A 144,179-nucleotide genomic window follows, 5' to 3' on the forward strand; every position below is an offset into this window, starting at 1 on the left:
GTGGGTAATCAGTTAGACAGTGTGTATAATTGTGCTGTGCATAACCTACTGGCGTTGGGTCCTTCCCGACAAGAATTTCTTTAATAGTACAAACACTCATGTATGAGTACACGAGTGTTTGTTGGCTGGTTTGTAGCACTCAGTTTTTAGTTTTTTATTATAACTGTCCTACAATCCCTGCAGTGTCTCTAAACCTTGATCTGACTTAATTAGATAAAAGGTGACAAATTTAAAGACAGCCGATCTTCTACATCTTCAGTATCCACAAGTAAAAGACATGAGGTCAAAGGTCACTTCATTTAGGTCAAGGTTTAAATGTCATACCCATTTCCTTCAGGGCATAACAACAAAGGGAGATTCACAAAGAAACAGTTTTATGAAGCCAACAGTTTATCAACCCCAACTCAAGATCAACCAAACAGACACATAGAAAGTACAAACCTAGAACTGCATGTGGCATAACGAAAGGAGAGAAAACACAAACCGAGTCGGGTGACGAAAGGCACCAGACTTCCAGGTTGGAGAGACATCTTGGGAGAAACATGCCTTATGTAGACTCCTCCACAGGTAAAACCAATCCTCAATCAGTGAGGAGGAGCCAAAGATGGGCCTGAGGGGATTGAATCAAACAACCATGATACATGGTACATGATACAGCTATGATACCTTTGAACCTGCAGATACTTTCATATGTTCAGGAACATTACAAAAATGTGCACATTTTGGTGCTGTGTTCTCTTTGAATGTTCGGTCTGATTCTCCAATGATGGAAATCCGAGATACTTGCAGCTGGCGAGCAACTAAACTTACACCACCATTACCCGATTTTTGTCTGTTTTTCCTCATTTTGAGTTTTAATGTGAACGCGAAATATCTGGGAGTGACTCTGCTGTCCTGCCTGTGGCCAGGAGGAAGTAGAGCCAGTTTCTCAAGTGGTTTGTGCTGTGGAAATGTACAGAGACCATCTAATGGATTGGTTTCTAACTCACCAATAACACACCACACAACTGCAGAGAAAGCAGTCTCTCCTGCCGGTATATCGGCCACAAAAATATTTTCTTACCGTAAAGCCACATGAAAAAATGACATTTCCCGAGCTTTTAAACTGACTGCTGAATCTGTTCACATGGAAAATATATTTTTGATCCCAATCAAAGCCTGAAATGTGTCTCCAACATCATGCAGCTACCTCTTTTTGTTCAGCTGTCAAATAGCCAAAGAGCAAGATGTGATCCGGGTTGACAGCTCTGAAACTGACAATGTTAGTTTAGATTTGTCTCTCAGTCGACCAAATGTTAAACACTTCTCCTGAACACTTTTACGAAAACAAAGTAGATGTAAATTAGCCTCCAAATTGCAGGAAGCGTGGGGGGGGGGGGAATGGGTATTGACTCTTCTTTGTGCGACACGGCTCATTAAACAATGAAAGCTGTGTACTAAAAGCTTTAGGAGACAAGGTGATTAGTGATTTATAAATTACGTTTATTTTCCTTATCACTGCCATTAAAGAGCTGTGGGAGTGCCTGGTGGTTTGTAAAAGGGAAAGATGGTTTTGTGTTCATTGTCCCACTGCCACCCAGCTGTGACGACAACGGCACAGAGCTGGCAGTGACATTTGTCTGTCTCTTTGTGGCAGAGAAATTTTGAATGGGTGAATTATATAAACCATCTCAGGCTTTTATGGTCGCACAAGATAAATCATCTCACACCTCAAAATACTGGGTGGTGACTTTTCCCTAGGCTCTACATTAGAGCAGCTCTCACAGGGAACATTTTCAGTTTCAGACGATTGATCTCACAGTCAGCTTGGGGTTGGAAAAACTTTCAGTTTGGGGAGGAAAGAGAGAGAAACACACGACACCAGAGGCCATAAGGAGGGCAGCGGCTGTAGCAGAAAGCAGCAGGAAAGACGGTGAGCCCCTGCAGGCTTTGTAGAGAGAGTTGTTCTTCAGACTCCTCTGTCAAAGAACCTCCATTTTAACACAGCTTCCTGGGGCCATGTGCATAAGACAGTAGGGTTAGGGAGCAAACAGGAAGTGGATGTGTTGCTGATAATTTGTGGAGATGGGCTGACAGGGGAAGCTGATAACGATTATTTTTACAGGAAAATAATACGCTTTTAACTGGTAGAGTCGTGTTTGAGCATTGATGTAGCTCATAAGCAATGTGTGACCAATCTAGATCCCAGGAAATAAGTTGCCTGTGCACATGCTGTCTCTCAAGGCAACACTTTGGCTCCTTCTTCTGGTAGAAAGGGTCATTACACTTAAAGGATGTCAGCAGCTGAATCAAACAATTAATTTCCCAGTAGAGATGAATTTAAAAGGCAGCCAGATTCATAAGGAGACAAATGCAAAAGAAGAACATACTGGAAAACAGAATGGCATTGCAAGAGAACATGTGTGCTAATCTATGTAGCTTCTGCCTGGTCACGACATTTCATAAGGCCCTGCTTCATTTGTGTTGTAATAACAAATTATAGAATGTCCAAACATTGAAAAGGGCAAATACAGCCATCCGGTACTTCCTTTTGCAAATTGGTTCAAATATAAACATTCATATTTTCATTTTAGTGACGTAATAAGAGACCTCAGGACGAGCACATTTTTGTAAAGAGCTTTGAGATGAGTTAAACATGGATTAATCTGAAAACAGCCGCAACAGCAATATAATATAATTCCAGTAACTGATTACTTGTCAGTTTTAAAATAGAAATATCTTTGCTCAGGAGTTTTACTTTATATGAACCTAATAAATCTCAGGAAAAGTATCCTTACAGTTCATTTAAGTTAATTCACTGCCTATACAGTAAATTACATTTCCCAAAGCGGTGAGTGCAGAATGTTAGAGGTTTGCTGATAACAGCATGCTCTCAAATAACAAGTCAAAACAAACAAACTGTGTATCTCCCAACGCTGAATGTTTGGAGGTGGTGTGAAGAAAGCCTCGGGGAGGTGTTGACAGCTCTGATCAAACGGCTCACAGCCACTCTCTTCATTATCAGTAAAGAAAATAACCAACAGAGGAGTCGTGCTGCTTGTTGATCTTTCCCCAGGTGATGGCAGGACGGTCTGTGGGATATGAGCTTTAACGGGCTGCTTCAGCTCCTCTGGTAAAGAGATGAATGGTTCTGTGAAAAAAAACTGTCATGGGGATGAATCAGCCCGGAGCGACGGCGTCTCTTTGTATTTGTGCAAAACCAAGGCCCAATGATTCATGGGCAAAAATCACGACAGTTCTTTTTAAAGAACAAGAAGTATGATAGACAGGACCTGGAAAAAGAAAGTTTTATTTTGCAGTAAGACATTGTTCAAGTTAAAGATACATAACTTTGACGTTACCTTTTTTTGTTGTTGCTAGAGTGCATGAGAGACACAAGTGAACATCAAAGAAGAATTTGATCAAGATTATGCAAATGGAGGCAACAAAAGCAATGACATGTGTTTTCTGGTGACATCCTAATACCTTTATTCCTCTTTGAAATGCACTTAGAGCAGCCATTACTTTGATTATGGTAATGCAGGGACAATGGCTGCCAGTGTAAATCTAACTCTGGCTCAATTTAATATAATAGCTGTGTCAGATTATATATGATGACCGGCACGTACGCAGACCCGAAACCTCAGGCCTCAGGTGGCCTCTGTATCGGACACACCGACAACAACTGCCCCATATTCATAATAATCTGCTTTTATCAAGTGTATGTTTGAATTCACAAACAAACAAACACACACACACACACACACACACACACACACACACACACAAATACCCAATTTCAGATCCGTACAACTAATGGCCCGCAGCTAATAGGTTTTACTTGTTTTCTTTTTCTTGATTTACGAGAACAAACAAACATTTTGAAAACAGTTGCTCACCATACATTAAAATGATTCAATCTTACAACACCATGTAGCGGGCTACAATTGAACATTACAAATGAACAGTCATTTCACGTGTGGCAAACGTCACCTGTCATAAACAAAGAGGGATCACTTATTATCAATCCGTGCCGCTGCGGATTGATGATAATTGTGAGCTGAAGTGGTGCATGTGACAACAAGGAAGAAAAACATGCAGCAGTACACAACGTTGATGTAAATACATCTGCATGAGGTGCACAACACTGAGGCAGGAAAACTGTAAATGGAATCCACTCAAAGAATATTTTCTTGACAATAGCTACGGCGTGACGTGGCAGACAGTCGTCATCGTGTCCTTGTGAACAGAATGCCTCCAAGAAGTAGTAAATCTGACTTTGCACTGAAGTGCTCTCAACCCTGTTATTTATTCCGCTCAAAGATAAAATGGAACAAACATCTCTCCGCTACACTTCTTCAGCATGTTTCCTCTTCAGCACCTGACCCTAGAACTTAACTGTAACGACACCTGAAAACTCTCCCCTGGTGGTGAAGTCAAACCCGTAAGTGCCTCCTCTCAGACCCCGGTCAGGCTTTCATTCAGGGTGGAGATCTGGTCGATCACACACAGCTGTCTCTGGTGACGGTGGACTTGTCTGGGCTGCTGGTGCAGCAGGAAGAGGCGCTTGGCTGCGGCCCTGTACTTCCGAGACATGAGGTTGTAGACGACCGGGTTGATGGAGGCGCTGAGGTAGCAGAGCACCATGGAGGCCATGTTGAAGTTCTGGCTCAGCATGGCCGTTTCATAGTCGTCCACCTGGGCAAAGAGGTTTCTGCCGATGTGGTAGGGCAGCCAGCAGATGATGAAGGCCAGCACCACCACCACTGAGAGGGGAAAATAAGTTAGGAGGCAACAATTACAACGTAGTTTCCTTTTCAGGAGGAGTTTGACAGTTTGGTAAATAAGAGATTAAAACAAGAGTTACAGGAGAGGACAAATCCTATTCTCATGTCTGGACAGTAGATGTAAACCTAAAGCCAGCAGCAGCTTACAGACTGAAACAGCTCACAAAGATGACACGATCCATGTACTAACGATTTTTGTCATCTATCTGTACAAAAACCGAAGTGTGAAGAAGGACACAGTCACTTCGTGTCTCGTCTTCATTGTGAGATTGCCAGGCAACTAACACAAACTCCACCTGGCCAAGAAATAGCTGCACTGATGTTTTTACATGTTGAGTTTGGAGCAGATTAAATGAACAAAATATGTATCCAATTAGTGAGCTGCAGAGGTGCTTGAAGGTGAATTTTTATTTTATTTTTGAACACAGCTATGAATTCCCCAGTTTTGTAAGCGAAGGAACCGTGGCTGCTGACACTCGCTTACATTTTCCATACAATTATAGGAGCGGTATCTGTCTTGCCTACTGCAACCCTCTGCAAGTTATCGAATGACCACACTTGCCATAATGTAAAACTATTCAAAACAAAACAAACATAAAATCCCAAACTATTTATATATTATCTATTGCAGTTTCTAGTTAGTTCCTGTGTTAATCATTTTAGATATTTCTGTGTTTTATTTGCTTCCACCCTGACACACCAGAAACAGACTGAAAATCGTGAAGTGCAAAAGATACGCCCTTGTATTGTGGGTCAACACACCTCATGAGAAATTGTGACTGAATAAGCAGCACTTGAATTCATATGGGTACACCGAAATACCTGACTTTTTTTTTATTTTTTAGGAGAACCTTGTGTGCTTCGAATACAAACACAAATATATAAAACAGCAAGAATTAGTCAACCTTTGAAAGATAATATGGTGTTCATGTTGGACTCATTTGGAAAAAAGGCTGAAAATTGGTTTTCAGGATGGTCCTGTGATTTATGGTCTCCAGTCACCCCTGACATTTATTGATTACCAGCAGCAAATACAACATCATGCTTCTTCTGAAGCCAACGTACAAGAACGCACACTTACACTCACGTGCACAACCTGTCTCGTTCCCTGAAGTGACTGTAAGCCTGTAATTGGCTTCAACAGTGAAGTCACATTTTCAAAATACAGGCTATTAACCAACCGATTATATGAGGCAGAAAGATGCAAAACAGGACACAAAAAAAGGTCAAAGCGAGAAACCTCCATGCTGGGTGAGATCATCTCTGATTCACTGGTATTGATCAAAAAGACCCCTGCAGATAACTTCATGATCAATTTGTAATGGAGGCAGTAATTTCTCTTGGGATAATAAATGTCAACTAAATAATTAAAAAAGAAGTATATGTGGCCCTCTCGCACCTGGTTATCTGTGAATTAACATGAAGAGTTTCCTAAATTAAAGACCTACACTGTGGAGGGAGTAGATGCAACAGTGCTGAGAATTGACCATGTCGTAAACAGCAGTCATTGATTCCTGAGATGTGTGTCACCAGCAGATTAAAAAGGCACGGAGGATTGTAGTAGCACAAACATTTCCATTAGGGCTGATTTATGAATAATGACAAACCAATTTGGTATTCAGCAACTGTGGACACAAACGGTAGCATGTTTCACAACGTGAAGTCTATGCAGCATGTACTCTGCTAATGAATGGAATTAACATCCTGATGGATGCATCATGATTAAACATTTGGCTAATATGGACAGGCCTGGTAATGGTGTTTCACTGTAAAACAGGGTTTCCTGCACGATATGCCAGAGCTGAATATTAAGTCAATCAGTATCTGCAGGGGCAGGACATGATTAGCCTCAGACAAAACAGAATAATTAACCAGCTCGTATCAACAACAATACACATGGCAGCAGCTTTCGCTTCATCAAAGCTGAGAGATCGAAGCAGAACAATGCCATGGGAAGCAGTGAAAGAGATTTTTAGGCTAAAAAGAGTCAGTGAAACTATTGGAGCAGAAATCAGTTCTCTCGAAATGTGTGAAAACCATTTAATAACGTTGACAGAAAGCCAGAAATCCCAGATTCGTACGTGTTTTTGATTCAGCAACAATGAAAAGCAAACTGACTGTAAACAGACAGATTTCTGGTTGAAGCTTTTTCCCTCCAAAGAGAGTTTTAGACGCTGTCACCGATGAATCCAAACTTTCTGATGTTTTAGGTTCAGCAAATGAAAGCAGAGAAAGCAGAATTGTGAATAATGTGACACTTCTCTGCAACATCAGTGATTATTATTGTTTATCTAAGTTTATTTGCAAAAACAAATATGCAACCTTTGCGTCACAGTGCGGTCTTTATAATTCTACAAACATTTCTGATCATTGTTAAGAACGTGACACTTTTAGAAAGTCCACTAAAAAGAGCAAAAATACTTCCGTCCCTCAGTATTATCAGTGTTGTTTCACCCTCTTTGACCATGATGTAACCTGATTGCTGCTGGATATCTGCATAAAAGAGACGTATAACAAAAGGCACGTACTCACCCAGGATCTTGACTGTTTGCCTGTGTGACCTTTCTCGGGCCAACATGCAGGGGCCTTGCAGGTCATTCTTGCTTTTCCACAACTTGCAGCCAATGGAGCCGTAGAGAAAGATGAGGCAGAGCATCGGGCAGAAAAAGTAGGTGGTGGACACCCAGAGCATGATGTGCAGCTGCCCAGAGCTGATGGCGTAGCTGGTGTGCTTGCACTGCCCCGTGTTGTAGTCCGGGTGTGTGTCGTTGTCATACTCCACCCCGACCAGGAAGAGTGTGGGAGCAGCAGAAACCAGGGCGAAACCCCACAGGGCGAGGATGATGTACTGGACCCTGCGTCTGGTCACCACCACCTTGCTCCTGAGGGGGAAGCTGATGGCCAGGTAGCGCTCGATGCTCAGAGCCATGATGTGAAGGATGGTGGCCGAGGTGCAGCCCTCGAAGATGTAGTGGTAGAAGCGGCACACCGCCTCCCCAAAAAGCCAGGGAACGTACTTCCACAGGCGGTAGAGGTCAAAGGGCAGGCAGAGGAAGATGATGAGGTCAGACACCGCCATGCTGGACAGGTAGAGGTTGGTGGTGGTCTTCATGTCCTTGAAGTGCTGGATGATGAGGATGGTCATGGTGTTCCCTGTTACCCCGACGATGAAGATGAGGATGCAGATGACAGTGACGGGGATGAGGGTGGAGGTGGGGAACAGGGAGCCCTCGAAGTGGTGGTCGTCTATGTTGTACTGGTCCATGGCCTCTGCTCCACCAGCAGGAACGTCCACCTGAGGTCTGGCCCAGGGCATTCCAGTCTCAGTAAGTGTCACAGCGACGAGTGAAATCTGACCTCGACGAGCAGCTGAGGAGACAAAAATAATACGTTAAAGGACCAGAACCGAAGTCTCATCTCCTTAACTCTGATTCTGTAGACTTTACATGAATGCAAATATGATGAGGAGATTTGGAGCAGTAGGTTTTTGTGATTGTAACACATTTAAATGATAAATGCACAATTCATTATTACATGACTCAAAGATCTGGTTTTTTTTTTCTTTTCTTTTTACATTAATGGAAGCCAGTGATGTGTTCAAAACGTGTTCAAAAATATGAAACACATGTTTTTTTTTTTTTTTTTGAAGTAGTCAGAGGGATAAACCATGCAAACTCACTGCTATAATCCTGTGAACTTCAACTCTAAAAGCAGAAAGCTGGAGCAAAAGAAGTCTTTGCTGGTGAATTTACCTTGAATATTGAGCTGGATCTCTCAACCTTTGAACTTTTCTCGGTCCCTGTCGTGTTAAGTATGCCAGTGGAGAGGAGAGGAGAGCAGCAGCAGCAGCACCAGCAGCACCAGCAGCAGCAGCAGGAGAAGGAGGAGGAGAAGGAGGAGGAGGAGGAGGAGGATCACTTGAAAGTGGCAGAGCCTGTCCTGATGCTTAACAACCAGTTGAGCCGGGGCAAGAGACGAACAAATGAACTCCTCCTCCTCCACAGCACCCTGAGGAGTCAGAGAGAAACGGGGAGCTCTGTGTGTGTGTGTGTGTGTGTGTGTGTGTGTGTGTGTGCGTGTGTGTGTGTGTGTGTGTGTGTGTGTGTGTGTGTGTGTGTGTGCGTGTGTGTGTGTGTGTGTAATCTTCATAATCGAATGATGACAGTGAAAGGCAAGAGATGGAAGATTTGAAGGGACTGACCATCAATACCAAAGAAAAGAGAACCATTTAAGGAAGCCGATACATTGATTATTGCATCAATTAGTGAAATCACATTGTGTTTGCCAAGCTGTCTTCCCGGAAACACGAGAACTGTGTTTGCTTAATTGTCCACCAGCACCTTTTCTCTCTGCACTCGGTTCCATCACTCCACAATCCCACCGTCCTCATATCTTTCTCCTCACCCTTGAGTTACCTGTCAGGCTTGTTATAACAAACCTGGCTTCAACAACACTACTTTAAAAAAAATAAATAAAAAAAAACCTTTTAAGAATTCACGTCAGGTTTTGTCGGTGCTCTGAGGCGTCTTAAATTGATAAAAGACCTTTAAAGTCTCGATGTTAGAGTCCCGCTGGATGTTTTTTTTGTTGTTGAATTCTTCCACCTAATTTTCAATATTAGAACAGAAGTGTGACTTCCAACTAGTTAGCGCACAGTGTTCTTCACTTCAGTTTTTTTTTTTTTTTTTATAGAACAGATTGCCCAACTAGTGGATCACAGGTAAAAGTTTATGTCATGAATGCAGGTGTGTTTTCACTTCCTGATCTGCAGGGTTTTTTGTTGTTGTATATTTTGTGTTCAAAGTAACGTGAATCATCGAAGCCTGATTGAGCCGGTGGTGTGCCGTGTTGGGTCAACGCCACCACATCCATTAGAGCTTTCTGAACCTTTGCAACCAGAGACACGCTGACATTAGGGTGTATCTGTGTGTTTACACTGAGCTGACCCATCGCCAGGTGAACCACTCGGACCTCAGAGGCTCAGCAAGGAACGTCCCTCCCTCTGCCATTGTTTGCTCCTGTCAAACCAAGACGACAAGGAAAGCTTGTTAGTCTGCTTTTTTTTTTTAAGGGTTTCCAATTAATCTCTCAACAGGGGCCAATGTTGTTAACAATGCAGTGACCGAGATGACTAAGCCCACTTCCCCCCCCTCATTAATCACGGCACCTTTGCTTACACCACTTAGTTGTGCTTGTGCAGTTGACAGGAACTCTGGCATCTTACTCCAGAAGTCTCTCACGCACGCTCAACACAATTACGTGCAGCAGCGTTGAACTCTGAACACCAAACAGAAGAAGCATCTCTGTAACGTTTTAAGATTTGAAATCTTGATATTATGTGATCATCCTCGTCTAAATGGACAAACAATTTATTGTCTTTAGCGATAAAAGGAGACAATTAGGGGGGAGGGGGGAGATAGAGAAGAAATGGACAGAATCTTTTTCCATTCAGATTTTGGTCAGATACAGAACATAATGGACAGACAGGTGTATACATCTTACTCAGATCTGCTGACTGGACAAAGAGCTGTCAAGACTGACTCACCATCACAGATTAAGATGCGGAGCTTCAGCTTTCTGGTATTTTCATCTAGGTTTGGTGGGATGTTGTTGCAACCATCCCGGCTTTTTTTTTTTTTTTTTTTATCGTCTGTGAAAATAAAATGAGGGTATTCCAGCAGTGCAGACTTTCTTAATGAAATGAAAGCAGCTGACAGGGTGAGCTGTTTTGTTTGCTCTCAGTCCAGTGGGTACTTAATGTAGAATTGATCAAATTAACGAAGGCAAAATATTTTATACTTAAAACGGATTTCTGGTTTTAAATTACAACTAAATTATGGAAAATATTTATTTTCGAGGCTTTCAATTGTTGGTGAGAGTTTATGTTTCTGAGGCTGGGCCATACAACTTGGTCATAGTCAATTAGGGTTCTTCGAAAACGTTTACTTCACACCATAAAATGTGACATCAGGCAATAAAAAGTCATGACTGGAGATTTTTCTGTGTTGTAATGCAAAGACGATTAGTTACTGAATTCCCCTCGCATTAAGACCGAACTATTATTTTTCTTAATCACTTTCCGATAATTTACACAGCTAAAAAAAGTTTTGAATCTTGGATATCTCGGCCACTTTGCACCAGAAAAGCTGCGTCTCCTTTTCAGTTTGTGTTCATATCATTTAGTGAGAGTTGGCAATGGAACTGAGGTGAGCACTGGTATGGCAGCCCGGTATCCCGCCGAAGCATGTCATACAGCCGTCTGTCCACCAGAGGATATCTTCTCAGTGTCACATTTGGCCTCGCTTCACGTGAAAAGTACACGCACAGCAGACCAGGGTTGAAGAAGATGGTCACGTGACAAAGTTGCAACGACAAAGCGAGGTGGATTTTTTTTTTTTTTTTGGAACATGGGCACATTTTTTTTTTTAATATCTTATTTAACTCACGTAACATATAATAACTAATGTGACATAAAATTGCTTTTTATGTTTATTTTCCTAGCCAAGTCATTTTTTCTCAACCTAACACATGGTTTTTGGTGGCTAAACCTAAGGCCACTTGTCACACCTAGGCAACACAAAACATTTCACAGACTGCCATCTGGTGGACTGATGGGTGTATTACATGCTTTGCCGAGATGGCGACACATATGTATATATATATATATATATTACACGTTGATATATAGAGGTGATTGAACTGCTGACTGTAACTACATTCGGGGTTTCCTTGTCCATAATTTCACAGAACACCCGCTGACCACTGAAACACGTGATATTGGGGCCATTTATAACCGCGGAGTAATTAATGACAAATATATGGCCAAACTTCAAACATGGTGAAGAATTATAAATCTTTTATTGTGCATGGACCCTTTGTAGATATCATGGCTATACAGATACACTTTAGATACAGATCTATGATTATACATTTTTTTTTCCATAATGAACATTGTAAAGTGATATGTCTGGTAGTATGTATAGTATAACAAATTTTCATATTGGAATGTACGGTGTATGAGGTAACTGCAAACATTAAAATTACATAAAATGGTCTTCATTTTGTGCATATTTTACTAATTTTTTAAGCATTTTGTTTATCTCCCCAGCCGAAGGTAGTAAGCCCAGGGTGAAGGGTGTTAAAATGGCACACATTGCGATCGCTATCAAAAATAGGAATTTGAATTCTTTAAATGACAAAGCGGAGACATTTGCAGAATGTCTGAAGGACCAAATCATGTAATTATCGAGGACGTTTTGCAAGGTACCTGTATTTAATCTTAACAGATGCAATAGCAGTTATCTGCCCAAAACCAAACAACACTAGACCCTAAAGCCAGATTACCACTGAAAACTCAGTGTTTGCAATCCGTTACATTTACTTAACACACGGAGAAAAGGCAAATTTCGATTCACAGGAAGTACATAACACATTTTGTATCCGCCATTTTGCTTTCCATGATTCATGACTACTCATGATTTATTATCTTCTGTGGAGAGTATTAACTTATATTACTTCAACATTATAAAAAAATATACTTCACACATGTATGACCTGACAAAAGAAAATAAATGTGAATACACAGAACTACTTTCCATTTCTTTCACGATTACGTAGGTTTACTAACATCAAATGAATGCTGCAAAAGTAAAAGGAAATAGAACACATTTTAGTGTTTTCTAACACTAAAAGAAAAACATCAAAACTCAAGAGAAATTAAGAAAAGATTCCCCCAAGATTTTTTTTCCTCTCCAATTAAGGTAAGGCCTCCGAAACAACTTGTACATACTGGTTTTTTTTGTTTTTTTTTCTTTTTTTGCTGATACATTAGCTGTTTCAGTGACACATCATGTGATACTACAACTTTTAAAACACCCAACACACAAGTAGGGCTTGCACAATCTCAAAGTGTGTTCTATAAAATGCAACACAAGACCAAGACGCAGTCAGTCAAGGTTTTCGTTCACTAAGGTGCAAAATCAATTACCGGGGAGGTGGGGGTGGGGGGTGTGAGGGAGGGGGAGGGGGGGCGGCGGGCAAAATAAAACAGAACATACGAGAAAGCATACATTTTTTTGTGCTGACCAACAATATTTCAGAGTAAAGCAGCTGCATGATTGTAAAAACAAGCTACAGTATAACTATATGATAGTAAAAATAATTATAATTCACTGTTAGTTTGGTTTTTGTTTGTTTACTGAGCATTTTTTTTTCTCAAACTTACAGATCATCGTGTCTTCACTGTACAAAAATATACTAACATTTCTCCAGTCATTTTTGCATCCTTAAACATTCTGAACATCAAAAAGGTTGAAAAGTGCTAAATGAACACTCTACAATGTGAACAAGATTTTTCGTTTCCGTTTCTTCTCTGACTAGACTCCTCGAACTTTCAGCGTGGGAGGGTTGAGTCCCTTCATCTGGCCCTGAAGCCCTCCCAGCCGTGTACCGCTGTGGCACAAACTACATACAGTATACACATCTGGACACACCTCTGTGCAAACACTGGCCCACCAGGTCCCAGGATCAAATAGCACATAGGCTAACGACACACCTACATACTATTTTTGGAACACGTCTATCAAAAAACAGTTTCGTACTGGACAAGTAAATGGAAATATAAATAATGAGTATTTCTATATATTTTAATATATGCGCCACCTCCCCCCCCCCAACCCTCTCCCCGAAATTTACCATAACCCTACGCTTTCTGAGTTCCTCTTTTTTTTTTCTTCTTAACACGAAGGTAATCATGATGGAGTAGAAATCTGAACTGAACAACAGATTCTACAAACTTGGAGCAGGGTGACAAAAGGCAGGAGATTCAGGAAGGTATCACAGGTACCAAATGAGATGTTACATTCTCACTATATAACCGCTAATTAGCTCTCACCAACCGCCCATCCTCCTGCTGCTCTCCAATTTGCCTAATGCAATTACTCTGTTGAAACCGGAGAACAGCAAGTAGTAGTAGAAGTAGAAAATAAAGAATACATAACAACACAGAGATGGGGAGGGGGCAATAAAGGGAGGGGGCAATAAAGCTATAACCCTGAAGCTGGCTGGCACAAACTGCTTATTTAATTACAAAGTACTGGATGACAAAAGCGATGAGGATAGCGATGACGGCAAAAACCATGAGGAGGAGGAAAGCGCACTGCTCGTCTGACAGGCTCTGTCTGGCTCGGATGGACTCTGTGCCGGTCCTCGACCCCGAGCCGCTGCCCAGCGCCACCTCGTTCCGCTGGGGGGAGAGGGTCACCGTGGGGCTGTAGGGACCGCTCAGCTCCGGGGCGTCCTGGCATTGCCGGATAGCACACACCCGGAAACGGTAGTCGCTGCTGGGCTGCAGGTTGTGGACGTGGAAGGAGGTGGCCGAGCCTTTGTAGGCCTGACAAACGAAAGGGAGGAGAAGTGAGATTAAAAACTGAATATGTGACAAGGAAGAGAGAGAAAAACAAGACTATGGTTTTTTTTTTTTTTTTTTTAAAGAACAACTGAATTGTTGGTTTTATCTTAACTTGCATTTCATTAACAAGTTTATCGTAACAAACTGAGGAAATACTGAAATTGAGCTGTTTTTAAAGAAACTGTACTGGACAATAAAGCTGAAAAAAAAACCCATCTTGCTGCTTGTGACCAACTGGACCGAGTCAGCGGGAACATTAGAATAAAAAAAATAAAAATAAAATAAAAGGCTCTTTTAGGTTTGATTTCTGAATTAACGATGTATTTTCTGATTGGTTTGTAAAAATGTTGTTGTCTCTCTGGAAGATGTGGAAAGCCATCAGCGTTTGCTGTTTGCCCAGCTGACCACCCACACGTTTGCAGTGAGCCTTGTGAGTCTGATCTGTTTGGATGCTGAAGTGACGCTTTTTTTTTTTTTTTAAACTACTGGAGACAAGGATAGCTGTAGGAGGGTACAAGCAGTTTTTTTTTTACCCTGGTTTAAAAAAAGGAAAATCATAGAACTGTCCATTATAGAACAGCCAAACTCAACCTCCTATTACCAGCAAAAGAATAATGCCCCTTTCTCAAACGTGGACTTTTGAGATTGACAATAGGGAGGGAAACAAACATTGACAACAGCCACATATTTCAACTTCCTGATTCAATTGCCACGTACGATGTGGGGATTTTAGCATTAGCCTGAAGTGGCCATTATTCTGCATTAACATGGCTGGAGGCCACTGAGAGAGATGAATGTGCTGGCAGGGGCAAGACACCTCGGATGCGTCATGGATTGATGACCTTTGCATAATGGGAAATTTAAAACCAGCGGTGACTAACACCGAACGGGAAAACGCCACGGCGAAAACATTAAGGCCCTGAAACCATCTGTATCCCGATCTGCATAGAAAGGCCACCGTGATGAATGGCAGGTCAGCAGAAGGTAACAGGGAAGGACATAAAACACAAGAAGGGAGCGCCAAACTTCCCCACAACAACGTCAGTACCTGTTTAAACTCGGAGTTTCCCAACATCCACTGCAAAGTGTAGATAACTGGGTCCCCCTTCATGGGCGGTAGGGCCTCCCATGTGACTTCGCAGGAGTTGTCGTCCAGACGCTCCACTTTAGGGGCTGAAGGGTGAAAGTGGAACGACAACGAGAGAGAGAGGTCATGTAATGAGCGTACAATGAAGGTAAGCGACATCTGGAATAACGTCTGCCACTGGGTGTCACGTTTAAAACAAGAGATCCGAGCAGTTTGACGAGGAAACGGTCAGTTTGTAATTCATTAATTGACGACCGATGTGCACGCAGACACATGCAGTTTAGAGGGTGAGGGAGTATCCCCGGTTATTGTCATAGTCGCTACAATTCACAGATGCACCCTAAACGCCTCACATGCAGTTTATTGTTAGACATTACTATTTACAGCTGTCCTTTAAAACACCTCATATGGGGGAAATCTGCTAATGCTACAATTTACAGATGTCCCCCAAAGACCCACAGGCGGACTATTGGAAAATGCTTAAATTTTACAATGTTCCCTGAATGCCTGATATGCAGACAACTGACAGATGCCCCCTAATGCCTCACAGGCGGACTATCGGGAAATGCAAAAATGTTGTTGAAAACGGAGTATTTGTTTATCTGAGCTTCTCTCTGAGTGGCGGTTGGTTTGATTTTAACTCAGTCCGACATAATTTGTAATCTACTAAAAATATTTTAAAACAAACCAGAACAAAAACATATTCGCAGAAGTCGATTGTATGTTTGATTGTTCCTAACTTCTCAAATTGTTTTATATGGGAAGTGAACTTCAAGTCTGAATCAGAGCTTCCGGAGACTTTTGACAGAGGGGCTGCTTCAGAAACCATTTGCTTTAATAAAAGAGTACTTTCTTTGAAACCATTTGCTTTAATAAAAGAGTACTTTCTTTGATTTAAATAGTGACTCAGCTGATGGATGAAGAGTGAATTCTTGTTATGTTAGAGAACCGTAACTCTGAGTCATGTTCTAGAAGTAGGTGGCATTTTAAGCAAAAACAATAAAAAAAAATAAAAAAAATATGTGGTTGTACAGAACTGTCAAAGTGCTCTGGTAATTGTTAAAAACTACCGTGGCATTGAGGATTTTAGTCCTTTGTGGCATTATGATGTTTTACTTTATACTAGAGGCTGAACTGGTTAGTCTGAATTCAAACTGTTTATATTTCAGAGTGCACTTCACAGTGTGAGGAGACAACGAGTGTTGAGTAACGCCGACAATCTGCCACATGACCGCTTGATTGAAAAGAGGCGCCGAGACAAAAGCTTACGTCCTCATCACTGACTAACTTCGACGCGTAGGATCAAAAGAGGCTCTGCAGAGGCTGGCTGAGTCCCGACCACAGCGCCGAGCAACCCGACTCATGATGACAGCCGACAAGTGAATTTGTGGCTACTGGGTCTTACTCATGCAAGTCAAGCTCGGGTCAACTGAGGTTGAAAGCTGAGCACACCGGCTGTCAGCGGTGAGTTTTAAATTTTTTTTTTTTTTTTTTTTTTTTAAAGATACTAAGGACTGTTACACACAAGGCAGACAGAGAAAGAACAAAAGAAAGAAAGTTGGCACTGTACCTTTCACTGGGACTGGAGGAGAGCGCGGGGTAGTGAATGTGTAAACATTGGAGAAGGGCCCTTCGCCCGCCTCATTAAAGGCCTGGATACGGAACGTGTAAGAGGTAGACTCATTAAGCCTCTGAACTTTGTGTGTGTGGCATGGTCCTTTGTGCAAGGATATAAATCTGCAATGACAGGGACATGAAAAAAGTGGGAGAGAGGATTTAATGAGATGAGGGTAAATATGCCCGAAAGCAAATGAGACGTGCGACTCCTCTGTCAGGAAATATACATAAAGCAGAAAGTCAGTGCGTCTTCTTTGACAGCGCGCTCTCCGGTGTATCATCCTGTATATAGTTATCAGGAGCTTTTGCTTAAACTCCAGTCTCCGCCGTTATTATATATATATGACCTTTATTTAACCAGGTAAAATCAATTGAGAACCAATTCTCATTTACAATGATGACCTGTCAGCACAGTCCACACAGTGACACAAACAGCACAGATACAAAAAAAAAATAAATATTGGTTTATCTCTCGTCAGATCACTTCAGCCACTGACCTGCCGCTCTTGTCCCCCATCTGCAGCTGATACTGCAGGGCGTCTGAGGTGGCGGCTTTGGCCGGGCCGTCGCCCCACTTGAGCCTGAGGGTCTGGTGGCTGAAGGCGGTGCACTCCAGGCGGGGGGGCTGAGGGGGCAGGGGCTTCGTCTTCAGCTTGAAGGTGTGACTAAAGGGCCCGGCTCCCAGGCTATTCAGGGCTTGGATTCGGATCCTGACGAAGAAAAGGTAGGAATAAGACGACATCAGAGAGCTGCAAAGACTGAGTTTACCTGAGCAGAAAGCACTGCAGTGACTCTCAAAGATCATCAACAGAAACAGAATTTCATCTCGTTGGCGGAGGGTCGTGTTCAGCGTCTGTCACATTTTCTGTTGAAATGGCTCTGGTTCTCAACACCGACACATTTGCTGAAAGCCAGCAAATTCGTTCAGCCCGTCTTTGCTTCATTACAAGTCCACAGTGTAGAGCTTTTCATCTGCTCTATCTAAGTGCAACAGTGCTATGGTGACCTAACATAAACAGCATGTGAATGACATTTAAGATAAATAACACAACTTTCTTAAAATACAAATGTGTTAAGGATACATCATTTCAGTGTGCATAATTTCAGTTTCCTGCAATGTCCAGTTCAGAGCAGATTCACAACGAGACAAAAAACAATTTGGATGGTAGCAGGTGAAAGTTGCAGAAGTGTGAACTCGTCTCATCTCGAGGCAGCTGATGATGATGCCCATGACTCAGCAGTTTCAGAACATAAGGCACAATAGTTTGTGGTTTTTTTCTGCATTATTAGAGAAGACAACAGAACAAAAGTCCGGATTAAAGAGTCTGTCTAATTGATTTCTGTCACAATTTATGAAGTGCAAACACAGAGATCTATCACCTTCAAAACTGTTGGAGCTCATCGACATCTGAAAAGCTCAATGTAGCGTAGTACAAACAACATTTTGTGAACCTTCGAGTTGACAGTGAAGCAGCACCAACCTGTAGCTGGTGTCGGGCTGCAGATGCTGGATGATGTGTTTGGTGACGGGACCGACGACGACGGGCTGCCGCTCTCCGAGGTCAATCAGGTAGGAAGTGATCTCGGAGCCGTGATCACACGGAGCGTCCCAGCAAATACCCAGGCAAGTGGACGGAGAGTAGACCGGTGGTGGCCGGGAATCACCGTCCTCCTCTTCCTCGTCTTCGTCTGCATCCGCTGGAGTCTCGTACCTTCGCAGCTCAGACTCTTTCAGGACGTAGATGTTGCTGACAGCGGCAGGCACCGAGCAGGGCGTCTGGCACAGCACTGCCTCGCTGAAGGGCCCCACACCGGCCACGTTCACAGCCTGCACAACAACAAGATTGGGTCAACTCTCACCTGCGACGCTACAGGACACTTGTGTAACGTCCATGAGTGTCCACAAGGTGGAGTTCCAGTGTAAACATCACTGGTAAGGATTTTAACAGGTGTTTGTTTTTCTAGCTAATCCATAAAATGGAACAAACAAATAAAATTACATTTAAAAAAACTAAAAAAACCAAGGAGAGGCGAGCGCACAAAGTTAAACATCTGGCAACCAATAGAGTAAACACTAAAAACAAACCATCATCTTCTATGCAACTGCTCAATGATTAAAACCAACTGCTCAGATCACCCTGAAACAACTAAAACCACAAAGAGGGAAACGTGTCTTTTATCGATTGTATTTTAAAAATTTTTTTTTTAATGCCTTCCAAAATAATCATACAAAATCATCAGCTGCAACCTGTTGGTGTGATGTCATTTATCTAAGTTGCAAAGAGTACTGAGGGGAGAAATATGGGTTTGAGTGATACGTTTCCTACTAAGGATGATGAAATCTGTGCACACCAGCTTATTTTAAGTTTAAATCAGTACTTTAAAAGATCAGACAACTGAGGCAGGACTGTTGGCCGAGTATCAGATTTATTGCTCACAATGCCATATGGGAGAGTTTTAGTTGTTTCAGTCATCTTTGCTGCTCTTAGAAGCAAACTCTGATTGAGATAACTAATAACAGTAAAGTTATCACAGAATTAACCAAACCAACTTAAATTTGTCAGATTTTATTGGTTGTAAGGTGAGATATGATTGTATTTTAAGCTGTATTATAAACACTGATACTGATGAAAAACAGATAACAGCTAATTTAGGCTTAATGGAAATAAATAATAAGCAATAAAGTGTCTGTTATCCTCACCTGTACCCGGCAGAAGTAGCTGGTTGCAGGCAGCAGCCCCTTCAATTCATGGCTGAGTCCTGATCCACTGTAACACACCTGCATGCTGCCCTCAGCTGCTCCCCACTCCAGACGAAACTCTGCCACTGGAGCTCCATTGCATGGAGGGGCCTACAGGGTAAACACCAATGGCATTTCCCATCAGCACAGATAACATAGGGTCATTGTGATGAATAAATAATGCAGTTTTATACATATTTTCCAATATATTCTCAGAATGACGCAGGTGATTATTAAATTCATGTACATTGTTTAGGGAATGAAAATGAAGCCGATCTTACCTCCCAGCTCACAACAACACAGCTGGGAGATTTGCATGTGGTGGAAGGGGTCTTGCACGGCTCCGGGGCCCCAGGGCCTGTTGTAATCTCACAGCGCTCCGATAGAGGCCCAAACTGTTCACACAAAACATCAAAATCAATTTTTACTTAAATTCATTCAGTAAGAGAGGATTGAAAGCATGCAGGACAAAACAACACAATTCCTTCTCCTGCTATTGATAGACCACTTTTAACAGTTTTCTCACCCCGGCCTTGTTTGCTGCCTTCAGCCGGAAGCTGTAGGTTTTGCCAGGCATTAAACCTCCCACAGAGCAGTCCGGCTCTGGACCCTGGTAAACCTCTCTGCTCTCCTCAGACTGCGGCCCACTCACTTCTACGCTGTAGCAGGACACTGGGCTGCCTCCATCGACCTGAGGAGGACCTAGACAATTTGTGCAGACCAATGTTTTTAAGGCATTTCAAAGAAAATACTAAAGCATATACACAAAGGTAAAATATAGAAACAGATAAATAATACAAACTGAACAATCAAAGTTCACTGCTTTGAGATAGTTTGCAAAACAAATAAATGCATCAGCAGAAGCTCCAAACGCATCCCACACAGATCTAAGTTGGAGAGGAATGACTCACCCCAGCGCAGTTGCACCTCCCTGGCTTTGGGCTTGCCCACCAGCCGAGGGGGCTGGCAGGGCCCTGGGGGCACTGCGGGAGTCTGGACCTGCAGGGTCTCTGACAGCTTGCAAGGGAAGACAACACACCAATTAAGAAACACAGAAAACAACAGATTGACTATCTCACTCCTCCCTCTCATAACACGTATCACTGGATACAAATTGTTGATTTTCACCAGGCTTATCAGACTAATTCAGGTTACAGCAGACGAGAGAGGAGACGAATGTGAATGCATCGTTCAAAAAGTACACGAGCATACAGAGAAATATGCTGGTTTTCACAGATAAAGTTAGACAGATTGTCTTGCAAGCAAAATACAGTCAACTTCAACGACAAACGGAAACATGTGAGTGTTATGTCACATTGTGCTGCATTGAAATGCAGGAACTCGCCACCATGACTCATGTTTCTTTACGAGCCCCGTCATGAATAAATGCATGCACAAATAGCTGATGAAGATATTAATGAAGAGCGCCTGTGAACTGAACTAATTAGGAAAAATATCCCCCGACACATGCAGCGAGGGTTAATCGATTAATGGGCTTTGTCTCGTACTCGCACACCAGGAAGCATCGTCTAATCTTCCCACATACGAGACTGACTGAATTAACATGTCCTACTAAAATTCACCACTCACAGAATGCATAGCGAGAATAATTTGTGTAAAAATTAATCAGATCAACATTGGCTGGCTGCCCTAACAATTACAGTTTGAGTAAAAGCCAAAGAACTGTATTAATAGTAAACAAGCCAATAGGAAAACAATCAGGTTTTAAATAGCTGCAAGGCAGTATATTAATAAAAAAAAATAAAAAAAACAAGTGCAATGCTTTCTCCCTGCAATCAAATTAAATTGTTACCGATCAATCTCTTTGAATTCCTGTGGTGAAACACCAGGCTTTGTGTCAACGGTGTGTGCACGTGTACCGACGCTGAATGACTCACCGGGCTCTGCCCCCCCTCGCTCATGCAGTAAACTCTCGTCTGGTAGGAGCAGCCGGGCTTCAAACCCTCACACACATGTTCAGTAGCTGGGCCTGAGTACACCAGCTCCCACGATGAGCCTAAGTGCAAACACATTTCAAATGATTTTTCAGTGTCCAAATGTTTGATAGACATAATTGCCGGTTTTTCCATTTTTTTTTTTAAAAGCTAGAAATAATTTGGTTACGTCTTAAAACATGAATGAGGATAGTTATAGCGAGTTACTTGCAACAATTGCATTTTTAGCACTTATGACATGGCGAAAACATAAAAAAATGAGAGGGTCGAGGGGACTTATGCAAATGTATGCCCTGAACTTGAGAAAGGAGATTTGACCTCCTTTTTCTGACACCATGTGTAACTTACCACTTAAGCCCTCTGACAGCTCCACAACATACTTTGTGACCTCTGCTCCACCGTTATCCTTAGGGGGCTCTAAGTTTGAAGACAGACAACCAAGAAGTCATTTTCAGTATATAAACATTATGCTTTGTCTGGGAACGTATTCATTTATTAAAATGTGTACTAAGGCAGATCAACAAACGATGAAATATGTAGACCGATTTCATGACAGCTAATCTCGCTGTCTTTCAAAACTCCCAACTCGTTAGTAAGTATTTTGAGTAGGAAATGCACATGTAAATAAAGCATGATTTGCTGTTGACGTGGGCTTTTTTTGCCCCTCAAATTTCTTCTGGAACTCATTCAGATTTTTTTCAGATCTGCAGACATATTTTTTCATTTTGAAATCTGGAAGCAGAGACCAAGCGTGGCAGTGAGTGATGTGTCTGTCCAGTGAAGTGTATGAAGAATTCATTCTGATGTCTGAATGGAGGAGAATGAAGGAGAGAATTGTCAGTCTGGTGTTGCACAGACTATTTGGGATGTCATCCGTCTCATCTATGTTCAAGCATGGCTCGAGGTGAAAATTGAAACAGTAAACTGGACATAACAGGATGTCAACTGCACGCAAGACTGAAGGATATTAATAAGAGAAAGGGCTGCTGGGAAGAAATCTCACCCCAGGCCATCTTAAAGCTGTTGGGCAGGACTCTTCCTCTGATGACAGGCCTGCAGGGACTGCTGGGTCTGTCTGGGTTTGTTATGAACTCCACCACCTGGCTGGGATTACTCTTCCCCTCTGAGTTGTATGCCGCCACCTGGAGGATGTGCACAAATACAAGCAAGGTAAGAATTATTGGCCATTGTTTGCATAGGCAGTCAGTGAAGTCAAACACCAAATTATCAAAAAGATTCTGCCCCTTAAATCTACAGAAAGATTTCAACAAAACTGTTTGAACACCACAAGCATTGCAATCATGAAATGAGCCAATAAGCAGCATTTGCATTTCAGTGTGCCACATCAGCCATTAAATAGAAATCCCTATGAGCCTGCAGAGTAGACCATGACAAAACCTCCACAGCACCCAGCCTCCCCTCATGCCGTGTAGCAGGGTAATTAGTAATGAGGCAGGATGGGTGGCTTGGGACAGATGAATGGATATTTCGATCATTCAAGTGTATGGTGTGTTTGGGTAATACAGTACTTTAGCGTCACGTTCAGGAATATTGTGCTGTGGATTCTTCTGGCAATGTGAGTAAAGCTTACAATGTCTATGAGAAACCTATGCATTACTAGGATTTCATGTTTCTGAAGCACCCAGACAGAAAATAAAGAGCACCTGTTACTGCCACTTGTTGCAGGAAAATAAGGTATTAAGACGGGAGCCACTTTGAGAAACTGTGATCCAGCTCTCAGCTTTAACTGTTAACCGAGTTGAACTGCAGATTACAAATACAGTTATTTAGCTAAAGTGAATATGATGAAGTTGTAAAACATATTCGTAAGACAGAACAACCCTGCATCCGAGTTAAAAGATTATCCTGTCATTTTATGGTTGATACCAACAGTGCATTTACTGTCACTTAAGGAACACAGCTCTCAGATCCAGCTGATTTTTGTCCATCTATCCAATAAATAGACGTGGGAAGATGGTGAGAGATTTTTCAAAGATGTCCTGTGTTTGTATATTCTAGATGTTGACACCTCACAGGCAGATACAACACAGGGTCTTCAATTTATTGACCGAAAAGTATCTGCGCCAGTGTTTCTCACTGGATTACCAGTAATGGTGATTTTAGCAGGAGCAGCGCGTGTCAGTGACATGCTGTCGGCCAATAACATGGCAACGATGGTCACCCGTGATCCCTCAGAGCTATCAGAAGAGGATGAGAGAGGGTGGAAATATGGGAGAGGGTAAGAGCGACAGAATGAAGAAAGAAAGAAAATGGTGACAACAGAACAGTCTGTCCCCAAACCCTGTAATATTACTGCCAAAAGGCCTTGCTCGACTCGCTCCTCACTGCGACCCCCTGTGTGATCAGCAGTGGAGTCATCCTGTTGATGCTGTCGGTTGCACACTGCTCGGCTGGCAGAATCCTTTAAACAGATGAGTCATAGGGCCAACGCGGGACTCAGCACTCCTCCCTCACTGAAATCTGCTCCCTCCACGCACACACACACACACACACACGCACTGCTTCAGCCTAAATTAACCCTGCAGATCACTAGTTTTGACTGAACACATCGGAAGGCTCTCTTACCCGAAACTTGTATTTGGTGCTCCTGTGGAGACCCCTCACGGTGCAGGAGAGTTCGTCACCGTCGTAGCTTGGCTGGAAGCCATATCCCTGTGACAAAGATAAATGACAAAAGGATAAAGAAAACAACCAGGTGAGCAATGACTTACAAGACAATCACTGTAGCACAGACAACAAAGTGATCTGCAGGAGGAGCAGCTGCACGGGAGCTTTTTTTGTGTTCCATGGCAGCGACTATATCTGCAGGTAGCAGCTTAAGGAAAGATGCATGCAGAGGCGGCAGTAGCAGCAAATGTCAATGTATCTTTTAGAGCAACAGCGTTAGGAAAAATAAACTAAATAAACAAAAAAAAAATGTTTTAGCTAGATTGAAATAAATAAGAGAATTCCTGAAGACAATTAATAACTACACAAGGATCCATATCAACCAGGAAACATATCCCAGTATATCCCATCTCCCAGAAATTGATTAGAAATTGTGAAAACTGTAGGTGTCCTTTGCTAATGGTGTACATATGTATCTTATACTGTCTGGAGATACACTAATGTCAAACAGATTGACACAGAAACAGTATGCACAGTGGTGCTTGAAAGTTTGTGAACCCTGAAGAATTTTCTAGATTTCTGCGTAAATATGATTTAAAATATCATCAGATTTTTTTACACCAGTCATAAAAGTGCATTTACGCTAAATGCAGATAACGCCAAGACATTTCTGTGTTTCAATCTCCAACGACTAATTGATTCGGCCATTTTAACCGAGTTAAGCAAGAGACATACCGTGCCTTCCTCTTCCATCTCCAAAATATAAAAGATGTCATCCTCCTTTGGAGAACTAGTGGGCCTCTGCCACTTCAGACACAGCCAGGTCACTCCCTCCATCTCCAGCTCTGGAGGGAAGGGTGGCAATGGCACACTGCATGAGGTGAACAGGTCCACCACTTCACTGAACTCGCTGGGGAGGGCAGAGAGAGACAGAGGATGGGAGAGAATGGGAGGGAGAGAGAGACAGGAGAGACAGAGTGAGAGACGCACATGCAAAAACAGATGGAGACAGTGAATGGAAGAAACGGTGACATAAAAAAAAAAAAAAAAGGACAACAGGGAGAGCGGCAGCCCGGAAATACTCTTAAGCGTGTTAACGTGCCTACCTTACACCCGTGTCATTTTTGGCTGCAAGGCGGAAGGAGTATCTCGAAGCTGGAGAAAGCTTGGTCACTCTGTACTGCTTGTGAGGTCCATGGTAGCACTGTTCATAAATACCAGTGCCCTTCCCCTGAGGAGAACAAAGTCGTTAGTTTAAAAACGAGCAGAATTACACATAAAACATCAGTCATGAGGAAAAAAAAAAACTATTTACCTCATCCCACTGAAGAATGTAGTTTTGAATTTTGGAGCCGTTGTCACAAGGAGCCTGTGGGTGAAATCACGCAGTTTTATAAAAATACACAAACGACTAATATATTATACAGCAATGCCCCGTTAATTTAATGGGTTTTCAGCTTTTGAATTTATGCACGCAGAGTGAAAACAAATGCATTTAACAGACAAGATAAAGCAGAACATAGTGAAGGAAATGTATGTTTGTTTTTAGATGGCCTAAGCACCACCATCTGTCACTGTATTTGGTGGCAGTTATAAGAGATGTTAAGCAATAGATCCTCAAAGTCTGCTGAGCATGCACAGTTATTCTTTAGGTGCTTTGCTAATCTGCGGGGTAATCTGTCCAACCTATATCTTTTACTCAAGGGAACAACTTTAACAAAGCCGCAGAAGGAAAACAAGTTACCACACTGAAGAGGATCCCAGCAACAATTGTGAAGGAAGGTTAGATTGCTGTTTGATTGACCTTTTCTCCCTTTTCCAGCCAGTTTGGGCATTTTAACTGGGTGACCTTTTAGTCATTAATCCAATTCTCCTACCTTAAAAGGGACAGTTTGGATTGTTTGAAGTGGGATTGCATGAACTTCTTAACTACAAGCAGTGCATTAGCCACAATTGATGGGGGTTGGAACGGGATGTTTGGTGAAGCAGACCGCTTGTGCTACTGTTCTGGGGGTTTGCAACAATATATATATTTTAACCACCATAATAATAAAAAAAATCCTCATCAGTTCAAGTGTACGCTAAATTTAGAATATTTTCACATCTTTTTTAGCCATCAGACAGACCTTTCCAAAAGGAAACTGCACCATTATATCCATCTAGTCTCGCATCAAAGCCACCAGACTCCTCTGACAAAAATGTTAAATTTACTTCACAGAACACGTGAGTTTCTGTTAACCACTGCCTTGATGGGTTAGATTGTGTGACTCTGGTGGTATTTTAACATATCAGTCCAAATCCAAACTAAGGTGTCAAAAGCGGGGATTTTTTAAATTTTTTTTATAAATGGCTAAAACACGTTTTGATGCTGAACTGTCCACAGCGCACATTGCTGAGCTTCTGTGCCAGTACAGCTGCCCGCCTCTCCAAACTGGGAACGAGCTGACATACTGGAGTTAATACACTAATTATTGAGAAGAGCCTCCGACAACCCCACTTCCCAACAAACCCTTTGAGAGGACAAATCTGTGTGGAAGGTATCACAAACACAACCACCACTTATAATTAATCATAAAACCTGTGAATTATTACTGCATATAAATGAAACCACGCTCTGAATGTTTGGTTATTACACTGTATGTTTGAATTCTGTTTTTCTATCACATACTGTAGATGCTGTCGCTACTTGTTGTCCACCTTTAAAACTGTGGCTCTAAATCCCAACTCCATCAATCACACAACTTCCAATTTTACCTTCCACTGGAGTACAAGTGTGTTCTTGGTCCCACTGGCCTTCCTGGGAGGATTGGGAGGATCTGGCTCGCAGCTTAAAGTGGTGAAACTCACAGCCTCCGATGGCCTTCCCTGTAAACAGTTAAACATCGCCTGGACCCTGAGGAAAAAAACGAAGTGTTTACACACTGTTCCTCTTTGTATTGACACTGTATTTAAAAGCAGGCGGGGGGTTCTGCCAACCTGACGTGATAGTCTGTTGCTGGTCGAAGGTCTTCTAAAGTTGCACTTAGTTCTTCCCCACTGCATCGAATGTAAAAAAAAATAAAAAAAAATAAAAAAAAGTCAATATTTTCAGATAAACGTCAATGTCAAATTTCTAACAACAGTTCCTGTTTGGCGTTATGTTATCTTGCTGCTTGTGCTCACCAGTACATGCTCTGGTACTTCTCATCTTTGCCACCAACTGAGATGGAAACCTCAAAGCTGAGGGGGTCCGGGGGGCTGCAGTCATCCTCCACGCTGCCATTCTCGCTCTCTGGCCTGGTGGGTGTACTCCAGTTCACTACTGCTCCTCTGGCCTGGATGTCTGACACCTATATGACAGTTTCAAGGCTCATGATTAGGTCTATGTAACACCACAAATCCCCAACATGGATACAAACTATTCCTTAACTGCAGTATATAGCCAATAAAAAAATAAAATAAAAAAAAAGCCCCATTATAATTGTTATCTTGTAAGAAATACTGTACCAAGTTTTCAAGTCTTACAAATGTATTATACATAAAATGTCTCATTCTTGCATCCATCACAACAATCACATTGCTTGGCAGAGGAAAAGAGATGGTGATCAAAACATGCAAACTGATGCCACACTGGGAAAAGGTTTTTTCAGCGTTTGACAGGGATATGCTGTGCCACCGTAAGATTTTTCTTTCTGTTTGGAGGAGGTTTAAAAATACCCTGAGCTACGCTGTAGGTGGGATTTATATGTGGAGCAACTAAATCAGGTCAAGTCTGAGCCTCCTCCCCTCTGCCCTGAGTGCTCACCTTAGTCCTTTACTTCACAATTCACAGTCCTTTAACAAACCAGTGTGTGTGTGTGTGTGTGTGTGTGTGTGTGTGTGTGTGTGTGGTGTATGTATATGTATATATATTTCTTTTTTTTTTTGGAAGAAGGTTGATTTTTCTGAGCTGCAAATAAAGTCAACAACCAATCACATGAATTTCAAGTATTGTGTCATTTCTACTGTGCTGTGGTGCATATTCATTCACAGGCTGCATTTAATGCACGTATGCAAAGGGTCTTGCAGACTCACCCACAACTTTCATGGAGTGGATGGATCATACAGGTTTTTGCATTGCTGCTGGTGCGAATAGTTTAGACGCAAAATATTTGCGTCGTTGATTTGTCACCCCCACCATGTGGAAAGACTTTTAATAATATATAATGCTGCTGTGAACCCAACACCATTTTTCAATGGATAAAATACTTTTTAATATGTATATATTTCTTCATATATGTAAACGCACAAAATGGATGACTTTTTTTTATGAACCACCAACAATATTACCAGGAAGGTGTGAGTGCTCTGGGTTTATTTAGTTAAAAAGCAGCACTCCTTTCAGAGCAAAACACCAAGCTTCTAGTAATTGCTGGCATAGATGTTTGGGGGCACATTTGGGAATAGAAATCCCCACATGGATGCTAGTCAGCAGGTCTGACTCCATTAGGAAGATGCCATGCAAGAATTCATCATGAATGTTAATAGAATGTTTAATGATGCAGCGCAGTAGCATCATTACAGGTTTTTGTGAACACAGTGTAAATAAAATCATATAAACTCTATTAATTAGAAAAAAAGAAAAGAAAAACTGTTGATAGACGCAAATACCAACCTCTGGTTTACTGATGGTACTCAATAGTGCTTGCAGGGCCTGAGCCTCTTTGTCCAGCTCTAAAGAGAGAAAAACAGGTCAATACAGATTTAAGGAAAAAACAAACACCACCATCATTTTGAAATTAAGAAAAAAAAGCATGTGACATTTAACTTTCTATTTCAATAGCTAATAAAAACTGTTTTGCTTGCAATTGTTTCTCCACTGTAATATATATCTAGCTATGTATGCCATGTCTGTAAGGTAGTAGTACAGTTTAATAATGGGGGACATTTTTTTAATTTTTAAACTAAGGTGAGGTTGTCACTTTTGACAGCAGCTTCAATTGACCTAAATCAAATACATTGTTGCCAAAAGAAACTAGTTAATAGCCGCCAAGTTTACAAAGCGGTTTTAAACTCTGTTAATAATTGTCCCAATTGTAACCCCAGACAAACCTCTTCCATTTTCCATCCTTACCTTCTGACTCTCGTTTTTTTCCCTTGCCTGTCTGCTTGTCAGGGCAGCCCACTGCGTGCCTCAGCTGCCCCTGCTCTGCCTCCAGCCCTTTCCCTCCGATGCCGTTATGAATGTCCACTGTTTGGGGGCTGTTGCAAGTCTTCTGTGGTGACGGGGGAGGGCTGTCCTTCACCTGCCCTCCTCCTCCGCCTCCCTGACGCTCCTTCAGTTTCTTCTGCAGACGCTCGTGCGTTTTGCTGGTTCGGTCGTCTCTGTGAACAAATGGTGGGCGTCCATGTTGGGAGTGAGAATCTGTAGAGACTGAAACAAGAAAAAAGGCAACACTTGTGGGTTTGTACAGACACATGCAAGAGGAGTACAAAAAAGATCTGTCAAGAGGCCAGAGAAGCAGGCCAAAAAGGCCAAGCTCTCAGGTTATTATGAGAAAGACATACAAATACACAGGGCGATAGTGAGGTGACCTCCTTAAAGAGTAAGAAGCTGACAGACTAAACAGTTTGACTCAGGCCTTGATGGTATAAACTGACTGTGCAAATAAAGGGCTGAGAACAAATAAATAAGATCTCAATATAACAATACAGTCCAGACACTGCCGGCTCCAACTCACCCTGCTCTGAGTAGATATGAGCTGGATGGTACTGGGGGATGTACTGAGCGCTCATGTCAGCCACACCCCCTGCCATGCCTGTGTACAGGTGAGGTGGAGGGGGCATCATGGCAGGGTGTGGGATAAAGGCAGACAGGTGGGCATGGGGTGGAGGATGGTGGAGAGGAGAGTGACCCCCTGGGTGGAACTCCGGTTGCTGAGGTAAAACCAGAACCCGCCGCACGCCGTTCTCTTCTATGATCTAAAAGGAAACAAGACAATGGAAAGCAGATTTCAAAGCTGCTCTGAGCTTGATAAGAAGTCAGTCAGAAACATTGCACTGGAAATAGTAGAGAATGATTACCTGTGAAATGTATCCAGGAGGCACATAGATTGGAGGCACTGAACCATTTGGAGACATCATGGGAACCTGAGCAGGACCTGTGAAGAAGGGAAAGAGCAAAATCAAACACTTTCCCTCAGGATAAACAGCTGTTTCATTTGTGTTAAATGTGCTGAGAGTGTTAAGAGTTGTACACGGGGTTGAACTTGCATTCAAACGTTAGCCTGATCTCAATAGCTATGAAGAAAATGGCAGCCAGAATCACAAACCAGAAATGTAGTCAATTTAAGACGCAATAAAGATGTCACTCAGTAGTTGATGAATGGATCCAAAATTGGTAACACATTTTTGTAAGCTTGATCCGATGTGTCTGTTGACTTCTGTCAGTACTTTCTCCAGTTACCTTCAACCCTACTACGCAGATAATAAATAGACTTCAATAATGATTGACAATCATAAAAACTCCCCACATTGAGCCACTAAAACAATGGCTTTAACCTCAAACATTACCTCTTGTCAATTTACTCTTCAAAATTAGCTTGATCTTCAATGACTACTTCATTTTTTAAATACCTGAGTAAGACCTGGCAGAGAAAAACACTTTTAAAAATACTAGCAAATGCAAGAATACCACTTTACAAAAGTGCTGAGAGACAACAAAGTTTGCTGCTCTTTTGTAAGGGCCAGTTCAACAGCTTAGCTCAGCTCACAGAAGTGACAGCTCAGCAGAAAGCCGAGGAGAGAGAAAGAGAGAGCCCCCTCTGAGCCAAGTTTGCACATTCACACATATCTCTTCTTACAAATGTAAAACAGAAGCACTCGGCCCCCAACGCCAGATGCTAAGCAGGAGAGACCGAAAGGATTCGCAACACACACTGACCTCCTCAGAAACTTCTTGAGGAAGAGCCTTCCTTCATTTTGGCCAAAAGTGGTGTGAGGAGAGAAAGCACTTCTAACTGAGCAGCCACAATGGGTCCAGGACTACAGAGGCTGGCCTGTGTGATGATACACTGAAACCTCCCACAACTTAGTGACACCAGAAACCACCCCTTTAAGTCCAGCCTTCAGCTCTCAGGGGAGAGCAAAAATACAGTTGATAGTTTGTTAGGTGGACTAACTAAAACTAAAGCAGTCTAATAAGACAGCCCTTTAACAAACCGTACCTCCATAAAGGTATTTGTCGAAACTGTTTTAAAGAAAGATTTTTTTTTTTTAAGCACCATAAAGTGCAACCTCCAAAATGACAAATCAAACATTCATGAAGGGAGGATTTAGTGTTGGGCTATTGCATTTGACTGCAGTAGTCTAATCACCAAACAGCTGAGCGTGCAGTACACCTCAACAACAGACCGACTCTGGTCCAGAGTTCACTGCTTTACTCAACAGCTCAATACAGAGGCAGACTATGCTTTCAAGTCAGTGTAGCAATGTTAGCGTTATAATTAAAGTAGTGATGCACAACGCCCATTCAGACCGTCACAGTCGGGTACATATGTGTTGGTCAACCCTCTCTTGGTTGGGGGTTGATAGCGACCCAGCTTTCATGGCCTGGCAATGCTTTTTGGAAATTTATATCAATACTGTGACATTGATGGTTCAATATAATTTATCCAACCAGCTAAAAAAAAAAAGTAAGGGAGACAGACTGATAGAGAGTAGAGAAACATAAAGCTTGCAAACATGGGTGAGCAAGAGAGGGAGCGTGCATATGAAGACAAGTTAAAAGTCAAACTTCTTTGGTTTAAATGTGATGTGTACGTATCTGTCAATAGTGAGAAGCAGGGTGACAACTGTCTAATGACTAGGACCAACCCCGGGACAACAATGAGTAGAATTGCATTATATGCACATCTATTGTCTGGCATCAAATGCTTTACTGCTGTCAAGCACAAAGCATTCTATACTTTATCCTACTGACTCAGTGTACCATGCTATAATCAGGCCACGAAGACATAACTGTGTACTCATTATACTGCAGGGCACCCGCTACCCGCTACCCGCTAAGAAACCTTTTCGGATACGATAGATAACAGGCAGACCTCTTTACACAAAAATCAAATGGGGAAATAAGAGGCGAGTCATTTCCCTACCTAAGAACAGAGTATGCGAGGACAAAGACCTCAATTCAGGAAACAGGGGAGAGCTCAACCTGAATGAGGGGAGTCACACTGGTTCAGCCATCACTGATTTCAGATTACAACAAGTTCAAAAGTGTGTACTTTTAACTCTACTCACTTAAGAAAAATAAATGATCTTGTGTTTAGGCCGCAGAGTGCTTAGCTGTGCATTAGGATTAGGGTTAGTCATTAGGTTAATGACTAGCTAAAATAATTCCTGCCAGTCCAGCTGAGGCTGACTGATTGAAAATCTGATGAATCACATTAGCATTCTATAGGTTGTCCATTTTAAATGAAAGGCTTTGTGTATACCCACTTGGTGAGCATGAGGACACAAAGACCAACAGAGAGAACAAGGTGAGAGAGCCACGACAAGGGACTTTTTAATCACTGTAAAAGAGTGGGGAAATGAGAGGTAGGGTGGAGAATGGGATGTGTGTGTGGGGGGGGGGGGGGGGGGGAGGAAGACGCCCACTCTGTTACATCAAAGTGACGCACAAGTGCTGAGAGATCAGATAAAAGAAAAAACTAAAAAAAAAAACAAAAGGGCCATTCTCTTCCCCCTCCCCCTCCCTGAGTCAACTGGAGCATTGGATGTGCTGACGTGGCCGTGGAGTGCCAGCCTTCCAGGGGAAGGAGACACGGAAAAAAACATCAGTCTCTTCCAGAAAAAAACCCAAAAAACAACAACAGGGAGAGAGGTATCGAAGTCCAGCTACATGTTCACATACATATACATTCCCCGATGTGTCAAGGTTTTAAGGCCACTTTGAGAACACACCTGTTTCCTCGTGTTTGAAAATGGATAGAGATCATAACGAACATAATCAAGTGGGACTTCAAACAGGTCTGCTAAGGCGTACTGCAAACACAGGAGACTCGGCAGACGTGGCGCTGAAATAATGGAAACAATCCCAGCAAACTGTCAGGTTTAATCCGATGTGCAAATGAACTGTCAATAAGATTTGGAGAATAAAGAGAAGCAGAGGATAAACTATATAGAGGCTGTGTGGGTTAAGAGAAGGGTGTAAAAATCAAGGAACGCACACAGGCAGAGGGGTCAATAACGAGCACAAGAGCCGTTTCATATCGGAGCTTCCAATGAGCTGTCAGTGGCAGCATGATGGACTGTAGGCCCATAAAAACAGAGTGGGCTTGATTATTAATTAGAGCTAATAAATTGTCTCCATCAACAAATAAAGAGGAGAAACAGGGAAGGAAAGGGAATGCAAGCAGGCTGACTGACATAGGATCAGTATTACAGGCAAGCAAGGGAAACAAGTACTGAGCTGTCAATGAAATAGAAATGTAATAATTACAACTTAAAACCATAACCTTGATTTTTAGTGATGGCATTACCGTAAAGGATCCTCTTAGCACATTTTTCTTGCGGGCAGGAAATAGCTTCCATCAATTAAGAGGGTAGTAATTTGCAATAAGCGTAACATTCTATTAGCAGATAAGGAAGCCACGCATGTGTGGACTCATCCTCGACCAGACTGCTTCTTAAGAACACACCCGTTAGCATCCAACCATCACCAATCCAGCCAGACAGGGGAGGAGAAAGAGGAAAATGGCTTCCTTTGTTGATCTGTGTGCAAACCAGAGCCTAAACGGGGGGTGGATGGAGGAGGGGGGGGGGGGGGGAGCTGCACGGTAAACAACAGAACAATTTTATAAAAGTAGCTATTTTTCCTACGTGTTGGTGAACATTGCCTGAATTCCAAATATGTCAAGGCATCCACACGGTTTTACAATCCCACCGGTATGAATGACGTTTACAGGAGGGGAGGGGATCAGTAACCTTCATGCTTGTGCTTATTACAGAACATCACGCTGCTGCTGCTGCTGCTGCTGCTCTAAACTACACCAAACCAGAGGCAGAGAAGGGCCATGACTACAGGGGCTGGATTATTATTATTTTTTTTTTTAAATATTGAACAATTTCACAAATAAATATTTCACTCTAAACCCATCGTTTCCACATGTAACAAAAAGCGAAGCCCACACACCCAGAGGTAATGATTTCACAAGTACAGAAAGTGGACATGAAATCACCCTGCTTCGGACATTCCACCCCCGACGAAAAGAAGAAAAAAATATTGTTCCCTCTCGTCGTCATCTACCGTCATCCTTTCCCCTTGCTCCGTCTCCCGTGGTACCAACGGAGCTTTAGAAAAATGACTCAAGCTCAGTCATTCCTGGAGCTTACTCACTGGCACAGCTGTGACTGAACTATTTGCACGCACATGTTTGTGTGTACGTCCTTGGAAGTAGGTGGGGGAGGTGATGCGTATGAAAGGAAAGTGCTAATGCGTCTGATGCGTCTGATGTTTGCAGTCAAATTATGTGAACCGTATGTGACGAGTTTGGTCTGGGTGAGGCTGTTGTGGTTAACGAAACACCCACTTACGCCACAATTGTGCTCATAGGTTTTAGATCCTTCATGATCACACGAGTCCATGCAACTTGCAGTGTATTCCCAGTTAAAATAATGGACGCATCAAAGGTGCAACCAGGTCCCCGGGGCAAGCCAATTGTTTCATGGTGGTCCTACCTGCCCACTCTCCAGCTACAATGTAAGCTCAGCGAATGTTTTGAGTGAATAGAGGGAGGAAAATGAAGAAAGGGAGGTGGAGTGATGCACGGTCAAAGGATAGAATTCGAGACAGGATAAATAATGCCACTATGTCATTTTTTGGAAACTGATACTTATATGGTAGAATATTTAGTCATTTCAAATAAACTGAAATGAGTTCATCCAATCCAATATCTAAGGTACTCGTGAAATTGTGCAACTTAAATGCATTTTTAATTGACAGGCTCTTTCTTACATTCGTCACAAAGTGGTGCCAAACGCAACGAAAGTCTCTTTACTGGTTTTAGACAAATGCAGTTGTCATTTTCCCATCCAGACACCATGATGGTTAAATAGCAAATTGTACTTGCGTCCATCTGAACGCAAGTACAATGTGCTCGTTCCACACACAGCAACACAGCAGCACAAATGTGCAAAGGATTGAAAATAAAATGATGACAAATATAAAAGATAATGTTTGTGTCAATCAATCTGCGGACAAGCAGATCCAGTTCCTCTGCAGCGTTCTTTCCGACTACTTGGCAAATCCGCTGTCATAGCAATCTGCCAAAGTGCAAAGGACATCCGGCTTTTAAAGGCAATGGTTGATAACACTGGTTCATTTTATGTGACGTCCAAAACACACCTAACAAGAAATAAGTACAACCCCTCTGAACCATGTAGTTACTTTGCACTCACAATATCTGTCATAAAACTTAAAGTAGATTTGGACACGACTTGCATCATGCACTTTAGACCATGCCACTAATTGCGATACACTATCATCTACATTTTTCCATTCACCTTTTCTTCTTTATTGATTTGCCTACTTTGACACACAATTTGAAGTCAGCTCAAGTTCAGGTTGAAATCACAAATACCCACGGACAACTGCTAACAAAACTGTGTGTAACTCACCTGCTCATTTTGATCACGCAAAATAACTTGAACTATTTACTTATAAAGGCTTTAGCTTCCCCCTGCTCCGTGCACAACATTGTGCTGCTCTCCGTTTCAACGCAACGAGAGCAGTCTCTAAACGTTTTGGATACCTCTCGTATGTGACCAAGTGCAACGCCATAAATGCCAACTCAGAGAAAACCTAAGAATGCGTATTATGCCCAAGGTGCATTTTTCAGAGGATAACAAGGCCCGACTATCCTCAAGCAGTTCAAGTTGATGGTGCTGCTTTGCCCGACTTCAACTCAAAATTGTCTTCGACAGACAAATGATGGAAAATGCCTGTTGTTAAACCTCCTAAAATTAAACTCTGGTAGAAATTCGCTCATCACAGACTATTCTAGTATTTACAGCATAGATTTCCCCTAACCTCAATCTGTCAGATATTCAACAGTGCACATCCTGCCTGCTGAGTTTTAGACACAGAGGACATGTTAGCCTCAAGTCCATCCGATAGAAAGAAAGACTTCACATACCTGCAGCTCAATAAGGAATAAGATGAGCCGTTTCAAAGTTATGGCTTCGGAGGGACAAATAGACAGTGGGACCAACTGAGTGTGGTGTGAACTCACAACATGGCTACAAACTGAGCCAGGTGGATGCATGCACATGGAATTGTGAAGATAGGTTCACACTCTCGTTTTAGTTTCCTGTAAGAATGCCAGAATGGCTGTCTTGACTTTTGTGGAGAAGGCACATCTCTATCAGGCTCAATAAGCCTCGTGGATCTAGACAGTGTATGCAATCAACCAGAGACGGAATCATCCAAAGTGATGGTGAATCACCAGCAGGCTTAGTCAGATCAGGAAGTGGATCTAATCAACCCAATGGGCCCAATGCTGACTTGCCTCATCATTCACCAAGCTTATCAGGTGGCTAAAGATGGCAGGGATACAGCCTTCAGACCTAGCATCTAGTGGAAGATGCCAAGAAAGACCAATCCAGGGAGAGCTGTGGGTCTAGGCTGAAGCTATGAGGGCATGTCCACGACCCCTTTAGAGCTCTCCTAATAGCAAGGAGGAGGATGCTAAATGGCTTCTCTAATTAGCTTCCCCCACTAAAGGTCCCTGCTCCAAGGCAGATATCAAAAACGGCAAATGCCTTCTATAAACTGCATTTTACCAGACTGTCTGTTCCTATTACGCAGGCTGTCATGCCCTAAAATGTCGCAATTACGCATATCCAGCTGCTAAAAATACATGATTGAATACACAAATTAATGGGAGACAGATCCTGAAAAATACACGCAAACCAGATCATTCTGGCTTTATAACTGTGTCATGTTGTCCTGCAGTACACACGAGAGTTTAAAATGGAAGTATACATATGCAGAACTAACACTTAAGTGAACACAGCTAGTCCGTCATGAAGACGCAACAAACCAACCACACACACACACACACACACACACACACACACACTTTTTCCTCCCTCCTTGTGTTGCAAGCGGTGAGTCATCCCTCTATTTAACTGACAGAGAGATGAGTGCACCCTGTGACAGGCCAGTTAGTAGCAGACACACTGATCTATGTGGCACCTCTTGGCTCCTTGTTTCTCCTGTGACTGAAAAACTATGTATGCTTTCTCCCTATTAGGAAGGTTTATTCAGTCCATAATGGGGGGCTGGCGTGGAAGCTCAGACCCAAGTGGGGAGCAGAGCCCGTGCTGTAAACAAACTGGCTTCCTGACTGGGCAGCATCACTTTCCATCTTTTCTTTTGTCATCTAAATGTGGATGTGAATTCACGCCACAAGGTATAGACAAATGCTAAAGACATACCAGTGTATTTTAATTGCGAGACCGTAAACACCGATCTAAGCATAGGTCATTACATTTAGGCTACAGTGCCGTGTGCCTGTGTCTGCTGGGGTCACAAAGGGTATCAAACATTATTCACGTGCAAACCTTAATTATGTTAACATCTTTAATTTGCCTTATTAAATTAAATTCACAATTTAAGAGAGAAAAAGGAGCGGCTATGCACTCACAGAAATGTCAATACAGAACAGGAAGTCCTCTGTAGAAAGCCCTATATCAAGCAAATCCTTTTCAGATCAATATTTTCCCAGGCAATTACAGTTTTGAATAATAGTTAACAATTATGGCACTGCAACTCTACCTCCTACAATTACTCTAGTAGTCTTCCCGTTCATGCTGTCAGCAACATGTTAGATCTAGACTTCATTGTTGCGGTCTCAAAGCCAGCCTTATCATCCAAAATTGTGCAAAAGGAAATGACTGCCATCAGGATAAAGAAGAATGAGTAACACTTTATACTCAAACACTGCCTTTCTGACTCATCTCATTGATTGAAAACTGTAATTATACCATACGTTTATTTAACATTACAATAGATTATCATTACACTATACCATTTATGAGCTGTCAAATTAAACAGCAAGAGCAGCCTGTCAAATGATACATATTGAAATATGGGAAGTGATGCAATAAAAAGATAAATATCGTGGATGTATGTATGTGTACACAATACCAGAGTTACTGTTTAAAAGAAAACAAAGAAAAACTGAACTAAAGATTAAGGTCCATTTTTGGGGGTCTGATACTACACATTTCTTTTTAACTCTTGTTTGGTTACCATCCTTAATAAAAAAAAAAGATAGGTTCACAAAAAAAGCAACCGTGTGACCATATGAACAATGAAGCGGTTCTGGTTGCGCTTATAAGTCTACAGTCCTCAATGTAAGGAGAGCTTACTTTTAAAGCACAGCAAAGGAAATATGAGAATTTAGCAGTCTTAGTTTAACAAATCAACTGGGTACTTTTTAAAGTTACAGCCATTTTAAAGTAGTGTTCATCTGCTCTTACACATGTCTTGCAAACCTGAACTTATCCCGACATTACCTGGAGAAGCTGTATGTGACAACGCAAAGGACCGAATCAGTTTGTGCAAACAAAAGGACTGATTACAGCAAGCAAAATATGTCTCAATGTACATATGGGCATGTGAATTTTTTTTTTTTCAAAACAGAATGTGAATCAGTCCTGTGAATCGATGAGATCAGGCTTAATCAACTAAGTGACTCTAAAAAAAAAAAAAAAAAAAAAAAAAAAAAAAAAAAATATATATAGATATATATATATATATATATATATATATATATATATATATATATCATCTAATTTTATTAAAACATATTGTTGCATAACCCATTCTTTCAAGCTGTAATATGCCCTGTATTGGCTTAAACCATAAGATGCAATCATGTCAAGGAGCAGGCTGAGAGCTGCGAGACGTGGCTGTCATCCCGCTATCAATTCTGTAAAGATACGTCATTGCATCTTGAATAACGTCTTACCTTTTAAAGGCACACAATGAAAAGATGTGAATAAATCCAAGTGAAGGTGACTGCTAAAAATAATTAGCTCTATCTCTGTTACTCAGATTACGTTCACATAAACTGACAAAATGCACCCTTTTCTTCCATATACTCACCAAGATAGTATACATAAAGTGGAATCATCACTTTTCTGACAATGTCAACAAAAAGTAAAAATCAATAAGCTTTGCAAAATGTATTGCAGAGTGGTTGTATTGGTTTGCTAGGAGGTCCCAATAAAGTGTTTGTTGAATGTAATCTTCTATAAATATAATATCTCTTCCCCTCCGTGTCTCTCTCTAAATTCCCAAAAAGGGAAAGTGTTTCAGTTTATTTACATTTTGTTATTCAGTCAAAACAAAAATGAATAGTAAAAATCTCCTCACTGGTTTTCAAGAGTGTTATTGTGCTCCTAAAAAATTGCTAACTTGTCAAACGTTTTCTTTAAACACAATCTGTTTGTACAGGTGTGTAACCAGACATATCAACAACATACAATACTTATCTTCAGTTAATGATTTCCCGGCTGAATTTAGAAAAGATAATAATAAAATGAGTTGTGTATAACAGCTAAACGTCAGTTTGAGTTTCCCACTGCCATCACAGAGGAAGCCCTTCAGTCCAGCACAAATCACACAGGTGCCATTTTTTCCATTCAATAACCGATGAAAGGTGAGAAGTTTGCTGCATGTATATATATATATATACACTTAGAGGGTAATGCTGAAACTTTAATTCAATTTTAATCAAATACTATTTCACATATTGTAGCTTTTCATATTGTCAGTATATTAACTCAAAATCTGTTTAGAGAAGGTTTAACTGTATAAAACTATGTAAAACGAATCAAAATTTGTTTTTAATTATGTAAAGTGTGTGCTCTACAAATACATCAATAGATGTCACTGTTTCAGTTCATTTAGTTTTTGAAAGGCTAGAAACATGTTTTTTTTTTCTCCCAGTATCAAGACATTAATGATTAACCATTTGTCAAATACACCGAAATGGATTACAACATGAACATTTTCGGCTCTTTTACAACTGGAATATGACAATATGCATTCAAATCAAGTATTACACAAAAAACAGCTGTGTACGTCGTAGAAGAAAAGCTTTCTTACCTGTGATACACTGAAACTGACCATCCTCTCGTCGAATAGTGAAGGCTTCACCTGGGTTTACCTGCACCAGGATTACCTGTGGGGAAACAGAGATGCATTCCAGTCATTGTACACACCATATTATAGACTAACTTTAATGACCTAATAACTAGAAAAAGATAACAAAAAGAAATGGCAGTTTGCAATGCTGTTTCTGAAAAAATGCACAACAACATAAAAGCTAATCATGTTTAATGATAATAATGAATTAATCTTAAAATTACTGTACATGACATCAAAAATGACCCGTAAATTTGATAAAAAGTCAGGAATCAAATGACGCCATTATTATTTCAACCCACTTTTAGCATAGAAAAATTACATAAAATAACAAAAATACCCAGTAGTCACTTTGTCTAAAAATCCAGAAATTCAATATTTTAAATTAAAAATGGTCAAAGGAACCATAATTTGTTATTGAATTGAAAAGAAAATCAGTTCATCATGAAAGATCAGGTACATACTGCTGCGTACAATGAGTCATGCTGCTTCTGTCAAGCAAACAGTGAACAAGCAAAAAAAAACCTTATGAAAAAGGTAAACTTTTCAAATGATTTCAGTTGCTGTAAATGGAATATTTTCTAACAGCCAAATAAAAGTACAATTACAGACCATCTTTTTTTTTTTGTATTATTCACCCAAGCAACAGGTCTGATGATATTAACAAAAATTACAATAATCTGAAACACCTCCTTCCAAATAATCTCAAATCATACATACATTTTTTGTTTTTTAACCTCTTCCTTATAAAGTCTAAAAACCCTCATAACTAGGTTTTTGTTGCCTGGCGCTGTGTGTGGGCACTAGTTACCTCACTCTTGTGGAAGTCGCTGTCATAGAATCTACCCTCCTTTCGCAAGCAGATTTGGCTATGGCTCCCTTCGAGCACTGAAATCATCAGCACCTCCATCTCTGATACAGCTCTCATTCATGCGCTTGGCAGGGAGAGGAAAGAGCCCTTTGACTGCACACACGGTCTCATATGTTCATACAAAGAATCACAAGCAGTGTCAGCAGTAAGTGTAGATGATGGTGGTGGTGGTGGGAGGGGCAAGTGAGGTCTAATTGAATCAAAGTCTGGCCACTTCACGGTCGGGTGCAGGAGTGTGTTTGTTATGCACTCCCTTTGGTGTGAAGCAAACACCCCTCCCAGGACTACTTCTCTCTTTTCCCATTTAATTTAAATTGAAAGTTACAGTTGAAATCGACAGTGACATTTACTGCCTATTAATAAAAAAAAGAATAACAAAAGAAGGACATTTTGCTCGCAAAAGATCCGACTGCTACTTACTGTTGCCCGCATTTCTTTTTCTCATTCAAGCGTCTCTATACGTGCAGTCAATGAGTAGAAAAGATGTTGAGGGTCTAGCAGACCCTCCACCACATCACCCAACCCTCGTGAAAAATCACATGACTTGCAATGCTATCACATCTGGCTGGGCTGGTCTTTTACACCCTTCACTTCCATCAACTCCTGCACAAAGTCCAGGAAGAATCAGACAAGCTGCATGGACTGCAGCCGTGCCGACTTGGTCTCTTGCACTTGATACAGCCGTCACAGAAAGTGTGCCGTGAATCTCATGTTTGCTTAGCCTGGTTAAGCCGCATCTGCTCCAATAGCGGCACACTCTGCAGCAGGCGGCTTGTTCACTCTTGCCTCTGGCTCCAGTGCAGCCTCCCTACCGTCAGTATCCACAGCAACTCCTTTAACAAATAAGCCACAGCGATGTCCGTGCCAAACCTTCACAGAGGGATTTAAACCGTATCAGCAGTTGCCACTCTCCGGAAAAGGAGGCGATGAACCCAGGAAAACAGGACCAAAAATGAGAAGGACTTTGGATGATGCCTCAGTTTGCTATTCAGTTTCCTTCTTGCCTCGGTCACGGCATGTGTGCAGCTCAGTTAACGCCTGCTACGCTCCTTAATATGGTTGATTTCAATAGTATTCCACCAGGGTGTGATCATAGCACAGCTAAGCCGGCAAAGGTACGTGGGGTCCATAGCATGGGGAGTCCTTTGTTCTGTCTTTTTCACAACAACAACAATGGCGTGAGGGAGCTGAGCGACCCACGCAGCTTCTGGATCTGACATATACGACTACGCTACAGTCGCTCTCCCTCCCGCCCTCCCGCCTTCCCTTATCTCCCTCCCCCTCATACTCTCTCTGGCTCTCTCTCTCTCTCTCTCTCATTCACAGAGCAACATGCCATACATCCACTATTAGTACTCCGATCAATGCGAGACGAGATGAGGGAAGGGAGTTCAATTGCAGGGCTTCAGCATTGGTGACAAATACAGCAACAAGTTCATTACAGTCTTCAAACATCAAAAAAGCAGCACGCTGACAGTCAAAACAGGCACATTTGGACAATAAATACAGCTTGCAAGCTTCTGTATTTCTCCTCATTCATTCTAAATGGACCATTCCTTAAAGCGACACTGCTGATCACTTGATCAGCACGTGTCAAGTTAACAGCTACTCTGCGTCACCGGTACTGCTGTGCTATAGGTAGATCAAAATCCTCAACAAAATGGAAATTCAACGGTTGGTTTTACTCAGCCTAAATATGTACGAAATCTAGATTTAAGGAATTATGCAAAAACAGCCGCTAGCAGTGATCACTAATGCCCAAGTATTAGAGGCTTAAGAAGTAAGGTGGCTTCAGGGAAATACAGAGAAAAAAAAAATTTGATTTTGAAAGACGAATAATACGAAACAGAAATGATACATGGCAGACATGGATCAGGGGTTACAATTTTGTATGAACTAATCTGTTCATCATGCTGAGAATCTGTTAAATTAGGAATTTTTTTTTTCTTCTTCTTTTACAATTGCAGGCTGTTATTAACTGAAGCATAAAGTGAACTCTGGTGACCCTCCTTCAGGTGGAATTTACTTGCTTTTAAGTCAAAATAAATACAAATTGTAGATGTTGACAATAAAATAATCATGAGAAACACTAATTAGATGGTGACCACATCATACAGCCTGAGGACAACTTTCAGCAGCCTTACAATCTAAAACAAAATGAAACAAACCTAGAATCATTACCTCTGCACTTCCAAAACAAGCAACAAGATGCAGTGTGTTTGTTGTTAAATGTTCTTCCTTTAAACGTTACAACAACATTAAACTGTGATGTGAAAAGCTTGAGTTGATAATTAAGGGTATTCAATATATTTTTCTCCTTTATCTCACTGCTAATATTCTCCTCCCTATTTAGCTTTGGATTTAAAAGAACATCCTCAGAATGGCCTCAGTCTTATGACAGACATTCAGAAGAGGCAAAAAAAACAACTCTACTTTCTCAGTTTGAGGCATTATCTATAATGCATCTAGTGTATAAATTGACTGTTTTGCAGAACAAACAAAAGGGATGCAATGAAAGATTAATAACATTTTAGATAAGTCAAGTTCCTCTTCTGATAACTCCACTAGGCAGATAAAAATGTACACAAACAATTCTACTGTAAAATACTTAATGTCTAGTTGCCATCATAGACCAACTGTATGGGGACTTTATTTGTAAATATAACAGACTCTGAAAAAAACTGCTAAGATACCGCTAAAGGTTACTTTTAATACAGATGACTAAGCACGATGTGCAATGGCTTCCTGGTCATATTCACAGTGGGGAAAATATTTTTAACAGAACATTGAGTGGACAAAATCTTTCATAAAGACAAAAGCACCAATATATCAATATATCTCGTTCCCATCATTGTAAAGATTTGCATCTAGGTATGCAAAGAAAATGAGGATCAGCTAGCACACACTGTCACACAGGTGGCCACTGCTATGTTTTATTACCCAGGAGATAGGCCTGCTCTGTGCGCTCAGGGCTATTAGCTCTGACGTTTTTCAGTCGGTGGTGACTCAGAGTTTGGGTTTCTCACTATTTGTTCCTCCTAATTGTTTACTGTGCATTGATGTGACAAAGCAGCTGGGTGCACAGGAAACGGGAGCCAAATGACACAGGGAAAATTCTGCCGGAGTCGGAACTAGCCAGGAACTAACGCAGTCTGCCTGCAGCTGATGGCATACACTTACGTGTGCAATGATGATTCAAAGCAATTTGATGATCGTACACCCTTCAAGATCCCCTGGAAACGTTGCATAATGGATAGTAGGGTGAAAAAAAGACAGGAAAACAAATCTTTCTAAGAGGCGTATATGCTGCTGCACCTTCTTGTGAATAATCATCTTTTTAGTAGACTTTAGATTTCCACTAGCTTTCTATTTACTATGTTAATTAGCTATGTCTCTGCATACTTTATTGACTCTATGAATAGTCACCAACCACTACTGACTCATGGTAACTTTGGCCTTTGCATTAAGTGATTATGCATGTAATTATATAAATATACTGTCGTAGCCAATAGTGCTATTTAATACATGGACACGGTTTACTGTGATTTCATGTTTCCGACAAATATTAGGTTTTAACAAAGTGAATAAAATTAAATATCACTAACAGTGCAAATGGAACAAACCGCCATTTTCATGTATGTTAAGTCGCAATCTGTCTTTTAAAGGGGTAGCACAATGGTGATTGAGCCTGAGGCCCAGTAATAAAAAAGCCCTTTAATTGGTAGTATTATGAACAGACCGAGTTGGCTGTCCGTTGCGAAATTCCCAGAAAAATCACAAGCAGTGCAACATGCTTGCTCTTCAACTCACTTGTGTATGAAGCAGCACACTGAGAAACAGCAGCGGCGGCGGATAAAGTTTTTTCCAGGTCTGTGCTAGCGTTGAAAGTAAATGGTTACTAAAGCCAAACAAAGAGAAGAGTCACTACAACTACGAAAGAAAAATAAGCAATATTACACAGGCACCACTGTTTGGATGTCTGGAAAGTGAAATCCCAAAAATACAGCTGCAATTACTACTTATCACATAGGTGTCTCCAAAGACAACAAAACAGAGACTTTCACGATTGTAACAAAGATCTTCTTTTTCATAAACACTTGAAATGTTTTCTCGTGGGTTTACCTAGGCACAAATTCAAGAATTCAACATTTTGAATTCTGGTTTGAAAAATACCAATTCAACACGCTATTGGGTATATCATTTAATAATGAATAATAATGAAGACGAACTTCAATTTTGGACAAAACTGCAAGATTATTTTTTTTCCAATAGCCTTTTTTTAGTGGTTGAATAACTAGTCAAACACTTAGAAGAAAGTGTGTATAAGCACCAACTGATTCAGAGCAGCTGGACTTCCTTTTTAATCGCCATTTCTTTCTTAATTTGATCAGACTTCTATTTTTTTTTGGTAACTGATTACAAATATCGATATGGGTGCATTGTTTAGATCACTGCCCTGCTTATTGCAAAATCAGATCTCAAATAAATAAGGATGTTATTGATAAGATTTTACTCAGGATTTTGCCAATACTTGGCTCTGGTCTTCTTTTTAACGAATCATACAAAAAATATCCAACAGCCTGATGCTGCCACTGTTCACCGTAGAGCTGGTATTAATATGTTGTGATAGTAATGATACAGAGATCTAAGCTCAACTCTTAATTTTGTTCAATCAGACTATATATATATTTTTTTTCACTTAGGCCATTTGAACATTTTTCATAGACGTCTGTAACTTCAGTGCTGCTTTCATGTGGGTTTTTTTTTTTTTCCCTCCTTAGGAGCACTTTCCATCTGGCTCCTCTACCACATATCCCACACTTGTGAAGTGCTGTACTGAGTCTAGTCCTTCCAAAGAAAGCTGTCATCAAACTGAAGGCACTTTGGACTCCTGTCTAAAATGTCCTTCAAGATCAGCTTCCAGGAGGCCAAGGTACCTTCTAGCTTGGTCACTCTGTTTGGTCCGTCAACCTGCTCCAACATAAGTCCAGGTAGTTTCACATTGTGTCCACTTTTAATGATGAAGCCCATGTGCTCCAACTGTATTCAACATATTAACATTAATGTTCTGCTGAGTTTGTCTGCATGCAGTTTTTTTTTTTTTCATCAAACACCTGTTAAACAATCAGAAGTAAATCTTGAAGAAGTGCTACGCCTGCAACCACTCTGCCTGCAGTCAACACCCTTGTAATCCACAGCTGTTATTTCTTACAGTCATATGCTGCTCATTATGCTAACAGCGAACTGTAGGAAAACAGGCTAAAAACAAACTCTAATTGCGTAGAACAGTAAGAGCTGATTTTCTCCACCTAAAAATGAGTTGAATCCTTGTTGACAGCTAGGTGAGACCGATCCGATCCGCCCCTCCTCACAACCAGAAGTAACTGTCAGGCAGTGAGTCTCTTCACAGCAGCACAGTGAGGATGACTGAGGGGATGAATGATGCTTGAGGTCTATTAGCAAGCTTATTGAGACAAGATTTGCAGCCTCACACAACGCGGTCAAACCATTGTTTAATCCAGAAGTATGTGACATCACAGTGCATATGTAGACTACACATGTCAAAAGAAAGGCCTTGTCTGGTCTTAATAATCATTATCAGCCACAATAAACAAATATGTATTGGTTACTGTTAGCAGCCAAGGAACTCCACATCACTGAACTACATGTATTTGTGTCGGTCTTGTTCCTATTGGTGCTGTAGTAATGGTATAGTTTGTCTTATTGGCTCAGGAGAAAGTGTTCTTAAACACTGCTGAGTCACGCACTATCCGCCTTCTCACAATAGTTGACAAATATTGGGCTCACCCCCATCTTCACAGATGATTCAGTGGCTGACCAAGAGACAAGCAGAGTGGGTTGCATTTTTGTCACAACATCTCCAGCCCTCAGGCAAGTTGTGTGGGGCACATGTTCAAGGCCCTGTCTCCTGTGTCTGGCTATAGCATACAATGCCAGCAGAAAAGACAGATGAATTGGGAGTGAGGTCTCACTATCCCACGGTAATATTAGCCCACGCATGACACGTAGTCACAAATAGACCGCATACTCAAGGCTGTGTGTTCCCTGTTCATTTTATGTAGCTACCATTTAATGCTGTGTGCTTTTACATGTTTTCCACAAAAGGAGGTTTTGGATTTTTAAATCTGAACTCCCGTTGAAAATTGTAAAAACTGACGGGGCTACGTTTGAATAAGATCATGCAGGAATATATGTGAAATTCCAAGCAACTAAACAGCAAAACACCTCCGTCTCCATTCACTGCTATTTCTGAGCCATCCCTCAAATGTGCTATGCTGTCTTAAAAGAACGAGTTATTACAAGCATTTCCCAAAAGGTTGGACCATTCCTTGGAAGGACTTCTAACAGAAACTGCATAGAAAGTAGTCTGTATGAAGGAGTCCTACTAATCCCTTACAGCCTCCTGGGTTAAAAACACAGCTTTAAAATCAATCCATTTTAGAAAAAAAAAAAAAAACAGAAACACAAAAAGCATAAAAACATAAGATGACGAGTCTCACAACAAAGAGTAATGAACAAAATGGGTGAAAACATGTATATCCATCAGCAAATCCAACAGCTAGGTACATAAGCCATTAGCTAGGCTTAAACATTGACAGAAACAGGCAGATTCATCTGTTACTCCAATTTAGTTACAAACACAACGGCAAGAGCAGGAAAAACTAAATGGGGAAGAGAGCTTAAATGGAAGGAAGCAGTGAATCATACTGTAGTCATCTCTTAAAAGGAATCATCTCAGGTAATGACTCCACGACAACAGCCTTCTCAATGACTAATTGGTCCAGAGTGGTAAAATCAAGCCATGACTGGGAGAAAAAAACACCAAGAACAAAGAATAAAGTGTCCTTAAAGCTTTTTTTAACTAAAAAAGGTCAGAAACAGAGGGGTCAGCCATCGCTGTGAATCCGCTTCACTGTCACCACAGTCCTGCCTCATTCTGTCAGGACCCAGACCCCTCCAGTGGTTCCTAGTCTTCACTCTGCAGCTGTCATGATAGTTACACAACACACATATACTGCACTTTAGTCACAGTGTTGCTCAAAAAACAATTCTTGAAAATCCCTTCACGGTGGATTTTTTTTTTTTTTTTTTTTTTTTAAATGGTTTGGCAAACCTTTTTTTTTTTTCCTCCCTAGGTCAATATCACAGGTGGTAACAGAGTGGTCAGACTGTTGCCACAAAATCAGTAACAGTCACCTTTGTCATGTGTGTATTCTACACATTGTAATGTAATGCAGATTTACATTAAGCAGGTGAACAGAGTTTGAATGTTAATACGTTGAAAAGGTTTACTGAATAAAAAAAAACACAGACACTGTGGGCGTGCAGGGAGAAATCCATTTGTTGGAAATTTAACTAAGAGTTAAGTGTGCTGGTGTGTGTACCGCCACTCTTCTGGCGTTAAGGAACACTAATCGAACACAAGAAAGCAGAGTGCCTTAAATATCGATTTGAAAGTCTCTTGCAGGAAAGGTCAACCTGAAGCAGAGCTGCTACTAGCATGTTAGAAAACGTCACCCAACTTCTTATTAAGATAAATAACAGGCCATTGTATTTTCAAGGATATGCAACCATTTAGCATTGTTCAAAATGACGGACACGGATGGAATACACCAACCTCAAAAACGCAGTGCCCAAAAACCAGTTCTGTCATTTCAGGAAAAAATACATAATGGATGGTGCCGAAAAGGTAATCCTAACTACTGCTCCCCATTGTTCACTGTTGTCGGTGTAGGGTGGCAGACCTGATTCATTTCACTCACAGGTGCATAATACTGGAGATAAAATCTTCTTTTCTATTGTTATTTTCTATTTTAAGAGTGTTATTGATCTGAAAACTTGCTGAATAATTTTGTCAACAAAAAGAAAACAAATATTCAAATTTCCCTCTATAATTTCCCACAAACCAATCTTGTTATTTTTAAACGATCCAAAACCAGAACATTCTAGAATGTGTACCAAAGAAAAGTAATTCTCCAGTCTTAGAAGTTAGAAATAGTAAACATGTGAAACTTTGCAAAAAAAAAAAAAAAAAAAAGGTCTAAAGCATAGTTAAATCGTTCAAAATATGAAATCATGTCAAATCTGAACTCAATTGCAATAAACTATTTTTGTATATAATTGTAATATATGTATCTCAGTGATCATGAACATGCAGTGGCTCAAATCGGTCTAAGCAGCAGGGTTGTTATGATGTAAGCCAGGATGGAAGAGCACCATTTTGTTCCTTTAGCCCTCATAAAACAGTGTAAACAGTGACACTGGACATGTTCAGGCAATCAGGTAACCTTTGTGGGAGGTAGTAAAGTAACTAAATTCCATGAGAACAACACCCTCACCACGAACATAACCGGCAGAATTCGATCTCTACGCGAACAAAGCCTGATTCAGGTGAGGGTTTTTCCACTGAGGAAGACGACACAGATAGGTGGAAAGGCATGTTCATAGGGCAGCGCTAATATTAGCAAGCCGTATCAGGACAAACTGCCTGAGACTGAGGAAATGGCTGAAAAGATTAGCACTGTGAGTTCCCTACTATCCCCCAGGAAGTCAGGGAAATTTAAACAAAGGGAATTAAAATGACAGGAAAATCACCCAATCTTGTCAGGGCAGCTCAATATCCCTCTGACAAGAGATGATGTGTGGATAGTGTCAACCCATATCCTGTGCACATAAGGCAAAACTGCCATCAAAACTGAGAGAGCTGTGTTTCATAAGTAACAAGCACCTGTTGCTTATGAACAATGTTACATGAGCTACTGAAGGGAGGACAGCAATCTATGTGGGCTGTTTCAATACTTAACCAAGAAAGAACTTTATCTGCATATATTGTTTTGCATCTGAAACAAGCATTCAAAACCCTCAGGTTTCACTAGAGGCAAATTTGAATGTACCAGAAGACACAGTTTTACAACTACAACACAAGATAAGCTTATAGCAACACAAGAGTGGAAGAATTCTTACAGCTGGGTTTACTATATTTTTTGATTATTCCATTTGTCACCTCTGGTGTTACTACTTCAGAATGTGCTCAAGTACTCAAAGTGCACCAGTGCAAATTTCTCAATTTCACAGGTGATTCATGTATGTAATGCATTTCATTACATTAATATTTAGTCCAGTGTTTTGCACACAATTCCAAAACAAATTCTGACAAGCACAAAAAACGACACATGCAATTATCCCCTCGTTTCCCACTTGGTGAGCTTAACTACACGGAGTCAAACAGTTCAACAACTGCACACTTAAGGCCAACAACAGACAAGACAATTAAGAAGCACCACTTCTGACAAATCCCCTCGACTACAATTGGGCGTAACATACTTAATGCAGCGCGCGTTACTAATGGCTGAGAGGGCAGAGAGGTATAAGAGTACCTGCTGGGGTCCTTCCCCATTGACCATAGCTGAGGGTGGTGGTGAGGCCAGGATTGGGAGTTCAGGGCTGAGAAGCTGGCCAGACTCCAGAGGTGGCGTGTGGTCTGCCATGTCTCCCTCATTCACACCACTGAAGAGGTACTGCTGCAACAAAGACACAAATAATCAATAGACATGTACAAAGTATACCACGAAGGTTTGTGGCATCATCCTCTTGATTCTTGACACTCATTTGACCTTTGCTGATGAATACATTTATCCAGAGTTTCCACAGGATGCAGCTTCTCTGCTAGGAAACACTAAGTGCATCATTACCTAAATTTATAGACAATTTGTACAGTTTTCCACAAGTAAAATGGTGATTCACAATGTTTTCTCTGATGACAATGGAAACTAATTTTCAAACGTTTTTTTTTTGCAGATACTGTACTTTGTAAATTCAAAATGCAAAATTCACACTGGGGAATCTCATTGCTTTTGGCAGTAAGATTAAAGAGACTTAGAAGGATGGGTGTATAAAGCATGGTTAAATAAAGTGATATATGGATAAACTGGGTGCAAATGCAGAATTCAAATATGTTGCGCAATAGTACACGTGTGAAAATTTGCTTTCGGTGGTGGGTGGCTTGGCATGTGACCAATGTGTGAGCAGAGGCTGAAAGTATACTCGGAGCCTGTCTTTGCCACACTGTCCCCTCTAAACTGCACCAATGTAAGATGGATGGAGATTGGGTCAATCTCTACAGAGCAGTTTAGCCAGGCAGGAATTCAGTTAAACGAAAGCATAGACCATCCGGTCAATCTGTTTTCAAAATAAAACATCCTGTACAGACTTTCAATCGTATTTCACATCTCAAAATTAACGACTGCCTGAGCACACAATTCGCTTCGCTTCCGAAACTCTCCCAAGAGTTGTCTGAAGCAGTGTTTTAGTTCTGGATCATGGTTATACATTTGGGAGGGAGCAGCATGAGAAATGAAAACAAATTGGAAATGATAGCTTATGGATAATTGTTAACCCCTTAATTGTAAGAAACCGTTTTTTTTTTTTTTTTTAACCATCTCCTCCTCTAGAAAATAGAGTCAAGTACTCAGAGCTGTCCAACGTCTTCTCACATCCTTCACATAAAAAAAAAAAATGGCAATGGAGAAGAGTTATGTCAGTTAATCCAGCAATCAACAAATGCAAATCCACCATGTTTCTTATAAATCACTGCAATGAAAGATTAAAATGCCAAAGTGCCCGATTGAGGACGGGCTGTTTGTGGAATAAAAATGAAAAAAAAAAAAAAAAAAAAAAAAAAAAATACATGGCAAATCAAAATTCTCTTTAAAACAAGAGAACACTAAGACAGAGAAATGTAACATGTCCTTGAACTTAATTACACTCCAGCGCATGCGTCCCTAAACCTCACAGTGATCTGGCTTATCTGTTAGCTTTAGCCCCTCCCCTGCTTAAGCTTTAACGACCAAGTCAGTTTACAGTGTGATGGTCAATGAACTAGATCTGAGGGAACTACTGGAACACTTGCAGGCTTTAGATAAATACCAGGCCGGTTCTGTGCCCCTCAGGTCTCCAAATCAGTTACTGCAATCAACTGGCATATTGCTCCAAATTTTTTGAAAGTAAATGCATTTTCAATTTCAAAATGATTGGCCAAGACCACATTCACAACTACCTGGAAATAAGTAACAGAGGGGAATCCCTAATGACAGGAACTATCTCCTTTATATCCCCCCCTGACCAGACCACCCACCTTTCATGCACTTGGTGAAGTCAAAAGGGGCATTTTTTTTTTCCCACAGGAAATGATGATATGAGAGTTCCTTATTAATTTTCCAAATTTGATGTCATTTTGATCTGGTGTGGAGGTAACCATGAAGTGCTTCGTATACTCCACTTACTGAATACTTGCATGAGCGACATGCGGGACAGAGTGCAGGTACTTTCCCCCTTCTCTAGGAAAAGATAAAGTCATAAAAGTTTCAGATACACAATCAGGAGTTACCACCACAGCACCAGCTGGCTCGATTATTACATTCCTGTCGGGTTGCAGGGCCCTAAAACCTGTATCACAGCACAATAAACACGACTTCTGTATCCAAACCGTGGTAACAGCTGTTGTTGCCCTGACTGTACATCATATTTGTTTGGAGCTGATGGAGCAGTCAAAAAAAGGACACAGCAGCTGTTTTTCGGTTACAGTTTTGCCCCCCCCCCCACCTCCCTCCCCCCCCCCCCAAAAAAGGGGAAACATCTTGATCGAATAACAGGGTGTTTTTCAGAGCCAACTCTTATTTGATTAATCATAATTGGACCATGGCGGAGAACAAAATCGTGATGACGGATAAGGCCTCGGGAGTATCACGAATTGGGGACATTTTGATCGTCCACGTCTCATAACTAACGTGAATTCAGCTTGTGTCCAAATGTGAGGTTTATCTGGGACACCTGGTGTAACAGCTGCTCAGCCAACAAATGCATGCATTTGACTTATCCGTATCTAAGCTCAGCCCATCTCTTGTTAGCGGGCCCAACAACCACAGACACGAAGTCGTCATATTTACCGTGCCACACAACTACTAATATCAAAATATAACATTTGAAAGATAGTGCCTCTTATTTATTTATTTTATTCGGTAACGGTCCGGTTGTTTACTCTGGCTACAGGTGTGTGTGCGCGCGCGCTCACCGTCGTGTCATAGCTGTCGGTTATCTAACCGGGAGATGACGTATTGACAAACAATAACCTTACAGATTATTCCCAAAGTTAATACACTCGTAGACTGACGTAACACAAGTGAATTATCCCCAATAAGCGCAGCTCCCTTTACTCACTCAGGTCTGTTGGCACAGCAGCAGCAGTCTCGACTTGACCCGCCGATGCAGAGAGGTGGTTTTCCTTTGCAGCTCTTTCCGAAATGTTTCAAGCTCCGACGACCAGCTGCTTTTTGTTGTTGTTGTTGTTGTTGTTGTTTGTTCACCCTGAGACTGATAAAACTTTCCAGCTACCGAGATAAACACGACAAGGCAAAATGTGGCATACTAGCGTGAGCTACCTAAATGCTACCAGAGCTAACAGTTAGCAATACGTGCTTCTCTCGTAAATGTGGACGGTGATGACTCCGTATAAATTACACCTTGAATAGATTTAAGTAAATAGCGAGCAACGGCGACGATTCAAAGCGTCGATAATGTCAGCCTAACTGCCGGTTTTATCGAGGTAACTTTCCATCCAACCCTGTTCCTCGCATAAAACGCAGGAATTTCGCCATCGCTTACGGAACTGAGTGCGCATGCGTTGTGGAGCAACTCATGACGAATCCCAAAGTCCGAGATAGCGTCGAGAAACATTTACAAGGTTTGTCACATGGGACGATTTCTTTATTTTTTTTTTATTTTTTTTTCCCCGATTCGTGGACGTGGTCAATATCCATTGTTGTTTTAATTAACTTAATTTTGTCTACCAACATGCTGACGACGTTTAGGAGGACTTTAAGGTTGACGTGTCTGTGGACGGTTCGCCGACTTCATTCATAAAGAATATCTTGAAGAGACCCACGTTTGCGTCGCATCGTGCTGACCCTGCCAGGCTCGGTCTTTGCACACCTGAACTCCAGATGAACCTCAGGCGGTGCTGATCCGTGACCAGCTTTTTTTTTTAAATGGGAATATTCGGTGTCTGTAAACAGCACTGTCACTGGTATTCATGCATTTTTATACAGTGTCCTGCTGTATGGAAAATATAGTAAACAAAGAAAACTGGATTTAGATGCAGGCTATTATTTTCTCTAGCTATATATCTGTAGAAGTTATAGTAGTGCTCAAATCTCACAAAACATCAAATTAATTCCTACTTGTACTACTAATGAATGTAATGCACATCTGTCTATCTATCTATCTATCTATCTATCTATCTATCTATCTATCTATCTATCTATCTATCTATCTATCTATCTAATGTCACTGTAGGGCAGAAAGCCTGGTTGCACATGCCAGTTGCATGTGCAATTTTTTTAAATCTGAGGAATTTGATACTGAGGTTTGGCAAGTTAATATTACAGATAATGCACGTCCCATGTGACACAATCTACTGTTGCATATAAGCTAAACCTAATTCACTGCAACATTTCTTTGTTTTGTGAAACCCTTTACACGTCATGACGCTTTGCAAAACTAACCTCTATTAAACCACAACCGGAACCACCATCTTTGGTCAAAAGTAGTTTATATGCACAGTTATGTGGATCGCAAAACAGGCAAAACAACAGGTCAAAGGACAATGTTAACATGACCAACCTGAAAAGTACATATTTTAGTTAGGCTGTGTACATTTGTTTTATACTCAAGGAACAATGTAAATATACACCAATTGTAATATATTGAGCTTTTTATCTATGAAAAGTTGCACAATAAAACAAAAATGTATTTGAACTATTACCTCAGAGGGTATTTTCTAAGTCAAAAAAATAAAGTTACAGACAAAATCTTTTAACTTCACATAAAATGTTTGAATGGCAAATAACATTTAAAGATTCGGAAAACATATGTGCAATATATCCTGCACTGACATGCACTAAACTATATTATCCATGGCTCCACCTGCTGGACTTTATAAAGGAGACTATATTGAAAGGAGTTCCCTTTGGGGGAAAAAAGTGAGCAAAGCTGCATTTCCAGATGTCTCTTTGAGACAGATGTCTGTCTCTACATGTGCCTTATGCATCCAAGGAAAGATAAACCAAACATTTGATTAAAGCATATTAAATTGAAGCATATTTATATCTCAAAAATACTTTCAAATTTGTGGTTGCTCCAATACAGTCTGTCCATTAATGAAATGTGACTTATATTAGAAATGTGTATCACAATCACTGGATTCATTTTTGTATTGTGTATTGTATTAACCCCTTTTCACCCATTTTAATATAAAAAAAACAAAAAAAAAACAATTATAAAAAGGGGGGATTGTTTGATAAAGTCTAAGAGGAGTTGTTTTAATAAATAAAACGAAAATAATATCTTAAATTAGTGTAGAACCTTCCATGCCGTGATCTGCTTCAAGATACACGATTTAAATGTAACACAGCCCATGACAATAATATAAAGGCAATCAGCCTCATTCAGTGTAAAAAGTCGGACACTCCGAGCTCCGACTTCCCGTAAACGCACCATCGGATTGCCGGAAGTGTGTTTTTTTTTTTTTTTCCTCAGGCGGTTGTTGTAGCGATCTAAGCTAGCCACAACAAAGGTAACACCACAGCAGCCGATGTGTGAAGTTTGTTTTTTTTTACACCCTCTACCAGGCTGCCGGGAATGATTTCATCAGCATGATTATTCGCCAGACATGTTGGTTGTCGGTTTCTCGGTGTCGCTGTTGATTAGGAAGAAAAAACAACGGACGCCGCGGAGGAAACGCTAGCTAGAACAACAAAGGTAACGTCAACAGTTGGGAACCAGCAGCGACATCCCATAATCACCTTAATAGTTGTTGTATAACTCTTTCAGTTTCCGTGTGCGGTAAATGAATATACTTCAGCGAGCTTGATAAAGTTGATTATTGACCTCTTAATAATAAGTGCAGATGCACATGTACAATCTATTGACGTGCTCCGGTTTATATCAATATATTGCGTTTGACCTCGATATTATTAAACAATAAAATAAAAAACACGTGGCACTGACATAACCTTCTCGTGTTTTTTTCCCCCCCCCCCTCCCTCTGCTCTTATTATCCCAGCCGTGTAGTATGCTGGACGTGGGGAAGTGGCCGGTGTTTGCGCTCCTTCCTCCCGAGGAACTGCGGCTCATCCGGCAGGCTTGTGTCTTCGGCAGCGCTGCAAACGAAGCCTTTTATGTCACAGTTAATGATGAGGTAATTTGAGCTCTAAGGAAAGAAAAAAAAAAAAGGTGTGTTAATGCTCTTGTTTATATTCAGGTGTGTTTCAAGACTTGATGGCCCTAATCTCCTTTGATTTTGTTGTTGTTTGTTGTTGTTGTTGTTGTTTAGAAGTGTTTTTGGCCTGTCACTCCGGTTGATACGAGGTCCAGTTCAAAGCTCTGGGATAAGCAGATAGAAGGAGGCTATCTTTAGCCATACAGGCCTAATACCTGAGCAAGCTCCGTTGTTTTTATCCTGCTGAAAGGTGCAGTGCATGCTCTGTCGCCCCCCCTCCTTCCCAGGTCATTTGTTTGCCCCCCTGTGGCCCAAACAGTTGATGTTTTGGAGCAAAAATCACTTAAAATAATGGGAGTTGGTTACATTTGGCCTGGCCTGTGTGCACATCTATTACTTTAATTGATTTTATTTCTTACGCTCAACATTTCTAAAAAAAAAATAATAAAAAAAAATAGTCTTACAAATAATTTCAGCTTGTTTGCACGTGTTTACTTTAGCTGGTGTTAAAACAACTAATCTATGAATTAATCAGTCGCATGACGTGAAATAAATTGTAAAAAATCTTGTGGGCGTTCACGATTTGTGATTGAACATTTTAATTTTTCTTACATTTCAGAGACCCCTGCTAAAAAAAACCATTTAAAAACATAGATTATTATTATTATTATTATTATTATTATTATTAATTCTAAGCAAATGGTGTAAATTCCCTGTCGATTGTAAAACGAATGAAATTTCACAGACGGCAAAATGTCTTTTCACATTTCCATTATTTTAAACCTTAAGAGAAATCCTTCTGATGAATGTTTATCACGTCCCTGTATGTCATCTTGCCATATATCTTGGCGCATATTTACGGGGGTATCAGTTTAAGTCAGCGAACACTGGAGCGCAGCACTCAGGTATCGCTTATTAGCATCAGGAATGCTTCAGCTGTGATGTTTGGTCTCCGCAGGTCTTCGCTTTAGGCACCAACTGCAGCGGCTGTTTAGGGCTCGGAGACCTTCAAAGCACCATTGAGCCACGCAGGATTGATGTCTTGTGTGGGAAGAAGATTGTGTCCCTGAGCTATGGAACAGGACCGCATGTGGTTATCGCCACTGCAGGTATTTTAGTTTGGAAAACGTTATTGTGGTCCCCACGGGGAAATTGCCAAAGGAGGCAGAGGAATGGGATATCATGCAAATAAGATCATGTGGGAAATCTGGCTTTATGATGATGTTTTGTCATTGCGGCCCAAATATTGTGTTAAAAAAAAAAATCCACTCACCTAGTGTATAATATGTTTTGTTCAAACATGAAATGTTCTGTGAATTAAATTCTGCCATTGAAAGGCTGTTGTGAGGCTTTTATCCACCTATTAGAGTGAAGTGTAATGTGCTTCAAAGGTTAGAGGTGTATTCACATTTACACCATAACTCCAATATGGATTTAAAAAAACAAATCTTTGTTTCCAATCGTCAGATTTTAAATATTCTCTTTTTTTTTTTTTTTTTTTACTGTGATCACTGACACACAGTATTTAACCTTTACTTATTAATGGTAATCATTAGTGTAAAAATCTGAGTTGATTTGCTTTTATTTTGTAGGCCTTCAATCCAAATGACTTTACACTGCTTTAATCAGTGTTTTGGTGATTTGTATGACTCCTCATCATATCTGATGATGACCAGTCATTCCTTCTTCCTTTAAATGTGGAGGAATTTGTTTTCAAATTACTGAAAATACAAACGATTATTGTTGCTGCTGTACTGCTGTGATCTGTGTTACCATGGTTACTCTTTGTCTACTCAGTTTGTTTCTGTGTACGTAAATGTATGTCGCTTTCTCTGTTTTTGTACATAACCATAATTAATTATTAGTTCCACATGCAGTTCAATTTCATTTTAATCTTTCTTAAACTCTGCTTCCCACTTGTTATTTGACTTTATTGAATTTCCATAGATGCCATTTAATCAATATCTGTGACATCTAATAAGAGTAGGGCTGTGAAGTTGACTGATTTTTATTCTTTTTAAAAGATATTAACCACTAGGACATCATGAATTAAAGTGTACCTGCTGCTGTGTAGATGGAGAGGTGTTTGCTTGGGGCCACAATGGCTACAGCCAGCTGGGGAATGGGACCACCAACCATGGACTGATCCCTGCCCTGGTGTCCACCAACCTCCTCAGCAAGAGAGTGACTGAAGTGGCCTGTGGCTCTCACCACACTATCGCCCTCACAACTGATGGAGAGGTAATTTATCCTCTCTTGTGTCCTCCTTTTTGTTTGTTTCTGCCTCATCTGTGTTTTTCTGTGGACTGTGAACATTCATCTCTGTGCTTAGGTTTACGCGTGGGGTTACAACAACTCTGGCCAAGTAGGATCAGGCTCCACTGCCAACCAGCCGACCCCACGGCGGGTCAGCAGCTGCCTGCAGAACAAAGTGGTGGTTAACATAGCCTGCGGTCAGCTCTGCTCTATGGCTGTACTGGACAACGGCGAGGTAATGGGTCACATCAGCTTGCAGATATATATCATGAGGCGGCTAAAAGTGGACTTTTACTAAAAAAAAAAAGAAATGGTTTGTACATTTTTGTTTATAACTGATCTGAACATAAAAAACTTGTCGTGTTGAAAAGCGGGTTGTCATAGAGAGAGGAGATAATACGACAGACATTTTCAGTCTCTTATGGGTGTTGCATTTGGTTTTACACATGAAAGTGACGAAAATAGTCGTCACAAACAAATAAAGCCACACATTCACACAGCTCGCCAATAATAGCTCAAAGTGGTGTAAATAGTTTCAGAAAGTCACAAAAATCGTTGGTTGCAGCCGGCTCTATTCAGATGTTAGAAAAGGGGGGGGGGGTTCTGAAGTTATACGATAAGCAGCTTATTCGGGCTCCTCAATGCAACTGTCAATCACACACGTGCACAAATGTGAATTTAGCAAATTACATAGAAACTGTTGCCCATTGATTTTAGTTTCAACCAATATTCAGATTAGTTTATACTAGTTTTCTGATTTCATTTCCCCATGCATCCAAGAAGACACTATTCATTGCACTTAACAGTTTCTTACAATATGGACATCTCAGAATATGAGTATATTCATTAAAAAAAACACTTAGAAGAAATATGTTCCCAAATTGAAATACAATATAATGTTAATATTACCAATATTAAAAGCTAAAAAGAGTAAAACATCAGCAAAAAAATACCAAAAGCCCCACCAGTTTCCTGATAATAGAGCGTGTGAGTTTGTCCTTTGCTTGTAGATCTACGGTTGGGGCTACAACTGCAATGGGCAGCTCGGTTTGGGCAACAATGGAAATCAGCAGACGCCATGCCGGATCGCTGCCCTCCAAGGAGTCAATGTCGTGCAGGTAAGAGCCTGAGGAGCGATTCATATCGTATAACTCTTATTTACTTCTGTTAACAATCTCCTTAAACACACGGTTTCTCTCAAATACAGGTTGCTTGTGGATATGCACATACATTGGCCCTTACGGATGAAGGCTTCGTTTACGCTTGGGGAGCCAACTCGTATGGACAGTTGGGAACGGGCAATAAGAGCAACCAAGCTCTCCCCACCCAAATAAACACAGACAAGGAGAGGTGAATACTTCGTTTTTACACCCTCTCAATCATTAGACATTGATTGTTGACTCTAAAGAAGTATAATTCAGTGTTCACGGTGGGGATATGCTTCTATTTGTCTGGTATAGAGTTCCTTTTTCTTTTTTTTTCAACTCACAGTCCTCATTAAAGAGCTATATTTTAGTGGGATTGATTTTTTTTCTCTGTAGGATGGTGGAGGTTGCTGCATGTCACACCAGCCACACATCAGCTGCCAAGACGCAGAGCGGGCAGGTTCTGATGTGGGGTCAGTGTCGAGGTCAGGCTGTGGCCAGTCCCCACCTCACCCATTTCAGCAGCACAGACGACGTGTTTGCCTGCTTCGCCACACCAGCAGTCACGTGGCACCTGCTCTCTGTAGGTAAGAGTGTTCGATGGAGGGTCCCAGAACTCAACCATCTCCAATAGTTAGGGATTGTCTTGAGAAGTATTTTACATTTTTTGACACTGTCGTGTTTACCCGGTGAGTGTTTGGAGATAATTATGCGGTGGGCACCTATCTGTGGGTCATGGGTACAAATTCCTGTAAGTAGTCGAAGAAATAAACAGGAAACTCCTGTTTCCTCTCCAACATCAAACAAAAGTTTATATGAACTCCGCTCAAACTGAGGATCATTAACATGTCATTTTGAGAGCTTCATTTAAAAAAAAAAAAATATATATATATATATATATATATATATATATAAAAAAATAATAATAATATTTACGCTCCATTTTGTGAAGCTAATGACATCCCTCATAAAAATCAGTTAAGCAAACGACCAAAATAACCAGTACTCTCCTGAGTGCAGTCTTTTTCTCTGTGAAACAAATAGAAATACAAAATAAATGTAGTATTTCTCTTAGAATTTTATTTTGTCTTCTGAAGGTTCTGAAAAGCATCATCTTTACATTAAATTTAAGTGTATTTTCTGTGAATTTCTGTGTGCTGCATCGTTAAAGTGAAATACAGCAGTCGTAACAGGAATTTAAACTAGACATAACACATCATGTTGCACTGATCCAGTTTCAAAGGCTGGATTTAACAGAAAACACTTTTTTTTAGTACCTTTTTAGGAAATAGAAAAAAAAACCCTGTTTTTCTTTGGTTTTGCCAGACGGTGATGACTACCTGACAGTCGCCCAGTCTTTGAAAAAGGAGTTTGACAGTCCAGAGATTTCAGATCTGAAGTTTCTGGTTGATGGGAAGTGCATCCATGTTCACAAAGCCCTGCTGAAGATCAGGTACAGAACACAATGACCCTCAAAGTCCTAAATGAAAATGTGAACTAGTGCCACTTGGTCAGTATGGTTATTATTTGTAAATAAGCAAAATCTTTAAATAATGAGCTGATTATATTCTTGCCTTCAGTTACTTTTTGCTTCTTGAAATATTTCTCATTGCAATATTTATACAATATTTCATTTTTTAGGAGACACTTTTTTTGGCCTATTGTGGACCACAATTAAATAAGGACCTTATTTAACAAAACACAATTAAGAATTAGTTTTGGTTGCACATAATGATCTCCGTGGAGCTGAAACAGTGTCTACAGGTTTTTCTCTCTAATGTTGGGCCACTGCATATTTTGCACTCTGTTTTTCAGAGGCAATTTTCCTTTGTTCCTCACAAAAGCAGCCTGCTTCTGGCTTTCATTTTGGTCACATGGGTGTATTCTCCATGTTTAAATGTTGTGCTTGATCATGTGTAATGTGTGAACACTGGGATTCTCAGAGGAAGAGAAATACACTTGTATTTGTGTGTTTGCTTATGATGGAAACATAAAATCAAAACAACTCAGTTTATTAATTGTGTTGTCATTATGACAGCAATTACACTGAGCCCTCTTTCTGAAATAATAAATAGAACCTGAGTTACTGCATGCAGTTTTTTTTCTATATTCAAACTTCATGTTCAGCAGCGTTTCCTCTTCTTTCCTGTTAAAGCTGTGGGGGAGCAAAGACGAACCTATTGTTTCCCGTGTTTCTTTTTATAACCACACTTGAGCACAAAGTATCTGCATTCCAGTCCTTTGCTCTTGTGCACTGTCAGTAGGAAGGAGCCAGACTGTCTGCAATGTCAACCTCAGTGCACATGCTCGCACGAATACGCAACAGTGCAAAACGTCTGCGCTGGCAAGCTCACATGCAAATGATACGTTTAAGATTGCATTCGAGAATGAAGATTCAGTCGTTTGTTCAACCATGTCCCCAGAAGAAATCATTGAGGCGGTGTTGTGAGCCAGCAAAGGTCTGCTGTGAGGGAAATTTGAAGAAACAAAGAAAAATAGTAATCAGTGATTTTAATGCAGAGGCCCATAAGAAACAATTATGGAAAAATAGAGAGCCTCTATTTTACCTCAGAGAGTGTAGTACTGCTTAAAAAGTGAATCTTGAGTTAGATTAGTGGAATAAATGGGGTTTTACAGTTATACTGTAACAATTACAGTATCTCATAAAATGACCCACATCTATTTCTGTTAATGTGTCCAGGGTTATTAACTGTTGTTTGTGTTCATTGTTGTTATTAGCTGTTGGGGATTTAGATACAAAATTGGACAAAAAATTGGACGAAAAATGAACACTAATCATAACTAATACAGTAAGTTACAACATACTGAATATAACACATAAATAGGAATTAGGAAATATTCCTCAGTCTGAAACAGTTCTTTTTGCAAGATTTAGCTTTTAGTTACCTTGAAATGTTATAATAATTATATATGACTACAAATTCATGCAAACCTTAGTTTTAGTTGTAGATATTGTTTTTGAATGACAACATCACAATTGACACTTTGATTTGTAACAAATAGGGAAGCACGAGTTAAAGGAACAACATATATACAATGAAAGAGTCCAAATGCTCAGTCCACAGTCAGGGTTTGGACAACGTCCATGTCCTATATCTGCCCTCAGCATGGTTCACTGTCCTTTCATGTAGAAGAAAACACTGAGAGGTCCTGGAGCGAATGAGCTCCAAGAACAAGGAAACCGTGTGGAGTGTACGTCAGTCAGAAAGGAGTCAGGCAATCAGAAGAGAAGGTCACTGATAACAATCTGCCTTAAAAGCACAGACACACAGTTGTTATTGGTAAAGAGCTTCGAAGGGAAGCTTAAGAGAGGAGATGGAAACTATATTGAAATGTTTTTTGGTCTTTAAACCGCCAAACTATCTTCTGTTTGGATGTCAAGGCTGCAAGTAAACTGCTATTTAAAATTTTAAATAATGGATTTTTGAAATGACATCACACATGATATCTTTGTCACATGAGTATTTTGCTCCCTTTCTTGTATTTCCAGATGTGAGCATTTCCGTGCATTGCTGAACGAAACAGAAGAGGATGCCATAGAAATTAACCAGTTCTCATACCTGGTGTACAGAGCGTTCCTGGAGTATCTCTACACAGACACTATTAACCTGCCACCAGAGGATGCTATTGGTAAGCCTCGAGCCGGACCACAGTTCTCTACACACCGAGAGCATCAGAAAACATTGAAACAAGTTAGTGCAGAAGTGCTACGAATACTCAGCTGCGTGTGATTCTTGTGTTGTTCAGGTTTGCTGGACTTGGCTACGTACTACCGAGAGACAAGGCTGAAGAGGTTGTGCCAGGAAACGATCAAGAGGGGCATTTCTGAAGAGAACGCCGTGACTCTACTCTCTGCTGCTGTCAAGTATGAGGCGCGGGTAAGCTCTTAGCCCCTGACACACAGTCAGACATCATGGTGGCGGGGACCCACACAGTAGCTTGTCAGTCATACTCCTCAGAACTGACCAGATAGCCCTCTTCATTTTTAGGACCTGGAGGACTTCTGCTTCAAGTTTTGTGTCAACCACCTAACAGCTGTCACGCAGACCCAGGCCTTTGCAGACATGGACCATGACCTGCTCAAGAACTTCATTAGTAAAGCCAGTCGCTACGGGGCCTTCAAAAACTGACTAGACTTCCCATGTAGTGATGGATCCAACACGATGAGGTTCAGGCTCACAGAGGACAGTTGACCCTAGACCACAGTAAGCACCCGGCTGATGAGCGCTTCAAAGACTCGTCACGGGGGGTGTAAATGCAGGACGTGGTTTAAGGTTTCAACTGCTAAGCGATGCTTCTGTGTTGTTGCTCAAAACTTAGCCCAAACACAAAAGCTGCTTTAGGCGCAGGTATTGGGCTACGCCACAGTTGCAGTCACAAGCAGAGGCTAAACAAAAAGGATGTGCCACATCTGTTAGTTCGCTCTTCTGTCTTGTCAGTTTTGTGTTACTGACAATATACTTGTCTGATTCTTTGTCTGATTTTGTTTGATCAAGGCGACCAGCATACACATGGGTGCAGGAATTTTCCACCCAGCAACAAGTTCCAACAGCATGCCTGAAGATGCTGTATGTTAAGGATACTCTAGTCCAATATGATGATTATTCTCCTCATGGATTTGTCTGTTTATTATTTTCTAAATTACTCGATTAGCTGTTTGGTCTTTAAAATGTCCGAAAATGGTGCAAGATGTTGACCAGTGTTTCCTAAAGCCCAACATGCAGCCTGAAATTCCCTGACCAACACTCCACAACCAAAAGATATTCAGCTATCATGGAGGACTAAAGGAAATATTCACATTGATGAACCTGAAATCAGAAAACTGCAGCATTTTAAATAAAAATAAAAAGACTTAAGACTATTAATCGATTATGAATGTCAATCAAATAATTGACAAATCATTGCAGCTCTATTTGTGAATTTCTTTTTTTTTTCTTTTTTTTTTATGACATTGCCATTTATGAGATAGTAAGCCGATTTAGCACTGCGTATATTTTTCTGTAGTACATTTTGTCTGATCAGCAACAAACAAGTCAGCCAGGAAACAGCTCTTCACATTGTGCTGCTTTTCTTTGAAGCCTTGACTCGCAAACGTTCTCGTTTTTAGTGAGGAGAAACATGCAAGCTGTTCTCTTCTTTTACAAAACTGCAACTTCTATTTGACATCTGTTTTTTTTTTAACAATAAATTTGTATCTGATCAAAGATGTGCGTTATCTTGCATAAGTCATTGTTTTGCCACTTTGTTTTATATTGTAGTTATTCACATGCCATCCTAATTTGTGGTTACTGTTTGATATGTGTATCGGCTAACATTTGCACTGGTTTGCAGCAGACAGTTGGTTTTGCCGCTGTACTAACAGAAAGAGGTGCAGTCGGTTACATATTGATGAGCGATTAGAACGTTTGTTTGTTGTATGTGTACTCGTGTTGTGCAGCTGGAAACAATGTGTGACTTCCACAAACATGCTGATTCCTGTGTTTCCTCAATCAGTGAAATTACAGTGTAGATGCAGCTGCTTTTACAGCTGTATTTCATTGTAATTGGGTATGTTTACAAAAGTTTGGTTGTTTGTTGTTTTTCTTTTTTTTATTATTGCTAAAATTTTGGCAGCAAACTTATGATTCTTTTTACAAGGGTTTATTTATATGTCTCCCCAGATAGCACCTTGTGGTAACAAAATAGTGCTGGCCTAGTGTAATTGCCAACTGAGTGGGTTGGACTACAAGGTCTTTAAATGTAGTTACCGGATAGTTCCATTATAAATTCCTAAATGAGTCTGAACAAAATGTAACAAAATGCTCTTACAAGCCAATTAGAATATTTTTTTGGAACATTTTGATAATTACTAAAAAAATGCCAGTTTGTTCTCATTTTGTAAGAAAATGCTGTGAGCTGCTGACAGTGGCACCAATGGTTACATTTGACGATGTATTATATATATTAAAATGAATAACTACAACATTTGATGGATGTGTTATTGCTGAACACGCTCCGTTAACTTTGTTTTCCCAACAGCAGCCATCAGGGGGCAGAATGTTTCACTTCAACGTCACTCATTCTCACACTTGTGCTGAAAGCCTGCTGTGCTTCTCACACCTGTTTCACATTTTATGATTGATTTTACTTGAATGTTAGTCAACACTTGGCTGCAGATAAACGCTTCTATCACCTTGGCGGTCTCAAGGCGCTTTATACTGTTTCCCATTCACACACACATACGGCAGAGCTGCCATGAAAGCTGCTCATCTGCCATCAGGAGCTACTTGGGGTTCAGTCCCAAGGACACCTGGACATGTGTACAGGCGAGGATTGAACCATCAACCTTATATGATTTGTGGGTACCTGCTCTCCACCTATGCACACATTTCTTTTTCAAATGTAACCCAAGAAACATTTGATAGAAATTGATGTTCCTTATTATCTAAGTGGGTGAAATTCATTCAAATGAAATTTGCAAATTTCCATATTTAAAAGATATTGATTGTATTGCTAGTGTTATGTCATTTACGCAGTAAGTTGTGGCCATGATTTTAAGATGTGTTTGAGATCTGTCTCACGTTTGCGAGAGCAAGCTTCTTCTGTTTCCCATCTATGCCTGTGTTTCCCGGGAGTGCACTTTTAGAGTCACATCATCCTCGCAGATTCTGTACAGATTTCCAATACCTGCCAGGAAGTTACAGGATGTGGTCAGAATAACATGCAGGGGAAATTTACAGTGAGGTAATCCAGTATGATTGTTGTCTATTAAGTTGAAATATTAGGTTTGCTGAGACTCTTTTATATAATTTGTCAACTTTATCTTTGAGTCTCAGGCTTTGCAGTGTGCTGAGCCCTAACAGACATCATATCTGGCCAGACTGTGATGAAAGCCAGATCACCACCTCAGACGATAATTCAGTTACTTGATTCCAAATGAGGGCGACTCCCGAAACAAATGAAGGTACATTTACATCTACATGGTTTCAAGGAACATTTTCACAGTGACAGACAGTACACAAGAATATAGTTAGGGAAACTGCAGTATCTCAATAATAAGTGAAAACATGTAATCATCGCTTTATTTCTGTTCATTTTGCGTTACAATTTTTCGGAGAGCACATTCACTTCATTTCACCTTTTTAGGTTTCTTTCAGGGCAAGGTGCCTTTAGACAGTGTAGTAAGCAGAATTTAACTGTCAAGTCAAGTTCTTTTGTTGTGATATAAATAAGAATATTACTTCACATTTGTACATTGTCACTCAAAATGTCTCAATCAATTTTACATGGTAAATGAGGAACTGCACGCAACTGCTAACAGTAATTGGCACTCTGCCTACTTCTCCTGCACTGTGACAAAATGACATTGACTTTATGGAACATTTGGCCTTAAAAAGGCACTTCGATCAGATAAATACAGTGTGGAGTGGATTAGAGAAAAAAAAACGGCCTGTATTTCCCTCACAGACGTGAGGGTATTTTAGAGGTATAAAGCATCATAATCGTAGATGGACCATAGAGTTGTAGCAAGTGGTAAATGTGGCAGCGATATTTTGCAGCGCTTGTTTTTTTTGTACTTCAAAATCAAGAATAACCCACAGTGGTTTCATTTGTGGTTCAGTTCTGCAGTTTAAACATAAGTTGTCGGCTTGATGGTAGAGAGGCATCATCTGTCTGGTTTACTGTTCACCGTCACTCTTTTCTTGGTAGCCTATTGCGGATCTAACGGCATTAGTTCCTCTATTCTCTACTTTCAAATGAGTCGCTTGATCACGCCATGTCCTGTTATTCCACCAGTTTCTGTCTGCATTAATTTGTTAGTTCACTCTTTTGAGTTTTGTGCCGCAGTATCTGAAATTTTCATCGAACTGCTCTTTCTCTCGGAAATACCTTTTAATACCGCTCTTCATAGCTATTTAGGTATGCAGTGTAGCCTGTTTTACCCTCGGGACGAAGTTAAAAATCTGTGGTTGAACAGTCGGCTCCCTCAGGGGGACATTATGCGCCGAGACATGTAAATGATGAACAAGAAACTATCTGCATGTCTGTTTCTTGTCAGTAATGAGAGTATTGCTCAATTCATATATCCAAAGCTGTACCAAAAACAAGGGAACAACAGCTGAGGTTTTTAAATTTGAAACATTGTGTGCGGGTGGTGCCGGGAAACTGGACAACCCTATTAATGATGGTGTTCACTCAAGAATCTTTGGTTTAAGGTCCATACACATTTACTTACATGCAACACTGGATGTTGAATGCAGACACGCTACGATAAACTGAACTGGATCTAAAGAATTAATCATAGTTCAGAGTTGTTTACAATTCAGACATGCATTAGTTGCATGCATACACACAAACCTGACATATTGTAAATTGTTAATTTGGCACTATAGATAATGTTAGGTTCAAAAAAATAAGTGTAAAGGCACACTGCCACAGTTGGTAAGATTTGGTAGGACCTGCCTTTTAAAATACTGTACATGCAGTCATGGTTTCAGTGGGAGAGGGTGAACTGGTGAAGGGTGAGGAGTATTTGTTTTAAAAAGACATCAAACGCTTCAGTTGATAAGGGATTGTGGGGGAGCATGCTGCCCCACAACAGACTCTTTATTTATTTATTTTTTCCAAACCTCAAGACTTCGTTTAGTGTTACATTTTAAATATAAGCTTTTAAGAGAAGATGCAGATACAGATAATAAAGTTATGGTTCTCACTAATCTTTGTATTTCTCATATCTCATTACAGGTATGTGAGGTTTCATGGGAAATGATGATGATAGGTACAGTCCTTCCTTTTTGTGCATCTATGCGCATTTCTTTAAAAAAAAAAATAAAAAAAAATTTATTACTCCTAACTGCTCAACTAAGGCATGTTTCAATTCTCCAGAAGCCCTTTCAGTTCCTTTGTTAAAACATTACATGCCCTATTTTCATTTTTTTATTATTCTGATGTGATAGATTTGTGTCAGGTATTGTGCTCTATTCTTCTGGTATGCCTCCTTGGCCTTGTGTGTTGTTTGTGTATGGACTGCAGTTCTGTTCTGGCTGTTCTGGTTTCACTTGTTGTTTGTTTGTGGACGCCAACACAACATTTGTGCAGCCTCTGTTTCCAAGGTGATCAAGAGAGAATGAGCTGAGAGCCCTTTGAGTTGCAGTTGGACTGTCCGTGGTCCAAGATGTCCTTTTGCCAAGTTAGACATTTGTTCAGCAGCATTTATTTGTGCTGTGCACTTTTCATCTTGCCATGATGAAACACAATCAGTTTTGTTGCTGAAGCAATGTGTTATTGCCGATACTTCCTCAAGCGGTGTTGACATTTTAAAATGTGATACACTCATTTACCCATTATTCAACATTATTTAGCAAATAGGAATGATGTGAATACAGTATGTTAGGTTGCTGACACTGCGTACAGAGGTTTTCAGAGCTTATAAGAAAATTCCACCAACTCCATTTAGTTCACCATTATAGTGAAACACTTTTTTTCTATTAAAACCTGCGGTGCCGAACCTTTGTCTGCCCCTTCGGCCACTGAGAGTAATTACAAAAACGCCATTGACACAGCAACATAGGCATATCATAAGCTTCACAGTAGCCTACTCTGTTGCTATTGTGTCAGCTGTAAAACTGTGGACAAAGGGGGGGATAAATATAATAAAAGGTATCACAACCCCTGCAAAATTAGATTAATTCGGTCCAATAACATCTGGTGTCTCACCAGACACCATATTTACAATCTCAGCCTACTGTGAAATACAGATTTATCTGGCGGTGATATGTTTAATCAGCTTTGTGTGAACTCGTTCAAAGACTTTAATGTAACATGTATTCATGCGCTGTATTTATAAAAGTCCCGCATTGTGTCTTTCAATTGATATTTGACACTGGAAAATACATCTAGTTAGCTTAGCATCTAGCCTAGCTCTGCACAAAGGCAGTAAAGTCCACCTGCCATCACCTCCAAAGCTCCCGAATAAACACTGTCTGCATACAATATAGCCTACAGCAGCAGCTTTAAGCTAACAGTACATTACAAGTAACATGAAGTAAGTTTACGCCTGTGCTGAGTCACAAACCTTCAGCATTTCAGATGAATTCATGTTGCAATTATGTATTGGATTTGACATGTTTTAAACAAGAGCATTATGTCACTAACCACTGCTTTTTTTTTTTTTTTTTTTTTTTTTTTTTTTTATTAAAACCCTTCAAGTTGTGGCCTTGGGGGTGCCAGACAGTTTCCTGACATTGTGAGAAATGTAACAGTCTAGGGATTTCAGACACATGTTTTTGTTTAGTGACCACATTCTTGCATGTGAAGAGCTTGTTTTTATGTGCTGGATGGAACTATTTTGCAAGTTAAAGACAATAGTACAGTGTTTTCTGTTTTCTTGAACACTTCACTTCAGCCTTGATGATGTTTATTTTGCGGTGGACTGACAAAGAGAGGCACACTGGCCATAAAACCCCCTCTGTCGCTTAAATTCTCTGCAAGATTTCCCTTCATTTGTTTAGCTATTGTTGGTAACTCAGTCAAAATGAACCATCTTTAGATTATTGTCATGTTCCTAGTACTGGAGTCAGGGAAATATTGTTGCAACCAATAACAAGCAGATAAAGTTATCTTATCTTTGCTTGGTTTTATTCCACTATAAAGAGCAGATTTGGGGTAAAACATTGTTTGATCTGTTGTGCAAGAATTTGTTTACTGACAGGAAACCCAACCAGGTAGTGGCTTCCTATTTGACACGGTAGCAAACACCCAACACCAAATAGAATCAGAGTTTATTCACCTACCACAGGACTGATCAAGAAGCTCTTTCAAGTTGTCTGAGACTAATTATTTCTAAACTTCACATTCCTCCCTGCTTAGCTACTTCATTCACAACAAATACCCTAAAGTTTTTACCAACTGCCAAGTAGGGAGTTACTGCAAAGGGACTTGAATGCTAGTTTTACAATGCGCTGAAGAAAAAAAACCCCGCTGTGCGCATGGACTTACAAAACCACAGAACAGAGAACACTTTCTGTTCTGTCTCATTTCTAATGTGCCTTAAAAAAAAATAAGAAACTGTTCTTCTTTAGCAAAGCTGCTGCATACACGACTGTCAAAAACAACAGACCGTTGAATTTACATCAGCCCCGTGGAGGCAGTCACCCTTAGTCTCTTTCAGGGTTTAAAAAAAACAACCTCTCAAGCACTTTTGACTTCCTGTCTTTATCAACAGCTTGACGGATAAAGAAAAAAAACATCATACCACATATTAACAAGATTATTTTCAGATTTACTTACCTTTGTCTTGCTGCAGAGTGGTGGAAGAAGTAGTCACAAATGAAAGCATTAATACCAGTGTAAAAATACTCAATAAGTCCTGCATAAAATGAGAAAGCACATAAGCAGCAGTAAAATGTACTTGAAATATAGCTTACATTAATCTTAAGCTTACATTACTTCAAAGTATTATATTATTGAGCTGTTATTAGTCAAGCATAAAGCAGTGTTGGACATATTCATCTATGGCATTGTGTTTTATAAGTTGACTCTAGTTAAATCGATAGCAGTAATTACAGCTGCTAAATAAATATAATCAAGAGAACAGCTACAATATTTTCCAGTGGAGGTGTAGTGGAATATAAGTATATATATATATATAGTAGTAGTATGTACAATGTACTTAGTAATATTCCATCATAAAATTGTTTCAATTCACAATGCAGCTAAAAGTACTTGTTACAGTTTAATATCTAAACGTGTATTTGTAGAGATTCCTGGCCTTTCAAATTCACATTTTAATGTTGAAAAAATTTCCCCTTGGGGATTAATAAAGTAACTACCTAACCTAACCTAACCTGAACTGCTTTTGAAATTAGTCAAATATATTTTTAATCTTAGCTTTTGCTCACTCATTGGTCAAGTTTTAAAAAAAAATAGCCCAAAACATTTATTTAAAATGCGTGTCCATCAATCGAGATGTGTGACACCATCATGAATACTTGTATATAGTTTTGATGAACTGCTCCTCAATGCACTGTTGTTTTGCCTGATGCTTTAACTGTAAAAGCAGACAAAGGAGTAGGAGGAGTTGGACGGGAGGCAGTGGGAGGAGTTACTACAGCTGCTCTGCCTTCCACTCAAAGTACAAAAACTGTCTGTAATACAGGCACAAAGGAGAAGTAGAGACCATGAAGGGTGATGAGTGCTGAGCAGAAGCCCCCGAGGCTGTTAGGAGAGACACAGAGACACTGAGTGACTCAATCAGTTGGTAACAGAAAGAAGGAGAGGGGACAGGAAACACAGGCTGTGAAACCCATTCAAATTGTCACACTGAGACTGGGAGCAGGGGATCAACTCAAGCTTGGGAAGAAACATGGTGGTTTGTGGTCTGGACTTTGTGAGGAGTGAGGAGCGTATGGCAACTTTGCTGCTTCGGAGTTGAAAAGGACAAAAACACAGGACTGAGTTTTGACAAAGAGAAGGAATCTTACCACAAGGACACCTTTCTGACAGCCCAGAATGTGGATATGTCATCATTCGCTGTGTGGACTGAGCAGCTCCCGGCGTTTGGGGACATTTGTGTGACTGAATTATCTGAGTAAGTAAAACAGCCTTGTGGGGTGCTGGCTGGCCAAGAGACAGAGGGCAGGGGGAGGGGAGGACACTCCAGCCGGGATCTCTGTCCTCTGGGAGGGGTCTCTTCACTGAGAAGTAACCCCTAAAATAACTACACCGAGAGAGGGGAGAGACTCACGTTGACCATGTGCAGAAGTCATCTCTAAAATGGACAGCTGTGTTGCAAAGAAATATTTGTGCTGATGGCCTGAGTGTCTTTCAATACATCCTGGTGTTGGACTGTTCTGTTCTTTGCTATTCATTCATGGTCAATGCACTGTGCAGGGCAGCCCTTTCAGCCCTTATATAGCTATTACATAACAGACACCCCTCATCCCTCCACTCTTTGTGTCTCATAATGTACAACACTACCCTCCTGGTGAACAATTTCAGCCCGCAGTCGTCAGGAAATCACTCCGAAAACAACTCCACCTGCAGCAAGAATGACGGCTTTAAGTACCCACTGTACAGCACAGTCTTTAGCATTGTGTTTGTGGTTGGACTTATCACCAACGTTGTGGCCATATACATATTCACCTGCTCTCTGAAACTGAGGAACGAGACCACAACCTACATGATGAACTTGGTCGTGTCTGACCTGCTGTTTGTCTGCACGCTGCCTCTGAGAGTCTTCTACTTCATCAACCAGAACTGGCCTTTTGGAGGCATGCTCTGCAAGGTGTCCGTCTCACTCTTCTACACCAACATGTATGGCAGCATCCTCTTCCTCACCTGCATTAGCGTGGATCGCTTTTTGGCCATCGTGCACCCTTTTCGCTCGAGAATGCTTCGGACAAAGCGCAATGCTAAAATAGTGTGTGTTGCTGTGTGGGTGCTGGTGCTGTCAGGGAGTCTCCCGACAGGGTTTTTGTTGCAGACCACCTCGAATGACAACAAGGGAAATGCCACTTTCTGCTTTGAGAACTTTTCGTCCAAACAGTGGAAATCTCACCTGTCCAAAATGGTGATCTTCATAGAGACGGTGGGCTTCTTCATCCCACTGCTACTCAACGTATGTTGCTCCATCATGGTGTTGCAGACACTCCGTCGCCCGAAAACCATCAGTCAAGGAGGGAAGGTGAACAAAAAAAAGATCCTGCGCATGATAATTGTGCACCTCTTTATTTTTTGTTTTTGTTTCATCCCCTATAATATAAACTTGGTATTCTATGCTCTGGTTCGCACTAAAACGTTAGACGGCTGCTTTGTGGAGTCGGTGGTCCGAACCATCTACCCAATAGCCCTCTGCATTGCTGTGTCCAACTGCTGCTTTGATCCCATTGTTTACTATTTCACCTCAGAGACCATCCAAAACTCCATCAAGCGGAAGTCTCAGATCAGCCACACTGACGTCAAGTTCTCTGAGGCCCTGCAGTCAGAAAGCAGCTCAAATCTGCAATGCAGCCTGAGGACTCTCAAAGCTAAAGTCTTCCACAGTGAGTCTACAGTGTGACGGTGGGAAAGTCTAGCCATCTATGGAAAGAGAAATGTCGATGAGACAGTTGGAATGGATTTTTTTGTGAGTGCTTTATCTCAGTCTTCATCTCAGGGCCAATGTTTGGAGCTGTCCTTCACAGCGTCTGCTTCGCAGTATTACGACATGACATCTGTGGATTTGTAATCACTATCTCCCCTTTCCTGTGGAATATACTGTAATTGTGTTAAGCACAATTACTCTGCCAGTGGCCTGGAAGGGAATGTGATCACTGAACAGCAGGACAGAATGATATTGACTACTTCATGTTCCAGTATATCTGTACATGTCCATGGTAAGTTGTGGTGCTAAATTTAGAATATTATCTATTAAATTAACATAAAGTTATATCAAGCTACAGATGTACAGGGCCTTTTATTTGAAAATTGTGAATAGGTTGCAGAAGTGCCTTTTTATGTTGTGGTGACATTTCATTGTAGACTTTATGTCTTTATTGACCATTAAATGCACTGACGAAGCTCTTCATACTGCACTCATGCCATAGTAATGAATAAAAGTCATGAACTGTCTAAAAAAAAAATGCTTGCACCTTAAATCTTTTGTCATTTAAATGAAGAACATACGTTTAACAGTGGAATATCAATTATTTCCAATGTTGACCTTAAACAAAACATAATGGACCAAAACTGAGAACTACTTGTTGGTGCAATTCCTGATTTTTTACAATAAGAAAACTCTTGAGACATCTCTTCAACCTCCAGTTTGCACAAGTCAGGTGAAGATTGTAGCACACTACAGAAAACAGGTATGACCTCAGTGTTTAGCTGTGAAATTTCTCTGTTCATCCTACATGCAATGAGGAGGTAGAGAAGTAGAAGTAGAAAGTCGGATGCGGTCTGTCTGACTCACAATGGCAAGTGTCAGCTTCCTGCGCGGCAGCCAGTGGTTCGAAGAGAGGAAGTTTTTATTGAGGATAACTGACAAAAACAGATTTAATATTTCTCGGCAAAGGATTCATAAAGGTATCTCTAAATGTGGTGTAAGAAACATTAAGTCAAGAACAGACAACAGCGAGTGGAAAAGAGTTAAAGCAGTGTTGTTGTTGTTGTTTTTTTTAACTAGATAAGAATTTCATTTTATCATCCTTTAACATTTTGTTTTCCTCCTCCACAAGGACATGATGTTTTTATAATGTTGTCTGCACCAGAATAGTACAGAGCTACACAATGATTCGGGAAATCTTTAATCAACAGAGGATTCAGTTTCTAATAGCCATGCAGCATAGTTAAAAAATTGCTCCCACTCATATGTAAAAAAAAAATTATATATATATATTTAATAGGAAATGAAAGTATTTGTAAATATTAAAATATATATATATATATATATATATATATATATATATATATATATATATATATATATATAATAGAAAATGAAAGTATTTGTAAATAAAACCAGTGTGCAATATTTTTCAAGCTAGATACATTTATCAGTGATATGGCATCAGTGAGGAGTCAACACAACGTGAGAGAGTATAACAGAAAGCACATGGTGCTCTAACTTTATTGACATAGCCTGAAGGTCAGTCAGTGGCCCTTTATACATACTCCACCTATATAACTCTGATGCTGAGGCCATGTGAGCGAGGCTACGACGGGGTTAAAGACCTGGGCCGTTGTGAAAACAAACAAGCATCTGCATGTAAGTCCAACTTGGTCTGAGGAGCTGCAACATGAATGCAAGCTCTCTCTGAGTATAAAAAAAAAACAAAAAAACTCTTAATGGTCAAGCAGATAACCACACAGCACTGATTCATCGCTGGTTATTCAGCACATACGTTGTGACCACCAGGTGTTCATTGCTGTTGACATCTCAGTCAAAGGTCAGGGCAGGAACAGGAAAAAAAGAAATCACAGTTTAAATGCAGTTAACATGACCAAACTGATTATCTAAGATGTTTAGTTGTGAATAAATAAGTGGAGTGAATACAGTTCTTTCTGAATATTTCCCAATGCTCTCTTGTATACACTGATGGATCTTAATAACTGTACCCATTTATTAGAGTGCATGTTGATCGGTGTCAACAACATGAAGTTGTGTATACAGTACAAGTACAGCTTGGGCCTTCACGTGAGCACAGCAGGGTCCTCTGCATGTACACAACATCTTTCTAATCAGCTTGACCTCTCCTTCCCAGCAGGCTGCAGTGTGAGAAAACACAGACGCAGCGCTGCTTGTTATCACTCATATTCTGTTCTGCAATGCTCCAGTAATTACAGATGGGAGTGTGTATCAAACCGTTCTTGTAGAGTGTGAGACGGGCTGATGATCTGTGAAATCTTTATCACATCCATTATACAAAGGAAATAAAAGAAATTCACAGCAGTAAACACGTTTACTTTGAAGACTAGTGCTTTCAAAGAAGTTTTAACATCCAAAAGTTTGATCATTTCAGGCAGTAGAGATATAATCATACAAACAATTACTTTTTTGACAGCTGGAATCATCCAAGGTCACACAAAACAAGAATAATGTTTGGGCTGAGAGGCTGTCTTCATCAGGGTGATTACAGTTAGTGCCATCCTGCAAATGTTAATGAATAAAGTCTGTATGTAGACATTTAGCTTCAGGTTAAATTTCCACCGTGATAAGTCCAGCATGTTATCACCAGTTCACCTCTAAACAGCTACTTTGGGGCTCTATTAGTCAGCAGTAAGTTCTGCTGGGAAACTGACAGAGGCTGGTAGTGAGAATGGGGCGAGGTCGTCATCCTCAGATTCAGCCCACAGCTCTCGATCACATGACGAGGCAACTGCCTCTCCCGCTAAGTTGGATCTGGGGGAAAGGGGGTCTCTGCAGAGGATAATCAGCCATTTTCCCTGCATGTCTTACATGATAAATTTAGGAGGAAATGGCTGTTATTACCCTGATATGGCCTGTGCTCATTTAGTGTCTGTCTCCCCCCCCCCCCCCCCATAGTTACATCATAATCACCTTTCGCCATCTCTGGTACTTCCAGTTCCAGCAGGGTTTTGTGGAAAATGGGCGTTATTATCGTTTTATAGAAAGTTTGTCAGCCTCTTGAGGGGGGGGGGGCAGACTATTTGTTTGCGAGACAACTTTCCTGACCGGGAAGAAGAAGGCAATGAAAACACACAAAACATTTAAGTAATCAGTTGACAGGATGTGGTAAATGACAAAAAAGAAGGATCTTGCTTCTGCTCGCATAACAGCCTTCCTCATTCCAAAATCAGACGCAGCACTGAACTAATAAACAGCCGTGGAATGGGCTCAGTGTCTGCAAGGAGGTAGGTCGGATAAATAACTCACCAATCAGTCACATGTAATCTTCCTCAACTCCCTGTCGCCCTCGGACCATAAACAGGTCTTATCAAACTCTGGAGGAGTCATTGGACCACATGGGGCTTTCTGCATAACATCTTTGGAATGAAACAGAAAGCATGAGCAGCATGTTGATAAAACACTCCCTTCATCGGGGTACCATGGTGTGCACACAAACAATGTATGCGCCATGCAGAGTGTTCCGCCTGTTAAGAGGAGGAAGACTAATTTAATGGTCTCCCCCATATTTTAGCAATGCAATCAGGAAATTCAACTGGGACATTAGAATCTAAAAGCTGAGGTACCAACGATTTTTCCTGCACTTTGGTCATTTCGTTGCTTTGGAACTGCAACCACAATTGACAGAAAGCGAGTGCACAATGCCTGTCATTGTTCTGATCTTAATTGATCAGATGAGTCTTTACCTTTAGGCAAGAATTCAGCTTGTTACAGCCTGTTTGTGTATTATCGGTAAAAGAGCCTAAGAACTTCCTGTATAAATCTAGCAGGAGGTGACTCATAGACAAAGACTGCTCGGTTGCTCAAACAGAAAAAAGTCGTGCCATGAGAGTTTTGATTTTAATCAATGACAAATTGGAAACTTTGTGATTAGGTAGGCAGGTAGTTACTTTATTAATCCCCAAGGGGACTTTTTTTTTTCCACTGCAGCAGCATTTATAGATACAGGAAAGCAGTAAAATCACAGTAAAAATATTAAATATAAAAATGCACAGTATATGCAATAAAGTAGAATAAAATAAAATAGAATAATTAAATTAAAATTAACTAAACAATAGTGCAATTTTTTTTTATTTTTTTTTATTTAAACAAACAAGAAAAACAAACAACAGTGTTATTGTTGTGTTATTGTATTATCTCTCTCCTCTTTGTATGTGTGTGAGTGGGGCATGATGGCGTTTTTGGAAATTATACAAAAATACAATGTTGACTAAGAATGCAACATAAAAAAGGTTAATATAAAGAAAGGTGAACAGTTCTGACTAAATCCACTCTTTGAAACCAACAGGGAAGTTTCATACACATTCCCTCATATGCCTACACACACACTGACACATACTGTCGTTGCATTAATATGTTTCATGTTTTCGTTTGGCAGATCGACTTTATGGAAACACCTGTCTGTTGAAGCACTGTACCCCTAAAGCTGGTCTTGACCCCGTATGCAAACACATGTGACGTTTACAGTTCCTCTAAGCTTCTGCCTTCGTTTCAGCCTGCTACTTAAGCTGATGGTATTCCAGACCGTTAGAGAAAGAAAAAAGACATTACAATTGGGTGTGTTCTGCTTGATGGGACAAGTTGGGGTTTCCTCAGCTGGAAGTCCTTCCTCTGGAGACTCCTAAACAATGTCTGAGCAGCCAGTGTGAAGACATTAATCCTCTCCTGTAGCTACAGCTCCTAACCACAGAGAAGAGCTCACTGGTGCAACTGACAGTTTCATGAGAAAAAGGAAAGGTCACGGAGTCAAACCCCACAAGGGCCACACGTCCCCATGTCCTGTCAAAGTGCCCATGTAGCAAATACAAATATACAACTGCAGTATGCTGCAGCATTAAGTGTAACATCACGTGATCCTAATTTAAAGTGTTAAAATCGATTCATTGTATTACATTAACATGTTTATTTAATTTTAGATTGATGTAGAGGAGCACAATATCCCATTTTAAAGAGTTACTATCATTCAATACTTGCTAGCTGTCAGAGCCTGTGAGCCCCCGCTGACTCCTAATCTGCTTTTCATGAGTGTAAAGGAAATAAAAAAAACATTGGTAAAATAAAGAAATCTAAACTTTAATTTGAACTGTGGCGTAACTGGAGAGTTGAGCAGCAAAATCTGAGCTGAACTGAAATCCAACCATCAACTTTTACACAGTAGTTCAACTAAGCACATGGCCGGATTAGTGATACCCGGGCGCCGCTATTATGGCACTCACTCATAAACAAATGCCCGTTGCACACTACACAGCACAACCACACATAGACGCTTACAGGTCAGGTTTGAGGTTGGCATGTTCCCCAACAGGAATTTCCACAGAGCCTCTCAGACCACACAATACTTTCTCTCTCCCCTTCAGCAGAATTAATTCCCCCGGAGCTGCAGAAAATCACTGTTTAATTCCCTCATTTGCTCAACTCACATTTGTCTGACAGCCACATTTCTTAGTAGGATTTAATCGTGTTTATTGTTTACTCTCCAACTTCCTGTTTTTGGTTAGTGATTTATCTCCCCCAAAAGAACATTACAAGTTCCTCGTCAAACTTAAGATGCTTGAAACGCAAATTGGACATCCTTTTGTAACAGGATCCTGGAGGCACAGCTAATCTATTGACACGCAGGCCGAGGCTGGGCTGGGAAGGACACGGCTCATTGATACCCCTGAGGTTATCGGCAATGCTTCAAACAAACCACACAATTAGCTCCAAGTAGCAGACAGATAAGACCAAGATGATTCCAGAGGACACAGAAGTACCATCACACAGCACAGTGACCCATAGGTGACATCCTATAATCATATATTGATTGTTTTATTTTACTTGTTTTAATACAACTACGAATGTTAGCTCCTTAACAAGAGATAATTACTTCATATGACTGTATGTCCTGAGAACCATTCTGCTTAAGACTGTGGAAACTGGAGAATTGTTTGCACTTGTTGGCAATAATAATATAAAGTATATGAGTTGAAACATCAATTGCAGAATATTTCGTGCCACACTAACACAGAACAGTTAAGTCTTCGGTCTACAATGTGGGAAAGATTTACTGAAGCAAACAGACAGAACGCTGACACTCGAAGTGTCATGACCAATAACGACATTAACCACTAACCGGTTGTTGTCAGTCTTTGTTGTTTGAACATGTGATACAAGTTGGACTATTTTAACTCAATGACATATAAACACTAGTTATGCCTTGTAGATACTGGATGCTGAACTGCATCTTTTTCATGTCTGAATGAATCTGTGTCCAACTAATTTTGAAACTTAATGAAGCTCAATTATTCTCCCAGCTTATGAAACTTTATGAAACACATCACTTAAGAAGCTTATTTAAAAGTAGATGAAAAATTCAGCCTTTACTCAGACTAGTCCACCCTTTTATGGACAGGTTTCAGCTATTTCAGTAAAACTCTATCCATTATCAAAAGAGGAAGTTCTTTCATTTTCAGGAAATTGTTCCCTATCATTTTTGGAAGTAAAGAGGAGAGATTTAGGCCTGCAGCCTCCTACACGGCTGTGTTCATTTCAGAAATGTCACTGCATTAGATATTTGCAGCCAGTGCAACAACTCAGGCCATTTCCATATTTTCACATGCTTTTTTTTCACAGAAAATAAGCAGCATAAAGAAGGAAAAGGTGTTGTGTTTCACACAAAAATTGGAGGGCCAGGTGTGATTGACAGTGTGCGTGTATCTGTGGGTGTGTGGGTGTTTACTGGGTGGTGGTGGTGTGTGTGTGTGTGTGGGGGGGGGGGGTAGTTACTGTGTGACATGAGGTGAAAAAGAAGCAACAGCTCAAATTCACTTTTTACTGATGCAAAAAGAGAAAAGATGAAAGCCGTACTTTGAGAGACAGGTTGAACATTTTCAGCAGCACATTCTTAGAGTTGTCACAGAATTCTACTCAGTGAGATATTTTTTTTTTTACTATTTTAGCGATCTGTGCTCCGGTAAGGACGGATGAGCTGGACTTCACGACAAAAAGACACAACCACACATCACTAAATCACTTTAATACACATTCTTACTTCATTGAAGAAGGACTTCAGTGACCTGCATTTAAGCTGTGAGAGGAAAGCTTTAAAAGACTCTGTGGAGAGTCTTGTCTGCTAACGATCTATTATTGGCTCAAAGGAATAATGGCAAAGAGACAGGCCAGCAGAGCCTGTGACCCCGCCCAAAGGTGGAGCGTCTCATTGGGAGTCAACAGGCCCGTGAGCTGCAAACACTAGTAGCATTTAAAACTGAAAATGGCCCTTCACAGAGGCAGCAGCATCCCACTTCACATAACCCAGTGTCCAAATTGAACTGTGCCTGACATTTTTTTTTTACTTTGAGCGTCTGATGAATTGTGAGGTTCCATGACAAACCCCTGCTTGGCCATGCCGGTGTCTATTGTCTGATACAGAGGAACAAAGCACTGGCAGCAGACAATGGAGGGTCACTGCAAAGGGCTTGAAATAATCATAACAATGACAGCTCCCATATTTATAGTTGAAAAGAGACTTCCAACTGAAGCCCGAAGTGCTTTGTTATTAACAGGAAGAGCTGCTCCCCATGAAGAGTAAACAGCACTTCTCTTTACCGGGTGAGTCATAGTGGCAGTTTTCACGTTCTACGGGATACAAGCGAGGTTATAATGTCTACCCAAAATCCAAATTTAGTGTAGAAAATAATGTAGTTAAAGAAAACAACAAACCAAAAAGCAGCAGAGCAGAAATGTGAACACTAATGTCCCCCCAGTTTGCCCTGAATGAGAAAACTGAAAGAGGACTTTGGTAGAAAATGCCTTTCTAAGCATCAGTAGCCAGACAGAGATCATTGGGTCATCTTGCATCTGCAGAGTTCTTCCTGAGTGAAACTGCAGGCGCTCAAAAAGCAGGACACAAAAATAGGGAGACAAAAGGAGAACAGAGATTGTCGCCGATAGCGAGTGGCAATATTTCACCACGGGTGATGACAGCGGGCAGGGGTCGAAGTGTGTGGACAATCTCCCGAACGCACAAAATGAAAGGTCTTTTGTGCATCATTTGATAAGAGGGGGATGTTACTTGATTGTTGGCTGTCAGGTCACCAGGATGAGCAGGAAGAAAATCAGTTAAAACACTTCAGATTAGACGCTCGAGTGGCAGTTAGACAGGCAGCCTTACGGTGACTGTGTTGTAATACAGGATGTAACATGTTTCAACACGGCTTAAACAGAAAGAGAAATAAAATGTTCTACCACCATGCCTGCTAGTGACAGGGAATTTCCTAGAAAAAAAAAAAGGTGTAATTCTCAGGTCACGTGCAAGAAACAACACCACCCTGTTGTGGTTTTGCATGCGCTTGAAAACAAACACACAGCAGCGATGTCACAGTTTTTTTGATTTTTTTTATCTCAAACCGTGATACGAAGTCACAGTTCACAGTGTCCCTCCAAGTCAGAGCTTTGAGTCATATCCACGTGGACCTCACAAACTCAGTGCTGAGTGTAGGACAGATCCAGTTCATTCACAGAGACATTTCTTTTGTGGCTCATTTGTAGCCATTGAGATACAACAGACATAACTTCACATCCTTCCTGCAAGAGGAAGCCTCTGTTCATCTGCTCATTTGGCTCGTTATTCCATGAAGTTCAACTTCATAACTGTTCGGTCAGGATTTATTTTCGTGCCAGCTCTTGAACTTTTATCCCAACAGTCGAAGGAGGTGGACAAAATAACAGGAACGCCAGTTTCATGCAAAATAATGCAGACTTTTTGCAGACTCTTTATGAGGTTTAATGTGTGATTTAGGTGCGAGAAAGCTGAATTATTGATAAGGAAATTAGAATATAGCAAACAGAAGATGCAATATATTCTACTTTAATACTATAAAATTATAATAATTTAATTGTAAATGATTTTAATATTTATTATATTTGCAATTTTTTTTTACCAGCCACTGTGCATCAGCTGTGCATGTTGAACAACGTCAACAGCAGAGTTATTCATTATGAGATAAATAATTAGTATGACAATTTTCTAAAGCCACTTATTCCAGACAAAAACCTGTAATAAAAAACTACTATCCACATCTTTAACACCAGCTGGGTTTTAAAGTTTTGATATCGGAGGTGATACTCAATTCTTAAATAAAATAGGACAAATCACTCAGTGTATCATCTATCACGACTTTTTTTCTGCACAGGTACATGGGAGAGCTGGAGCCTATCAGAGATGACGTTGGGTGAAGGCGGGGTTCACCCTGGACAGGTCACCAGTGCATCAGTGTTAAATAAAGAACTGTAACTGAAGAAAAAAAATTGTCTAAAGCGGGAAAAGTTTCCAAATTAAGGACCAAGAAACCTCTGGTCAAGGTAAACAAACCTAAGAGTATGACTAACCATTTGATTCTAACTTATTGTACTGCAGTGTAATTTACAGGACAGAGACCTTTGGATACTCAAGGCTACATGCATTCATACTTGAAGTACTGAAGTACCTAAAAATATGGTCCTTATTACACAAATTCAAGTAGCACAGACTCCTTAGTTTAGATTAGACAGAGCTATAAGGACCCTGTCTAGTCCATCACAGGCACTGTTGGGAGACCGTCCAATCTACAGGACACACTACATGATGACTTTATGCTACACCACTACATTTGTGTCTTTGCTGAACATGGACATCTTTGGAGGTACAAGGGGAAATAAACATCATTTCAAATAAGCAGGGGGCTGGATGAGGGAGCTCTGAATGGGTAGTCATTGTAACTTCAAGATAAGGGCTGAGCTGCAGTCCTGCACTTCCTCAATAACAAAAAAAAAAAAAAATGTGGGCAGATATCTGACTCTCATAGTCTGAAACTTTCCTGTCAGCCAATGGGAGATTTCAGTCACTGGGGGAAATTTGGCAGCAGGATAATCCATCCCTGGTGTGACTGTTGGTGAATCAGCCTCATTATGGTTTTGTTGACTCAACGGTCTACAGTAGCTATATCCTGTTGAACCCAAACTGCCATGGGCAAGGCTTGGATTTTATTTCCTTATTGCCAAACATGTGGTTGTGCTACTGTTTGTTTTTATTCAATATTGTCAAGCTTTTATTATGGCAAAACAAAGACAGTGGCAGGTTCTACTTGTTTACTGATATGAAATGCTCTTTAGGCTGCTGACAAATCAGAACATAGTTTCTTAAATTCATATATAAGCAGATCGAACACTCACTGATTTATCTGATTACATCTGATATTTAATATCAGAAGGATTTGTTTAATTACATCTGAACTAGTGTTGCGCCTTCCTCTTTCCCACTCAAAAGAGCTCACAGGAGTTATTTCAACTCCACCTAGTGGTACATAATCGACATCTACTGCTGGAAAGATCACAACCGTCATCTTTCTGTGTCTGCTCTACTGCCGCGGCAGAACATTTTAAATGACATAACAGCTAAAGGAGCCAGATGTACGACTTGTTAGTGTCTCGACTCGAGAATAAAAACCAAACAATACCAGTGACGGAACATGTTTAGTCTACTTTTGGTATTGAAAGGAAATGGACTTCAAAAGGTGCTGGCGGGCTCAAAATGGTGTGAACCCCCTCAGGAGTCCCAGCAACTCTGAGTCTAATATTTCCTGCTTCCCAGACAAGCCAAACACAAGCTCCCAGACGGTCTCAATCTACTGGGAATGTTGTCATTGGTGACCTGACCAGCACAGAGCAGATGATATAATCAAATCCGAAACAGAGCACACACACGCACACACACATCTCAAACATCTTTATGAAAAAAAGATTTTATGACAACAAGTTGAGCAAATTCAATTCAAATTTTAGAGTCTTGTTGGATCAACGGTGAGAACAAAACAACAATGCAGTGCTTGAAACACATAATATCAAATATGACTGTCTCACTGTTGATGTCTGAACTCGGAAACAACATGCAATAAAAACCTGCTCTTGTATGAGGATTTTGGCATGCGTACAACATTAGTGTTTTTGGGAAATGTAAACATGAATGAGGACAGAGTGTGCAGCTTCAGAGGGAACGAGGCTTTAGTGTTCCAAAAACATTTGCTCAACTTCGTCTATCCAGTCACACGGAGATTCTTCCTCAAAGTCTCTGTGGAAAGAGGACATACAGTGCAATATATCTTAATTCTGTTTTCCTATGACAGGTCACATAAGAAAAGTATACAAATCCAGCACATTCCATACATCCAAAAGCAATCCAGCAGATATTTATATCGCTCTCTCTGCACACATTAATGGTTAAAAATGAATTTCAATGGCAACATTGGAAAGATAAATAAATACATGTTTTTCCAGGTGCCGTCATATTATTTGATTATTTATTATTTGAAGGAGCTTTAAGAAGCAAAATAAGACCAGTCAGGTCATATAAAACATGTTCGCCATCAGTGCTATAATGTTAATTAAATACAGCAATGAGTCAGGGTCACTTACGTGTCCTCGTCATCAGAGCGCGGCTGCAGTCGGTACTCGTCTACAATCACCTCTGGCTCGGGACCATCAGTGTGGTCACCCTGGGGCTGGGAGAGGGGTCCCACGAGAGGGTTGTCATCTGAAAATGGAAATCACAACCACCACACAGCCTTTTAGAACATCTATGCCACTGTCAAATGTCCGTTACAACAGAAAGGACTCTTTTAGGATCTGTTGTGCTCTATAACTATATAATATACTATTAAGATAGCATGTATTCAGATATCAGCAGACCTGATCTGTTTATTACAAAGGTGCTGGAGGCTTTGCTCAGCTGGGCCTTCTCTAACAGACTCAGAAGCCTCTCAGGAGGATCCTTATCCCATCGCCTCCTCTGCCTGCCGACCTCTGGCTCCTCTGACACACCTGGAAAAAGACGGAGGCAGCAATCTGATAAAGTACTTCATTCTCCAAAGCCTACTTTTGTACATTTCAGGAAATGAACAGGCTGCTCCTGTCATACCTCCATGACTAGACCCGGTGAGGGACTGGCCGGTTGAGGACATGCTGTCAGATGAAACCAGGCTGGCATTAGCCAACACCTGCAGCACCGTGTCTGGTGGCCCAGCAGCCCACTGCTTTCGAGGGACGGGCTCTATGCTTTCACAGCAGCCTGCGGGTGACTCCACACCTGAGGTAAAGGATAATTCCGCACATTTTTGTTGTATTCCTTGGTGATAAAAACATTGAAAACATTTCTTATTTTCTCACAAACAAATGTAAGCTCATAAGCGGTAAAAACAAATTTGGTGACGACATTTTTAACCTTGACTACCTTCAAATGTTGATGTTTTCAGTAAACTCTTCTCTCCCAGAAGATTAGCCACCTTCTTCCCCTCTTCTCTGTTCCATCGACCTGTACGCCTCCCCTGTCCCTCTGCCTCTACGGCCTGTAAGACATTCAAAACAGTGCAGTGAATCAAACACATAACATGAGCGCCGCGGCCATCTGAACTAACAGCAGCTTGTCAAAGTTCAGAGGCCACATAGAGTTACCACAGCTGGGGAAAGTGTGTCAGAGTTTAAGTTCTCACTCTTGACATTGTGTCGTGGCAGTATGTATGATAGTTCTGATGAACTTCAGGTTCTGGGAACTTCAGGTTCAACTGATTGCGCAACTGTCCCCGTGCAGGACGCTCATGTTTGTACCTGGGAGGGAAGATATGTTCGCAGGAGTCTGGAGACCCGGTGAGAGGTCAGGATGGTGTGCAGGGACGGCCTGTCCTTTGGGTTTGTCTTAAACATCTGCTTGACCAAATACTGCAGTTCGTAGGGCAGGTGGTTGGGGAGGGCAGGGTACGCACCCCGACACACCTTAAGAATCAGGCTCTTCCAGCTAGACGCCTGGAACTAACAACAGGAGAGGGAGGCGTGAGGATCTCTACGACAACAAACCACACGGCAACATCTGAGCCACATAAAATACACAGCAGATAACCGAAGTCAGAAGATACTCGGCCTCCATCGTTGCACAACAATGCTTTGCAGTCTCACTGTGCTGGAGGGTGACAGCAGAGGTATTTTACAAACGGATTCATTGACAGTATTTGGACAGAGGCCCGCAGTGGTGCGTGGAGTGTGAAAGGACGGGAGGGGGGGGGGGGTTACCGGGTGTCGCAGGGTGCAGAGCTCGTAGAGAACGCAGCCCAGAGACCAAACATCACTGCAAGACACAAAGAGATAAAGGTGGTTATTCATTCACACCAGACATTTGTCATGCACTGGCACAGTCAAAGAGATACAGCTGGATATCCCACGTTTGACACTCCAACATGCGGAACTGAACAGTCGGCCACTGACAAGCTTGGTGTTGCTGTGTGCTGTCTCAAAGTCAAATCTGAGGAGACACTGAGAAAACTCTGAATTTAGGAAACATCGTGAACACTTGTGCAGTGTATCGGATTAAATTGTGTCTCATACATTGGAGTTTCCACACAAGCACTTAAAAGCACGAATGAGTGTTTGTTTCGTATTTTTGGGGGACGATGACGTCGCAACATGTCTGTATGTTTTCAACCCAAAGCGGCACATGGTCTGCAGGAGCTCTGTCTTTGAAATGAGAAGTTTATACAGATACACTGCAGATTGCATCTACTATGGCACTTCTGAAATATAAAACTACACTGCAGGTCTGCATACATTATTTTAATGTACATTAATTTAGGACAGTATAGAGAGGTCTAACTTTGACTTTTTTTTTATATTTTATTTTTGTATTGTTTGATATAAAATGGAAAAAGCTGCCAAATAGTCATGTTAACGTACCTTTTATTGTTGTATGGCTTATTGTCCCAGATTTCTGGTGCCACATAATACGGAGTCCCAACATATGTGTGAGCATAAGCCTTTGAGCTGCAATAAAAACACAGTGAAGAACTAAATGTAACCGCAGCAAATGAAGCCCCGAGCTCTGACTTTAAACAGGCACACTTTTTCTCTTCCTTTACCTGTTCAGAATACAAGCAGAACCAAAGTCCCCGAGCTTGACTGTCCCATCGTCCGTCAGGAAAATGTTCTGGGTGAGGAAATGAGAGAGGAGCGATGACTTAACATTGAAGCATGAAATAAGAGCAGCCAACCATGGCAAAATGATGATATTATGCATAAGTGGGAGATAATGTAGTGATCTTATCTCGATCAGCAGTTTCATCATTGTTCATTTTACACCGCAGCGCTCGCTCCCACTCATAAGATTCTATCAACATGCAACCAGCCAATGAACTCAATTATTGACATCTTGTTCGGATTCAGAGCATAAACACAAAGAAACCTGAATTAAACAGAACATACAATAATCAAAACACAGTCTGTTTGCACACATTTTTACAGGAAACCCATTAATAATTAAAAACTGTAATACCTGGACACTACTGTACCTTGGACTTCAGATCTCTGTGCAAAACACGCTTATCATGGATGTGCTTTGCACCTGCACACATCTGAGCGAACCACTTCAAGATCTGAAAAAAAAAAAAGATTTCGATGAAATCAACTTTTAAGAAATGGGGATCAAAACACGGACACGTAATTGGTACAGGTATTCATTCCTGCCTACCACTATAATGGTATATTTAATGTGCTATCATTTTTTGGAAATAGTATTTTTCTATCTATCTATGTAATTGTGAAAATAACCTACATTATCAACACAGAACTGGGTAGTTTTCTGTTGCTGAATCCTCTGGAGCAGATCTCCTCCGCTGCAGTACTCCATAACGATGCAGAGGAGGTCATCAGCTGAACACACACAATCACATTTCCTTTTTTTTTTTTGCAATCTAAACCACCTAAATATCTTGTAATACTTGTTAAAGGGATTACCTTCGAATGCCTCCCTGAAGGCTACAATATTAGGATGTTTCATTCTGGACAGCAGGATGGCTTCTCTCCTCGAATTCTCCAATTTGGACTGATTCTATAAAAATGCAGATAAAACCATGAATGCATTCACTACTATGCGAAACAAACAGCCTCCATGTGTCTATGTACGCAGCAAGCCGGTAGGTTATCAGCATGGCACAAATCACATTTCTATATCCGACCACCAGGCAATAACATCACAATCTGTATCCAAAAAATAAATAAATCAGTATACTGTTATTTGCTCTATATGTGGTAGTGAGCATCCAACATTCTTATTATTTTGTATTATTATTAGTCATAGTAGTAGAACTGAATGCTGCAGGAAGTCCTTCCCACCAGCTGCCTTCAGACTGTTTAACGCACACAAATAAACTATTGCGATGTCTATAAACCATAATAGTATGCATATATACATGTACATATATTTACAGCGTCCACTGAGGGATCCATGTGCATATATATTTGAAATATTTATACATGCAGATATTTGCAAATCACATTGCAGTTATCACACTGTATTTTTAATTATATTTTATATTTTTTTTATTGCTTTATCAATGCAATTGTTTTTTTGTTTTTGTTTTTTTTAAATTAAATTGACTTTATCTTAAAGGGCTGTAGGGATCAATAAACTATCTATCTATTAGTAGTTGTAGTATTTCCACATAAAGATGTGCTGCCTTCAGGGACTCTTCAGTTCCTCCTCCGTCACACAGGTGAGGACTAACAGACCGCGTATCAAAGGGAGGAGAAACAAATCACCGCTCTGCATCGCCAGCTGACGTACCTTTGGCAGCTGAATTTCCTTCAGCACATATTCTTGCTGGCTGCTGTTACAGCGGACGGACACAGCCCGGCCGAAAGAGCCTTCGCCGAGCACTTTGAGGAGGGAGTACTTCTCCATTCTTTGAGAACCACAAACAGAAACCACGGAGGACCCCCGGGACTACAGCGGATTGTTTGGCTGCTACTTCCGTATTATTGTATGACGTAAAACGCGCTGCAACTGTACTGCGCCGCCTCGCCACTAGATGGCGGTAAAGCACAATCTCTCAATCCTAAATTTGAGTTAGTTTGAGGTTTTCCTGATGACAGAAAATAATTAAAAATGATAGCGAATAATAATAATAATAATAATCAATTATGTTGGAATCATTTGCGTAAGGTGTATCATGACTTCTTGTTTGGCTATTATAATGCTATAATATTCTAGGCAATGTAACCGTTTCTTATTTTACAATTCACATGTAAATATGTTTAAAATATGTTTTCTGCTTTTCTATTTCCACAAACCTGTGCAGAACTTTACATTTTGACTGTAGAAATATACCATTTTCAGAAATGAAACAGCCGATATACACAGACCAGTTTTCTCTTCTGCTTCCTGCAGGAAAATTGAAAAGGACTGTTGCAAAGTGGCCTGTGTTAGTGTGGGCGGTCTGGTTAGGTACTGAACTTGAAGTGAGCTGAGATGCTTCTCTCTGACAGGACAACTAATCACACACATAACAAGCCAGAGTGGAAAAATGGTGTCCGCCTGCCTGGTCACAGCAGGATGTCAAAGGTCAAATGCTGGCCATGAGGGGAATGTAATGGAGGGTGGCTGAAATCTTTCCTTCAATGATTCTGCAGTTTAATATCACTCCATAAATGTGTTAAAATTGAGTGACCTGCAAAATTGCAATTGGTCATGCCCATTGGTTGTGCCTCGAAAATGGAGAAGCTGATTGGCTCAAAGTAATGGCGAAAGGCCAGGGTGATTGGTTGTTCATTTTGTTAATTCAGGCGTGTGGGCTTTACAGGTTTTTTAGGAGTTAAGTAGTTGAGTTCAAGCAGATGTTCTTCATTATGGAATAATTTGAAGAGTAATTGACAAGTACACGGTGTCACACTGTGCAGGTAAATGAAACTGGTGAGTCTTGCAGCAGCAAAAGCATTTCACAGGTTAGACAATGTTACGCAAGTTATACACCATTAAACCCTCTGCATGTATGTGACTTTATTCATATGGTATATCTGGTGGAGAAATTCTCCATCTGTGGTTCTTTTTATTTCATTTTAAAATGATTTACACCCAAATATCCCCACAGAAAAGAGGATATAATTTGGTTGTTCTCCATCTCTATTTCAGTGTGATCTACTTCATGCATTCCCCGGCTTTCATTCATATCCATAAGCTTTAAAAATCCAATTATAACATAAGAATATGCTGAATTTGAAAACCAATCTGCATAAAAGCTGCATCATCGCAAACATTATGTAATACTGACATACTAATATGGAGACTTGTCATTTACTATCATGGATCACACAGTTTAAGCAACTTTCAGGAGTGTTCTGATTGATTTTCACATCACACAGCAATGAATAAAATTGAACAATCAATGTGCAAATGGTCTGCACAAATCAAAATGTATGTGATGCGTTTGTTAGGACCTGAAACTATGGTCTTTTAATGTTCAGCAGAATTCCCCAAACATCCTGTGCACCATAAACCAAATGTTTCCGAGCCAAGCGACTGCACAGCGGTTTCAAATTTATAATATTTACCTCATTACCGTCTGTTTTTGCTCTGTGCTCTGATTGCACCTAGCAGCAAATAGTCTTCCTCAAGAGGAAAATGAAGGCAATAAATATTGGGCATGGTGCAACAGCTTGTTTATAGCCCCTGGATTAAGCTGTTGTTTGGGGGAATATGATAGACATTTCTTGCAGTCCTTGAAGCGTAAAAAATATGTTTAGTTTGGGAAGAAGTCCTGTACAAATCTCAGTCAACCTTTTACTAATTATGGGCAGAGGCTCTATAAAGTTTGGGTGAATTATTTCCGAAGATAAGGCATCAACAAGTTCTTACACATTTATGCTAGAAAGTTTGTGACTCCTTCATAATTTTCGATATTCCCGCATAAATATGACCTAAAACATCATCGGATTTTCACATCAGTCCACATCTCCACTGTTTATGGCATGATACATTTCCACAAACATGTTGTGAAAATCAGATTTTGATTTTATCTCTGTATTTTGAATTAAACATGGTGCCCTATCACACCTGATTATCATCACATTGACTGAAAACACCTGCTTTCAATTTCACCTTCAAATATGTAATATTGGATTATCTTTTTAATGGGGTTCTCGTTATCTACTTTTAGGGCTTCTGTGGAAATCTGATTATGTTTTAGGTCATATTTAAGCAGAAATATAGAACATTATCCACTGTACAGAGACAAATAGCTGTAAAAGTAACAATTTGCTTTGACAGAACAAGTTTATCTGGGCACCAGAGGACCAAGCTGCATGTGCAATTGTGTGTGTTTGTCTGTGAAAGACAGATTTGACCACAGATCTAGTAGGAATTTGTGAGGTGATAGAGGTAAGTTGAAGATCATGTTTCTACTAGAATGGGCATTGCTGTATGTGTTTGTGTTGCTGAGAGAGCATTTAAATGCAGAATCACAACATATGGTATCAGTCAGACGTTGTGACTCTTCTCTTCCAGTCTGTGCGGCTTCGTAAATGACAATTGACTGACATGAAGGCAGCTGTGGGGCTTTTTTTAAATCCTGCGTGGGGTCGAGCCCACACAAGCCTGCATGATATGGAGTAATGAGAGATATGTAATATTTGTTTGACTTAAGCCCGATATCATCACGATACCGCACAAAACACTGTTCATTCTCTTGAAAGAGAATACAAATGTATGCCGTCCTCACATGTCCCTTTGATAACTCTCAAACTCCTGGGGGTCATGATAATTCAGGAACCAAAAAGAAATTCGTTTGAAGAGAAAATTCCCTATGTCATAAAATATGTCCTTTATAAGCTTCACTTAAAGTTTCATGTTTGACATTATAAGTGAAATATATCTCTTTTAACAAAAAAAAAAATTATTGATGTCTTGCCAACCTAATTTCTAAGAGCAGCATACATTATATTGAAAGCCATCAAATGATCGGTCAAAGGGGCGATTGGCAATTCACTGTCTGAGAAGGTGAATACGAAAGTCCTTCAGAGACCAATTAAAGGCCAGAGAAAGATATATTGGATAAATAGATGTAGAAATGAATATGTAGGTCTATGAAATACATTTGCAATATACTGGAACAATGCTGTTTTCCCCAGATGATGCATTTAAAAGACAAATTAAGGAAGAATAATAAATCTTAAAATTTGTGTTCTGTGAGAAATTAGAGAATGAAAAGAGCAACATTTTTTGACGTTCATTGATATAAGCCAATTCATGGAGGAAACATTAAAGATGTCGCCTCGCTCCAAACCGCTGTTCAAACAGAATGAAAGAAGGAACTAAAATAAAATGGATGGTTTCCAATCTGTTAACAGGCATCAGAGGAACTTAACTATGATCCAACGTTGTATCAGTGAAGCTGCTTTGTAGGCCGTGAAGGTGACTTTCAAAGTTTACCTGAATTTTAAGGTCCATTAGAGCGTCATAAACAAAAATGTTATCATCGTCCTTACCCTCAGACCACAATGCTGATCCTCAGATAATTATCTTGGCTATTGTCACCTTGTCCTTCTTATTCGGTTCATTGTCCTCAGCGTTGTTTATCGGTTTATCCTTCACAGGTTTTCACTTTGTATACAATAGTACAGCCCAAACTCTGGATACTTATAGCCACCTCAATGTAAAAAGATTCCAGTAAAAGTAAAACCTGAGCAAAGTCCTTAAAAAAATAAAAATGCAGATGTTTTATCAGCAAAATATATATTTTTATTTAGGCTATATCATAAAAATATAAAAAGTAAAAAAATGCTGCTTTTGCTTAAAAATGGCCGAGTCACTGATAAATCTTATGGCAATTGACAATATATATTTTTAAGACTGATGAATATATCAATAACATTTAGCACGTTTTCACTGTTTGGTTATTAAGTGTGATGGTTTTTCAAGCCAGGAGCTGCTCCGCTCCAAAGGGTCACAACATAAATCTGAGCAGGTCCTGGAATGATTAATGTGCTAAGAAAGAAGGACAAAAAAAATAATAATTCTGCCACACAAATTTGTTTTCATTATTTAGATTTTTTCTTTTGTCAAACTGCATAACCGTTTTGATGGGAAATGTCCCCTTGGTGAACCTGCTACAACTCGGAGACACCCGAAAACCATTACCTAGAGATATACGGAAAGATATGCTGGAGTAACGTGTAAATTATATGCTACTGAAGTTGTTTTTGTCATTTTTTTGTTTAACATTTCCCGGGTGTTTTAATGTGCCAGTCATTTGTGTTTGTAGATGATATTTGGACCAAGTTTCATGTTGATTTTGCACTGTAAACAAGACTGAACTGATTTAATAGAAAAATAGGTACAGGGTTGGGTAAAATGGAAATACTCGGGAAAGTAACAGCACCTTAAAATTGTTCTTAAGGTGGGTAAATGTAATTCCTTCTTTCCACATGCGGCAAACAGTTACTGTTTACTGACCCGAAGAAAACCGAGATGTATTGTGTACCTTTAAATAGTGGATGAGAGCTTCTGCAGCACTTTTTAGGAACCTCAACAGCACACATCAGACCCACAGGAAGTGAAAAGAGACCTAATAATATGATTATCAGTTACCTAATTTAGTCAAACAGCTTGAGGCCTGGAATGCACCAAAGTCTAGAATTGTGTGTTTTCCTTACAAAGTAAAGCCTCTGATTATTTCAGGGACTGCAGTTTTTGACAGTGTGTATAAAGTTACAGCCGTCTTAACAAGATGATATAAAACCATGACTCCAGGTTAGCTGAAACGGTAAAAAAAAAAACAGGTTTTTATACAGCAGCATTATTCAAATTTGGCATCTAAGACGGAAGGATTAAATACCTTTATGAACTAAACGCCGAAAAAACAAAATTGATAAAATACCATGTGTTTGTGGTACTGTTGCCCCATGTACAATCATGTGACATTTTCCAGAAAAAGTGTTCCAGTACTCAGAGACTTGTGCAGTATTTTGGAACATTTACCACAGCATTGTGCCACAGTGGTCTCTGAATACCACAAAAATACCAGAGGAGAAATACTTGAGGAAGTTAGCTCATAAACAAGGGTGAGCAGTGCCACTTAGCATGTGGCATTTTACCACTTGAAATTTGTCTGCTTTTGTCTTCACTTATTTTTGAGAAAATTATTAAACTTTTTTTCCCCCTCCTGGTAGTCACTAACTTTGTGGTCTGACATTTACTACTGTAGCGAGCAGTGGGTTTATCAGAGCTTGTTGGCAGAGTTTGGGATGACTCTCTGTGAGCTTGTCACTGAGCAATCCTTTTAAAACTGCACATTTGATTCAGTGTTATCATGAAACAGACAGCAGATATGAATCCTTAAATTGTAAAAGAGGAGTGATCTTCATTTCCAGTTAAAGGCTGGCTTTGTGACGGGCTGTCATAGTTTGTAGAGTCAGCTTATGGGCCTCTTAAATATCTATTTTCGATGTCACTTGGCACAAATGAACCACACAAAAACAATACTTTAAGTTACACCTATAGTTAGAGATGATTAAAGGATCAAGGCTGGAATCTTTAAAGTGGAGCTGAACTACTGTTTGCTTCAAACTGAATACGTACCTGTGGTCTCAGAGCTGTATGACTGATAAGGGATTCATTAAATTAAAGCCCACCTGTGAAAGCTTATCTGAGAAAACATTTTGGACTGCAGGTAAAACACATGACTGAAATGCTTAAAATAAAAAAGTAACATAGGAAACGGGTTGTAAAGCAATTTAAAACTGCATCAAAGCTGCAGCACATTTTGAATTGCTCACAAGCTTTTGGTGAAGGATAAAAGAATCAGCATGTTTCTCCCGAGAGACTTCTGTACTGCCGAGTGTTGATAGCAGAGATGATTACACCGAACAGAACCTCAGTGTTGTGACAATTATTAGATAGAAGCTCAGAGAACGCTGCTCTTGCATCTCCTCTGCATATATCTTGCCTTACAGTATGTAGGTCTTCCATAGGGTCCTGAAATATTTGCATTCAGTTGGTTGTCTGTTATGTTCAGTATCTTTAGGGGGTTATGTTCTCTGAGTAAGACGAAGGCTGTGAAGCTGTTTTTTTTTTTTTATTATTTTAATTTCAAATAGTACAAAATAACTCAATTTAGTGTTTAATGAAAACTTTCTTCAAGCTTTGAGGAGCTCACAATGTTCTTTCTTCTTTGAAACCCTGCCAAGAGATATAATTTCAGATCTCTGGAAATTTGTGAGTGAGTTCATTTGGTCTTCAGAAACTATAAAGCTTATGCTGTTCTGTTTCATGCAGGTTTGGATATACCGCTACTGCCTGAGTTTGAGCTCCAACTGAAGTACCTTGAAAGGCGATGCCAGGCTGCATTCTAAAGTTTTTCATTGATGCAAACTGGAAGACATCTATCAGAGGATACGAAAGCTATTTCAGTCTCACTTCTTTCTTCCCGTCCTCCAGTGCCAATCTTCTTTTACCAGAATTTAAATTAGAGGCGATGATGAGGTGAAGTAGTGAAGAGCAGGAGTGAGGTTCTACAGGGCCATCTGAGGTTTGGGTGTTTATCTCATCATGAGAAATCAATGTGTTATTTATGAAGTGATGTCTGGAACCATAGGTTTATTTTATTGCTAATGTCAGAGAAAGCAAATAGAAAGCAGCAACCAAGACCTCTAATTGGGTGGGACCAGAGAGACAACATGCTTTGGCTATTTAGCCTTCACAGCATCTTCATCTTCATCTGGTCTTCTCTAAGTCAAGTGGAAAGCAAACATCCAAAATACACATTTCTATGTATATTTTACAACACTTTGTAATTACGTGACTAAAATGACTAAATGTTAGCTTAACATCCAATAAAAAATGAACTTCCTCCGGCCTCTGCTGTTTCTGTAAACGTTCGCAAACACGTCACAACTCGTGAACTCGGTGCTTCTAGAAAATGTAGAGCTCTGACGTCGTGAATACCGCATGAGGGGGCCGTTCACATGGACTCTTCTCATGTCCAAGGTAAATATGACCCCATTTGAACACGGCACATGTTTGATAACCACGTTCATTTTAAGGTATGTACACGCATGTAAACCGTAACAGGTGATTTTAATGTCTGTGTGTGTGTGTGTGTGTGTGTGTGTGTGTGTGTGTCTGTGTCTGTGTGGTCTCTAAAAGGCAAGCGGTAGCACTATTAATATTGTGCAGACATTTCTCCTCGCTCCCAGTATGAAGCTTTACCTTTTTCTGAGTTCAAACAAGCAACTAATTTAGAAACGCTACTCGCCACAGCCTGCCTACATCCCTGAGGGTGAACCAATGAACCTTGAGCTGTAATCCATCTATCGCTGTCTGTGAGCTTTGAGTAACAGCCTCGGATCCTCTTTGTCAGGTGTATGTTACCATTAATTCCCCTTACTTCTATGTCCATATTAACATGGTAATTGTCAGATCTCTAAAAGCAGATACACACACACACACACACACACACACACACACACACACACACAGAGCTAGTTAGCAGTTATTTTAAGTAGAGTGCAGGGACTTGTGAAGCACAGTATAGGACAAATAACTTAATTTGGTTTGATTTAATTTTAAATCAATAAAATGGAACAACTCAAAAGGTTTTGACTTAGAACAGTTTCTGGGTTCATTTAGATTTAATGTGATTCACCTTTGTAGCTGTTTGTTATTTTGCTGCACATACTCTAGTTTTAAAGTTCTTATTATTCATAAGGTTTCCATTTGTGCTACTGCCCACACATTCAAATAAAATACAACAGAATAGCTGTTGCTGATGGGTGATGAGGGTGACAGACCACTATCTTGCTTTACAGGCTCTCTGTGGTTGCAGTCATGGCTCACTTATCTTGCTTTCCCGCAGCAATATCCATTATGCAGTTTCTTTATGGAAATTGGTGTTATAGTAGCACAAAACCTTTTTTAAGCAGAGTTGCTCTTGAGGGCGGTAATTATCTCGCTGGGTACTATCAGGGGAAAAAAATAATTAGAAGGAATTAATTGATGTGGATGTATCTATCTGGCTGCCAAAGTTGATCTCTTTAAAGGTGATCCGCTGTTTCTCCCTAACATAATTACAGTGGACCTGGGCGCACAACACGAGGCAACTTAAGAGACCACGAGGAAACAGACATAACACAGGCAAACTAAGAAAACACCATCACTAATTCAATAATTTGAAAATGTAATAATTTCTTAAATTGTGTTTAAATTCTTTAAAGTGTTGAGCTTTCAGGGTCAATTCAATTCCTTTTTCAAAACGCAGTTTATTTTCAGAAGTATTCGTTTATTTGGGTTATTAGGTTTTGCTAAAATGTGCTTTGCGAAGCAGTTTGGCCTTCATGCTTGTATATGAAAAGTGTCACTTAAATAAATTGTAGTGTTCACGCAGCGGTTTGATTGTCTTTGTTTATTTCTCCTGATGTTTTCCCTCTCTCATGGCATTTGCCTTAAAGGTTAAAGAAAATTAATTACGAAATAAAGAATAAAACAGCCGAAGGGCTTTTGCTAATTTGCTTGAGTTGATGTGACTCTATCTGACCTTCCAAAATAAAATTATAACATATTATTAGATTATTTCACGCTTTTAATCTTTTGTTTCTTGACTGCATCAGGGTTTAAAGTAATCACCTGAAATAGATCATTTTCAAATATCAATCTCGAGATGCTCTTTATTCCCCCAAATTACAATGAATGCAAAATGAAATGTCTTTGTTCTCTATTAGAGAAGCCTGCCATTACTCAAGTGTGAAGGAGGTGAGAATAAATCGGTGTGCTTCTCACAACATGAAATAATTGTACTGCTCGCAGTGAACATCAGCACTAGTCAGTTGAAGTCAAACAGTTGTAATATCCTTTTATTTAGCAGCCAACGTGAGCGGCTGTGCTTTCCAGTTACCTCACATTTGGCATGTTTTAAGACAATCAACCGCCCACGTGTAACAAGACCTCCGATTGAATAGTACGGCCTGTCAGTCTCGGGGTCGGGTGCTGACATAAAGGAGGGAATGCTCCAACTTGACCCCGATATGTCTGCCTCTGCTGATGAGGCATCTGGTTGACATGCTGCAACGATCACAGCTGATATCAATCAGTGCAGCAGATCAGAGAGAGAAAGCAGAATGCAAAGGAGCCGTGCTAACATATTAAACAGAGTACGCAATGAGAGATATTTCTCAAGTGAGAGTGGGGAAGCGGGCGTTGTCATTATGAGGAGGGATGCTGAGCATTGTGAGAAAAGGGGGATGTTAACGAGGGCCAAATACATGGAGAACAGCTACATGAGCTGACTTTGTACATTTGGGTTTAGGTGTGATGTTTGTTAATCAAAAGGAGGATAAACAGAAAGGAAAAAATGGCTAAAGATAGTAACTGAAAAATCTAGGTGCACTTTATACCTCTGATGACTCTCATACAGTTTTGGTAATTGCTAGGAAAAGGTTACCGTTATTGTTATTCACAGCATAAAGGCAAGTTGAGGAACTGTGAGATAACTGTTGATATTAAGCTGATGGCGTAATGGAGGCAGAGCTACTCAATTTCCCAGGGTGTGATTGCATCTCAGGCTTTGTCTGGAAGACTGTGATGCTTTGAAGTTCAGAAACCTGATCAAAAGGCAAACACTCTGACTAGAGGTCACGAGAGTCACCTCATCAATAATAGGGAAAGTTACGTTCACAGCACTGCCTGTCCTTTTCCTCTCTATTGATTTTTTTTGTCCTGTGTGTTGGCTCCCACATGTAGTGAACACTACCAAGATCAAGAAGTCATGGGAAAAGCTTTTCAAGAATGTGAGTGCAGGCGTGTTTATTTTGCCTCAGGGCAACGTCCGAGACCAAAGAAAACTTTAAATCCAGAATTCCAATAAACATTTATTTACAAAACAAAAATAATGACAAAGAATATTTCGAGAGTGAATACAAAACGTGATAATATGATAAAATACATTACCATACACAATGTATATCTTATGAATGTGTTAAATAAACTATGCTTCGATTTTTGGAATCTGAAAGAACTGACGAAACAGGCAGCCAGTGTTGGTTTACTTTACTTTATAAGGATTATTGCATTTCAGTTTGTGTTTAAGGCAAGAATGAGACATAAAGAGGAGGTGGAAACACTTCACATAACAATAAAGCAACGTTACTTTTCTGTTCATCACAGGGCCCACTATCACATAAACATCAATGAGGAGGGGACAAAAAAGAAGACGAGAATAGTCTTTGAATTAAAGAAATAGTTATGTAACAACTTTACAAATAGACTTGGTCCATACATTTCTCATTTAAGAACAGCTTTAAAGAGAAGTACCAGTTTTCAAAGCCATGTGTGTGTGTGCTGCATTATGAAACGGTCCCTGCAGTTGTCAGATGAGTGGTGTCCCATGATGTGCAGAGCACCATAACGACTTGGTGTCTTTGGTGCCCGATGTGCTGTACTGGTGTGAGTCCACAGAGTCAGAGTCCTCTCTCCCTTTTTTTTTCATGCCGCCTGAGGTCTCTGTCCGTCCCCCGTCTCTCTGATGCTCTCTTCAATACGGGTACTGCTTCTGCTTCTTCCCTGCGAAACAGGACAGCCAGGTGCACAGCAGCATGGCGGCCGCCGCCCCGGCCCCGGTGCAGTAATAGGCCCAGCCGATCTGGCAGGAACCTGCAGAGGAAAGCAGAGGATTTCACGTTTTATTATATCCGTCTGTGTATCAGGGAAATCTCCAGATACCCATTATTAGATTTAAAACAAATTTGAACAGATAAGCCCTTGGCCAAGGAACCACTCATATGATTTTTATAGAACAAGAATGAGTGTTAGAAGAGAACTGCCCCTGCTTGCTCTAAATTTATGACCTCTTTTATGTGAATTGCTTTTAAATCTCACATCACTTTGACAATTAAAGAGAAGAAGCGTGACCTGTCAGTCACACGCTGACTGACTCTCACAACAACACTTCTCTCCAAACCCAGATTAGAGGAAAGCAAATTGTATCGCGATATAAAGAAGCCTATTTGAAGCGCTGGAAAAAAGAAATTAAAAGTCAAAGTAGATTAGAATGTTATCTACACATAGATTATAAATTGGCAGGATATCTCTCCACTGTTGGAGATTGAAAGCAAAGAAGGATCCTAAACCAAGTACAGGCTCAGTGACCAAATATGACATCGAGAAAAGGAAGACAGAATCATGACAAGAGAAAACTGAATATAATATGTGGTAAGTGTTCAACAGTGGAGTTCACAGAGCACATGCACACATCCACATGTACACATAAAGAGAAATACATGTTTTAATACCCATACATTTTAATGTTTTTAAAATTCCTATTACCCTTATCCTATACATAACATGTATGAATATTAAGAGAAACTATATTTGCATTTTCAATGTATCATGAGAGTACTGCACCATACCTTTAATCTCTTAGATCCAACGTTAACATGTTAGTGTTAAGTGCAGAGAATGGTGTGAACTGCTTAACATTTTAGTTCAGGCTAATACATTTCCCTTCTCTTTGTGAAAAAAAAAAAAGAGTGAGCATTGTTAAAACAAATGCACCGAACATAGTTTAACTTCAGTCTGGTATGTGGCAAATGCACAAGACAAACTTTGAGAAATGCACACTTTTAAAGCACACCAGTGTGGCACAAAAAGCTGAAACTCAAATATAACCTTAAACATAAAGTGACTTCCTAAAACCCATCTTCCACAATCCTCAGAGGAAACTACGTGCATTATTAAACAGGATCCCACATGCAACTGAGTCTAAGTTCTGGAAAATCACGTGAGGACCATTAAGACTTTTAATTATAAGCACCAAATTTTCTGAGAATATGTGACTGAATAATACAATCTAATTACCAGCTGGGGGAAAGGAAGAGGAAGCGTCACATTGACCAGTCATAACAACTGTCCACTGACTAAAAATTTAAAATATTTCTCAGAGTCTCATTTTCTATTGCATTTTTCTTCTCTGTGTAGGTGTCAAACCCAATTAAAATGAGCTTCCCCTCTTCTTCTATTATTAAAATGAAATATGAGGGAATGTTCCATTGATTAAAAAACATCCCATAAAAGAAGTGATTTCATTCTGGGGACATGAATATTATAATTTTCATACTAAACATACGTGCAATTAATGTGTGCAACATTAAAAGTTATCAAGTACTGACTACGTTCTTCATGATAAATTAATGAGGGATGAATTAACAAGTGGAGCTTCAAAAGCGGCAACCGAACGTATTGTGTGACATCCTCTTTTCACGTGCGAGAACATCTTGTGAGGTGAAACTGAAGTAACTAACTTCAACAGTCGTCTTCGACAAGCAAGTCGATTTGCCACAGATACTAAAACAGCACTTGTGAACAATAATCTATAGTAACGGCTGTTTTTTCAATGAGGGAATTCATGATAAAAATGATAGATTTTATTTACATAGTATTTTTGATGTTTTGATGCATGATGTTTTGTACAAGTTAAAAGGATCAAAAACAACACAAAAACATACATCACACAACCTTAATCACATTAAAAGCAGCTAAAATTGAAAAAAAAAAAAATAAAAAAAAAAAAAAAGGCATGCTCTGTTATTTCAGTGTTTAACAATTTAAATCAGTCAGAATTACATCTGTTTAAAATATGTGGTTTGGATTTAAATGCTGCTAAAGTTGCATTTATCTGCAAACATAGTAACAGCTGTAATCACGAATCTGTCACAGAAAATGTGTCAAAACAAAGGGTAAGTGTTGGCTCTATTTTTAAAAAGATACTAAGATATAATGTCAACGAATTTAAACAGTTCTGAACACATTTAACTGTTATTGTGCATGTTTATTAACTCTTATCTTATTCAAAGAACTAACTAAATTTGTTTTATTTTTATCTTTCATCCACCTGTCCAGAGTAATACATTTTAACACCAAATGACCAGATTGTCATTAAATGAATGCGATTAAGCTGTCTAATGGTGCTCTGGTGCCTTTGCCCAGTCAAAACCTTCCCTTGTGCAACACTTTGATTCAAGACAAAAACAGAATCTAATGGGGCACTAAATACAGTGCAACACCAGAGTTCTGTGTTGGGTTGATAAAGCGGGAATTGTCACAAATCGTTCAAATAATAGCTCACCTCCTGCACACGTAGGCAGTATAAGCATTATAAAAGGCCAAATGTAACCGCTAGCACAGACAACGAGGCCAGCAACGTGATAAGGGTGTGATGATTGATTGATGGACACGTCATGACAGATAAGAGCCAATCAAGAAGTCTGTTACTGTTTTCAAAAGTGTCTGTTTTAGGAGTTCAAAAATGTCATGTGGATGCTTGGCGTAACTGTAGCTGAAGTTATGCATTATAAATGAAAATGAATTAGTCTATAGAAGAACTAATAGAGGAATTTTTTAAGAAGTTGGTCGTGGATATAAATTCTCCATAGTGAATGAATCCGACCATTCCTATAAATCACCCATCATTTGTGCAAGATGTGATGGTCCTCTTTTCTGCCTCTCTCACTCTCTCTCTCGCCTTATTACCTCTATTTCTTTCCAGCTGTCTATCTTCTACAGTGCCAGTGTTAAGACGTCCGTCAGAGTAAGTTGGCTGCACCTGAGGAAGCAGTGGCCAAAGGATAGAAATTGACTGCTATCCCAGTCATTACCTTTTGCTAAGCAGCCGGGACACCCGTCAATTAATTTCATCATTCATTCATCATTTATCTGCTTCCGAGTCATTTTCTTTTACTTCTAAACTCATACGAAGAGCAATCAAAAAGTTCAGAGACTGCTCCTGTTGCATGCGAACAGAGCACAGCGCCGTGATGTGCTCAAGTCCATGGTGAAATTGCAAATACAGTTCAGCTTAGTTTATTAAACACCCTTTTTCTGCTTTGATTAGTGTGCAAACTGTCTCATTTGTTGTCAGTCCTGAGCCAGATTTGTAACAATCAAAATCAAATGGAAAAATGTCCGAGTCAAAATGTCAGCACTAAACACACCGAAATCAGTCTGACTAATGATTAAGCTAAGGGTGAATTTTCAAAAGTTTTAGAGGCAGTGACACCAAATAATTTTTCCATCTACTGTCTGCTAACAATGTCAAAATATTTAACGTAAAAACACTTTGATTCGCATCAAATAAAGGAGCAGCTGCAGTATGAATACCTCTTCTGCCTCCCTTGTGCATATTACTGTCTGTGAGATAGTCCTAAAACACCAGCTGCATACAGAGCACAAATTGAGCCCCTGCTTATTCTTCCCACATATTTATAGTTATACAACACTTTAGAAATTGCCATCTATTGGAGCTTTTGTTGACTTTTTATCATGCATTTTAATCACCTCTTCAGTAAAAAACTTTCTTACAAAAAAAGGCAGAGCATCATGGGTCAGATACAACGTCTGTAGGTGGTTTTACACCTTTTGTAAAAAAAACATTCAGTGAAAACAAAACAAATTCATGAACCATCTGTGTGTAAATGAAGCCTGCGTGTGGGCAGACAGCTTACCTAGTTGAAATTGGTTTGAGCTGTTGTTGCAGGTCTGTTGTACCTCCTCACTGCCCCATCCCAGTGGATAGAGTGCACAGCCTGATCCTATGAGCAGTCCTGGAAACAAGATGAAGAGGAGGAGAGTCAGTCAGCGTTGAGGCAACTGCAGCAACACAACTGATCACTGGGGCTTCAAAAATATCACAAAACATGGCTGGAGGCTGACAAGACACTTGTTAGAGGAAACCTGCAGCAAGGACAAACTCTCACCAAGGTGCTCTTTCAGCTCTGCACAGATTTTTTAGAAGATTTTGCCTCTGTGGGTTTTCATAATTTAAGAACCCTTTCATTAATGTGAATATTAATGCAAATTAGTGTGTTAGTATTTTTTTTTTTATTGTTCCAGATATGCAGCAAAATGAAATGAAGTTAAACCCAGGTCTTATTTTTTAGCTTAATTTGTTTTTTATTGATGATGAAAAAGACAATGAGCTGCTGTTCTCTAATAGAGTGATATGTGTGACCTAATCTCTGCGATTTCTTTCCCCACTGATTAAAAGTTTCCAGCAGATACTGACAGAGGCAGCTCTGTTTAATTGCTATTTTTAAACAGCAGAGGCAGCTCTGACCTGTTCCAGCAGTTTTACCCGAGAACAAGCCTCACATTCTTTTGTAAAATGACACACAGTGATTTTACCACTTTATCACACTTCTAATGCAACAAAACAAAGCGCTCCCTTTGCCAGCAGCTCATAAAGCCCGCTGCAAATGAGCAACGAACATATGCAAATAGCTTGGAAATTTCTCACAGAGGCAACACTGAAAAAACAAGCATTTGTTGGGTATGAAATAATTACTGTAAAACTCTGGAAAATCCTTGAGGGACTGCTTTATGTCAGTGATTAAAGAGACGTGTGACTGCGCTGAAAGCTGCATACACAGACAAGAGTAGAATCTAGTCAAGGCCATTACATTAAGGATTAATATTCTCAATATTTGCTTGCAGCCAGGTCTTGAGAAGTTATTCCCTGGATGTCAAGGCCTGTCTCTTGAAATTACCCAGTGGGGGCCCCTGGTAGGTGGCTCTGCCATCACATTAGCTTAATCCCCTCCGATGTGTCAGCCCTGCTATCAGTTTTGGGATGTGAAGACGGCAGCAGAGGAAGAGAAGGCAGGAAAGCGCTGCCTTCCAACCTGATTACCCCTGCCATCCAGGACTGCCGTATTACATCTAGACCAGATAACAAGCAGGAATTAATCCACATGCTAATGCAGATGGGCTCAACAAACTGGCTAACATCTGAGGTGGAGTAGGAAAAGTGAAAAAGACATCTGTGTTTTCCCCAGCTGTAGTCAAAAGGACAGCAAATGTCACTGGCGCAGTTCTGTGAGAAGAATTGACTGGCTGGCTATTGCACCGGGGGGTAGAAAATCAATTCAGTGAAACTCTGGCATATTGATGAGAATGAAGGGATATAAAAAGGCTCTGACCAAGTCTGTGTCATTACAGCTCAGGATCAGAGGGGATCCAGGGATTTTCATATCGTAACAACTCAGCCATTTCTCCCTTAAAAGAACTTCAGACGAGTTTCTGCTTCAGACCTGAAATTACTACCTTCAGCAGAGCAGTGGGCTACAGGAAAAGTAAAACAGCAGCATTTGATGTATATCCCTGTTCAAGCACTCATGTACCCCTGACGAACTTAGAAAAAAGAACAAGGTACAAAAATGCATTCAAGAGCAAGTGTGCACACATGAAGGCTTTTAAATGGTCTCTGTTATATAATGCTATAGAACGTGTTTTGATTCTAATTTGTAACAGTAAAGACAGTAAAGCATGCCAGCATGATAATGTATTCGTGATTAATATTAAACAAAATCAAAAATTCACTTTCAAGTGTTATGTAATGCAGAGATACAGCAGCATGTAATCAAAATGGATAGTCCTTGCAGCAACAGAGAAGGCAAATGTGTCTTTGTTTTCAAAAGACATTATTGTTTTTTTTCCAGCAAAGTGTAAAATTAACATTGGAAAAATCAAGATTTATGGGGATTCTTAATCATACTTATAGTTAACGCTGGTTAAAATGAACAAAACCATAAAGTTGCTCGGCTCTGTCGAAGGCATCACAGGTAAGAAAGGGAAAATAAAGACTTCAGTGCAGTTTCCACATCAAGTCAGATTATGATGATGAAAGTGAACGCTGAAAATCGCTCCAAAACTACAGGCAGAAGGAGAGTTGTTGCCACAAGACAACAGACAAGCGCTGAATTCTATTGTGTAACTGCAGAAAATGGGTTTTCTGCTGTTTTTTTGGGGCTAAAGTCACAGAGCCTTCGCTGCAGTGCAATGTGAGCACTCACATGCTACCGTGACCCTATTAAGACAGATACTGCAAAACACAAATAATCCCTGTGAGGCCAGATTAACAAAAATATGAACATATCACGAAGGTGCAATTCAGTTCTGTATCTGGAAACCAACGTCTTTCTTACAGCTTTTTATTTGTTTGATTTATTTATTTTTTCCCAGGATGGTTAATTCCATCAAATCCCATCCTCCACACTCAGTATGTGGGTTATTGAAAACCAAAGGTAGGGAGGCTGGTGACTAGGATGTAGGAAAAAGATTACCAAGAATGAATAAGGCTCCTTCACATAATGCTTATGAGCCAAGCAGTTAGAAAGAAGTGTGGAGTTGTGTGAGGCAACTACACCTCAGGCTCTGATTCTGCATGCAAGCTGCTGCAGACAGATACTTCCATTACTTCCAGTCCTTCTTAACTTCCTAAGCTGACACAGATACCCCCGATCTGCACAAATAGACGGCCCAGGATTTGTGTCATTTGGCATGTGGTTGTCAGCTACAGCAATGTTTCTCAACGTTTTTAACTCGTGACCTCTTCAACTTCAGTAAAGCCTTCTCATGACCTCCCTCCACAGACTGCATGTGAACACTTTTTTTTTTTCTTCTTCTATAAATCCTTTTGTGAATTCCCCTAATTTTCTTGACCCAAATCTAATGTCCTGGGCATGAGAACAACTGAACTGACAGACACGCCACAATCACAAGCACTAAACCCCATGCTAGACTTCATAAGATAAGATAAAACCTAATGATCCCCTTGGGGAAAAATGGGTCCTCTTTAGCGGAAAATAGCAGTAGCAAAGAGAAAATATCAATTACAGCATGATGGTCAATGTAAACAGCATTTCCCTACAAGGTGAAAGACTTGAAACTTTCATGTTCTTTGTGCTGCAATTTTAATTATGTGAAAGATTTTTGAAATCTTGGATTCAGAGTAATTTCTGTTTGAACTGATGAAGTCTTTTGTGAATTTCATAGCTTCGCCCAAAGCACAGAAAGGACATTTTCTCTCAGATGACAGGAACAGCTTAATTTTGCTCCGAGCAGATGGCCATCTCATGATGAAATCGTTGCGGGACTACATGGAGCTGCCGTGAGGATAGATGGTGGAATTCATCAGGAGGCTGTTACAGAGTCTATGCAGCAGCTACATGACACTTTAAAACAGAAATGATCATAAAAGTGAGAAATCTTCCACCACCAGCGTCCACAGAAGTTACCAAGAATCCAAATAATGTTTTCCTTTAGCAGCATCAGTCAAGCCCTCAGGTCAAACTTAAAGATGCCTTTGGCTTTCTGGGAAATCAGGAGAGGTTGAAGCGCCGCTCTGTCAACACAGACCTGGCAGTTTTGTTTGTTTACCTTGTTGCTATTCGCCGGCAACCACTGTTTGTAAAACCTGAGCCCATTTTGGAATTTTCTTTCGGTTGCTATAGCAGCCGGCTGATTCTTGATAGTCTTCAGTGGTGGAGGAGGGAAGCAGGAAGAGGAAGGGGGGTCAGATAGCATGAGCAGTGCAGAGCAGAAGAAGCCAGACAACTCATTCACAGATCAAGTTTCAATTGATCTCCATGTGGTCATTATCCGAATGACTATCTCAGGCCTAATGGATTCTCTGAAAGGCTCCTCTATGAACTGGGAAAGAGTTGGGTTAAATGGATTTAACCAAAAACAATCAATCCCACATATCTGTGTTCAATCCATAAAATCTGCTCTAATATAGTGATCTTTCCTCCGCTTCCCCTTGCTTCAGATTTCATCATCGTAGTTGAGCTCACTTTTGAAATCGCCTTTTCGCTGGATTAAAACGAACAGAAGTATTTTATTCCATCAGGGCTGAGCTATTGTTCCCCATCCTTTTTCTGTCAACGCTTTTTACCTGAATGAAAAACTGCCCCCTTTTCATATCCCCTACATTCTCTGACTTAGGCAGCGCTGATGCCTTTTGTCAAGCCTTCCTGCTCTCTGTCAAGACCCGAGGAATTTCTTTACCCTCCTTCATGCCTCAAGACAATACCATTCAAGGTTATCATTCAAGAGGCCAAAGAGGGCAGAGGAAAAAAAAAAATAGCTGCTGCTAAAGCTGGAGAGAGTTTTGGTGGCCAGGGAATTGCAGTGGGGATGTGCCTGGATGAGCTAACTTAATATAAGACATTCCCTTTTGGGCTCGCAGGATCATCTAAAAGAGGCAGAGAAAATGTAATAGCAACCACACTTGGGAAGGCAGGCCTGTGCTGTGCCACAAAACATCACCTTTACGCCCTTTTGATCTTGATTCTGTTTTATAATCTTATTTTTCTTCTCAAGACAATTGAAAGAAAATGCCAAAGACAAAGGGCTCAGTCCCAATGTGGTTTCAAATGTTAAAATAACAATATAATGAAAAGAGACACAATATAGTCAACATTAGGATCAACAAAATGCTTCACGACTCCAAGAAATGCATGACAAAAACCAACGGCTTAAAATGACATTGTTAACATGTTAATGAGTGGCTGACCTCATTCTCATTCTCTCTCGGTTCACTTTTTTCTGAGCTTTAATAAAAAGCAGCCACAGGTTCCCAGTGTCACATCAGCCTAAACATCCTGGGTGACTAATCTGTCCACAGACCAGTCCCTGCATGTTGAGGCATGTTTTCTCTCCTTCCCTTGAAACACCAGGCACAAGTACAAGTACAGCTGGCATGTCTGCTTTTTCTATGCGGTTTTTGATTTTCTCTGTTATTCAAAGCTGGATAGACGCTGTCGTTTTAAGAAAGATGTACTCCTGTGTGAGCATTTTTTCTGGCAAAGCTGGTGTTTTTTTACGTGAGCGAGAGGGGGATTGAGAGTTTCAGTTGAAAAGAGCAGTGAGAGATGGTGAGGTGGAGGATGAGGGGGATGCAGAGAAAGGAGGGATTTCAATAGAGTATGTGAAGTTTTATATGAAGCATATAAATACTGCTGCAGCCAATGACTGACATTGAGCGTCATTAGGTTCATTGGGTTTCCACTCATTTACAAAAATGGTTAATCATTGGTATTCAATTCTTCTGTACTTTTATATATAACTTCTGTTGCCTTTTTAAAAAAAATAAAATAAAAATTATCACTTCTTAGAGACTGCCAGACTGTTTTTCTGTTTGGACCGATGTTTCCTCAAAAGTGTATATAATTGTAAAACTGTGTGAAGGGTGACGACACAGATCTGTCAGTCTCTCAGTTTTTGGCTTCACAACTTTGAAGCTGTATTACTGACCAGGCTAGAAAGATCAGAGCTCCGTGACAAACAAGCTCAGACTATTCATCCCGAGTGGGACCATCATCTTCATGACGCATTCTCGCCTTTCCCTTCTGGTATTTGCCACCGCCGGCCAAAGAAAAGATCAAATCCAGACAAAAGCTCCTTTATCCCATATTATTAGGTCATGTAAATGGGAGGTCTGCATGCTTGTATTTTGATGTCATCCTGCCAACCTACATGTTTTTTCATGTATACTGCTGCAACCAATGAATGGCTTTGTCTTAAGTTTCTGTCTGCTGAACATCAGCTGCCTTCTGGAACCAATTGATCACAACCTGAACTGATGTGAATTGAACTATAGTCCTTTAAGCATCTATCAATGCACAATTGTGTTCCATCAATTAGAGAAGACCTCAGTCTTCTTTTGGTTTAGCATATAAATTTACTTTAGTTTTTGCATCTTCTCAGTTGTGCATGACATGTTCTTGCTGTGCTTTGATGACGAGATTTAGACAAATTTAATCATTGAAAAAAGTAATATTTTTAAACAATTTTAGAATGAAAGTTTCTCTTACTATGCAGGTCTGAAAACTGTTTTTCCATGACAGGAACTTAAAATGTTTTAATTTAGAGCTGCAACAATTAGTCAAGTAATCAATTAGCTGATCAATAGAAAATTAACAGCAAAGTATTTTAATAATCAAATAAAGGTTTTGAGTCATTTTCTATTGAAAAAAAAAATGCAAAGAACTTTTGATTCCAGCTATAAGTGTGAATAATTTTGGTTTCTTCAGTCCATCATGATGATACAATGAAAATTTTTTGATTGTGGGCTGTTGGTTGGGTCAAAACAATGAATTTTAGGTTGCACCGGAAAACATTCATCAATATTTTTCAGCATTTTCTGATAGAAAAAGACCAAACCGATAATCTACATAACAATAACATAACCAACAAATTAATACATAATGAAAATAACTATTATTTGCAGCCCTAAAGTAATGAAGCTATTGTAACGTATTCTGATCTTCCCAAAAGTAACTAGCTGAAGAGGCGATGCTAATTCCTGGTGCTTTCCGGGAGAACAGTGCTGTTGCATGTCGTTGGTCAAGCAAATGTAAATACAAAAAGGTCTACAAACGTCTAGGGTTGGGGTGTACTACATAACAGTGTGCAGCAGAGCAAACTGCAAAACAGGTGATGATCATGAGCACTTAAAAGTTCATGGAAAACTGTCAAAATGCGATTTATCACTACAGCCATCAGTTTTGATTACATATATCTGAGGAACAGGGCAGAAATAAGCCCAGAATGATGCACAGAATGAACTGCCTAGTTGGTTTGTGCCACTCTCCTGTAACACAGTCTCATTTCATTCCATGTCCACCGATCAGTCACCGGCACTGTGTGGAAAGAGCAGTTTGTGTTTTATTGATCCGTTTCAGTGCTTTTCCGACAGGCATTCCGTCAAGAGCTGGTCTTATCTAATCGCACCACTCATTTGTCACACAGTTTCCAACCAAAACCAGTAGTTAATAAACACGCCAATTACATGAGCAAATTAATTTCTGCTTCATTAAACATTGGTTAAAAAAGCATTAGGTCCACAGCGCAGGAGCACAACACATAACATGAAATTTGCACAAGCTGAAACTGGGGTGTGCTAAATACGAAGCACATAACTTTCAAAAGAGAACATTTTCTGGATGTGTGGGGAGAATGAGCTTTTCCCACAAGGGTGTAAATATGTTTTGTATATCTCACTCTTTCCAGCGACAAACCCATTCCTGCCTGAATCCTCCAGCCTGTCTCCTATGATCCCATATTGCAAATTGGACACTCTTCCCCCTACTTTCAGTGAAGAGAAAAAGTCAATAAGGGTCATGCAAAAAGAACAAAACAAGGGGAAGAATTCAGAGACATCCGGGTGAAAAATTCCTCTATTTCCATTTTCCAAAATGCATTGCATACTTTCACCTTTCTCTTGTGAATCTAGTCACTCGTGCTAAACTAGTGTTGGAATCCGAAGCATGAAAATGGTAAAAACAGTGTGTTTTAGTTGAAACCTGCCAGATCAGGATCACCTGACTGCTAATATACTGAGCTGGTAACCATTTGTTTCCCCATTTCTTTCACAAAGTCCAAGGAAAGATTAGCTTTTGCAATATCTTGCAATGCGGTGACGATAAGCTACTTCACTTGTACATGGCATAGATGGAATCCATGCCTTATTTGGGTTAAATTTGACAAGTTTATAAAAGCTAAGTAAGAGAAAAACATACTAAAAAGAAATATGTGTATCCTCAACAAACTGCTGCACAAGTGCACAGTAGTCTGTTTTTTCAATTTAAAATGTGTAGGCTGTTCCATCCATCAGAGAGGCAGGTCAAGGGAAGAAGAAAATCTGCGATGAGAACAACCAAGCCAAAGGGTATGGAAATCCTCCTCAGGGAAGGATCTATTTTATAGGGTTCTACAAGTGCAGCTCTTCTAACTGGGTCATGTCTGATGCGTTGAGCAGCACCCTCCTCCCACTGAGAGCCTGACAGAAAAGCATGATGGAAAAGTCAGAATGTACCTACAGCAATGGATTTCTTAATTAGCCCTAAAGTAAGTGGTAAGCATGCTAGCAGAAGGCCTTCTGGGGAGAGGGGGAAATCAAAGACACTGCAATCTACGCTGTAATATTCATGTTAATAGCATCCAAATATGCAATAAATGTTTTAGTATCCTCCACGCAGACACTGGCAGACATCAAAATGCCTCTCTGACAGTACTGGGGCTCATCATGTGAGCAGCTCCACGCCACAAACACAAAGAGCCTCCTTTGAAAAGACAATGCAACGCTTCAGGGATTGAGGGAAAAACTGACTCCCACTGCCAAGTGTACAAAGTACTGCACAGCCTGTGTTTAAAGTTCCGGCCCACTGCATTCATACTGTCTTCTGGGACACAGCAGGCAAGCTTATTACCCCCGGGGATTGAGTTTAAGCAGTCTTACCCTACCCCCAAAAGTCAAATATTCCCCCAACTAACGGGTCATTCTTACTGCAGGATATCATCATGTGAGTGTAATATGAAAACTATTTAGTAGAGTGGAAAACTCAGTGGGACACGAGGCCCATTCTATGGCTGTGGAAGAGTATACAAATAATCATCATTGAGAAAACAGCATTTCATTCAAGTGTAATGACAACATGTTAGTTAGATACAACAGTTTAAAAGAGCCCACAACATGTTGATGTGAATATTGATGATTTTCTTAAAGTAATAGTTGGTTATTTTGAGTTCAGTTTCTTACCACTCTCATATTATTGTATTATCATTAAATGCAGTGAGCAACCGGCCAGCAAAGTTTAGTACAGAAACTTGAAACATCAGGAAACAGCGAGCTCTGTCCAAAGCCAAAGGCTACATATCTACTGACCAGCTCCTCTGAAGTATCCAAAATCATATTTGTTTTCTCTGTCCAAAAAACAAAGCATAAGAACTTGTGTATTTTGGCAGGTAGATTTTGTTACTTTTCGACACAGTCAGGCGAAGCGACGTGGATACTGGTGGTACGTAGCGTTGTTTTGATCAATGTTCTTATCTGACCGTCTCCAACAAATTCTCACAGTCTGAATCTATTGTTTTACGTCCGAGTTCATTCGCTGTAATGTTATCTTTTCAAAGTTATTACCTTTGCCAAGGAGGTTATATTTTCAGTACAGAAAACCTACTGGCCTGATTTTCATAAAACTTGGTAAAAAGGAGAAGCAAAGGCCAAGGAAGAACCCATTACATTTTGGTGCTGACATAAACCCAGGTGTGGCTATGAATTATTTGTCATTTCGCAAGATGCGAGAGCATTGGGACCACGAAATGCCATACATCATAAAATCCAGTAGAGTGAAGTTCAATAGTGACAAGAAAATAGGCAATTCTAGCAATGCAATGACTGTATACCGATGCACATCCATAGGTACCGGAAATCCTCTGGGACACATATGCACTTGCGCAAAATTAATACATCAAGCAGTCATTATGGCGCACTGACGACAGTGTTTTATAGGGGAGAACTCGAACAACAGCTGGGAAATGAGGCTTCAGCAACGCATATATAAACTTTGACATGATTTTCTAATAGTTTTGGAAATACATTCAGAAACTTGTTCTTGATTTGCATATCACAGAAGAGCGGACTATTGTCCTTGGCAGAGGTAGGTGCTCTCCGAGTGCCCTTTTAGTTTCTTATGTATTGCTCGAGAGAGGTTGTGATCAAGCTCAAGTGGCTCCGCTTTCATCACATGTTGTTATCGTGACATTTGGGCGCTCTGAAAGAAAACGGCATAAATGAGAATACATTATGTAACATGTAATCTGTCAGCAATACAATGAAGAGGCAGGGATCGGTTATGTGGAATTGTGTGTGCTCATGACATTTTGTATGATACTGATGTGGTATAGTGATCCTGTAATCATATTATATCAAGCTTATCCTGTCCGCTCAAGGATGAAAAGCTATTTCTGCCCCGATGAGTCCGCAGATTGAATCCAAACAAATGTCAAGAAAAGGATACCGGTTCTATTTCCTATGAGGATTTGTCACGATCATGCTTTTTTTTTTTTGGTTGTTGTTGCCATGCCAACTATGGGTAGTAAAATTAGTAAAGCTATTATGTTGAGATAAATGTTACTGATGCAACTACAGCGTGGAGCCTCAACAATGTTACAGAGTTCCTAATCAAATCTAGAATAAACTAAAAGAGACATGAAAGTGACACGTTGGAACCACTTTGGTGTTAAAACGTCTGATATGGTAAAACATGATGAAATATCCAGAGGGCTTGAAGGCTTTTCCCTAACCAGTGATTATTTTTTACCTCTTGGTGTGAGTACGGTCTAAATGTGATGACTTGATTCTTGTGTTGACAGAGATATTCACATAATGTTCATCTTGATAAACTGGTTGTATTTCTTCAGTTAGGCTCTCAGGCAAACTAAATCAAAAACAGTTAAGGCAAAGAAATCAAACCAGTTGGATGAGTATGAATCCTAACAAATTGAAACCCAAAGGAGTGAGCACTAGCAGGTGGGCTGAAAATGAAGCAGTTTATGTGGGTAATTACAGAAGATACAGTAAACACCCATAATTATGTGAAATAAATCCATTACTTTCTTTTTCCAACTCCTGCTTCCATTTAGGAAAATGAGAAAAAACATGATGTAATGCAGAATGAACGAACAATGAAGCCATTATTCAGCATGGTGTTTTCCTAATAACGTGGACTTTTAAAACAGGATGGTGTCCTGCTCAACTTTCTTTTAACTATGCTTCAGACAATACAACCTTGACACCTCTATTACACTTCTGCCTCCCACAAACACATGGTTTCAAGCAAGCAGCAGGCATTCATGCCGTAAGAGTCAGTGGATCATATGAATCCAAAGATTATAGTGGAGGCGCAAGGACGAATGAAAATCAATAGTTCTCTCGAGTCCTTTCTAAAACTGCATTCACCGAGTTGTTTCAAAGAGGGGAAAAAAAATCTGAACACAAAGAGATGCATTAAGATGTAGGAGCAATACTCTTTATGCACTAGCGGTTTACAAGCAGTCACAGTGGCTGTGAGTTTCTACTGTCCCACTGCCTTAGTCAATACTGGAATAGCAACAAAATATGTCTGAATGCCATATAATTCATAATTAGCCCCTTCTTTGTTTTCTGAAACACATAAGGACAAGAATGAAATTCAGGATATCCCGTGGCACTAAGCAAAGCTAAACTTTAATCTCTCCAAAAAAGCATTTAAGACCTACCTGAGTGGTTTCCACTAATGCCTGCCGGTTTACAGCAAGTAGCAACATTTTGCATCTGAACGAGGAGACCGTTCAATGCTAAATCAGTTTACCAGGGATTAGTAAGTATTACCTGAGAATCTCTGACTTCACCAAGATGTGAAAGGTAGTTATTCTGTGGATTCAACCCCTTGCTTTTTATCTATTTATTTTTGTCCAGAAAAAAACATCCAACATTTTTATAGTAACCTTCTCAAAAAGGTGGTGGCAGTTCAGGTTATGACCCGGTACTGGTATTGCTGGGAGGAAACTGTTGAATTACAACCATGTCTCCGACTGGGATTAAAATCATCACTGATCTCCCTCAACTATAAATTACTTCCAAATCTCAAGTTATATTACTTCAGTGCTAACAGAGCTTTATAAAGTTCCATAATAAAGTACCATCAGTATTCATGGACATGAACCTCTTCAAAAGCTTAAAATGAGATAAAACTTGGGTCTGCTACACTGATGTATTAGAGATTAGCTTTGTGGGATGAAACTGTGAAATTTTACTGCAAAATTAACTTTGTGTAATTATAGGGCTCTCAGCTATGAGGCAGACAAGTTTGCCTCTGTCATGTCAGGAGTCCTTTGAAAGACCTCATCCACAAAACATTCCCTGAGTGGATCAAGAGCAGCTTGTTACTCCTCACAAATTACAACTGTTTTCCAAGATCATAGGTCACAGTATGTGCAAACCCTTTTTCAAGAGTGATTTTTTTTTTATTTTGATTACTATAGCATTGTCATGGCAGCCTCACAGTGACTGAATAGCCTGCCAAGGGCTGTTGAGAATGTATCACTGGAGATTTCAGAGCCAGTCAGTCTGATTGATTGAGCCATAAAGAGTTTGTCTGTGGGGACATCGGGCCTCGGATAAAAGATTATGAGGTTGTTGAGTGTTGATTAATCTCATAGGATATACCCTCTGGCCAGTGGTGCTGAAAGATTTATATTACCAGGGTCTCAGCAGCAAAATATACGTACACTGAATCGGAGTGATTTGAAGTCAGCGAGGACGTGACAATCCCATAGTATCCTCAGGACACGAGCTAAATCAAAATGGAAATTTCACAACTCCATAATGAGTGCACTGATTGACAGATGAAGCATAACAGAACATGGGTGACAAAATAAATTGCATATCTCGAAGGCAACAATGACAATTTCCTTTTTGCTTACTTCTAAATAAGGACTATGATGGCGACGAGAGAAAGAAATTCCTCTGCATATTTATACAGGACCTTGTCTGTGTCAAGCCCTGCCCCACCCCCTGGACTTTGGCTGCCTGATTATTATTCAGTGAATTCATTAAGACACAATCGCTAGTGTCTGGGAACATGGGAACTCTTGATGGAGGAGAGCTTGAGTTCAGCCTACTGGGTAAGACCATAAAGAGGAAAAACACCCCATCCCCCAAACGTGAAGGTCACTACGTCCTTACTCTGTTACTGATTTGATGATCAGAGATATACAGCAGTTGGGGGCGTTCGGTGTTATGATCTTCATATGCGTAAAAAGATCAGCGCTCACTCCGCCTGAGGAAAAAGGTAAATGTGAGTTGGACTTTAAGCTTGATTGTCCCCAAAGGCAATCACCCACAATTCATCACCTTGGAGGGAGTGTTGTTGTTCTGTGTTGTAATATAGTGTTCCCCCTTGTAAGCAATAAAAATAAATATAAATGAGATCAGACTTTGTAGCTCGCAGACCATCCATCCGTCGAAGTTGCATCCCCACCCCTATCTCCCCAACTATTAAAATCAATGTCATTAAGATGAATGAACAGCAGAAACCGAGGGGGACATCGCGTAGACAAACTCTTCCGGCTGCTCCAGTGGTTAATACATTAAAGAGGCAAACTTTGGTTGCGTCCCGGCAACCCAGTGATGAATCATTCCTTGGGGAAGCACTTACACACTTCAGCCAGTTTAATAAAAAACATCCCAAAAAATACGTGCCGCATGAAAGCCTCACAATAATAAATCACAAGTGATGCACACAGCCACGCTGCACAAATCCACCACAGTTTGGCTTGGCCCTCCGCCCACTGCTGGACTGTCAATCTTGTGCGTGTCTTTCATCCTGCTGTTATCACTGTGACTTGCTGCACGAAGGGATATCTCTTTGTCATCACCCGTTATCTCTGAAAATTATTTAAAATTATCAATCAGAGGCACACACTCACTTCCCATGGGTTACATCTCCCAAGTTATGCTTCAGTATTTCACTTTAAGTGGTCTCTTGATGGCTGAGTAAAGGTTTTGGTTGCACCAATTTTAAGGTGTTCACATCAAAACTGATTAGCATAAAGAAACAAAGGAGAATATAATGGAGTGTTCTAGTAGTTCACAGCATCCCCGAGGGAAATCTGTGCCATATCCTGAAGCTTCTTTCTGTTTTTTTTGTTTTTTTTGCACCACAATGAAGAAGAAACACTTTGATCATCTACTGCATCTCACTCACCAAGAGAGGACGGAAAACAGAGTCGGGGCATAAGAGTTGAGTTTTCCACACAAGGGAATGCAGAGCAGAGGAAAATGAGGTGAACAGTCAGAAAAAGCAAAGTAAAAAAAAAAAAAAACTCAAGCAGCTGCAGCAGCATTGACAGGAAACTCAGTTGCTGAAGCAAGTGTCAAAGAAAGCAAATTGCTAAACCCTTCTGACACATCGTGCAGTCTCCTGGTTGTCACAACAAGAGTGGAAATTAAGTTGCCACCGACAGAGAATGCCAAGGAAAGATTCCCAGCATCAAGAACAATGAGTGTGCTGACAAGATATTGTTTCACTTAAGATAATTAATTCACAAATTGATATTTTATTGCTCTTTTGTCCAATAAAGGATTTGAATTATTGTGCTCACCATCCTGAGTGTCTGCCATGGTGCCAAAGCTAAAATAGGCTTTCTCTCAGCAGGAACCAGAGCGCTCTGTCTCCAAAAGATGCTTTCTTTTCTTATAGAGCTCAGTCATGGCACACGCAGAAGCATGAACATGACAACATGAGTGAGTCAATAAATGTACCCAGGCAGAGTGCTTTTCATTTCGGAAGGAGGGAGAACATGCACTTCAAAGTTCAGCCTACGGGGTCAAGTAAGAATACAATAGAACACGGAGGAATCTGTGCCAGCTGAAAATGCATCTTGAGATGGCGAGAAACTGTTACGGCAGCAAAAATAGCAACAACAAATACATCAATGGTGCGTTTGAGTTGAGGTCAAAAGGAGAAAAAAACTATTTGATAGCTATGTTAATTAAATTTGTGTATGAGTGTGTTCGCTTTGGTAGTAAGCATTATGGAATAGAAAATACATTTGTGGTAAATCCCTTCATAAAAAAACTGTTGTGACAAAATACCTACAATAAATCAGAGGAAGCATTAACTATCATTCACACTCAAACTCAATGGCTCAAATGCATAAGGTAAAAAAAAAAACACAAAAGGTTTTTGTATCAGGTGAATTTCAATGGAAACTGCAACAAAAAAAGGAATGTGCTCCCACGAGTGTGTTTGACTAAGATCAGGGGCATGTTGCAAAGGTTTAAGGTACCCATTACTGCTGAGTGGAGCAGCAAGAGGATTAGTGGTACCCGGAGGGCACAGATGGCACCGAAATCCACTGAGCTGTTCTGAAAAGGTCACGCAAAATACAGGAGAGCCCCTCCCCCCCACCCCCACCCCCCACATTCGCTGCAGCTAACAGATTCCTTAGGCCGGCTCATGCTCGGGCTTTTAGTCCATCATCAATCCCCTGAATGCCTCACAATCATTCTTTTCAGGTGTGGAACAGAGACGGCAAAGGAGATGTCTTTAAAATGTCAAATGACAGCAGACCTGACTTGCAGTGTCATTGATGAGATTGTGCCAAAGACTGCGTCAGAAAAAGATGCACATGCACATACATCCACTTCTCACAGAGCACATATGAATTGTGGTGCTCCTTTTCATTTGGTTTGAAGGTCATTTGTGACCCTTTAAATTTTCTTCCTCATTTTTCTTTGTCATACTTCATGTACTCATGTTATGTCTGCTGTCTGAATTGCAGAAAGGGGACTTGCATCCCTCCCGTGTCTTGTTTTGTTTTACTGCTGTGTTTGTGTATTTCCTGCTACCATACGGCTGCATCCTCCCGAGGCGCTGGCTCCTCCACCAACACCATATGGCAAGGCCAACGAGGCAGGCAGCACTCTGCACGACTCAACCAGCAACTCCATTCTCCACGTTTTCTTTGAGTGATCCAGGACACCGTTTACAGAAGGACTTAATACTGCATAACAGAAATACAGATACCAACTACACATTCACAATCTGACCGCAGCAAGGCAGAGACACAATTACAAGAACAGATGGGAACATATAGACTCACTGGATAACAGGTGGTGCTTCATGTGATGCTGACCTCAACCTCAAACCTCGGGAAGGTTTTCAAATAAAAACGTAATTGTTATCTCAGCGTGGACTCCTTTGACTCGTCATACTTCCTACATGACACCTTTGAAAATGTGCATATGGCATTAAAAATTAAATAAGTCTCTTATATAAGTGTTCTACAAAACTGTATACCAACTTCCCTAATATTTTCTTTCTACTGAAACAAAATTTTAGTGTGGGGTATATCATCATATGATAGACTGTTCATTCTGAGCTGTAAACCAACAGAATATTAGATAAGGATAGAGTCTAAAAGCACGTTTGTTTTTACTCGCATGTATCTAACCACAATGAGGTTATCATTTAAGATCTTTTGTTTTTCGGGATGTAAAAGTTAGTGTGCCCCTAAAAGCCTTGTCCTTACAGTTGAAAACTATGACTATAATCACTGAACTATGCAGAGTAGTTCATGATGTGACTCAAAACTCTGTACACTCCCACACTTGGTGAATAACTACTTCAACTACATGTGGATGTAAAATGAGCTGCATTTCTCATTTCTGACCAATTTTGCTGGACAATTTATGAGAAAGTTGATAGTGCATCTTCATGTTTTTGAAGTTAAGTTGGAAATAAAACGGAAGGACTAATGACAGCCAAGTGAGTGGTGTGTTCATCCAGTCAAGTGCAAGGGGGTCAGCTGTCAGTCAACTCTTGTACAGTGTGGTTGAAATTCTTGCCAGGCCACGATGAGCAAAGTGAAAGTGTGGCTTGGCAGTGGGAGAAAAGCATTTATTCCAAAAAACAGAAATTACAAGGTGCAGTGCTGCAGTATTTTGGTCAGTACTAAACTGAACTGCTGGACTGAAACTGTTGTTGCACTTCACCCTGGCAACACAACATGTACACTTGCCCATCAGCTCCTCAGCTTGGGAGTTGGTCTGTGTTGTGATTGGTTGGAAGAGGTACTAACATCAAAACATCCCGAGTTAATATTTTTACCCTTCAGTTTCTCCCATTTTGGTTCCAGCAGTGTAAAAATGCAGCCAGCTTGTGGAAGGAAGTGTGAAACCAACTTGGCTGCAAATAGATTCACCCAGCCCTGCTGGCCAGACAGGCATGGGGAATATGTGTTATAATGTGAAGATGAAACATTTGTACCCTGAGATCACACTTCACGCACTGTTCCACTCTCGACTGAAAACTCGGTCCAAATGGAAAAGTGTTACATTACACTCTTCCTCGGGATGTTGTAAAAAAATAAAAAAAATGCACGGAGTTTTTCCCGCATTGATGCCAACTTCCAACCCTGAATCTACGGAAAAAAAAAAAAAAAAAAAATCATCTTTACGAGATACTATAAAATTTTATATTGCAATATTATAATTGTCTATCTAATTAATTCCATCAGTCTACATAAGATCCTGCCGTAGAGCTGTACAGTTTGCAGGAACATACACTGAATGCATTATGCAGAAACTGATACGAAGGAAGACCTAAGGAGTGCTAGTGAGTCAGCACCACCCCTGACATCTGTGACTGATTACAAGTCATAATGTGCCAGTAATAAATGTGCGAACATGAGGCGGTGATGAATTTAACACTGTTCCCCAAGGAAGCGGGACATTCCATTGCATGTCTTATTACTGTCTCCTCCTGCTGATGGTTTAATTGATCCTTACGGGCTCACACAAGGAACCCTCTTCTGCCCATCCAAAGATCATGATGACCAATAGGAGGGGGCAAAAAGAACCACAGCAGCTTTTAACCCAACGAGCCCCTTGTTCAACATTTAATTACAAGGCTGTAAGGCAATGAGCCTCTTGTTATAACGCGCAGTCGCTGGACCATAAAGGTGAATGCAGCGTTTTAGTACGTAAATTAATTTTCATTGGGTAGAACTTGCTTTTGCTCTGTACAGAAAACATGGAAATAGGGCCACCGGTCTGATTGGCATGTCCTGCTGCCAGGGCTTCTTCTGCTGTGGTGCGTGCTAAACTGAGCGCCTTCATGGATGAATTCAGAAGAGAAATGCAAAGCATGGAGGAATAGCACTCCGTTCTACCCACAGAGGTTGACCACGGCATATGCTGCTTATTATTCCCCGTGTCTGCTTGTTTTCTATTGTATTTATAGCAGGGGGAACTTGATTTAGATCGGCTCCATATGGTGATTCGCTGAAGGGATGTGTGCCACATCTTCCGTTCTTCAGTGTAATCTCCCCCTCTGCTTACTAGCCTTTATTTAAAGATGGTAAGTAAGATAGCAGGGCGTCGCTCCTCTCTCTCTCTCTCTCTCTCCATCTTTCTTGCTGACACCAGATGCTGCTGCACAGTTTATGACGCTAGCTGAGAGAAAATGGGAAGCGGGGGTTAAAAAAAAAAAAAAAAAAATCCCTCCCACTTTCTCTGGTGGTATGCAAAGATTCCACAGGCGGCCTCCAGAGCCCCTTTCCTTCCTCAACCCTCCCCCAGCCTCAGCTCCCATCAGCCTTCAGCAGGGAGGGGGAAAGAGTGGAAGTAACTGAGGTGAGGTTTGGGGCGTAGAAGAGGAAGAGGCATATTAAAAGCCGTCTTTACCCTCTGACTTCAACATCTGAATCTTCTTTTACCTCACTATATAGATGTGCAGCTGGATTTTCAGCGATTTCTACCCACAAAGGTAGCGAGTGTGGGTGGCAATTTCTTTCATGTATTCCCACTCCACGGGAAATGGTAGGGCAGGATAGCTGAGCTGCCAAAAGATGATTTTTTTTTTTTAAACTCATTAATTCTCCAAATACGATACACAGGCACCACCAGCAGCAAAAAAAGAAAAGCAAAATAGAATTGTCTGTATATTTTGGACCATTTCAGGAGTCCAGACATGAGCCCATTTCCTCAGTAATTCGATTTTACAGGAGATAATAATACCTCTTAATGGGAATGAAAGTCATTGCAATGGACAACTGGTAATGTGATCTTCTACCCATGACTGACACGCAATTCAAATCTTTCTTTAAATGCCCTTATTTCATTACCTTCTAATGTATTCTTTACTCAGTCTGCTGGTGCAGAGAAGTGGGGAGAGATGAAGGAAGGGATTGCTAAAGATGAGCCGCTATCTAAAATGCCTCATTTTGTTGTTAATTTTCCTGCTGAAGAATTTTTTTTTTTAAATTGGGTAATTTTAAAACCGATGATTAACCAGCATCTGGCTTCAGCCGAAACAGGTCGTTTGTCTCCTTTACTGCAGTGTTAAGCCATCAACTTTGCTGAAGCTTTATTTGACTTCCTCTCGAAAGGAACAAACAAAGAGCTTGGCCTGTAGCAGCTTTGTCAGCTGCAACATGTCATTCATTTTGCCACAATTGCAGGACTCTCTGAGTGTACTTGCCAGAGTAAATAACTCACCATAAGGCTGACCGTCTGTCTTCTGCAGAATGGTGGAGCTGTAATGATGTACACAGTGTTTGAGAAAAAACAACAAAAAAACAACAACACCAGCAAGAATGTGTTTAACTCGGTTTCTTCCATTTTGTTTTCTTTGATGGCAAAATGTTTATGGTAAGCTTTTTGTAGTAAAAAATAAATAAAAACTTACTCGTTCCACATTTAAAAAAAATAACTGTTTAATTTAAATGTGGGTGGGCTCCATGCAAAATTATTCATCTACTGCCTTTTGAAGATTTACACAACACTGCTAAAACTACAGTCCAAGGAGTGCAATGTGTGACAAAACACAAGCAAACAAGCACACACATGACTAGTAAACAGTTCTGTCCACCACCAATCTGCATAATGAAGAACAAACACACTGATGGCCATGTGTATGTGTTTGCAGAACTACAAGACTCACTGTTTGCTCGACCCTCTCAATCTAACAAAGAGATGACTGAAATTTCCAACCGGAAGAAAACAAAAATATTAGATGTTGTTTCAGCTGACATTTATGGGTGATACAATGAGCAGCTTCCAAAACAAACTGGAGACAGACGTGAAAACAGGAAACTGCACTCTCAGCGCAGCCTGTGAAACCAACTTCCCGATGCCTTTTGGTCATCAGCACCTCAGTGTGCAAAAATGGTCACACCTGCTTGTTGCCGCTGAGCTTGTTGCTCCCTGCCGGGAAAAAGGGCCATCTTCACTGATTTTCATGTCCGTGAAGGGGGGAAGAGACAGGCTGCTGATCTGGTACCCACCTGGTGACCAGATGAAGGCTTCAGGGTTCACCATCCCCTCTTAGCTCTGCATTGCAAGCACAACAAGACAGGCGTGAGGGCTGGTCTCTGCCTGTAGCCTGTCTTGAAGACGAATGAGGCAGTTGTGCTCGGCCTCGGGGCCCCGGGCTCCCTGTAGGGACCTCACTATTGGTCTGGTAGATTAGACCTGGATCGCAGTCGACATGCCAAAGCAAAAAGCAATTGGATAGTGGAGAGAGAGGAGTGTTTTCCTCTACTTACTGTAAAAGTGGAGCAGGCACCATGTGATTCAGCGTTTCAGCTGTTTATAACTATTCTATAAGGTCATACAGAGCTTATCAGTTTCTGATAAAAAAAAAAAAAAAATAGAAAATTAAAAACAAAAAGGCAATTATTCAATCAAAAGAACATTTAACAGACTTTGTTTCAGCTTTTTTTTTTTTTTTTTTTTGGTGGACAAAAAAGCAATCTGAAAGCATTACCTTGAGAAATGGAGCTGCACCGCTGTGCATATCAATACTGATCAGGCTTTTGTACTGTTTAGGCCATTAGAACATATTAATAACAGATTGTGTTCCCAAGTGTGTTATATTATCAATGGAAAGACCACATTAGCAGCCAGTGACAGCAGCCCATTTGCCCATGTTCACTTCACCACCCCCACCTATTACCTCTCCCTCAAAGATATATAGCCGGCTATATACATGCCAATGAATCACCATCCTGCTCTGCACACGACACGCTGCCCTTGGTGGGGTGTTACTTCTCAAGCTCAAGGTCTAACAATGGGGTAATTATCACAAAGAGCTGAGACGGAGGAGGATGTTAGGGGATGATATGTTTGACCAAGGTGTGAGGGCGGCTCATTAATTGCCAGACGTGCGGTGTAGGATCAATCATTTGGTGGATTTTTAAGACAGAAGACAAAAGAAGGAAGGTCAATGGCTGGAGGTCAGAGAGATATCAACAAAATGCAGTGTGAAGAATGCAAATCAAGATGTCTAAGAGCGCGGAGAGAAACAAAACAAAACACATTTGGAGTATAACAAGGCAGCAAATAGTCCCTCTATGTGACAAGTGCCAAATGGAGATCTGCAGGTAGTTCTGCAGGAGAGGATGTAGATATCTTTTTACAGGTCAATAAGTCTAACCAGCCTGGGCCTGGTGCCTGCCCTGAGTCTCCACCCTCTACTTCTCCCACAGCTCCCACTTGCGTCCTGTGTGACTGCCCACAGGCCTCGTCGACAGGAGGGGAGCGAGCTCAAAACAACAAAGCTTAAAGCAAGGACACTGATGGGTTCCCGGCTGACGGAACAGAGCTTTGATCATGATTATAGATTGCTGTGTTTCAGGGCAGGTGTCTTCCTGACTCAGCAACACCCTGCTGAGAAGCCCATCAATAAGCAGTGGGAAGAATGACTGTTTGAATACTTTGACTTCAATGACAACAAAACTTCTTTAAACCTCTGATACCTCTGTACGAGCTGTCTACTTTGAACTGTTGTTTTGTTCAGTTGCTTTCTAACAAAGAGGATGTTAGGGAGAAAAAAAAAGGACAGTTTCTAATTAGATTTCAGAAAAGAAAAGCCCAAGGGAGTTTATAAGAACCACACCCAGTTACTGTGTCCCATTTATGAATCTGCTTTCCCTATAAAAACACAGATTTTTTTTTTTTACTTTGGAGTTTCCTAACTAGCATCACATCTCAGCAATGAAAAACTACACAGAAAGTAATTCTAAAACTCCAGTGCCCTTTTTTCACTTTTACATTTGAAATGGTAGATGTGTATCCTAAATGTGTCTCTTCAAACTGAGTGTATGCCACCGGGGGAGATCTCCACGCACCAGTTGTCGGTAGTCAGCCCACAACTGCCAAGGAAAAAGTGCTCAGCTCCTCTCAAGTCTTTCAAAATTAAGTGTCCCAGAAGGAAAGCAGGGAACAAATCTATGGATTGACCAGTAACCATATGTTTGCCATCTTTCTTTAGTATGAGCTTTCCTTTGAGTTGAGAGTGTGAAGAGTGTAAAGACAGAGAGTGTGAGATTCACCCCAGCACATAAAAGCCCCAAACCATGGGAATACAATCCTTTAAAATATTAAACTGTCAGATTTCCTTTGACTTAATTTCACACTGTCTGTCTCTACAGTATTCCCCATCTTGTTAAACCACATATTCTAAATCCTGAATTCATGGTAAAAGTAGTAATAACATTACAAATGACTTAAAAGCATGTTGGGAAGTCTAAAAGGAAACTCAGCCTAAAAAAATGCTTTATGCTGCTTCAAAAAAATTTATATTATCAGTTCAGGTGGTGAATCTTTTTCATTTCTGCAGATAATTGACTAACGGGCTGTCAAGATGTTTCCAGTAATGTGAACATTCACAGTAAACATTGGGATTTGGATGCAGGGAAAGATCAACAGCTCCTATCGGGACATTATGCGCCAGCATTTAACACGCAGACAGAAATCCATTGCAGAACAGACAGTTACTGAATTCCAGTTACTTCTACAAAGCAGTCTGTCGAGCTACCTGATTACCATCAAGACGTGCAACTCTTTCTCTGCAGTCTCATCCAAAAGTTGGTTTAATCATACAGAAAGCATCTGCCAGGATACATAATAAAACCCTGCTCATATCCTAGAGGACATTTCCAGCACAGATCGGCAGCCAGTGAGTCCACATGCTTTTCATCCATTTCTCTGCTTTTTCTTTTTTTGATAGGCAACATTATATCTAATTCATCTCCAGCTCCACTGCGTCAGAAGAAGCTAAATGATCACAGAGCTCTAGACACATCGAACACTTGAGGAGAGGGATGCTGGGATAATAATGGGCATTTACTGGCCAAAACCCAGCAGGATATTTATTGACATTTTGAGCATGCAGCCGGAGTCAGTTTACCAGATGTCTTACAGAATAACCTTGATGTCACTACTGATCCTGGTGGATGCTGCTGAATGACTTACGTTCAACCCACCAACCTCTGTAATAGCCATCACTGCCATCTCAATCCGGGCAGTTTATGCAATTGTAGAGGCAGAGAAAACAATATACGGCAACATCTAATTTCTGGTCATTCAGCTGTGAGAGGAAGACATCGTAATCTTATCAGGACAAAAGACAGATATCAAGCAGGCAATCAAAACAGTACAACCTACACTTTGTCAACTCTGCTGTGCGACTGACAACCTGCACTGTGTTATCAGCAGACCTGAGCGTCGGTGACTTCTCAGCTTCTATTATCTCTCTTTTTGCACATGACAAGCTATTTGGCAACCATCATGAGTGAGGCTGAGTGCTCTGTTTGAGGGTTTGAGGTGTGTGTGTGTGTGTGTGTGTGTGTGTGTGTGTGTGTGTGTGTCTGTCTGTCTGCCCAGCCACTTGGTTATCTTCAAAAGTCAGATGGTGAAGTACATCACGGTCAAGCTGAAACATGTTGAGCAGAACAGATTTAGTGGATTTTACTTCCTGATCCAGCAGCTCTCGCAGAGATTCAGCGATGTTAGGAAAAATAACATCGGATTCTAACCTGCTGTTCAGAACAGTTCAGCCAGTCACTGAAACTATGTTGTGAGGACAAGCAATCAGCTGAATCTTCCTTTATTTGTCTAATTTAACCCTGCATCACATCAAATATGTGCTTTGTGAATGAGCCAAATTCAATTTGAGTTGTTGTTCTAAAACTTTTCAACCACATCTTCGGTTTTCCTGCCTTTACATGGAGTAGCAGAGGAAGCAGCAGGAGGCAGGAAAGAGACGTGCCCTCAGGGGTAGGCCAACAAAGGACTGGCCTTAGTGTACTAGCACAGTCATGAAAACAACACATTCAGTAATGATCAAGTCTTAGCTGACGGTGCAGAACATAAGTAGAAGTGAGTGATATTACTTGCAGTGGAGCAATACGATCGGCTCCCAAGGGCTTGCCTTCACCTATAATCACTCTATAATTACAAATAATCCTCCATTCTGCTTCACCTTACCAGGTGACACCTTTGTCTTTAGTTGTCTCTGTTAAAAACTTTCTGGTTTCCTTCCAATTTGCCCATGAAATAGCTGTTACTTCCAGGTAGAGTCAGACCATCACACACGGGTGTGGAGTCTGTAATGAGATTCATGTATTTTTTTTTTTTTTTTTTTTTTTTTTTTTATAAATCAATACTTTAAAAAGATGTTAGACACTGGAACAGCTCAGACGTTGCCAGAACTAAATAAATGTAATCCCATTTTCGCTTTTGAATTTAGATTACTTCGTCTCATGAGGCGTTATTTAAAATGAAAGCCACAACACAAAGCAAACAAATGATGGTGGTCAGTGTTTGTATTATATTGAAGCTATTCAGTGAAGATTGGTGTTTTCATTATGTTGGCGACTCTATAATGCCTGAGAATAACTCACATTAAATCATTTTGATTCATCCACACCATCTCCCGCTAGAGACATCAACTCGTGAGCCAGCTCAGGCGATAGCTGGAATTTGTGATTAAAAAACCCTGGGTTCAGGCGGAGGATGACTCTAAATCATACCCAGGAAAACTTTCTGTTACTAATTCTGATGAAACTCGAGCCAGGTAGCTGTTGCTATGTCGTGGGTCTGGAACTAGGTGTAGACCTGTGAGCACAACACCAGGGAATTCAGAATGGTCCAGACCCAGGATTACAGCAGACAGCACAGTCCCTCTGCTGGATGAAAGACTACCTTTGTTCCCATGTTCCCTTTGGAAGGGAGAGCAACTCTCAGTTTTCACTTTTCCTTTGAGATTTTTGTCACATTTAGTTTCTGTTCAAGCAAAAAGAACATAACACATGAGTGAAGCAAGAACTGAATATAGAAAAGAGAATAGTGTATGTGACTCATGGTAATAACAAGCATGGAAGTGGCAGAGTAGGAGGCGGAGCGGCCATGGAGGCCAGATTGTTCTCCGCTCTTATAACGGGTGAGGAAAGAGATAAGGTATTATTGCTGACATCAGTATCCCCCACCAACCACACAGCTTTTCACAATGTGCTCCCAACTTGAAAAAGCAAGTCCTTGATTTAGCTTCCAGTCTGTGTTCATTTATTAAAAGAACTGTTCATATGTATGACATTTTCTATAATAGCCTCCAAACCTCAGACAGCTCCATACAGGAATTTTACACAAAAATCCTATATAAGGCCATCATGTCTTGCTGATCTTCACAGACACATACAAATATGGGTAGAGCAGTCGCCTGTCCTGTTTATAGCCTCCTCTGGCTCTCTGTGAGATGAAGCTCACTTTGTGCATTCCACAGACCTTGTGTTATGCTTTCACAAGGATGCCTTTTGAACTGAGTGTCTCAAAATACAACCAGACACTCTGTCGTATGGTGAGCAGAATGGATGCTCCATCTTGAAGCACTGTCTGTTAGCTAGATGGGATATAAATACCTGACTTGAAGCTCTTGTATGTTGGATTTGTTTATGCCTGGCTGTTGTTGATGATTTATTTTTCTTTCTCTTTCAGGTTCACCTGAAGAACAGTCAGCAAGGTGCTGTTTAACTGTTGAGGACCGACAACAATCTGCTCGAGGGTAAAAATAGACTTCGGGAGCTCAGCTGATGATCAGCAGAATTGTGACGAGTTGCTTCTTGAATCTGAAGACAAGTTGTAGCTCAGCGTGTTTATCTTGAGCAACAGACCCGAAACTGCTACAAGACTCTGGGGATTTCTCCAAATGTTGACCCCCCCCCCCCCCCCCATCTCTCTCTCTCTCTCTCTTGCCATGTCTTTCCTCTGGGTCTGCACCCCCTGCTGCTGTGGAAACCAGATCCTATAATGGGAAAAGCCCACCCAACTGCTGCTGACCAGCTGGAATGAGAGTCTGGAAAGTAAAACAAAACTAACCTCCAACCAAACACTAAAACCTCCCCGGTCTCCACGAGCACAGCCGTGGGCCACAAAACTGAGATTATTCTTCAGCTTGAGTCAGCCTTACAAAAACTGAGGCATGCACAATTTTTTTCCCTCAGACATAATTTCGTGCGGCACAATTACAGGGTTGTCATTTTATGATAATGACGGGAGTGACATTTTGCTTATTACTACACCAAGGTGCCTTTGATGGTGTTTTTTGTTCTGCAAGGCTGCAAAATAGCCCTCAGTTAATTTCTCACTCATTTCTATCAGTCTTATTTGCATTAATCACTAAACACAGAAATACTCAACTTCTCAAGGGTCTTGTTCCTCTATAATTCAGATACCATGAATAGGCAATGGAACAAATCCTTAACTCTCTCATCATTTGCAATCACAAACTAAATATAGATTTCAGCCCCCTGCTGTTAAAGACAATCAAATGAAAGCTGTTCAAATTACACAATTCAAACACTTTCTCAATGCATGAAAGTATGTTCATTAAAACCCTCCATTTAAAATTGTACTGGAGGTGGGGGGTGGGCAATAGAATATATTTACCCTAAATTCTCAGCATTCCTTAAGGCAGACAGCAAAGGCAGGCCTGGGCCTCTACAGACGGTACATTAATACACTCAGCCACATGCAGGCTAATATACAGGCACTCTCCAGAGAACACAGATACAAGAAGAAACAAATTCACACTTTATAAGAGTCAATTTCCCTTTCACGCATGCAATGACTGTTACTTGGTCATTGACAGATAATGCTTGCTCACAGGTGACCCCTGTCCTCTTCTGATGGGATCTCCAGCTGTCTTTTATGCCCTCTTCACCTGTCCTCTGTGTCCACGTGTTGGAGTGACCCACTGAAGTACGGAGCCTCTCCCGGCACAGTACACTGACCCTGATCTAATTCTCCCGGAGACAGAGGCGACTCTCTTTCACACATTACCTACCACGAGAGCTCCTGCTCTCCGTACTGCTATTAATGCTATTCCTGGCCTTTCAGGAATAAGATGCAGCAGACTCTTGGACACGCTCAGTCACATTAAATGAGACATTCACAAGTCAAAGCAGTAAATATCTCACTCCCAAGTGGGTGTTTGCATTGCCTCTTTATAGAAGTTAGCATTATAATGTATGTAAGTATGTATTTGCGGTTTGAGGGAAAAGTCTCCGAAGACAGACAATTACTGAGGATTACACACACACACACACCCCCTAAAAAAAGACTTCTCCCTATTTTGTGCTGTCAGTTGTGGATCTATGTCCATATTCGGCCCGTATTCTGTTTTCACACTGGGCTGCTATTTGACCTACGAGAGGGCAGCACAAGAGAAGTATTGACCCCACATTCCCCTCACTAGGAAGAACAGGGTATAATTAACTGCAGTGTTAAAGGCATGGTGCCTCTGAGACTGTAAAACAGGGCATGAATACCGAGCAAACTACTTGATCCCACAGGGCTCAGACCCAATCCATCCAATCCATACTTATTCATTTATTCAGCAAAATCGTGGTCTTCGACTCCCCCAGTGATGTCTAACAGGTCAAACGTGGGCTTTCCATCTTTATCATCTCTAATTAGACGTAACATGCGGTGATATAGACATTTTCTCTTTTTTCCTTTGTGCTCTATACATGTTTCTGTTCTATGTGTAACTTAAGTATTGCTCACTGTTGGTACAGGCTGGGGCAATGACATCAAACAAGCCCCTTCACAATGTGTCTCACCAGTGATACAGAGAAGCGGCGCTTCCACCATCTGTTAAGCATCTGTCTAAGCGGGGTGATTCATCCATTCACACATATTCACTGCTGTAGGTGTCAGTGGAAACGATGTGATATGTGTTAACAATTGCTTTTGTCTCTGCTTTGTGCTTTCTGTTAAAGTAGAGGAGAAGGTCCCAGAAAAGAAACTTCTCACCAAGAAATCTATGACTTTCTTTAGTTAAAGACAACTAACAATTATTACATAATCTATATTATTACTGGCAACCTGTCCAGGGTGTCCAAATTCAGCTGGGGGAGGCTACAGCCTCCCGTGACCCTGTTCAGGATGAAGTCAGAATAGATAATGGATGGATAGATACATATATATATATATCAATAAATGTGTCAGTTACATGGCCCTATGGAGGCAGAGGTGGTAGGTAGGTCCACCACTTTGGCCCAGACCAAATTATGGGGTGGATTTCCATGAAATATTGAACAGTTGGTGTGTCTTAATGACTTTGCTTATCCCCTGATTTTTCATCTAGTGCCATCACTGAGGCAAAATTTTGATTTGTCCAATACTTTGTTTGGACAAATACCAGCAAAACAAATAACATTTCCATCGGCCTCAGCTGTGTGTTGTGTTTAGAGCTAATAGGCAGATGTTACCACACTAAACAAAGAGATGGTGAGCATGATAACATGTTTTACCCGTTTAGCATCATCATCATCTTAGCATCGTCACTGTGACCATACTAGCATGCTCACTTTAGCATGTGGCTATAAGCACCACTGCACCTAGTTAGTCTTGTTGATTTATGGATTAGTCCATTTTGTAGAATGATTAAGAAAATACTTATCTCAATTTCTCACAGTCCACAGTCAAATTACTTTTTGCCCATCCAACAAACTGAAACCCAAATATACTTAAAGCTCGAATCAGTGTTGGATATTTTTCTTGAAAGATTCCCTCAAAGTTATCAATTAATGAGAAATTTAATGATTAATTAATATACTGTAAATAAACAAATTATGTAATCAACTAATAATTTAATCATTAGCAACTGAATGTCCCAAATTCAGTCATTCCGTCCACTGTCTACCTTGCTCTCTGTTTTTATAGCTTCATTAATGCCAGGCACGTCAGACTTGACTGCAGACATACCAGACACGTTTTCTGGAACAGTTCTGTTCCGAGTGACAAAAAAAACAACCCGATATGCAGCACGCCAGCTACTATAGCAGCGAAAACAATGACTTAACAGAGGAACACACTGAAATAACCATTCTGTCTGTCCTTTGGTTCCCCAGACTTCCTGTTTGATAAAACTAAATCCCTGTTGATGCTGGGCTTTCCGTCCTTTTCTCTCTGTTTCTGTTTCACTCTGTTTTTTCCCCCCACATCTATTCTTTCTGTCTTGCTGGCTGAGCCCTGGTCCACTTTTCAGGTCACTGGGTACTGGCCCAATCTATTTTTTTTTTGTTTGTTTTCTGCTTGCTGCATACAGCAATATGCACTGTGAGGAGGAGGAGGAGGAGGAGGAGGAAGAGGAGGAGAGCAAGGCATAGACAAGGGGAAAAAAGAGAGGAAGGACACAGTTGGATAGACAGAAACAGAATTGGGGGAAAGGTGAAACAGCCTGAAATAGTCAGTTAAAGACTGAGTTCACTGGAAATAATACTGTAGTAACCCGAAAGGAGAAAGGTCGAAAAGGAGACTCGAGCTCATCCTGTTAAAGGGTGAATGAAAAAGATAGATCTGGGTGCTTGGGAGAATAGACTGCCAATGGTGCACAGGCTACGTTTCACTGCTCTCTGACTCCAAATACCCCTGTAGCGATGTTGGTAGCGGTTTAACGGAACAGTATGTTAAGGAAAAAATAGCTGCGGGGCTGAATGAGCGCATTACAGTGTAAGAGTGGTCCGTACTTTAAGTAATCAATCAACCCAGAGGAGGACACATCCACTCTATAACCATCAGAGGCCGGAAACGTAAGCAATGAAGAGCGAGACAGAGTTCTAAACACCATTACACAAGGCTCCGTAGTGAAAAGTGCCTGCTTTTTCCTTTCAAACATATGGGCCAGTGTTATCTCATTAGTTTTATGCAATGCCTACGTGACAGATGAGACAGTGTAGTCCATCATCATCACACCAAACTGGCAGGCCTATGAGGAGGAAGGAATACAGATAGGTTTTTGGAAAGTAAAAGGATAACATGGCACGTCAGGAAATGTTTACCCATCTCCCCGGAAATGTCTTGTGACCCGACACCGTTAAACAATGACTGTCAGGAGAGACAAAGTTCCAGACAGAATATTTTTCCCAGAAAGATGAGGTCTTCATCCGGAAGCCTTCCTCATATGGATGCGATTTCAATTTTGTTGTACCTCTTGAAAAGGAGGGCTGGCGGTGAGAGGGGAGTGGAAGCACACATTCTGGGACTGGGCGGGATCCAGCTGGCAAGAACTCACAAAGCCGACGCAAGGACAAAGCTCCTGGCTGTGCTGGTATGGCTCTGAAACAGGACAACATGAGACTGTGCCAAATAGCCCTTGGCAACAATATGGAAGCCACAAAGGCCGCCCATCTGTAATTTATTTACATGTCTTTAGATTTATCGCTCATGTTCATGCCCTTCATATACCCTTTGAGCTGCAGAGGTAATGCAGACAGCCACAGTAAAGTTAATTTCATCTGGCCGGAACAAGACATGACGGTGATACTGTATTACATGTTGTATGTGACGGGTCACCTCTGCGTGAACATACGAGACACTCAAGGAAGTGATGCACTTACTGCATATTGGAGGCAAAATTAGCTGAAATAGACCAAGTTGAACGTAGTTCAGCTCCTCTCTGTGGCTTGGTTTTGTTCATTTACTGACATCCCACACCAGTGTGGGCAAATGAGCTGCTGGCACAGTGGTGTAAACAGAGCCAATCAACCAGAAAACGAAATGGAGAAGCGTTCCCAGAAGGCAACACAGACAATTATTTGATATTTCAGATCAACTGCAGCTTGGTTGGAGGCTGGCGTGTGAAGTATTCAACCAGAGCGGCCAGCAAGTCTGTGCAAACTGTGGATGCAAGAGCCACTGTGTCGCATTGTTACCCCTACAAACATGTTCTTGTCCTCAGACCTATCCAACCTAAAATGGGTTCCTCGACTTTTACTGAATTCTTCTTGCACTTTCTCTCTTTTTGAAGGTTTTACCTGTTTCTTCAGATCTGCTTTGAAGAAATAATAATCCAAACCCAAAGCTTTGCGAGGGGTGAGCAGATAAATGTTTATCAAGTAAATCATACATTTTGTCATCTCACGGGAGCAGAAAGCAGAGGCGAACATGAAAAGCCACATTTTTCTGATCTCATTTCATCAAAGAACTGTCAAAAGACTTTGCAAATATTTAATGTAATAGACATTAAATATCTCGAATCAATAAAAGTAAAATGTTTTAACCCATCCCTCTGTGATGGCATTGCATTTTCCACAAAAAACTGTACTTCACCCTGCAATGACAGAGAAAATGAGACTGTATAGATTCCCTGCTGACCACAGGCTTCCCTTATGGCACTGAAAATGCTGCGTTGAGCTATTTCAAACTTGCTTTACATCCCTGAGGGACTCTACACCTCATAGGTCCACATCTCCTCTGAAACAGCAGCAGCTCATGTGAAGTGCTCTGCTTGTATATACTGTTCCAACTATCTCCCTGGAAAAGGCAGTCCGTCATGCCTCATATTGTTTGTCTTGTTGTTTTCACCTTCAATTTCAAGGACGCAGCAGATCAACACATTCTCAATAAAAATAGGTGTGGTGATTTCAATTCAGCTGATTCTGCAGGCCAAGGCAATACTCTAAGAGATTTCAGGCATATTTCAGAACAATGCTTTATCACTGCGCCTATTAATATGACTAGTCATGTTCTAAAGATGAAACAAAACCTTTAGGACCTTTGTTTGACTGACTGCACTCAAAAGGTATCATTGTAAAGTTTTTTTTTTAATGTCAGTCTTAACAATGTGTTAAACCTGATTCCTAAAATATTGCAACATCTACTCTACAAAGGCATTTCTGAAAATAGTCTGCTCTTTTGTTGGTGATGTAGAGACAGATCCCTCCTTCTTTACTTATTTTGAAAACAGCAACAACACTAATTAGTCCTTTGTTATTTTTAAAAGTAAAGCGCCTGGGTTTTTCATCAAGTGTGATAAAAACTCTACTTTTGGCATCTTTGCATTGCTTTCCTGCCAGTTTTAAAATTATGAGATATCATTTTTAAGCTATGTTTTGGTTTGGCATTTGGCTACATCACAAGCCCATTAATCCCTTAAAGCCAGTCACACATTGTGTGAATTAGACTGTCTCAGACAAGATTTTGAGATCTGAGACAAAAATCCGAATGTGGGAGCCAATTCAGAGCTCACGGCGGTCACAGAAATCTCTCAGTTTAATCTGGTCTGAGAGGCAGCTTGAGGCACTTTCAGACATCGGCAGATTTTAAACATATTTGAAGTTTTTCAGTGCAGAAGCTGCAGCGCTTTTGTAGTACGAGAAAGACACATAAGGAAGGTTTGGTGAACAATGAGTAGCAAAGCCAATAGGGGGGCAAGAAAATCCAACATAAAAGGTAGAAACCTGAGGGTCAGGTTACCAAAGAATTTAATCTCTGCAATTAAATCAAAATAAAAAGAGCACCAGACAGTGCACAGTGTGAATACAGCTATCTTTAGAGCCCTTTATAATTTATCGTTAGCTTTCTTGGTAGTAAACAAAACCTTTTACATTTTCCAATCACTCTCTATTATGCGAGGCATCTATCGAGCCCTTATTGTTCCCTTTTTTTTTTTTTTTTTAGCACATCTGAGTTCACACAAAGCCTACTAGCTGTGATCAAATTGTCTCTCCCAAACTCAGCTCCACCACAGTGATGTAGAAAAGTTACATTTTAAGGTCGTTTGGGTGAGAAATTTACAGATATTCTCCAAAACTCCCACCGGCAGATCAGGTATCTCTGTTTAATAAGCTGCTGCCAATCAGAAATATTACAGAGTGAAAAGAGCATCTCATTCTGAGCTCAATGGCCCCAGGCTCCCATCTATATCTCTAATATTTTATTGTTGATGGAGAAGTTATCCAATCACGGAACCTGTCAATCATCATGACACTAGGACAACCAAATGTCAAAACAAAACCACCTGTTTGCAGACACGAGAGCATAATTTAAAGGCAGCTGAGAGGAATTTTAACCTATGTTAAAAAAGGTACAGAGAGTGCTTAAATCATGGGTGTTGAAAACTAACGTGAAACAGCTTACTTCCTGCTGTGCCTTGCTCTGCTTGAGGCACCCCAAAAAAACAAGGCAGCGCTCTGGAGGGGGGGTTTGGAAGGGAACAAAATCCCTAACAACCAAATCCAAGTCAAGAATCTTTTAATGTCTGAACCTTTCATCTGTGCCACAGTCGTTTAGAGTCTGCACCGCTGCCTAACTAAGACAAGAAACTACAGCGAAAGCAGTTGTTTAATGTAAGCAACCCAGAGCTTTCAGACCTTTGATTTATGAGACAGAACAGTCTCATACTCTGAGTCTCTACCTCTCCGAAGGAAATCTGGGCCTGAGCCATTAGCAATTAACAAACTGTGGAGCAACTTCGCCTTCAGTGAACTGGGAAGAAAAAGGCATTACAAGAGGTAAACAACCACACGAGCAACAATAATAGTTATTGTTAAAAGTCTTTTCTGTCTGGGCTGCAGATAATGAGATAAAGTACTTATAAATCCTTTCAGCTCTAATCTGTTTGGTGAGAGTGCGATAAATCACAGGCGGATGTAAAGTGGATGTTTTACTTGTGGCAGCCCACAGGCCTTGAACCCTTTCTGGAAAGATGCTCTTCATTAGCGGCCCACGGCAGGAGCAGAGAAAACACAAAAGGAGGATGACACCGGCATCAGATGGTGACCCATGAGGCTCACTTCATTTTCGCTGCCTCACAAACTGCCCACCATATTTACCTCCTCTTCCTGTTTCTACTAATCACTGAAGTGTGATTACACTTTTTGTGATCCACTTTATTTCCCTGGAGATCTCTTTTTTTTTTTCAGGCCAGATTGGTGCTGAACAAGAATTGAATGCGGAATGTTTCAATTTTTTGTTGTCTCTCAACTTCCCCGGCCAGCCTGCCTCGATACTTCAACACTATTTGTAAGAGATAGAAGACAATACATGGAACAGGCCACTGAGCTTCTAAAACGTGTCACTTCCAAACAGCCCTGCGGAGACATTTCTGCCCTTTGGCTCACCAGCATCAAGTTATAAGGATCAGCGCTGCGTCCCTTGTATTGTACCCTGCCTTCCTTCACTCTCACTCCATCTGAATTCATGCATGCCTGGATTTGTGAGTCTACGAAAGACATAAATCCCAAGAAAGAAAGGGAGGAATTTTTTTAATCCTATAACCAAAAATAGCAGCTTGCTGTAACGCAGTATGTATGGGGTAGCTGTGAGCTTAAAAGGAGCTTTCCTTACATGAAAGTGCACGTTTCTGAATAAACCAACCAGCCTTCACCTTAATCATCCTCCATATTATACATCATTAATACTGGTGTTCCTAAGTAGCTAAGCCTTTTAGAACTAGGACATGGTGTGTTGTGGTGGTCCTCTGTAGATTTATCCGTCTGAAAAACCTGGCAGCTCTCTCAAATCTGTCGACGACCTGCTTTCCTGTCACATCACTTGTTAAAGTCAAACTGAAGTGATGGGGATTGTAAACAGCAAAATGGTGAGCCACAGTATGCGAGCCAACGGTTTGGAGTTAATGAGAGGGCTCGGAGTGCCGCAGCTTTTTAAACTGGGGCAGAGAAATTTGCAGCTTCAATGGAAGCCTTCCCTCAGACCTCATGTCCCGGGAGTACACACGAGCAAAAAACCAACAGTACACACGAGCAAAGCGGATGCTCTGCGGAACTGTGTCCACTTACTTGTTATCACACAAACAAACAAAAGGGTGTTTCCGGGGCCAAAGCTGCAGCGTGGACAGAACTCTATCCGTGCAACAAAGAAAGGGTGGATGTTTCTTTTCAACTTTAAGCAGCATATGCTGCATCAGAGCACACTGGCTACTTTGGGCATGATTGTTGCACATTCTTACCGAAATTCTGTTCATTTTCACATAGCAATGAGCAAATAAATGTCTGTTTTAAACTTTACATAAGAAATGTAAAATGATATGATCAAGATCTCACTGGGAATCTTTTCATTTCCTGTGCAGAAGAGAATCTGAGAGAGAGAAAAAAAAAAGAAGGGTTTTCTGGGCTGACAGCAGATTTGTTAGCTGAGAAAAGAAGCAAGATTTCTGTGTGTCCCTTTGTTTCCTTACAAATGTGATTGTGTTATGATTTATTCCAACAAGTTTGAAGCAAATTTAACCAGAAGTTAATTACAGTCATTAAAACCTCCCTAATCACTGCAAACATCTTTATCTCAGGAGTTTTAGAGAATCCGTACAACTCTAATGAAAAACAAACCATAATGCGTAAATGATCTGACTGTTAAAAACTCCCGGCTGCCTTCATAAGTGCAATCGGAGCCTCGGCACTGCTCGCGCTCAGTCGCAACAAAGCCGATCACATTGTGAAGGTAACTCCAGGGTTGGCTGCAGGTCAAAACACCACAGAATCGTATATACACTCACCTCCAACAAACTGGATGCCGCCAGCCACGCGACCAATAGTACGCGAGATGAGGTCAGAGATGCAGCAGCCCATGAGAGCTGTGAGCGCCACCAGCAGGAGGAGGCCACATCCCACGCCCGTCACCACCGTGCAGATCCGCCACTCCAGACTCGGGATGCCGTGGAAGGAGGCGTAGCGCCCGCACTGCTCCAGCATCACCGTGGCTTGCCTCTCCTCGTCCCTCACTGGGTAGGAGCAGCGCCGAAATGTGCCAAAGGACACTGGCTTGTCCATCTGCGTTCCCAGCAGCCAGTAGGGCATGAAGAAGCCAACGCATGAGGCAGCAGCACACAGCAGGGACAGCAGGGCCCAGATAACACCCGTACACGTCAGACTAGACGCCATTGTAAACAGTCTGCAAACAGTTCACACAGTCACTGAACTAACAGCAGTTATGGGAGCAGTTGCTGTGTTGCAGGTAGCCTTGCAGCGAGCATTTAACACGGGCAGTCTTCACCTTCTCAGTAACTCCGGGTCCCTGTCAGGAGGAAGAGAAATGTCCAGACTCAGCTCTGACACACAAATCATCTGTGCAAACAGGTTGTTGGCTTTTCAAACAACAAGGAAACTCACAGTTTGATGAGTTGAAAAGCAGTAATCTGTTCACCTTTCACTGTGAATGCATCATTAACAGAATATCTCAATAACAAGAATCACAAACATGGAAATATAAGAAAAAATATAGAGGAAGATCATCAGTCATTATGGGAGGCTGTGGCTCAGACGGTAGAGTGGGTTGAACACGAATCGGAAGGTTGGTGGTTCGATACCCAGCTCCTCCTGTCCATATGCCTAAGTGTCCTTGAGCAAGACACTGAACCCTAAGTTGCTCCCGATGGTGTACCATCGGTGTGTGAATGTGCTCCTGATGGCAGCACCCTGCATGGTGATCTGTCTCATTAGTGTGTGAATGGGAAAAACCATGTTAAAGCGCCTTGAGACTGAAAGGTGATAAAGTGCTATACAAGTACAGACCGTTTACTATTTACCATCAGTCAAGTACAGCTTTATCAGGTTTTGTGACTGATTGTTGACTAGTTAGGTCCGTTTTTCTGTAAGGCCATTGCTAAAATTATGAATTAAGTTTAAACAGACTAAACACAAATAATCTGGTATTCAATATAAACTCAGATCAATAATATAGTAAAGAGATATTGATTAAGACATTAAAAAAAGAAAAATGCTAATGAATGCAAGCCAGGAAATAATCAATCCAAGTTTGATGAGTTGAAGATAGCTGTCATTTGGAAACTTGTTTATTTGTTTAAGGCTGTTCCTATTTATTATCATAGGCTGTGGGAATGTGAGCAATCTCGTTCACAAAATTAAGTCATTAATATGCATATAATAACTAGTAGGATATATCTCAACAGGTAGCCTATTATTAGAACAACTGGAAGTCAACTGGACATAGTTGCTGAGAACTTAGTTATATTTTGAAAACTGTTAACTCTCTCGCAAAGCAGCATTCATATAATAAACTTTAACATGATATTTTACACAGTAAAACTACAAACATAGCCTGTGGTATGTGTAATTCATTACCATCCATATGATTGGAACTTGGACATTTAGTTGAGTACTAAACACACTAAAAATCCCTGCAGGAGCAGAAACCTCAGGAACATGCCGTGATTTTTCGATAGGGGTGACCTCCAGGAACACACCATACCATCGCAGTGCTTACACTGTCGGAATAAAAAATCATGACAACGAAGCAAAGAAAAAGAACAACGCAGGAGAAACTTACATTTCGGGAGACCTCCAAAATAAGGTGCGTTCAGTGGACACTGAGACGCTGTTCCCATCTGCGGACTCCAGCTGTGTGGAGTCTCAAAGCAAACTTTTCTCCAGTCGAGGAAAAAAAAAAGAAGCACAGAAACACGTACGACCTCAGAATGTAAATCCAAAAAGTGACTGCAGAATCCGTTCACTAATCACTTCCTCCTCATCAATATATCAAACCGAGGAGGTGATCAATTATTTACTCCAGTGAGGTGCAGAAACGTGCAGCGTTGACTGACTGAACTCCTGTTTCCACATTCCTGCTCCGAGTGAGGGAGTGAGAGAGGGAAGGAGGGAGTGAGAGAGGGAAGGAGGGAGGGAGGGAGGGAGAGGGGAGAGGGAGGGGTGGGGGCGGGGGGGCGGGGAGGAGGCGAGGCCACGAAACACTCTCGGGAGGTGACCATCAATCACACGAATCCCCACCCAAGGGCTGGACTCACCGCTACTATCGTTCCTACATGCTCCTGATGCATTCACGAAACCTCGGAAACTAAAACTTTCCTTGTGTTATGCTGAAAATATTGGTGTATGTAAACCATGTAGCAGGTATTGGTATTTAAAAATCTTGTCCTTATCCTGAGTCCTGATACTAAAGGTTTCAATGAGTTTCATAAATTTACTTTAGCTTTAATACTTAAAGCATTAAAGGTCCTTAAACTTACTCAAATCCAAACGTATGAGATGGTAATTTAAAAATGTTTATGATTTTATTTTTACATGAAAAGTCTAATCGTTATATATAATACAGTGTTAAATGATATTGATAACTTTAAAAAAAATTAAATAAGCCAACAGCCCCTGAACGCAGCATTGTTCTCTGCTCTGCCTCAGTGATAAACATTTCCTGTGTGAGTGTGAAAGCAGAGCCAGATAAAGAAAGTTAGTCAACCTGACTAAAGCATGTCTTTAAATTATACTCTTGTCTGTCTTGTTTCTTTAAAAGTTAATTATTATTAATATTTATAAATGTCGACCCGTTAAGTGGAAATGGGACATGTGCACCGACTGCTCTCCATTGTGAAGCATATTCATGAATTAAATTAAATTAAATTCATGAATATCTTTAAGGACGTATGTTATTCATCACTTGCAATAATTTGGAGGAATACATAATGCCATAATACCTCCAAAAAAAGTGTAACTTACTTGAATAGAAACAAATAACCACGAAGCGGAACGTTGTATGATTTCCCTCCAGGAATCGAGACGCCGACCGGAAGTTAATTTCAAACGGACCAAAACATTTCTCCAAAAGTTGACGTGGACGTCTTTTTTTTTTTGCACAATGGCTGATACTAAAGTAGAAATTTCAACTGATAGCTCCACCGCTATCCAGAATTCAAATGCGCTTTCTCAGCCCAATAACCCACTGTCAAGGAAGCTCAATAAAATATTGGAGACGAGACTTGACAACGACAAGGTACGTTGGGAGAGTTAGCTTCTTGCTAGCCGGCTGCTAACAGAGTCAAAACCGAGACATTTCGACAATGTTTGACCTGCAAGAGGACATCCTCTCGGTGATACTGTACTTGCCGCGACATATAATATCCTTCCCTTGCTTGCAGGAGATGCTGGAGGCTCTGAAGGCGCTGTCCGTGTTCTTCACGGAGAACAGTTTGCGCACCAGGAGAAATCTTCGTGGGGACATCGAGAGACGAAGTCTGGCGATCAACGAGGAGTTCGCGCGAATATTTAAAGACGTGAAAGAGGTAACAGAAAGGACATTGCTGTTCGTTACTGTTGAACGACACAGAGACCTGCCTCGGTTTAGCAAGGCGCTGCATTTGTGCAGTGATTCTTGTTTGCAGGGATTTTTTTTTTTTTCCACAGCACATAAGCCACTTGCTGTGCAGACAGAACATTTACATTTCTTTTTTTAATGTAAATATTTAAAATGTACATAAAAAGGCAGTTTCTTTGTCAACTAATTTTCAGTTAGTGCATTTTACAGTTCACAGAGTGACATGTGGTTTTAAGTTCAAGTGGGTTTGTAAGCTTTCATCAGTATATATATTTGACATGTTAGTGGTCTACTAACATGTACTTTGTCTCCACAAATCCAAATTCGTGAAGTTGTTGTCGCACTGGATGTAATTAATTACTTTGAAAGGTTAGGACACATCACGCCTCCCACGCGGCAGCCTGTCACACCTCTCGTTCTTGAGTTTGTATTCGTGAAAATGAATGAGTGTCTCAGTTCTGTTGTAACTGTGATTTGTCACACAGGAGCTTGAAAATGTTCATGAAGATGTCCAGGACATGAGCACATGTTGTGAAGAAATGACCAATAGATTAAAGGTATGGCAATCAGCTCCGCATGATGTTTGAGAATTCTTCTGTCTGTGTAATGATTTATTTTAGCTAAACAGAGTATTCAGTCACGGGTAATATATTCACGTAAGCTTGCTATTGGTCTGGTGTGGGTCAAGGCTAACTCAGTTTATCACTTTAAGTGATTAATTGAGTTTCTTTTGAGAATATGTTAACGGGATAACAAACCGTCTTTTATAAATATGGCAATTTTTCTTCCACAGGCTGCAAAAGAACAAACTCAAGACCTCATTGTCAAAACCAACAAGCTGCAGGGAGAAAAGTAAGTTTATTCTAAAGAGATCTTTGGATGTGTGTGAATGTTAACCATGTAACTTGAATTATACAAATACATTTGAACTAAAACAGACACAAGGAATCAGTAAATCCAGTTGATTTTTGCAGTCGTATGCCTAC

General features: G+C 40.6%; 7 protein-coding genes across 12 annotated transcripts in view; 3 read left to right on the top strand and 4 right to left on the bottom strand.

Moving 5' to 3' along the window:
- Nucleotides 1-4,437: 4,437 nt before the first annotated feature.
- Nucleotides 4,438-8,082, bottom strand: mlnr (motilin receptor). The gene is made up of 2 exons (XM_069161275.1): nt 7,299-8,082; nt 4,438-4,745 (listed from the first exon to the last, which is right to left on the bottom strand). The coding sequence occupies exons 1-2, from the start codon at nt 8,080-8,082 to the stop codon at nt 4,438-4,440; spliced, it is 1,092 nt and encodes a 363-aa protein (XP_069017376.1).
- A 3,523-nt stretch (nt 8,083-11,605) lies between these two features.
- fndc3a (fibronectin type III domain containing 3A) lies at nt 11,606-53,945 on the bottom strand. Of its 4 annotated transcripts, none has more exons than XM_069161189.1 (26): nt 53,485-53,945; nt 50,646-50,786; nt 40,338-40,413; nt 30,245-30,321; nt 29,902-30,142; nt 29,295-29,594; nt 28,836-28,894; nt 27,365-27,531; nt 27,179-27,238; nt 26,957-27,095; nt 25,518-25,571; nt 25,309-25,433; nt 24,938-25,112; nt 24,161-24,247; nt 22,578-22,716; nt 21,923-21,991; nt 21,518-21,636; nt 20,531-20,636; nt 20,146-20,321; nt 19,901-20,014; nt 19,581-19,730; nt 18,361-18,707; nt 17,377-17,589; nt 16,833-16,999; nt 15,224-15,348; nt 11,606-14,157 (listed from the first exon to the last, which is right to left on the bottom strand). In XM_069161189.1, the coding sequence occupies exons 2-26, from the start codon at nt 50,754-50,756 to the stop codon at nt 13,843-13,845; spliced, it is 3,711 nt and encodes a 1,236-aa protein (XP_069017290.1). In that variant the 5' UTR covers nt 50,757-50,786; nt 53,485-53,945; the 3' UTR covers nt 11,606-13,842. The 4 variants fall into 4 exon arrangements, with proteins under 4 accessions (XP_069017290.1, XP_069017289.1, XP_069017291.1 ...); XM_069161188.1 differs by having other exon boundaries at nt 50,646-50,789; XM_069161190.1 differs by lacking the exons at nt 50,646-50,786; nt 53,485-53,945 and adding an exon at nt 41,668-42,433.
- A 1,903-nt stretch (nt 53,946-55,848) lies between these two features.
- Nucleotides 55,849-65,926, top strand: rcbtb2 (regulator of chromosome condensation (RCC1) and BTB (POZ) domain containing protein 2). Its single transcript, XM_069161198.1, has 12 exons — nt 55,849-56,082; nt 56,387-56,521; nt 57,501-57,651; nt 58,617-58,783; nt 58,875-59,033; nt 59,809-59,916; nt 60,006-60,148; nt 60,340-60,530; nt 61,270-61,396; nt 63,455-63,594; nt 63,712-63,842; nt 63,954-65,926. The coding sequence occupies exons 2-12, from the start codon at nt 56,396-56,398 to the stop codon at nt 64,092-64,094; spliced, it is 1,584 nt and encodes a 527-aa protein (XP_069017299.1). The 5' UTR covers nt 55,849-56,082; nt 56,387-56,395; the 3' UTR covers nt 64,095-65,926.
- Nucleotides 65,927-72,106: 6,180 nt separating this feature from the next.
- lpar6a (lysophosphatidic acid receptor 6a) lies at nt 72,107-74,516 on the top strand. The gene has a single exon (XM_069161450.1). It carries the CDS (start codon nt 72,908-72,910, stop codon nt 74,000-74,002), a length of 1,095 nt encoding a protein of 364 aa, XP_069017551.1. The 5' UTR covers nt 72,107-72,907; the 3' UTR covers nt 74,003-74,516.
- A 10,281-nt stretch (nt 74,517-84,797) lies between these two features.
- On the bottom strand, nt 84,798-89,841 carry nek3 (NIMA related kinase 3). Of its 2 annotated transcripts, XM_069161481.1 has the most exons (13): nt 89,688-89,841; nt 88,859-88,952; nt 88,677-88,774; nt 88,414-88,497; nt 87,985-88,052; nt 87,803-87,889; nt 87,146-87,200; nt 86,687-86,887; nt 86,313-86,427; nt 86,001-86,168; nt 85,772-85,903; nt 85,499-85,616; nt 84,798-85,154 (listed from the first exon to the last, which is right to left on the bottom strand). In XM_069161481.1, the coding sequence occupies exons 1-13, from the start codon at nt 89,802-89,804 to the stop codon at nt 85,088-85,090; spliced, it is 1,404 nt and encodes a 467-aa protein (XP_069017582.1). In that variant the 5' UTR covers nt 89,805-89,841; the 3' UTR covers nt 84,798-85,087. The 2 variants fall into 2 exon arrangements, with proteins under 2 accessions (XP_069017582.1, XP_069017583.1); XM_069161482.1 differs by lacking the exons at nt 88,677-88,774; nt 88,859-88,952; nt 89,688-89,841 and having other exon boundaries at nt 87,985-88,307; nt 88,398-88,491.
- Nucleotides 89,842-99,739: 9,898 nt separating this feature from the next.
- Nucleotides 99,740-142,552, bottom strand: LOC138205298 (LHFPL tetraspan subfamily member 6 protein). Its single transcript, XM_069161196.1, has 4 exons — nt 141,418-142,552; nt 139,628-140,145; nt 104,384-104,482; nt 99,740-100,538 (listed from the first exon to the last, which is right to left on the bottom strand). Exons 2-4 carry the CDS (start codon nt 140,010-140,012, stop codon nt 100,420-100,422), a joined length of 603 nt encoding a protein of 200 aa, XP_069017297.1. The 5' UTR covers nt 140,013-140,145; nt 141,418-142,552; the 3' UTR covers nt 99,740-100,419.
- A 73-nt stretch (nt 142,553-142,625) lies between these two features.
- cog6 (component of oligomeric golgi complex 6) overlaps nt 142,626-144,179 on the top strand; it is a 22,084-nt gene continuing 20,530 nt past the window's right edge. The window contains exons 1-4 of one of the 2 annotated variants that reach the window (XM_069161195.1): nt 142,626-142,872; nt 143,018-143,161; nt 143,679-143,750; nt 143,987-144,045. In XM_069161195.1, coding sequence (XP_069017296.1) covers nt 142,636-142,872; nt 143,018-143,161; nt 143,679-143,750; nt 143,987-144,045 — 512 coding nt within the window. In that variant the 5' untranslated portion in view covers nt 142,626-142,635. The remainder of the gene's footprint in view (nt 142,873-143,017; nt 143,162-143,678; nt 143,751-143,986; nt 144,046-144,179) is intronic. The other variant, XM_069161193.1, reaches the window with a different exon arrangement.

The sequence above is a fragment of the Embiotoca jacksoni genome, unplaced genomic scaffold (genome assembly GCF_022577435.1).
Source record: "Embiotoca jacksoni isolate LCO1_2020_lvr unplaced genomic scaffold, fEmbJac1.0.p SCAF_28, whole genome shotgun sequence".
In the NCBI taxonomy this organism is placed as follows: domain Eukaryota; kingdom Metazoa; phylum Chordata; class Actinopteri; family Embiotocidae; genus Embiotoca; species Embiotoca jacksoni.

Bases quoted from the DNA above. Each gene is read 5' to 3' on its own strand.
- mlnr (XM_069161275.1), bottom strand. From the start codon at position 8,082: ATGCCCTGGGCCAGACCTCAGGTGGACGTTCCTGCTGGTGGAGCAGAG. The intron at 4,746-7,298 runs GTGAGTACGTGC...TTCCCCTCTCAG, and splicing joins GCAAACAGTCAAGATCCTGG to TGGTGGTGGTGCTGGCCTTC.
- fndc3a (XM_069161187.1), bottom strand. From the start codon at position 41,304: ATGAGAGCTGTATCAGAGATGGAGGTGCTGATGATTTCAGTGCTCGAA. The intron at 27,532-28,835 runs GTTGGTATTTGC...ACTGTCATATAG, and splicing joins GTACCATCAGTAAACCAGAG to GTGTCAGACATCCAGGCCAG. The intron at 22,717-24,160 runs GTAAGAGAGCCT...CACATCCTCCAG, and splicing joins GCACCAAATACAAGTTTCGG to GTGGCGGCATACAACTCAGA.
- rcbtb2 (XM_069161198.1), top strand. From the start codon at position 56,396: ATGCTGGACGTGGGGAAGTGGCCGGTGTTTGCGCTCCTTCCTCCCGAG. The intron at 56,522-57,500 runs GTAATTTGAGCT...TGGTCTCCGCAG, and splicing joins ATGTCACAGTTAATGATGAG to GTCTTCGCTTTAGGCACCAA. The intron at 59,034-59,808 runs GTAATGGGTCAC...CTTTGCTTGTAG, and splicing joins CTGTACTGGACAACGGCGAG to ATCTACGGTTGGGGCTACAA.
- lpar6a (XM_069161450.1), top strand. From the start codon at position 72,908: ATGTACAACACTACCCTCCTGGTGAACAATTTCAGCCCGCAGTCGTCA.
- nek3 (XM_069161481.1), bottom strand. From the start codon at position 89,804: ATGGAGAAGTACTCCCTCCTCAAAGTGCTCGGCGAAGGCTCTTTCGGC. The intron at 88,775-88,858 runs GTAATCCCTTTA...GTGTGTGTTCAG, and splicing joins CTTCAGGGAGGCATTCGAAG to CTGATGACCTCCTCTGCATC. The intron at 87,890-87,984 runs GTAAAGGAAGAG...TTTTTATTGCAG, and splicing joins TCTGCTTGTATTCTGAACAG to CTCAAAGGCTTATGCTCACA.
- LOC138205298 (XM_069161196.1), bottom strand. From the start codon at position 140,012: ATGGCGTCTAGTCTGACGTGTACGGGTGTTATCTGGGCCCTGCTGTCC. The intron at 104,483-139,627 runs GTGAGTGTATAT...TCTTGTTTCCAG, and splicing joins CGGCATCCAGTTTGTTGGAG to GACTGCTCATAGGATCAGGC. The intron at 100,539-104,383 runs GTAAGCTGTCTG...TTTCCTCTGCAG, and splicing joins CTCAAACCAATTTCAACTAG to GTTCCTGCCAGATCGGCTGG.